This window comes from Topomyia yanbarensis, chromosome 2, assembly GCF_030247195.1.
Source record: "Topomyia yanbarensis strain Yona2022 chromosome 2, ASM3024719v1, whole genome shotgun sequence".
NCBI classification, from domain to species: Eukaryota; Metazoa; Arthropoda; class Insecta; order Diptera; family Culicidae; genus Topomyia; species Topomyia yanbarensis.
Window position 1 is genome coordinate 25,020,871 of NC_080671.1, and position 130,577 is coordinate 25,151,447.

Sequence of the window (130,577 nt, forward strand, 5' to 3'; positions counted from 1 at the left end):
ATAATTTCCTTCATTACATCGTAAAATGGTTTGCTTTCAGAGCAAATAAATAAACAGTTGCTGTGTAATCAAGTGATAGGTATTGAAAAATAGATTAATATTTCATGGGTAAAATAATTATGTTGTTTCTTTTTCGACTAATTACTTGAAATAACGCAGACTGGTTGGTTTGTTTATAAATTGTGCTACTCCCCATCATACTACAACTCGATTTTGTAGATTTAAGACAAGTTGTGATAATAAAGGAGGCCGCTGTTTTTGTTATAATTTTACGCCAAAAGATTTCAGGGTGTGCTTTGATGGTGAGCCAAAATCTAAAAACAATATTATATTTCCTTGTTAAAATTTTCAGTAAATGACAAACAAAATTTTGCTGGTGTCGTGAAACAATTTACGGATCGTGAAACCCCGGTTACAAAATAATGTTTAATAATCGATTAATTCCCATAGTTTGCGATGTGATCTGCTGGATGATGAGACATACGTCGAAGCGGAGATCCGGCTGCTTCCGGGGCTCCTGTTCTTCACCGCTCAGCATAGCTTTATTCCTATAAAACTGAGAAAACGAGCGGAAAAAGTTTGCTAAATTTGGTGAAATTTGAAGCATTTATTTTGTTCGTTGTTTACACTGGACTAACAGGTCTGTAGCGTAGTTTGGTGCCTTTGGTAGAGTCTCAGTTATGCGCCTCTTTGTTGTCTGCTTTGGTTTTCTTTTTCAATTCAACTTTCAAGCAATAATTTTGAATGATACTCTTATCCTGACGTATTTTATGACTTAACCTCACTTATTTTACAAAGCAGATCAAGATTTTAGCGCCCCCCCAAAAGTTGGTGTTGATTGGAAGAAAAATTATATTTTCATTTTTTGTTCATTCATTTCATTGAATCCAACAAAAGCGCTTAGATCATCTTATCGATTAAAGCAGACAAGGGGTATACAAGGAAAGCCTGCATATCTAAAGCCTATCAATTCGCAGGGCGTAATGCAAAAATCCATTGAATCAGTCGGTTATCTGACGTCACTACCGCAGCTTACTTAGATCCTAATACCCTAATATAAACTAGTCCAATGCAATGCTTAAAAAAGGCAATGTTTACGCCGGGATCTGGCCGATACTCAAGCCCGGGAAACAGTGAAACACAGGGCGGACGAACAGCACCCGGAACGAAACAAACTTGGCTGGCCCCGCACAGGCCAGCAGAAGGGCGTTCTTTTCCACCTGCTTTGGACAACTTTCAGTCCACACAACACTGAAAGTCTCTTATAACATAACATTTATTTACACTATTTACATATGTTACATTCAAATTTCACTGCTTCTAATATTTCTATGTCCCGGTCTGTGGGGAAGCGGTAGTGCAACGTATGCACGGCGAGCGCGACGCACAGTCAGTTCTGCTGGACTGTCTTGATCGGCGATAAACTTTGTACTTAACTATTGTCAAGTCACAGCCGGGGGGTTCCGAGAACCCGCCCGGCGAGGCTTGTGCTCTTTACAGATGCTTCAGGAACTGCTCGATTCCCCCGAGCTTGGGCCAGGATCTCGTCTGGCGACTCTATACCCTGAGTGAGGGCCGGGATCTCGTCCGGCGGGTGTGTTTGCTGCTGTGGCTTCGTTGATGGTGGTGACAAAACCGCTTCGTCGTATCTTACTGCGTGTAGTGATGCGATGTGATCAACTTTGTGGTGCAATCCGTACATCCGTGGACGGATTACACGCAAAAAGATGGATTCCTCCGGTCCAACCACAAGGAGTGCGTTGAGGAACAGAATCCCACGGAAAGTTGATCCAGTATCGGGTGAGCTGACGAATGACGTGGTAAATTTGGCGAATGTCACTTTCCGGTTGCATGATCTCTGGCGAATACGCGATCATAAATCCACCAAATCGCCCTTTGGTGGGACCAGAAAAACACCAACGGTGAAATATGAAGCACTTGGTTGCTTCCCAGGTCGGAAAGTGACTCGACATCCGTGTGTAGTTGTGTGTGTGTATGAGAATCGTCCTTCGGTCGTCTTTGACGGGAAAAGTGAAGCCAATTGCTTCCAGGAAGAACGAATCGTGCGTATATGTGGGTTGACGTTGTGCGCATTTTGGCCACCAGAGATCCTTAATGTGCCTAGTGTGTGTGTACGGGGTACGATACAGCTCTAATGCCGGTAGAGCAAATCTAGTGCAGGCTTATGTAGGGAAATACGATCACGCGCCGTTTCGATTGTCTGTTGGCGACACATACGAAGAACGGCGTTCTGTGCTGCACTAGATGAAGCGGCCGTCGGTTTGCCGCGAATTGATGACGTGGGATTTGGCATCTGATGCCACAATATGGCTGGTTTCGAGTGTGAATCGGGCTGGTAGTCTTCGTCGTGAGGTGCTCACTAATATGTGATGACGTAAATGGCTCACAACGGTGCTCGTCCCGAAGAATCGCAGCGAAAGCGGGACGTGTTGTGGCCACGAATCGGTCCTGCTTGGACCTACTGTTACAGCGCGGTCGGTGTGTAACTTTCGCGAATTGTGTTTCCTCGTCAACGGCAAGAAAAAAAAACTACCAGACGCACCGATTTATTCACACACTTGAATGGAACTGCACTCACCCATTTCCGTCGATGATGCGATGGAAAACGCGTCCTACAGCTGGCAGATTTGTTGCATAGCTCTCCAGGTGGCCGCCGATTCTCCAAATCAGCAGCGAAAGTAATCTCGATCCGCGTCTTCGCAGTATTGGAAAATGGGTGCAGTCTCCATTGCATTTTCTCCCACAGACCGGGTAGATCGCGATGGCGCTCGCGAAAACAAAAGCACGATCGTTGCGCGCGTTTTGCAGCGGACCGCTTGGCTTGCGGTAAATGGAGCGCCATCCTGCGGACTTGAGAGTCAATCCGGCTCGAAGGACCATGTTTACGCCGGGATCTGGCCGATACTCAAGCCCGGGAAACAGTGAAACACAGGGCGGACGAACAGCACCCGGAACGAAACAAACTTGGCTGGCCCCGCACAGGCCAGCAGAAGGGCGTTCTTTTCCACCTGCTTTGGACAACTTTCAGTCCACACAACACTGAAAGTCTCTTATAACATAACATTTATTTACACTATTTACATATGTTACATTCAAATTTCACTGCTTCTAATATTTCTATGTCCCGGTCTGTGGGGAAGCGGTAGTGCAACGTATGCACGGCGAGCGCGACGCACAGTCAGTTCTGCTGGACTGTCTTGATCGGCGATAAACTTTGTACTTAACTATTGTCAAGTCACAGCCGGGGGGTTCCGAGAACCCGCCCGGCGAGGCTTGTGCTCTTTACAGATGCTTCAGGAACTGCTCGATTCCCCCGAGCTTGGGCCAGGATCTCGTCTGGCGACTCTATACCCTGAGTGAGGGCCGGGATCTCGTCCGGCGGGTGTGTTTGCTGCTGTGGCTTCGTTGATGGTGGTGACAAAACCGCTTCGTCGTATCTTACTGCGTGTAGTGATGCGATGTGATCAACTTTGTGGTGCAATCCGTACATCCGTGGACGGATTACACGCAAAAAGATGGATTCCTCCGGTCCAACCACAAGGAGTGCGTTGAGGAACAGAATCCCACGGAAAGTTGATCCAGTATCGGGTGAGCTGACGAATGACGTGGTAAATTTGGCGAATGTCACTTTCCGGTTGCATGATCTCTGGCGAATACGCGATCATAAATCCACCAAATCGCCCTTTGGTGGGACCAGAAAAACACCAACGGTGAAATATGAAGCACTTGGTTGCTTCCCAGGTCGCTCGTCCGGCGGGTGTGTTTGATGCTATGGCTTCGTTGATGGTGGTGACAAAACCGCTTCGTCGTATCTTACTGCGTGTAGTGATGCGATGTGATCAACTTTGTGGTGCAATCCGTACATCCGTGGATTACACGCAAAAAGATGGATTCCTCCGGTCCAACCACAAGGAGTGCGTTGAGGAACAGAATCCCACGGAAAGTTGATCCAGTATCGGGTGAGCTGACGGATGACGTGAAGAATTTGGCGAATGTCACCTTCCGGTTGCATGATTTCTGGCGAATATGCGATCATAAATCCACCAAATCGCCCTTTGGTGGGACCAGAAAACACCAACGGTGAAATATGAAGCACTTGGTTGCTTCCCAGGTCGGAAAGTGACTCGACATCCGTGTGTGGTTGTGTGTGTGAGAATCGTCCTTCGGTCGTCTTTGACGGGAAAAGTGAAGCCAATTGCTTCCAGGAAGTACGAATCGTGCGTATATGTGGGTTGACGTTGTGCGCATTTTAGCCACCAGAGATCCTTAATGTGCCTAGTGTGTGTGTACGGGGTACGATACAGCTCTAATGCCGGTAGAGCAAATCTAGTGCAGGCTTATGTAGGGAAAACACGATCACGCACCGTTTCGATTGTCTGTTGGCGACACATACGAAGAACGGCGTTCTATGCTGCACTAGATGAAGCGGCCGTCGGTTTGCCGCGAATTGATGACGTGGGATTTGGCATCTGATGCCACACTATGGCTCGTTTCGAGTGTGAATCGGGCTGGTAGTCTTCGTCGTAGGGTGCTCAATTTGGACTCAACTCCAAATCAGACCGGGACTTAGAATCTCGGTGGCCTAAGCAACAACTTGTTGAATTTTCTTAATAATTCAAGGCGGGGAGAATGTTCACGCCGAAGTGAACATCGTACCAGATAATTATTTTGACCCCCCAAATCGACACCCGCAGATAGTGTGCAAAATCGCTTATTTTCACCCCGGTGGCACAGATTAAATTATCCTTCAATTTCGATCAGCTGGCGCACACGCAAACCGAAGGCAAGCTCTCATCATCGTTACCCAGCTGATTGCTGCCAATTGCCACTGGAGATGAACAATGCTTTTTGCAATCCGACGGTTTCCATGCAAATTCGTCGCCGTAGCAGCACCGAGAGCAGATGATCGCACACGGCTGGGTCATCTTTCTCTTCAGCCGTCTCATGTCCTCTGGGAGCAGCAGGGCAGTACGGCAGTACAAAGTTTATCGCCGAACAACACAGTCCAGCAGAACTGACTGTGCGTCGCGCTCGTCGTGCATACGTTGCATACCGCTTCCCCACAGACCGGGACTTAGAATTAATTTGAAGCAGTGGAATTAAATATAACAATTATGTAAATAGTGTAAATAAATGTTATGTTGTAAGCGACTTTCTGGTGTTGTGTGGACTGGAAAGGTCCGAAGAAGGCGGAAAAGAACGCCCTTTTGCTGGCCTGTGCGGGGCCAGCCCAGTTTGTTTAGTTTTCCTGTTTGGGTGCTGTTCGTCCGCCCTGTGTTTCACTGTTTCCCGGGCTTGAGTATCGGCCAGATCCCGGCGTAAACATTTGGACTGTATATCCATAGGTCGCTGGTTCAGATCCGGCTCGAAGGACCATGTTTACGCCGGGATCTGGCCGATACTCAAGCCCGGGAAACAGTGAAACACAACACACAACCGGACGAACAGCACCCAAACAGGAAAACTAAACAAACTGGGCTGGCTCCGCACAGGCCAGCAAAAGGGCGTTCTGTTCTGCCTTCTGCAATCACTTTTAGCCCGCGCAACACTAAAAGTCTATGTTCTAGAACAAGCAACATTTTGTTGAATTTCTTTAATAATTCAAGGCGGGGAGAATGTTCACGCCGAAGTGAAAATGATTTTGACCGCCAAAGTCGACACTTGCAGATAGTGTGCGAAATCAAATATTTTCTCCCCCGACGCACAGATGAAATTATTCTCCAACCTCAATCACCTAAGGCAAATCCTGCGCTACGATCATCGTTGCCCAGCTGACTGCTGATGTTAGCTGGGCAACATGTTTACGCCGGGATCTGGCCGATACTCAAGCCCGAGAAAAGCAGTGAAACACAGGGCGGACGAACAGCACCCGAAACGAAATAAACTTGGCTGGCCCCGCACAGGCCAGCAAAAGGGCGTTCTTTTCCGCCTTCTTCGGACCTTTCCAGTCCACGCAACACCAGAAAGTCGCTTATAACATAACAACATTTATTTACACTATTTACATATGTTTCAAATTTCACTGCTTCTAATATTTCTATGTCCCGGTCTGTGGGGAAGCGGTAGTGCAACGTATGCACGGCGAGCGCGACGCACAGTCAGTTCTGCTGGACTGTCTTGATCGGCGATAAACTTTGTACTGCCGTACTGCCCTGCTGCTCCCACAGGACATGAGACGGCTGAAGGGGAAGATGACCCAGCCGTGTGCGATCATCTGCTCTCGGTGCTGCTACGGCGACGAATTTGCGTAGAAATCGCCGTACAGTGAAAACTTATTGTTGTCTTCTCCAGTGGCTAACATCAGCAGTCAGCTGGGCAACGATGATCGTAGCGCAGGATTTGCCTTAGGTGATTGAGGTTGGAGAATAATTTCATCTGTGCGTCGGGGGAGAAAATATTTGATTTCGCACACTATCTGCAAGTGTCGACTTTGGCGGTCAAAATCATTTTCACTTCGGCGTGAACATTCTCCCCGCCTTGAATTATTAAAGAAATTCAACAAGTTGTTGCTTAGGCCTGTGAGATGGGTCGAAATACGATAGAGTTGGTAGCGTTGACGATTCCGCTAGTTGGTATGGACTAGCGGTGTAGCTGTGATGACGTTGTATTGTCTGTTTCTTGCGATGACGTAGTACGGGCCGGAAACTGTCCGGAGATAGTGTTGCTAGGCGATGGTGACTCGTCGACGGCGATCACAGAAAACTACTGTGCGGTCCAGTCTGCTACTGGAGTGGTGATCCCGTGACGTCACAAACGTTCGTGGTGATGAGAATAGATTTCCTACCGATATTCTGTCGGGATGATACTCGTAGAAGGTGGAGTCCGATATTCTGTCGGAATGGTGATCGCAGAGCTTCGTTGATGTAGCGATGAGTGCACCTACGATCATGATAAAACGGTCCGAAATTCTGTCCGGATGGATATGCGTACAGACCATAGTGCGGTTAACGATCACGATGAAAACTGAAAGAATAGAAAATCTGTACGCAAACATCGTTGCTGCTGAGCGAAAAAATTGTACTTAACTATTGTCAAGTCACAGCCGGGGGGTTCCGAGAACCCGCCCGGCGAGGCTTGTGCTCTTTACAGATGCTTCAGGAACTGCTCGATTCCCCCGAGCTTGGGCCAGGATCTCGTCTGGCGACTCTATACCCTGAGTGAGGGCCGGGATCTCGTCCGGCGGGTGTGTTTGCTGCTATGGCTTCGTTGATGGTGGTGACAAAACCGCTTCGTCGTATCTTACTGCGTGTAGTGATGCGATGTGATCAACTTTGTGGTGCAATCCGTACATCCGTGGATTACACGCAAAAAGATGGATTCCTCCGGTCCAACCACAAGGAGTGCGTTGAGGAACAGAATCCCACGGAAAGTTGATCCAGTATCGGGTGAGCTGACGGATGACGTGAAGAATTTGGCGAATGTCACCTTCCGGTTGCATGATTTCTGGCGAATATGCGATCATAAATCCACCAAATCGCCCTTTGGTGGGACCAGAAAACACCAACGGTGAAATATGAAGCACTTGGTTGCTTCCCAGGTCGGAAAGTGACTCGACATCCGTGTGTGGTTGTGTGTGTGAGAATCGTCCTTCGGTCGTCTTTGACGGGAAAAGTGAAGCCAATTGCTTCCAGGAAGTACGAATCGTGCGTATATGTGGGTTGACGTTGTGCGCATTTTAGCCACCAGAGATCCTTAATGTGCCTAGTGTGTGTGTACGGGGTACGATACAGCTCTAATGCCGGTAGAGCAAATCTAGTGCAGGCTTATGTAGGGAAAACACGATCACGCACCGTTTCGATTGTCTGTTGGCGACACATACGAAGAACGGCGTTCTATGCTGCACTAGATGAAGCGGCCGTCGGTTTGCCGCGAATTGATGACGTGGGATTTGGCATCTGATGCCACACTATGGCTCGTTTCGAGTGTGAATCGGGCTGGTAGTCTTCGTCGTAGGGTGCTCACTAATATGTGATGACGTAAATGGCTCACAACGGTGCTCGTCCCGAAGAATCGCAGCGAAAGCGGGACGTGTTGTGGCCACGAATCGGTCCTGCTTGGACCTACTGTTACAGCGCGGTCGGTGTGTAACTTTCGCGAATTGTGTTTCCTCGTCAACGGCAAGAAAAAAAGACTACCAGACGCACCGATTTATTCACACACTTGAATGGAACTGCACTCACCCATTTCCGTCGATGATGCGATGGAAAACGCGTCCTACAGCTGGCAGATTTGTTGCATAGCTCTCCAGCTGGCCGCCGATTCTCCAAATCAGCAGCGAAAGTAATCTTGATCCGCGTCTTCGCAGTATTGGAAAATGGGTGCAGTCTCCATTGCATTTTCTCCCACAGACCGGGTTGATCGCGATGGCGCTCGCGAAAACAAAAGCGCGATCGTTGCGCGCGTTTTGCAGCGGGCCGCTTGGGTTGCGGTACATGGAGCGCCATCCTGCGGACTTGAGGGTCTATCCGGTTCGAAGGACCATGTTTACGCCGGGATCTGGCCGATACTCAAGCCCGAGAAAAGCAGTGAAACACAGGGCGGACGAACAGCACCCGAAACGAAATAAACTTGGCTGGCCCCGCACAGGCCAGCAAAAGGGCGTTCTTTTCCGCCTTCTTCGGACCTTTCCAGTCCACGCAACACCAGAAAGTCGCTTATAACATAACAACATTTATTTACACTATTTACATATGTTTCAAATTTCACTGCTTCTAATATTTCTATGTCCCGGTCTGTGGGGAAGCGGTAGTGCAACGTATGCACGGCGAGCGCGACGCACAGTCAGTTCTGCTGGACTGTCTTGATCGGCGATAAACTTTGTACTGCCGTACTGCCCTGCTGCTCCCACAGGACATGAGACGGCTGAAGGGGAAGATGACCCAGCCGTGTGCGATCATCTGCTCTCGGTGCTGCTACGGCGACGAATTTGCGTAGAAATCGCCGTACAGTGAAAACTTATTGTTGTCTTCTCCAGTGGCTAACATCAGCAGTCAGCTGGGCAACGATGATCGTAGCGCAGGATTTGCCTTAGGTGATTGAGGTTGGAGAATAATTTCATCTGTGCGTCGGGGGAGAAAATATTTGATTTCGCACACTATCTGCAAGTGTCGACTTTGGCGGTCAAAATCATTTTCACTTCGGCGTGAACAGGCAAAATACACTTTTTTTACAAAATTTTATTTACCGATATGAATTATGTAATAAGCACTGCATTACATCATGCTTCGAAAATCCTCCCATGATAGCCCATGGACAAGGTAATATTAACTGTGAAAATATTACTTTTAGTTTATGATAGCTAACGATGCTGTTAATCTAATGGCATTCAGCCCAACGATAAACACAGCTTACTGACCCATTCGGCCTACTGACCTATTCGGCGTAATGACCCATTCTGTTTAATGGCCCATTCGGCCAAATGACCCATTCGGCCTAATGATATTCGACATTACGACCCATTCGGCCTAAAGCCGTTCGGCCTTGCAGCATTCGGCCTAACGGCCTTCGGCCTAATGGACCGACACCCTTAATAAGATTTTACAAATATTTTCTAACTTCTTCAATTTTACAAATCTTTTCTCACTTCTAACGATAAATTAATGTAAGGTAAACGCTCCCTTATTCGTCTCATTAGTAGCACGTTTGGGAAAAAGTTCAATTATTCTGCAATATATTTAACATATAGTGAAAGTTTTTGGCAAACACGCCTTGCTACATATAGACACACGACCTACAAAGCTTAAAAATCAAAACATTGACACCAATTTCATTTTAAAATGTTTTAATCACATATCGTGTCCCTGATTTCATCTCAATGCTCCTAAGAGTTCGTTTTACAGTTCCCAAATTCGGCTCAATTAATGAAGGTAAAAAAAGAGTAAAAACCTCCCTGTCAAACTCAACTGGAATTTGAGTTGGATTTTCGAATGACTTTCGTCGAAATTCCAACTCAAATGAAACGAGCGACTCCTAGTAGGGACCGGTTGTGTCATTTGAGCAGGGTTTCTGACAGAAACGAGCCAATTATATTCCGACTAAATTCAATGGGGTGTACTGAACTACTAACACACATGTAAAAATCATCAGAATAATTTTCGAAAGCGCCTAATACAATATTTAGTTCCGCTGAGTGGAGACATCTTGTAATTTTCTAGATTTAGATCCAAAGTCATTAATAAACCAGACGCTGATCCGTCGCTTTGACATTCTTGACATTCACTTCACATATGGGTTGCGATAGCGTTGTTCTTCGTCAGTTACGAGATCAATAGAAATAAAATTCAAAATTAAAATCTTCTCTTCTTCAGGTTTGCTCCTTAACAAAATAACCTCAACTCTTTAAAATGATCATTAAGCGAACTGTCCAGCTGGTTGGAGAATATATTCTCAGTACTGATCACAACAGAAGTAGTAAAATTTGTAGAAATAATTTCTCGTTTGAAAAATACGTGCTATGAATGTGATGGTTTGTCCGTAAAGTAATTTATCACAAGCCTTTGAATAAAAAAGGCCGTTTTAATTAATCAAATACGATAATAACAAAAGCCATGAATAGAACCCCTGATCCGCATGAGTAGAGTTAAAAATAATCGAAGCTCTTTTTGACGGCTGAAAATGAACCTGGTGTGACCCGTGGAGATAAGAAAAAAAAATTCATTCAAAAAATCCATGTGATTCATTCAGTTTAATATCGTACCATAATATTCATTTCAATAATTATTTAGGTAAATGTTTTCAAGTGTTGGTAAAGCATATAAAGTAATAGTTATCATCGCTCACATTATGCCAGGGCCTACTTTGATGCGTTTGATTCGTTGCTCGACGTTCACTTCGTGCAATAATCGAAGATGAATGGAAACCAGTATTAAATGAATAGGCAGTTTGTTCGATTTACGTTTTCAGTTGCGTAACTGAATATTGAAAATTAATGCGGCTAAATATGATCAATTTTCATTCAATGAATTTAGATTTGAGACTTAATTATCAACTAATTTAAGATTAGGACTTTAAGTCAACTGCCATAATTGAGGAATTATCGACGAACTCGAATAGGAATAAAGATATACAAAAACCAAGATTTTTGCAGGAATAGCACAGCAATGTTTCAATATGTTACAGTAGTCAAAAGTGATGGTAAAATACAAAAGCAAAAAAAACTTTAACATTTTACCTGTAAATTTCAATGTAAAATCGGCGGAGAGTAAAAACAGTAACATTCAATATTAGTTCATTGCGCAACCGCAAGATTGTGAAATTTTTTGCTATCTATAGTATTATTGTAAAATTTCTGTAAGAATTCTGCGTCGAAAGATATGGAAACACTAAAAACCACAACGTTCAACAATTGTTGTAAATATAATTATTTGCTTATATACAATAAATATAATTGAACTGTTAACTAAGCTGCGCTTGGAAAAAAGCGATTTCCTCTTAAGGTGAAATTTGATAGCCGGCTTTTATGCCCATTTGTCGAGGGTTTATCATTAATTCGTCATAACACTGGTGTACTCCAATGAAAGCCAAATGAAGTTATCTCGACAAACATATGATTACGGCTTAAAAGCCAACTGTCAAAATTCTCTTCCAAAGAAAATTGCGGACAAACCGTTACTCACCAATCACAGATGTTGGTGGTAAACAAAAGAGAAAAGTTTTCTCTTTCATTAACTGCTATGAATTGTGTTTAGTCAGTAACGCTTTGTCTGGAATTTCCTTTCAAAGAGAATTTTGACAGTTGGCTTATAAGCCGTAATCATATGTTTGTCGAGTTATGCAGATATTTGTGAATTTACTCGAAAGCTGGATTTTAGCGGCTACTTCTGCAAGATCTCAAAGCAGGCGTTTAAATACAAGTAGGGTTACCAACTGTCCTTATTTTAAAGGACATGTCCTTATTTTCCAAGTTTTTGTAAAGCGTCCTTATTTTACTTCAAATGTCCTTAATTTCAGTCTCAAACCTTTGCATATACAGGGTGGTTCAACATGAGGTTTTCAACAGGGCATTTTCTAGTAGTTAACGGGTACTAACTGCAAACTGTCATTCTATTGTAGTTTAGTATTGTTTGCCATTTCATAATGGCTTTCCATTTACAAATTATTCAACTGTAGAGACGTGGCCGACGGTGGCCACTGGTTTTATAAAACGTGCAGGTGATATTTTATCGATCGGATGAATTACAACACGAACACAATTATGAACTTAAACTTTCTTATATAAATTCTGCATCTCACGTGCCTGTTACTTCTACTTACTTCGAAACCTAAGCAAACTTTCGCACGACAATTATGAACTTAATTTATCGCTCCGGTCTCTGCCGGGCGAGGTGTTAATTACTAACTGACTGCTAAAAACTTCGTACCGGTCCCGGTCGGACGAAGAACTTACTATTGACTCACTTCCACGACTGACCTTTTTTTGACTGACCACTTAACTCGGGTTTAAAAGACTTTTTAACAACGCGGGTTTAGATCACTTTCGCGCATTTCTGAGAGAAATGCACGAAGTTTTGAGAAAGCATTTCTAAAGCTCTCTCTAGAACTGTCGGTTGCTGGCCGATTCATTTAAAAACAATGGACTGCTCCATAAGGTGATGCCATGCCCCTGCTACAGTAGGGTCGCGGCGTAAGCAAACAATTTTGTTGTTATTAAACATTGCCTTCGCGTATACAAGGCGCAGCGTTAATGAAACTTACTTAGCTTAAGGCTAATTCTTTATGATGCAACTTAACTCATGGAATCGAGCATCCAAGAGATTGGCAAATGATGATTGAATATTACCGGGATTGAAACCGGAGGAAATTAGGGACTCTGCATGCCCCCTTACTTATTGAGCTTGATGTTGCCTCGGAGAGACGCATCATCAAGACAATTGCGCGGGTTACCTTTAAATGAGGTAAAAAGTCTTTTGTACCTTAATTCCTAAGATTGCCATTACAAAAATCATATTTGTTGTTACTTTTGTCAAAACCAAATATTTACAATTTTCTATCATTATTTGACATTTTCTTAACATCCTAACTTTACGATGGTCCTAGTGTGCACCCCTGCTGTCCTTCTCGCGGCTCGTCCAATGCTTATACCGGTGTTTTCACCAGTGTGCTGCCTGGCTGCTTCCTCTCGGGTCGATAATGGTTTTCGGGACTTTGATCTCGGGGCACCTCCTCTGGTCCTGCACCCTCCTAGTTTCGTTTATATTCGCACCAGTCAGAGTTTGGTGTTTCTGACTGTGCCTTCCATTCGCCTTGCTTCGGGATGTCCAACCACCAGTGTCTAACATGACGGTGGCTGTCTTTTGGCGCAAAGTCGGTTTTGGTAATTCCGACTGCGTATAGTGCCTCATTATTGGAGCGGCTGACTGGGCTTTTGATTTTCTCCAGTCGTGTCTTCGTTCGGTAATTCACCGCAGTCGGACGTTATGGTAGTTCCGACTGGGGCAACATATATATGTGTTGGCCGAGCATCAGTCGAATTGTAGTGTGTCGACTGTGCGGCATGCTTATTGTTCTTGTATCATCGGTCAGAGTGTAATGTTCCGACCGAAGTACTTTGTAGTTATTATATGGCCGTAGTCGGGTTGTGGTGTCCCGGCTGTGGCCTTTTTGCTCGTGTTTTGGAGTGAGCCGGGTATTGGCTGTACCGACTTCACTCCCTACGTCTTCTTTTTACTTCCAGTAGCGTATACTCATTTCGTGCCGGTTTGGCTTTCCGTTTCTTGTTCTTGTTGTCTTCTGTGGCGCCCCTCAATCGTTCCCGTCACCACCTTCGACTGGTTCCATCCTTATCGAACGCGTTGGGTAGTCTAACAAAGCTACCTTAATCCATCCTTGTCGAACGCGGTGGGTAGTGCTCGTGACTACCTTCTCCACAAGGCACACACTTCTCTGGACTTCTGCTTCCACTTTATACAAAATCTCCTATATTTAGTAGTTATTATTATTTTTGTCAATATACGTTATTTGCTTATTTGTTGTACGGTTTTGATAATTTGGCTGCTATAGATTATTATTGTATTAAAAATATAAACAAACTAATTTTTTTTTGTGTTACCTTCATTCTCAACCTGTAATTTACTATATCTATTTAATTATTTCAATTTGTGTTTGTTTTCAATCATTTGCTTTAATCTTCAAAATTTGTCATATGTGAAATTACTTTTGTTTATAGTTTGTTTTAAAATGAAAACCGACTCGATTGGCAATCTTCCTAATCTTCTAATTTATTTTTGTCGGTGATTCTTTGCAAAAGAAAAAGAGTGTTAGTGGTTAGTATATTTCCCCCAATTCCTTCTTTTTCCCCAGATGTGTTTTTTTTTCTTTTGTTTTTTTTTCGAGATCTTTTGCTACTTTGCTCATTTTAATAATTTCGAGTTCTTTTGCCTATTGTGCTCGTTTTTAGTAAATTTCTTTTTTGTGATATTGTTTTAGGCTCGAGATGGATAATATTTTTTTTTGTGTGTTCCTCGAGTTGTGTCTTTTTTTGTAATTGTGTTTTTTTTCATAATAATGTTTTTTTCATAATGCATTTTTTTTTCTTAAATTTTTTTTTTCAAAAATGTTTTGTGTCGACAACATTTGTCGAAGCGAGGTAAGTGTTTTTTTGTGGGAATACTTGATTGTCTTCCTTCCTGTCTATTGTGGTTTCGTGTATGTTGCTTCGACATCTCCCCCTATCCAATTGAGGTTGACCCAGGAGGGTATCTGTAAATAAAGACTTAAATTCCCGAAAAGATACATGGTATTGGTAACCATGCGGTTATGAAAGAAAAGTACTCTGAAATCTTACTTACCATAATCAACTACATCCATCCTAGAGAGTACCTGAGGTGGACTGATGCGCAACTTGTGAAACCAAATCGAAATTCTCCTATTAACATTTAGAAAGATAGAAAAAAAATATAACGCACTTTGGCTCATTTGCGATTCTTATGAAATTTAAAATGAAATTCTTCTGCAGTGTCTGTCTCCGGCATGTTTGCCGTTTTCCGTAAAAATATTTCCCTTCTGGGCGTTTTACTCGCCATTACTATTCATCTTCTGAGCGTGTTCTCTGCACGTCTCTTTAAAAATTGTTTCATAAAAATTTTCTATTCCCACCTTCACGTTTTTCGTGACGCTTTCATCACCTATATGTTATAGTGTCCATTAACACTTCTCTTTGATTATGACACTTTTTCCCTTGTTTTCACCGCTAAGATCTCCTAATGATTATTCCCTTCGTCTTTGTCTCGTATTCCTGTTCTTCACCCTTTTCGCCCTTACTTAATTCGGTCTCGTTTGTCAACCTTTTCGTCCTATCTGAAATTTTAACACTCGTTCATACTTCACTCATTTATCATGCATACCGGCGTAGGTTTCCTTGTGTTCAGTCACCCTTGTCATTCTCAGGAGTCCTACCTCCCCTTGTCCATTCATTCTTGTGCTTCTAATCTCGATTCTTCGGTATTGTCAACTCTGGAGTTTCAAATCGTAGTATAGCTTACACGATCCGATTTAGAAAATACGTGAGACACCCTATGATTTTGGCTCTAGCTCTGGTCCTTTGACTCTGGCTTTTGGCTCTACTCTTATTTTGGCTCTGGTTCACTGACTCAGGCCTTCTTTTATTTTTACTTTATAAATTGCACTCGACTCAGGTCCTTTGACTCTGGCTTTTTGGCTCTTGACTTTTATTTTGGCTCTGGTTTGCTGACTCAGGCCCTTCTGTATTTTTGCCTTAGTTTGGTTCAGGTTTCTTGGACTCTGACCATCTCTTGTATTCATTGTCAATGTTTTGCAACCTTCCTTTTGATTGCACTTTTTCCTGTGTTACACTTGCAAACAACCTTGCAAAATTTATATTACTTTTATTCGCAACCTTTCCTTCGATTGCATCTTTTTCGTGTTTCTATTATATCCCATATTTTATACGACAGTCTACTTGACTCGTTAATAAAAAAAAATTTCCCACTTTCCGGCTTTATATTTTCTACCATTTTAAATTGCTTTTTATCGACAGACACTGCTTATTTTATTTTAAACTTTTGATTTTTTTTTTTTTTTTGACATAAACCCTTTTTTTAAATTAAACATTATGTCCTCGTATTATACTTTGCCCTTCAGTTTGCATTCCGTTATTTATTTGTTCTTCGTTGTGTTGTTCGTACACATATTTATTCTTTGTTCCTATTTCAGTATACACAATGCTGGCTAGTATATACATATTGATTTAATAGCTACTTGTGTTTATATGTAGAATAGTTTAATAAGGTGAATATGTACATATGTATTTACAACTATGTACATTTTTTTTTTATTAGAGCTCAGTCCATATACCTTTTTAATCGGTTGACATGTACTTTCTCAAGTCTATTTCCGTTTTTAATTATGGCTGTTTGCTCACTTGGCAGTTCGACCACTTCGTATGGTCCTCTCCATAGATTTTGCAATTTCTGTCCTACACCTATGGGGTTGGCTTTAACTAACACCAATTCGCCCCACATGGGTTGCCATACGTTTGTGTTTTTATCGTATATTTCTTTTCTTTTTTGTTTCGATAAAATCAAATTTTCGCGCGCTTGAGTATGCATGCGCTTGAATGTAGACCGCATCTCATTCACATAATCTTCATAATATACGCCATCACTGTCCCATTTGTATACTGAGTTCGGGATGTTTGCGCGTTGACCATATAGTAATTCGAATGGTGTGTAACCAGTCGATGAATTTAACGTTGTATTATATTCAAACGTAAAGAAAGGCAAGTGTTGATCCCAAGTTCTCGGATCCTTTCCAACGTACTGCCTTAGATAGATTTTTAATTCTCTATTGGACCTTTCCACCAAATTAGCTTGTGGGTGGTAGGTACTTCATAAAAATCAATCAGCGTATGTAGAATATTGTTACAGTACTGCTGATTGATTTTTATGACAATCTGACATACGGTGTGGAAAAAAACTGCTTTTTTCGTTTGCGAATTTTGCGCATTCTCTGTGCAACCTTAATTTGTTACAATTTCAACCCAGAAAACATTCGAAATTGTTTCTACCAAGGGTAAAGATGTTGGTTCATGTGTATTTTTCACGAAATTTCACTTGGCAGCGGAATAATGAGCGAAACAAGTTTGTTTACAAAAATCTCTTTAGCCCTTTTGAATAATTAATATTGATATGGTCGACATGATCGGCCAACTGACTCCACTATTCGCCATGGCCAATCAAAAAGTAAGAGTTTCAATTCTCGTTATTGGATGATTAGCGAACAAATCGACCACATCCAGAACGCGGCGAAGAAAACATATCGGCGGTGACATCCCCAAGCATTGGAAACCAACACTACTCGAGTGATTAGCCAAATACCACTTGAAATACTCGAATCTGTAATCAAAAATTGGATAAGTCGAATGGACTACCACGAGCGCCAACGTGGTCATTATTTAAAAGAAATTGTTTTCAGACAATAAATGGCAAAAAAAATTTCTCTCGATTGACAAATAAACATTTCGCGATTTACTCCATTTTTCAATTTTTTTTTGCTAGATTAAAAAAAAAACGTCATGACGAATCACCCTGTATTAAATTATTCAGATCAAATTTATTCCAAGAGAATCAATTTCAATCGTCCAGTGATTTTTTTTGTTAATGTATACTCTCCGCGACTCATTGAAACCAAAAGTTGTTTTACTCAGAAGTAACCAAAATTTGTTGGATAGCTCAATAGGAGGTTTGGCCAAAGTGGTTATCTTCGTTTAGTATTGGCACTACACTATTCTAATTTGTCTCGATCAAGATTCAACGTCCCAGTTCAACCGCTGGAAAATTAGCCAGAATTCCAACTGTTTTTTGACATTAAAAATGTTTTACTCCACTATCTGGGGCTAGGTGTCATTCTAAAATCTAAACTATCTCCCATGTAACGAAACTATGTAAGGTTTGCACGCTTATAACTCCGATATTACTAGATGGATTTTAATCATTCATACACCAACCGATTCAGAAACACCTAACTTAAATATTGGTAATAATTTAATATCTCCCCAATAAAAGTAGACTTTTGGAAATTGGTAAAATTAAAAAGTTCACAAAAAACGGGAAAAATACCATTCGCGAGGCAGATTTCTCAGACACAGCCGTCAAAAGAGGGCAGCTTAGTTGCTCAATGAAACACGAAAAGTCATAAATAGAAGCAACGCATGTCCGTTTAAATCAGTTGTTGCTCTTATCCCACACGAGCAACGTCGTCTCCGGGCGATGCAATAAGCGCTATCGGTTTTCGGTAACGTTGGCATTTGCACACACTCGCACCTAAGTGACTAAACCATATACGGTTAGTTTATAAATAGAGGTGACGCGTACCCGTTTGAATCAGTTTTTGTTCTTATGTCGAACGGGTAAGATCATGGCTGCAGCGTCTGGGCACTACAATAAGCGGTAGACGCTATGCATTTTCGGCAGCGGTGGCCGACTGGCCGTGTGCGGATTTGTCGGGTACCAGCATGGTGTCACAGAATGATTTGCAAAGTGGGTGGGCGGGGTGGTTTGGATTTAATTCAATACGGTGTGTGCTGCTTAAGAGTGTTGCGTTTGAAAAAAATATATTTATTTTTATGCATGCGTGTGCGTTGTAACTTGTTAATCCATGTTTACGGCGCTTTGTAGCTGCGTAGGGTAAAGAGCCAATTGGTTTTCATGTTTCATATTTCGGTTATATGTTTTTTATCAGTAAGGCATCTGACAACGTGCTTCTGTAGTTATTGCACTGTTCAGCAGCGTAGTATTTTATATAGGAGAGTACACTCAGGTTTTTTACGCGGATTTTAAAATTTACGCGGTTTTCATTAACGCGTTTTTTTTTAAATTTACGCGGTTTTCATTTACACGGCCTGTATCCCCTGCGTGAAAAATCTGAGTGTAATTGCATCGGAAACAATCACATTCCCAGCAGAACTTTTTGTTTTCTAATTTCAAACACTTTTGTTTCGTACTGCACACAACGGAAAATTTTAAAACAGAACTTACCGTCCCAGCAGCAGTTGAAGCGGGTGTTCTTTTTCGATTCAAATTCAAGCCATGTCTTAAGCGTTACTGGACTTAAAATTGTTTTCCCAGTTTAACCAGTCAGAATATCTGTCCTACCCTATGTATTTAAAACACAGTTCTAATTGCGTTTAAGGTATACAACAAATACGGTTGGGTATACTAATTTAAATTTTAAAATAAATCTGTTTTAAATTATGAAACAAACCGCTGTACTGAAGATATAATTATGTCAGTCCTATTACCACATAAAACACCTATATAACATAAAACGCTGCAGAATTGGTTTAATAATACAATGTTTACACTACAGAGTTATAACACGTTTTAATAATTAGCAACAAGAAAAATGTCACCAAGATAGCATAAAAACCCCTTTTAACTGGTAGTGCGAACGTTGCATAACAATGTAATTTATCAAATAATTTCATTTTTCCACCACTAATCGATCAAGAAATACTTACACTTAAGATTGTTTACTTAAGTTCATTAGTACATTATTGAAAATTTAAATGGAAAATGAAATTTCATATTTTATGGAGAATCTGTATATTTCCGTTGGCGGGCGTGGGTTTCCTCATCACAGCTCTCAATATGGAACTTTTCTTTTGAATATATTTTCTGGACAGACCAGCCTATTTTTACTAGATGGATCAGCCAAATAATGCCAATCACCTAGTGAGATACTTGATTAATTAATAGATTACCGTTAAAAGACCTTCAATAAATTATGTTTTAATGGGGAGGGTATATAGCAAATTGTAACATATGAAAACAGGCGAGTGAACAAGAACGTGTGATGTGTGTGATATATAAATATATAAAAAAGCTATATTTTTAATGTCACCGTGGTCGTGTCCTGTACACAACCCTTTAATTTTTTTTTTCAGGATTCTCGCTCAAGTGATATAACTGGCAAAACATTTGGTAGGGATGTCCTTAATTTGCTCTCAGTTCATTTGGTAACCCTAATACAAGGGATATGCGAGTAGTGTAAGCGATTTCGCACTGTATTGGGTATTGAATCATTTCAATTCGCATGTCTGTCGAAAAAGGAGTACTTTCAAAATGCTAACAACGATGAAGACATATTCGCAATGTTTGCAAAATATAATTTACGTATACATTACCTAGATAATTGTTCCTTTTTTCATCATCCTTCCTCTAATTACGAGTATTGTGACCATCCGTGCGGTAGAAGTCAAATCAAAACAATCATTATGCACTCGATGTATCTTGCTATTTCATTCATTTGTTGGTGTTTTCAAGATTGATGGTACAGTACGTACTAGAGATGGGCAAACCGATTCAGTTTGGTGATTGCACCGTTTCCGATTCATTCACTAAAATCGATTCTTATGTTTTATGTTTCTCAAATACTATTAGAGAGAATGTTGACGTTGAAGGCACGTATAGGCGTTTTAGCATAATTTCGAAAAGAGTAGGATAAACTAATTTTCTTTCCTTCCATTAAACAGTTGGACCATATATGAGCGTGAGAGGGGGTTCTGCTATTGCTTACTATAACTGCAACCTTTGGATTTGACAAAATTTCCCATTTAGACGCGATTTTTCAAAAATATTTTGAAATGCTCCATCTAGCAGTAGCTGTTCTAATTTGGAAAGCATGAGAGGGCTTTGCTTCACCTTGGATTGATTGAAACACACATTTTACCATTATGTTTGATATAACAGCTACGGTTTGTTGATGTTTTATTTCGTGAAAACAAACAGTGTTCAATGTTTGTCATTCATTCGCTCTAAAGATACATAATCTTCGCAAACTGTCGAATCGACTCATTCAGTTCTTGTTGGATCTCATTGGGCTCATAGTAATTAGTTACTTTTACAGTTAATAGCAATTTTTTTAAAAAAATAATCGCAGTTCATTCATTCTTTTTGAAGAGCCGATTTTTCGTGATTCATTCGCCCATCTATAGTACGCACATATTTCCCTTCCATATTCCTACATGTATGTGCTAATGCTAAATATGAAAATCGCCGACCAAAAAATGACAGCGCTCCAAAATATCGAAATAGCTACCTTTTGAGCTTGAGCTTGTGCGACCACCCCTGGCTGCCACTCCGTTATCGATCGGGACTAACTGAAGTTGCACAGGGAATCAGTAAATAATTATGCTTGGGATTAGCGAAATATCTTTCAATGTGCAACTCCTGGTAATCCTAAAGTTCTGATCAATATCGGCGCCGGCCAGACCCGAACGTAGATCGCGGAAGGAAAGGGAAGGAATTGTTAGTCCGATACTTGCTTTTGCTAGAGGCCGTATATACTACTGCGCACTCCACAAGTATCACGGGAGGAGGATATTTTTGTTAGTAAGAGTATAGAAGTTGGATCACTTTTTCTTTACCGACGCCAGAGAGGTGACTTCACTATCTGGACTAGATATCGATCCACGAATTTCATGGACCGGGGACCAACGGCTTTACTTCCCTTCCGAAGGAAGACGTGACCACAGATTTTTTCACCTTCAGAAAAATCTCAACGACCTCGGCTAAAATTGAACCCAGGCCAACTGGAATGAGTGGCGGTCACGCTTACCACTCAACCAGCGGCGCCGTCACTACCTTTTTTTGGTTGGAAAACTGAGATTTACTATTTAATCGATTATTAATCTTAGTCGATTATTTTAGTCGATTAATCATATCAATTAATCAAGCTTTCGACGCACAACAATAAATCACGATCTACGTAACTCTCATTTTCATATGGATTATGAGTGTGTATGAAGCGAATGACAACTATCATACACGGAATAATACCTAATAATAGATGGATTAGAGAAGTCGTTTGTTAGATTAGATTTGGCGATAATCATTGTTCCTTATTTCATAGTTGTTGTCACTCTCCCCACATACACTCCGCAAATTACGTAAACAAAGAAAGCAGCTAGCTCTGACTTGAATCCTAGAAAACAAAACAGCGCACTATCAGTAACCACATTCCCCTAAACTATCGTTTTCATTTGTTAAAAAGTTACAACTTTTTATCATAGGCCCTTTCATGAATATCATTGCACGGGGAAACGCCCTATGCCACCCACTGAGAAATCACAAACAAGTGCTTGAAAATCATCCTACACGGGTCTCACATTGGAACGGTTGATCAACAGAAGACCTTCATCAGACCACAGGCTGTTATAGAGGGAGAACGAAAACCGGCCGAAATCAGTGCGACCAAACAAACCAATATGGAAAATGATCAACATTGTAATAGATTTCCATTTCTTGCAACATTTCTCGACAAACATATGATTACGGCCCAAAAGCCAACTGTCAAAATCCACTTTAAATGGAAATTCCAGACAAACCGTTACACGCCAATCACAGATGTTGGTAGTAAATGAAAGAGAAAAGTTTTCTCTTTCATAAACTGTTGTGAACTGTGTTCGACTAGTAACGGTTTGTCTGGAATGTCCATTCAAAGTGGATTTTGACAGTTGGTTTTTAGGCCGTAATCATATGTTTGTCGAGATTTGATACATTTGGCTTAATAAGTTAAAGTTACCAATCAAAATTCTCTATGAAATTAGTCGTTACGATTAATTAAAATTGGGATACATATTACTATGTCAATTATCGACATGCTGTTTGAAATATTTGTCGGAAATCGACAATCGCATGTATCGCTTTGGAAACACTGTTCGTGCTTTATAGTGTGTGTAATTAGTATTTTGAGATAAAATTAGGAAAAATCAAATATAAAATTTAGAAGAAATTCATCGCATAGTTTTCGTATCATAAAGAAACAATTTTAAATTTCTGAAGTGAGTGTTTTAATCGGAATTTAGTGATGAATCGTTCTATGGAACAGAAGAAGTGAGTAAAGTTCGAATTGTTGTGCAATTAAGTGAAATATGTCGGTGTGTATTGCGAAGATTTAGCTAGCAGCGATGAAGAAAATTGTCTCATCGCTAATTTCAAGGTAAGAAATCGGAAAAAAATAATGAGTGCTTTCTTTGCAAATTATTATAAGTTTGCTGTACCCATTTTAGAAAAGTGATAAATGGTAAAATATATGTTAAGTTCCGAAGAACTTTTGTTTTTTATTATTTAAAAATTGATTCTATAAAGTCGTATTGTATAATGAATGTTTAAAATTGAGTAATCAGGAAATGAGATGAATAGAGGGGCTGAGATGTGTAACTTGCGTATCGCCACTGCCTAGCAAATATGAGACTCCCCTTCTCAACGCCTCAGGGTCGGCATACGCTCGTGGCTAATCGCGGTCAAGAAAACACCTGATCTTTATCCTCAAGCAAACACAACTTTTATTTCCCTTTTCGTCGACACTTTTATTCTTTTGCTCCCACTTTCTTACTGGCTATCTCCTACCTTAGCACTTCTTTATTCTTCGGTTTTCTTCGGGGCCCCTTTTCCACTCCAGTCGTTGTCGCTGCCACTCCACCACCGTACTCCACTGCTTCACTCCGTTGATTATGCGGTTCCACACGGTGTTCTACGGCTGCCGCACGTCGCTCGCTACCGGTCGTCTACGCGGCCTCGAGTGTTTGACGATCTCGAGCTTCGACGAGGGGTTCTATTCGTCGGCTATGCCCGGTTTCCCGCGTGAGTATTCGACGGTCGGACACGGTAGGGCTTTCTGGGTTCACAGGGGTTATACACTAAAACCACGGCTTCAAGGTATGAACTACGGGGTCCTGCGAACAGGGCAGGAAATATTCGAACCGAACCTATGTTCGAATACTTTCAAAGCGCGAAGCTTTGCGTTACTGGTTCGTATTCACAAGCTTCGCATCACAATCGCTTACCATCGTAATTGCGGACATTTGGGCGATACTTTTGCATGCTCTTCGGCGAGGACAAATGAAGCTTCTTGTTCATTTCATTGATGTTCGGAAAGATATGTAAAAGCTTTTGCGTAGTTTTCGACGAACACGAGCTAAGCTCTTGGTTCGTGTGATCGATATTTTTGAAACAGTTACACGGAGCTTCGAAGCGATGTTCGCGAACACAGAAAAAAGATTACCTCGAAGTATTTCAGAATCGCGAACATCGAAGGATTATATCAATTTAGCATCGCGAGGGCCATCATGTTAGTGTTCGCCGGACGATATTAGTTTTCTTTATTCAAATACCTACCTACTAGTTATGCAAAAAAAGTATATTCTAGACAGAGGCCTTGTATTAAGGGTGGAATAGGTGAAAAATAATTGTGACAATGTGTAGCTTATGGATGCTGGAGTTAACTGAAAAGTGACGTAACAAGTTTATTTAAGATACCCTACTGATATATTACCAGTAGGGATAAAATCAAGATTTCGTGACAGGGCGGGGATAAATTTTCAAATGAAATAAATTAGGGCTAGAAAATGAAGTTAAACACAATGTACACAACGTATTGAGTGGCTCGCTTATCTTAGTCATGTTCCTATGTCAGTTTCTTGAGGATCCAGTTATGTCAGTTTCTTGAGGATAAAGATATCGATATCCATTCAAAGGAAAAAAATCGATCATCAGCTAAATAAATAACGTCATGATGTGTATGATGAATCCTAGAAATAAATAGGGAATGTCAATAAACTCGACCATTCCCGATTCATATTTGGCAGTTCTGGTCGTTTTGTAAATCTTGTTTTCGACTAACAGTAAAACCATTTTGATTCAGAAGTATGTTTTAGAAGGGCGCATGTTTTTTCGTGCACTTATTTAAAAAACGCTTTGAATCCATCTACCAGTGTGATGAGACATTTTTATAACTATTTTCGAATATTATATCGGTTGAGAACTTTTAGAACATGATATTTCGAGAAATTTTGAAAGTGAAATTAAATCAGTTGTAATGTTATAGAAAATAGCCTTTTAAAATGAACGGACAATCGAATTATTACTAATACTTTATGAATACATTATCTAAGTTCTTCATTCAATGCAATATGTATGCAAAAAGTTAAAAACTGGATTTCCCTTGAGAACTGGGCCAAAAAATCGAAAAAAATGTGTTGGCGATCCGAGAACTAGAACAGAAATTGTAACCCCTGGACCTCTGAAGTGCATGCGTACAAAATGCTATAGTCTAATGTTTGTTTTCATTCATTTCTTTTAATAATTTTCAGTTGAGCAATTCTGTCGCAAACTGCATTGTGGAGCGAGGGTCATAACTTCCTAAATTTAAGTGTTCCTATTAATTTAGTACACTCTCTTTAACATAAACTACTCTAACGAATGAACGAATGGGAGTAGGTTCGATAAATTTTGAAAGAAGCCGTTAAATCAACCACTTAAGGGATTACACCACCGCAAAATTAAAAAAAAAAATCGAAATTGATCTTGATTGATTTTATTATTCCATATCAACATTTGATTAGGGCTAATAAGATTTGTGAACAAATTTTTGTTTTGCTGATTTCTCTTAATTTGTTATCATTTCAACAGAGAAAACATTTGAAATCGATTCTACCAAGGGCAAAGATGTTGATTCATGTGTATTTTTCATAAAATTCAACTCTGTAGCGGAAAAATGAGCGAAATAAGTTTGTTTACAAAAGTCTCATTAGCCCTTTTGGAGAATTACTATTGTATTGATCTTAAATATGGGTCTTCAAAATAATATATCAAAATATGGAATGCGACAAAAAGTGAATAATAATGGAAAGACAGTATTCGAAAAAGTTAGAGTTTAGAACGACTTTCATTCTACTTGGAGTTAATTATTTCGCTTCTCATTTTCCGAGATTTCCCTTACATAAAGCATTTCGGCTATAACTGATTCAAAAAAAAAAAATACAGGGGGCCCTAAAGATTTCTTTCTTTTATTTTTTATTAGTAAAAGTCAAATAAGGGAAGATTACATCATGGAGAAGATAAACCAAATTTTGTCCTTTTCAGAATTGTTTTTGGATTTCCAACAAAAAAAACTCACTAGAACATTGTTTGTAAGTTCTTTGCGTTTCTCCATCAGTAATTAGTTAACAAATACAATACAAACAAGTTGGAATATCCTTCTCATTATTTATCACAAAACACATGTACAGGAGTCAGGAAATAAATTTCATAAAAGTGGAACATGCAATAAGTTTGACACTTCATTTATTAAGTGAACAGATTCTGTCGAAAATGTTTGAAAATAAATATTTCGTCTCTTGTGATTAGGTAATCAACCAATAAACTTATAAAACAATATTATAAAAATCATTTGGAAGCTTTCCTCTTGGTTTGGTACAGATGCCAAGAAATTATAATTCAATTAATGACAATAATAATGGATTCAAGTATGTAGGTATTTGTTAATAAATTCATTTGGTAAAATTAAAAATAACGTTTAACACACAAATCATCGCATATTATTGAGTGAATATGACTAGCCGAATTAGGAATGTTGCGCAAGAACGTTAGAAACCGCAACAAGTTGAAAACAAAGGCCAACGGACTACGCCTAACTACCCCTCAGTGCAGTGGCGTAGCCAGGGGGGGGGGGGTTTGGGGGTTAAAACCCCCCCCAAACCAAAATTAATTGGATTGAAAAAAAAAATTGATACTGACGAATTTAATTTATTATTCAACAAAATATTTTTGGAAAAATATTCTCTGATCACTACAATGAGAACTGTGTTTAAAGCGTCATGAGAACTTTTGGAAAATTGTGGGAAGGGGATCTTGTAACTTATCTCTTAGCCAAAATCCCATAGTTGTCAAATTACTTCAATGTAAAATAAAATAACTGTCTGAATTATTATGAGCACATTTTTGGAAAGATGCTTCAAAATATGGATTAGAGACAATTTTTCGAATGGGAATCTAAATTTGAATAGGTTAATTGCATATAAAACATAAGCTTGTTTACCGAAAACTTGCATACATTTCAACATTTGCTGAAAATGTATTCCATTAGATTGTGTAGCGTTTAGACAACAATTCAATATGGTTAACAACAAGAATAACATTTCAGAAACTAGTTGAAAGCTGATGTAATTTTGTCTCTAGCAGGTCAGGATCGGTTTTATGAGCATTGGATTTTTGTTGTATTATCAACTATATGAATAGCCTCTTAGCAGGATGCAATGAATGGCGTACTAAAATTTTGTGTGCTACGTACTAGTGCTGCAAGTTGTGAGGTTGACTAATGAAGAAAAGTAAAATTAATGCTCGATAAATTTTTAACGGTCACGATCACATTCATTCGAAACTGCCAAATTTCGATTTAAAGTATCATTGAAGAATTTCAAAACGTAAAACTGTTCATCTACTGTTAGAATAATTTTGACGGTTAATCCTCCTAGAAGTAATTATAGAGAAGAATTACTCTTCAAGCATATTTGGGTCGAGACTTAATGTCTCCAGCAAAGTTTTCGAAAGTGCTATTTCAAACAACTTTGTCAAAGACATAAATATCTCACATATTCAGAGTATCGAAATATAGTAGTAGAAAACCTTTACAACAAGCTATTCTGAAATTACTGTATTTGATAAATCTCTTCTGCGGTAATTAAATAATAAATTCACATTGCGTTCAAGGTGCCTTTGAAGCATACAAAAAAAATAAGGGAGATATTAAAGATATTAAAAGGACTCAAAAACACAAAGAGTGATTCCATTTTCAGAAGCTAGCATCAATTCGGCGCTAGCTTAGTCCGCCCACCAAGTTAGTGTCGGATTCTGATGAGATGAAGTCGAAACGCAAGTTTCAGTTCCATCCATCCATAATTTAGTTATAGGTTTTGTGTTCTCAACTCGCAATGATTGTTTCAAAAAATTTTATCCGTAGCACAGAAAAAAATAGTTTTCACCTAAATTTTTCTTCACTAAGGAGAAATATAGCAGACCCAGTCCATTTAAATCCCTATATGTTGAATTCATGTAGCCTTCATATTTTCAACAAAATTGTTTGAAATGACATTATCAAAAACTTTGCTGAAGGCACCATGTCTCTTAATATTTTTGAAAAATTAATTCACCATAATTACCTCTATGAGAATTAATCACTAAAATTTCTATATCAAAGCAGGCGCTGTTTTATGTTGATAACTTCCCGAAGTTGTCAAACCTTCAAAGCCAAGGATTATTATATTAGGTGATCTTGAACGTTGAAAATTTTTTAGACCATTTATCCCACTTTAAAAGATCGCAATTTTTGACTTCATTGACATATTATACAAGAAAATAATCTATAGAGGTTTGAAAACTGTTCCATGTTGATCCTTCTTGTTTGTAGACTGGAATGACATCTGTTAGACTACTTATGTTTTTGAGTTTTCAATAATTTATCAAACTCATATTAAATTTTAGCATTTTTTCAAAAAATTTGCGATTTTCATCAAAACCCCCTCCAAACCAAATTTCTGGCTACGCCACTGCCTCAGTGGATGCAAATAACTGAAGTTCGCCGTCTAACTGAACTCGGACGTCAGCAGTGAGATTCCATCCGAAAATTGTTCTTTTTAGGAAGAATTTCTTTTAGATAGGGAGATTATTAAGAGAGGGGTAATGGTTTTAGCGTTAAAAAACACTATTTGCGATTTTTTTAGAAATTTGGGCGAAGCGAATTGATCAAAACTTTTGTACATTATAATGTATCATTTCATCCAAAAGAGTCATTTCACCAAAAAACATTTTTTCACGCTGAAACCCTTACCCCCTTAAACACACTTTATACATCTTCACCTAAACTCCTTGGCAGGGAAAATATACTCCGATTGAAGAAGAAAAGACGAGTTTGCAATAAAAGTAGCTAGTAAACATAATTGTATTCCGAAAAAAAGAATTTGAATTTCACTACCACTACGCTCATTCAAACTCGTGGCTCATAAATTGGTAAGGTATGCGACGCACCTAATCCCTAAATCCTAAATTATAATCTTAAAATAATCCATTTTATTTATACTCAAAATAAGATTTACAGTTTATGATTTTAAGACAGATAGTCACGTAGCGAACATGTTCGCGGTGGCTTCATGATGCTGATGCTTGAAGCGATATAAAACTTCGATGTTCGCGATTCTCAAATAAACGAGGCATTCGCTTTATATGTGTTCACCGAATATCGCTTCGAAACTCGGTGGAAATGTTCCAAAAACGCAAAAACCACGAGCCAAGAGCTTACCTCGTGTTCGACGATGTGTGCTTCTAAGGTTAATGTGAACTTTTTCGAACATTGTAAAGAGCGAACTAGATGCGAAGCTCGCTTCGTCCGAGCAGAGATAAGTTTTACCCCTAAATGTTCGCAGCGATTGTGTCAAACTCATCGATTGCATGTGGTATGCTTGAGAAGGTGCTTCGTGAAGCTTCGAACAGCAATCAATTCATTTTTCGAAATTTTCCTGCCCTGCCTGCGAACACAATGGGGGATGTCAAAATGGCGGATTGGCTTTGGGGGGACGGTCGAGGCGTCACATGGGTTAGTTTAGGGGACGGTCAATTACCTGGAAGTCTGGATTCTCCGGTTAACTATCCAGTTCCTTATTTCTGCTTTCTTACTTCACTCTTTTTTTATTTAACACTCAGCTTCACTTCTCTTTACTTCGAACTTTTATTGTACTCTTCTGGCTTGACTTGAGAATTCCAAGTTTCCTCGTCGATAGTTACCGGGCAATTGAACTCCGGTTTTGGTGGTTATTGACCTCATACCTTCGACCGTTGACCCTTTGGTTCGCCAATGAATTCCGCCCAAATCCTCTATTATCGCCACCCCCAATGGCCGCCTGTTTGCTGAATCCGGCACCTGGTGGTGGTTTACGGAAATTGTGGCGAGTTTTCCTGGCTGCGTTCTGGCCTTCTGACGGTGTTCGCCTTTTAGACACTTCACAGATCTTTTCTTGACATACACAGATTTAATAAACGTAAACCAAACGCGACAATCTCACAAATCTTATACAGAAACAAATACACTGGTTACAGATGAATAAGGGAGCGTCAACCCTACGCATATTATTCCGTCCTTCGCTCGACGGGTAACGTACAACCCACTAACTACATTTCTTATCCTTTCCCATTTATTCTTTTGTCGCTCTTAAGTTTCCATTTTTTGCCAATGCAAAAATAATAATCTTATTTAAAGATCGAAGCAACCTTTGACGAGAAAGGTGGTGGTTTTTCACTCCTGACAATCTTTTTTCGAAAGAAATCGTTCAAAAATGTCGTAAGTGTTCTACTAGAAGCTCTGCTAACTGTGACCAAAAATCATTTCGAAGCCAGCAAGTAGTGCCCCAATCGGAATTTTGAGAAGACTCTCTTCGTTGGAAACGGATCTACACTGAGCCGAATACTGTTTCATCTCAACAATGCACTGAATCTGACAAAGCCTTCCAACGGTTCCCGCCTGATTTAGCTAACATCCAATACCAAGTGATAGCATTAGAACTGTGAACATGGTTGGAACAAATCCATCCGTCTTGACTCAACAACGCGGATATATGTTGGGCCATCGTCCGATGATCGTTCTCTATATAATCAACATGGTGATTTCATTTTGCATTCCGTCGCCCACAATAAATTTCCCATGTTGATGGTGAGAATCTTTCGCATTACAGGCTTCACCAGCACATTAACTACGAATTTCATCACGGATATCGTGAGTACATATATCAAGATAGATGGAGATCTATTGAGGATTAGAAGGTTCCTGTGAAATTCCATTGTGAAGGATGAAAACATTTCGGGACCTGAGAGGCACCGACGATTTGGGTACCCGTCGGCATAAAAAAAAACAAGTTAAAAGCGACTGCTGCTAACGTAAAGTAATAAACAAGCCATGTCCGAAGGACAATAGGTTGCCAGGAGCATTTTCTCCCGATGTGCTATTATAATCGGATTCTGGGATCCAGCATTACTTAACCGGTGAATTCGTTCTAATTACACTAGTTTTAAAAAAATAAGTTGCTGGAAAAGATGTAGAGCGAGTAAAGGCGCTATAACCTAGGCTTATCAGCCAGGGCAAGGTGTAAATACCTGTGCCCTATTCCAAAGGATTGACATTAACCTTCTTAGCAAAGTCACTCCCAACGATTTATCATATTCCCTTCAAACGGAAACGGTTGGTACGGTTGTCCTCGTTTCTTTTTCTTTTAAGATTCAAAATAAAGTAATTTTATTGCCGCTTAATTTTGAATCATCTTTACACCCAAATCTGCACAGTAGGCCTGGCCGTTTTAATATTTTCGACATATGAAAATATGCTTCGAATATTAATATTGACAAGAAAAACACTATAGAATAACTGTAGTGTTTTCCAGGATGCTTTTCAATACTGGCTGTGTAAGAGTTAGAATAGAATAGAATAGAATAGAAATGCAAAAATAATAATCTTATTTGGGAGCAGCGTCAGAAAAGTGTGAAGTGCATCTTGTTTGGTATTTAACATATTTTGATCTGGTGATCGTTAATTTTACTCTGGCATGAAGTGCATATTTTCTATATTCATTGTTTTTATCCTAAGCTAAGCTCTTTTAACGTATTCATCTGTTCGATATATTTATTTATATTTTATTGTATCATTCCCCTAAACCTCTACTTTTTAATAACAATATACTAAATAAAAGTCAATTCAAATATTACTATCCTGGGTGTTGGCCGCAACTGTAGCAGGAGGTAACATCCTAATGATAGAATACTGTGCTTACGTACCCGCCCATAAAATTGAGATCAATGGCGAAGTCACCGACCCCTGCGTAAGCCATGCACTAAATGAAAGCTATTGGGACACACAACCACACATGGCAGCAATAAGACTCGGTGTGGCGAGTGTGAAGGGAATGATGGGAGTGTCGATTCCCAATAACTACTGTTAGGAGAAATAATCATCATTTTTAGCATCGGGGTATGAGATATATTATTTTGTAAATCTGCTTCCAAAATTGACGGTTTCGAAGTTGACTGGTTTTGACCGTAAAAAAAAACAAAATTTGAACATTTATTACCCTTTATTTTTTCTTAAAATGCACCACTTGAGAATGAGAATTCGCATACAGAATCTGATTACTCTATTAAATTCATTACCCAAGTGTTCACCATCCGTAGCCAGTCAATGGACTTTTTTTTTAATTTTTATAATTTTCAACTATTCTTGTTGATTATACAAAAAATCTTCAAATGCTCATAACAACCAATTCTTATGCAATAGACTCAACCGGAAACTCCACTTGCCATCATTTTGCTTCTTATATTTTAACAACAATATGCAGTTTCAATTATTTTCTATAGAAAAGTGTTATTCTACGATTAGAACACATGTGAATTTCTGTTATCAAGTGCCACAAAATATTCAAACGCTCATTTTTCTATCGAAAAATGAGGTATGGGAAATTGAAAACATTGAAATGTTGAAAAATGTAAAATTAAAAGAAATATAAAATTGAAAAATGGAAAATTATAATTTAAAGAAATGGTAAAATTGAAAAATTTTAAATTAAAAAATAGATGATCGAATTTAAAAAAAATTAAAATTTAGAAAGGTGCGTTGAAAACTGAAAAACTAAAAAATGAATTAATGGGGAGAATGAAAAACAGAATAATTGCAAAATTTTTATGTTACTATGTTTTAATTGCCGCAAGGTTCTACTGTATCGATATATATTATATAAGACCTGGTCCGTACGGTTTGTTTTAAATTTTCATTATGTTTATTTATCTTAAGAAAATTATTACCCTAATTTTGTATTAACATTTCTCACTGTTATTCCCCAGGCAATCAAAAACTTTGTACAAGACAGCTGGTTCAACTTCACGCTTTGAGTCGTTATCCGAACCATGTGAACTTTAAAAACCGTTTTGGCAAGCTTCAAGTGCAATGATTTTTTTTGGAGGAAAGTGCTCTACGAAATTTATGTGAATTATTTATAATTCTTGAACTTTAAAGCGTTCTTTTTTAGTATTTTCCTAGGTTTTGGGCCCATGGGATATGTTTTTATTTCTCAAATATATGGGTAAAAGTATGTAGTCCTATAATTAGAATCATTATCGTTTTAACATTAACAGTCTTGCGGTGAATAACTCATTTTCTTAGAATGTCAGCTACTTACAGCAATTATGTATAAATCTCATAATAATTTACCTCTTAGTATTAGTAAATACCGTCTATCTGTTTTGTTCTTTGGTTGTTTTGAGGTTAGACAATTTTAATAAATTACTATGCAACTATGGTCATAAATAAATAAATACACTATAATCGGATCCAGCTTCTAACAAACTCATGGTCTCACATTTCGGAAGTTAGCGGGAAATGCCTGTGGGAAGCTCATCATCAGCATTGATGTCTGGGGCCGCCCGAATCCACCGGGTCGCTGCTGCTGAACGGGAAATTGCTGCTGTCCCTGAATCAGACGCTGGCCTCCGCCGAATGGGGGGAAGATCGGGAACGTCTGCATCGGAAACTGTCCACCCACTCCGATCGGTCGCTGAGGGAACTGTTGAGGAAATTGGTTTGGGTACTGTACCGGGAATCGATTCCCACCGGGGAACGGTTGTGGAAATCCAGGGAATACCGGAAAAGACTGCATTGGATCCTGCTGAACCGGTCGTCTGCGTTTGGGAGCGAATACCTCTACATCTGGATGAAGCGGGATCGATTGATCGGCTAGAATGTCGTTGATGGCAATGTCATTGGAGAGGTCAATGGTTCCGGATGGTAGGAACCCATCTGCACCGAGTTGATTTTGGTTAGTGGGTGGGAATCGATTAACTTTGTTGCGGTTGTTGTCTACACTGACCATTATCCTCTTCCGGCCGTCGTGGTACTGTTTCCATTCGTCCGGTGAAAATATGTCATCTGATCCATCCGCTGAACTGATATCTTCTCGATCTTTATTAAGCTCGCTGGCAAGGATATTCCGCTCCAATGTTTCCCTAATAGGGGAAATGGTGTTTAGTTTGGCAAGGGGTAACGCCTCCAGGCTCTCAAAAGATTCGATTCCAGATGACGTGATGGGCTGTTTGGAATAGAAATAGATGACAATCTTTAATTACAAACAAACTATATAGTGAATGGTTTCTAAAACAGCCTAATTCAATATTTTGTGCTTTTTCAACCTAATGTAGTTTTCAAAATATAGATGGTGGTGCAAATTCAGTTCACACTGAAACTTTTTTTGCGAACTAAGTTCGAAACAACGAATTCTTTTTTTACAAACCAAGTTCATAAAAAAAGTTTTAGTAAGAGCTTGTATACAATTTTACATATTCTTAGCTAACTATTTTTAAAAACAAAAGTTAGGTATTATCGGAATGTGGTTGACGAGTGCATGACGAGAATCAATGCCTTGAGCCATTTTGTAATCCAAGATAGCGACCTCCGGTTTATATAAATTCTCTATTACCCCATCAATATGGGTATTTTAGAGTGGGATTGACGAGCTCACTATCCATGTTGTTAGGGTTATCGTGAATATTACTCAACTGAATGTCGCCATCTTGGATTTCAAAAAGGTTTCAATTGTACATTTTCAACCTCTTCTTGTCAAGCCCAGTCCAGAAATACCCATATTGTTCGGGTTATTGTAAATATTGCTCAACCAACGAATTTTAATAAGAATGTGAACCTGCAAGTTTTGCTCTTCTCTCCCGGTCACCATCTACGCTTTCTTTCCCCTGTCCTTGATACAACTGCTTCTACAGCCCCCCTCTGAATATCTTGACCAAGCATAAGTCTCCGCTAAAAAACTTCAAATTTGTATTCTGTATTCCTAGTTTTAAGATAGTTGTAATTTTACCTCTTTGTTAAAACTATTGTCCCCCATCTTGTAAATAGAATTGTATTCCTAGTCTTAAAACACCTGCGAATTTTCTCATAAATATTTGTTCCCCCTTTTGTGTACCAAACTATATTGTTAGTTTTAAGATAACTGTAAATATTTCCTAAAAATTATTACTATTGAATTCCTTGTTTTAAAATTTTTTCATAAAAAAAATCTTTTGCCCCCTCTCTTGTATATAGAATCTTATTTGTAGTCTTAAGATAGCTGTAAAATTTTTCTTTTTAAAAAAAAATATTTCAACATTGTAACCTCCTAGTTTTAAAATATCCAAAATGTAAAAACAAAAGAATTTGGCACCGCCAAGCTAACGCATTTGTGCCTAACAAATAAACGAAATGAATAAAAAAAAGAATGTGAACCAAACTTTTGACATTGAAAATGTCTTGCTCCACTATCTGAGGCTAGACGTCATCCTAAAATCTAAACTATCTCCTATGTAACGAAACTATGTAAGGTATGCAAGGTTATAGCTCCGCTATAACTACATGGATTTTAATCATTTATACACCAACCGATCCAGAAACGCCAAACCTAAATATTGGTAATAGTGTAATATCTCTGCAATAAAAGCCGTCTTTTAAAAATCGATTAAATTGAAAAGTTCACAAAAAAGGGAAAATTACCATTCGTTTCGGCAGATTTCTCAGACAGAGCCGTCAATAGGAAGCAACCTTAGTGGCTCAATCAAACACGAAAAGTTATAAATAAATGTGCCGCGTGCCTATTTGAATCAGTAGTTCCTCTTTTGCCAAACAAGTAACATCGTGGCTAAAGCGTCTCGTGCGACAGATTTGAGCACCCAGCACACTACGCCTCTATGAATGACGTCATCCTCGACTATTTAAGGAATATCATTCCTCGGGCAAGCTCATTTTCCTGTCGAACGCGGGGCCGTAAATAATAGCAGTAGCAGCCAGGCATGTCAAGACAATACGCTGTGATGAGTGCTACATTTGATCACTGCTACCGCTGGGGGTGGGGACTATGACAGGTCTAGGCATCCAGCGGCCAAGCGCTCGAGATGTCTTCTTTTCATGGCTCTGATTGACTGTATTGATTTTGTCGATGACGTTATCCTCGGATATATAACTTTCAGCATTGCTCGGGCGAGCTCATTCTCTTGTCGAACGTCCGAGCGGAGATGATAGCATTAGCCGACAGATATACTGTGAAGACCCGTTTTTATCAGCCCCTTGGCGAATGTTAAGCTGACAAAACGGGGACATTGACAAAATCGGGACATTAATTTTTCTGTCTTTTTAATATACCGAAGCTCTTAAAAAATTGTGAAAGTCTTTGAATTCGTTAGGGTGATGTTAATTGTTGTGGATTAATTAAATCAATTTTTTCGTACAGGAAAAAGATCAATTCCCGCCGCAAAATTAACACCAGCGGGTGCGCGAAAAAGTTTTCTGTGAGGTGACACAGTTTGTTTAACGTCTAAAGTACAATCTACTCAACTAAAGCGATAAAACGCATTGCATTTTCTACCGGTCTGACACAACAAAAGCCAACCAGTGATCAGTGGTTTATCATTGCTTCGTTGGACCGTCGCAGGGCGAAGCAAAGAAAAGCGTGAAACACCGATAGTCAGATATGACTACTGTGCTGTACAGTGCGTGGGCATTGAAGATTTCGTCAGCAATCTTCAATGCCCACGCACTGATCGTGTCTATTGTTTCGGTGACTGCGATCACATCGTGCTTGAGAAATGCGCGGATCTCAATACCGCTAGTGCAAGTGCTCTTAAAAGCAATAATGTGCTACGATATGTGTGTTTTGATTGTCGTAAAAAACAGTCTTGCCTGAATGATGTACTGAAAAAATGTGGGGAACTACAGAGCGCGGGCACTGAACTGCAGAAGGCACAACATGAGTTGTACGTATTATTAAAAAGTAGACCTAATGTTTTAGTATTTTCGCACATGTGCATTGAAAAAGTTTTAAATTGCGCGTGGTGTATGTTTTTTGGTATCTTTAAGCTCACACTAGCTTAATCTTAACAATTGCGCTCGTTATTAAAAAACGAGTTTAATCCACCTAACAGTGTGATGAGATATTTTTTACAATTCTTATCTCTCTCTTTGGATATTATATCGATTGAGAACATTTAGTACATGATGTTTCACGATAGTGTTGATAACTAGAGATGGTCGGGTGTCATTTTTTTCTAACCCGAACCCGACCGAAACCCGAGAGCTTGAAAATTGAAAAACCCGAACCCGACCCGAGCCCAAAATTATAAAATTTGAAAAACCCGCACCAGACCCGAGCCTGAAAATTTTAAAATTAGAAACCCCGGACCCGACCCGTACCCGAGCATGAAAATTTTGAAAAACCCGAACCCGACCCGACCCCGAGAATTTTAAAATTTGAAAACCCGAACCTTACTCGAACCCGGAAAACCTTTTATTTGAGAAACCCGATCCGAACCCAACTTGCTAATATTGAGAACCCACCAAAGATCTCGAAGATTTTTAATTTTAGGCACCCTAGGCTCATCTTAGAATAGTAGAATCACTCGAATCTGAAGTAGCACCATACGCGTTGAGTTATATCTGCCTATGGCAAAACGAATCACTGGCATTTTTATTTGCTATTATTGAGTGTCGTATTTGTAATGTTATGAAAAACTTACAAATCGTATAATAGAACAAATCGGTCGCTAACTCATGGGGAAACAAAAAACTTAATGGTGATAGTTTCAAACAACCTTGCCCGTCGTACTTAACCCAAAATTTCTAATTTTGTATCAAAAGCGAATTCTATACATTTCTTTTCTAAGAAATGTAAAACCATTCCTGCAAGGCAGTTTTGTATGATTTATCACATGTATTAAATTAGCTATGGTAATTGGCCACAGCAGTACCACCAAATTTGTGATTTCAATATACGGGAATTGTGAAATCGTCCTCGGGCTACAACGCCCTTTTTAGCCAATATTTACCGTTTATTTTATTATAAATCAATTTGATTATTATTAAACTTCCATTAAAGCAGGTACAAACTATTTGTTGCATTTGACCAACTTAACAGTACCCGCTTAAAGTTTGTTTGGGGTACAAATGTACCCCACAAAACCGTTTACGTTAATGTTTTGTCATGTTTACATAATTCCGAAGACATTATTATATCTTTTTTTAAAAGCACAACATCGATACATAGTAAGCGAAAAACTTGTGTAAAATTGTATGTTTTCGAATAAAACTACCCAATTTAATTATAAATTTAATAAAAATTAGGCATATTTTATTTCTGGGGTACGAATGTATCCCACAAAACCGTTTACTTAGAGAAAAAGTCACGAAACCGTTGTAGAGTTAATGCACAATTATTATTCAATATGTAGCAAAAAGTACTACCATATAGTGCACTCACAACACCCACTGTTCGATTTCTCGCGACTGTCAAAACGACCAAACGGATCAATAGATTGGTCAAACGGATCAATAGATTGGTTTTTATTGTTTCTACTTCCCGTAGATTTCTACTCGCTTTGCTTTAGACACTATTTGCTGTACGCTTTAGCTGAGCTTTACGCGTTTACTCAGACCGCGGCCTACGTATCGGTTTTAAAGTACCTGTCGAAATTATTATTTTGAAACAGAAAGTTGAACCAATATTTTCCAATAAATTCCTGTTGACTTGCTTTATTACTAATTATCATGAAAAATAATTCGCGAAGTGATTTTAGATGTGAAACACGTATTGTTGAATGCTCTCTCATGAATGTTCTTTCAAAACATAAAATAATTCAGTCAGTTCGCGAATCTGAAGAGGCAGAATTTTATACAAGAATGAAAAAATACTATATTTAAGCACCAGAAAACTCGACGAATTCTAGCGATTTCAAGGTGCTACCATTTGGTACGGTTATATGTGTCTTCCATTCGTATCACGAAGTATAAAAAGAGACTGGGTTTTGTGTATATACAGCGTCAAGAAATGGTTGGGTTGTTTTGTTCAAAACCCGAACCCGACCCGAGCCCGACAATTTCTAAAATTTTAAAAACCCGAACCCGATCAGAGCCCGAAAATTTCAAATGCTCAAACCCGGAACCCGACCCGAACCCAAGAAGCTTAAACTTATAGAACCCGAACCCGACCCGAAACCCGTGTCGACAGGTATCGTGTTCAATTAGAATGACATTCACAGTTCATTTTGAATTCAATTTGAAATATTTCAACCAATTTTTTAATGAAAGTTTAAAATAACTATCATGGCACCAGTTACAAACGATGGTTCAACCACCACAAACTTATTTTCTTTTGCGCATTGAATATTATGTCACTACAAAATGCTGTACATCATCGGCCAACTGTAAACTATCCAAGTTCCAGTTCAGAAACATATCGGTTACATGTTGAAAAAATTGTTCTCACACGCTATGGAACGAGGCATATGACGAAGAAAAGCTATTTTACTGCAATAAAATATCGGAATTGAAAACAATTCTCCATGTTGTCTAATGTACTCATTTTCTTTAACATGAATTTGTTGTTTTTTAATATTGTCGTGTATCGCAGATCAGAACGCAGCCATATAAATGACAGCATCGTTTGGTTAAAGCTAACGAAATAGTTTAGGCCTGTTTAAAAGTAAGTCCGGTTTAAAAATAGTTAGTACGCGTTTGAGCTTACGGCTATAAGTGTACCAATTCATTTGGATAAAAGGATATCTAACAATAGAAAAAATATCCCCAAAAAATGAAATGTACCAGAGCACAGTGAATAATCAATATTATAAAAAATAGACAGCATTAAAAGAAGTTTCATGTGGACGAATGTAGAACGATTTTTCTACTTAGGAGTCAGTGGCGTATCCCGAAATTCGGTTTCGTTGGTGTTTTGTGTGTCGAAGGAGGAGGGAAGAACCTGGACCGGAAACCGATTTCCAAACGACCGTAATTAACCGCGAGTATCCTTTGCGAATATCAATTTCGAAGCTGTGTAAAAACGCGGCCGAACGTTACTGTACCAATTCATTTTATTACATGTTTGTTCAAATAAAAATGTTCACATGAAAACATTGTCTTCCGGTAAACGACATTGTATGGGAGAAATATAGACAGGTTATACACCAAGGGGTCGACGTATCGATGATCACCAACATCCACCCCGCCTTGAGGCAACGGCTCAATCAGGAAGTGGACAAAGCTTCTGGACTGAGCGCTGATACTCCGATTTGCCTCTACGAAGAGTGACGTTGCGTACTAATCCTTGTTTATCCGGATGAACTGCTACAATGCGCGCTAGCTCCCAAGCTGATGGTGGGCTACTATCGTTCTTCACTAGTACCAATTGCCCAGACTTCAAGTTGTCCTGCTTCATTTTCCACCTTCCTCTTGGCTGCAACGTGGCAATGTATTCATCACGCCAACGTTTCCAAAACTCCTCCGTATACCGTTGTACTCTTTGCCAACGATCGAGCTGACTCATCTTGAGATGAGTGTGGTCTGGTTCAGGCAGTAGATTTAGCGGTTGCCCAACTAAAAAATGTCCCGGTGTAAGCGCTTCGAGGCTATCGGGGCATGAAGAGATAGGGCAGAGGGGTCTCGAATTGAGACAAGCCTCCACTTGACACAATACCGTCGACAACTCCTCATACGTAAGATTCTCATTGCCTACTATCGGTCGAATCAACTTCTTGGCGCTTTTAACTGCCGCTTCCCATATGCCACCTTGATGTGGACTTGCGGGTGGAATGAATCGCCAACGAATTCCGAGATTTACAAAGAAATGCTCCCTTTGCTTAACATGTTTGGTAACAACGTCATAGATTTCCTGCAGCTGTCGATTGGCACCTACCAGATTGGTGCCGTTATCGGACCATACTTCGCTACAATATCCACGACGTGCGATCATTCTCTTGAAGGCTCCCAAAAAGGTATCAGTGGTTAGATCTCCTGCAACTTCCAAGTGGATAGCCTTACTTGAAAGGCAAACAAAAACGACAATATATCCCTTCATACACCGTGCTCCTCGCGTGTTGCTGCAACGTACCATTATTGGACCAGCATAATCCACCCCAACGTGAGCGAATGGGCGACATGCTATCACTCGAGCCGCTGGCAAACTTCCCATCAATTGTTTTGCTGTCAGCGCCTTGCGACGACAACACATCATACACCGTTGAATTACCTGTTTAATAATCCTTTGACAACCCTGAATCCAATAACGCTGGTTGATTGTTGCTGTCATTAAAGTTGGCCCGGCGTGGCAATTGTTGACATGAATTTCCTCCAACAGTAGTTTTGTGAAGCGATGATTTTTGGATAAAATTATCGGGTGTTTGACGTCGAATGTATACAACGAGTGTTGCAACCGACCACCGACTCGGAGCGTACCGGCACTATCCAGGAACGGATGCAGGCTTGAGATGCTAGACTTGACGGGAACACTATCCCCACGAGCTAGCGCTTTAATTTCACCTTCGTAGGATTCTTGCTGCGCCAGTCGGACGAACTGCATTCGAGCCAGATTTAGCTCCGATGGTAAAATTGAACCGGAGATCTTGTTGTTGCCGTTAATTGAACATACCATATTATAAACGAATCTCATAACGCGAACGAGCTGCCAACATGCCGCGTTGAGATCGGATCTTTGCTCCAGGATTTGCTTCTAAATTATGTTTCTTGTTACTGGAAAACTAACAATAATGTTTAAAGATTGATAGTACTTACGTACCTCCAGTGTCCCCTCATCGTGTGTATTATCTGGTACGTCTCGACTCCATGTGAGGGAATCTTCATATAGCCAAGCAGGCCCTGTCCACCAAAGCGGATGATGGATAAGCTCTAGCGGGGATATGCCTCGAGAAGCACAATCCGCTGGATTTTCCTTTAATGTGACGTGTGCCCAGTGCCTTCTAGGTAGTATGTCTAGGATTGAAGATGTTCTATTTGCTATATATGTGCTCCATTTACGAGGGTGAGCGGATAACCACTGCAATACAATCGTAGAATCTGTCCAAGCATACTGTTCGATCTGGAATCTCTCTAATGGTTCTGCAACCTTTCTTATGAGTTTCGCCAACAGTTCAGCTGCATTAAGCTCTAGACGTGGTATGGAGATTTGTCGCACGGGAGCAACCCTCGTTTTCGCTGCTAGTAGGGTGACATGAACTTCGCCGTTGCTGTCTGTGGACCTAAGGTATACCACAGCTGCGAATGCCTCCTCAGAAGCGTCTGAAAAACCGTGCAGCTGAATGTGGCCGTTGTAGCTGGGTGCCCATCTGGCTATCTTGATTTGCTCAAGCTGATGCAGGTTTTCTTTCACTTCGCTCCACGCCTCTCCGATTGTGGGAGGTAGCGCGTCATGCCAGTTGAGATCGTAGAGCCAACATTTCTGGTAGAGAATTTTGACTCGTATAATCACCGGTGCAAACCATCCGAAAGGATCAAATAGTTTCGCTGAATCCGACAAGAGTTGGTGTTTCGTATTTGGCCCATCGGTTGACATGGTTACCTTGAACGTGAACACATCTTCCCTCGGAACCCAATGCGTTCCAAGTGCCTTCACGGCGTTCCGTTCATCAGGAAATTGGATCGATATCGATCTGCTGATTGTGTCTGATAGAGACTCCAGCACTTCACCAGAGTTCGAGCTCCATTTGCGAAGCGTAAACCCAGCTTCACCGAGAATTTCATTTATCTGTCTAATAAGCTGTTTTGTCTCATCCACCGAATCTGCACCTGATGTTAAGTCGTCGACATAGGTATGCTTTATGATCCGCTCTGCTGCTTCTGGATATTTCGGCTCGAAAGTCTCAGCCGCCTTGTGCAGTGCAGCCATCGCTAGGAATCCGGAGTTCTTTAGTCCGTAGGTAACAGTAAGAAGACGAAAATGTTGAATGGGCTTATCAGGTGAATCTCTCCATACGATACGCATGTAATCGGTGTCGTCATGATGTACCAATACCTGACGATACATCTTTTCGATGTCCGCTATGAATACAATCGGATAGGTTCTGAATCGCAGTAGTACTTCGAACAGATCTGCGTTGATGTTTGGGGTATCCAATAGAATATCGTTGAGTGATGCTCCGGTCGTTGTTGCAGACGAGCCATCAAACACCACCCGGAATTTGGTAGTGGTGCTGTCTTCCTTGATGACGCCGTGGTGCGGCAAGTAATACGACTTTGACCAATCCACGTCAATCTCCGCTGGTGGTACAATCATCATATGACCTAATTCCTGGTACTCCCGCATGAACGATATATAGCATTGCTTGAAATCATTGTCTTTGTCGAATCTGCGTTCGATGCATCTCAATCGCCTGGTAGCGGCAACTAGAGAGTTTCCAAGTTTGAGCTTCGAATCATCCATTGGTAAACGAACGATGAAGCGACCTTCCTTCGAGCGTGTTAAGGTGGAGTTAAACAGTTCTATCATCGTAAGTTCATCCTTGGTGTGTTTCTTAAGACTGTGTAACTCCTGATCTTCCCAAAATAAGCGCAGAGTCCGCTCAATATCAACCTCGTGCTGCAAATTGATGACCGAATGATAGGTATGAGCACATTCTTGTTTTGAGATTTTTCCTGTGACCATCCATCCGAAGATGGAACGCTGTGCCATAGGATTTCCGTTGTCATCCTTGATCTGTCCTGATTGCAGTATTGACAGGAACATGTCGGCTCCAAGAATGATGTCCGTTGATGCAGGTTTATTGAACTGCGGGTCGGACAATTGTAGACCTTCCAAATAAGGCATGTTAGATACGCTGAAACGCTGACACGGCAGAGTTGCCGTCAGCTTCCCCAATACGTAGGCTTGAGCAATGAGCTTTGTTGTATTTTCGAAACGTGATGAGATCACCAGTGTAACCTTGCCGGCGGTTTTGCCGACGACTTCTGCGCTGACGCCAGTCACTACCAGCGAAGCGTTGCTGCGTCTCAACCCAAGACGCCTGACGCACGCTTCTGTAATGAGCGATACCTGTGAACCACAGTCCACTAGAATTCGTACATCGTGCAGTTTTCCGTCGCTCCCTTCCACTCGTCCCACCGCTGTAGGCAGCAGTGTAAATTCATATTTATCTGCCACCGTCTGCGCTGTGTTCACGTTCGCTGATGCTACTGCTGGTACTGTACCAGTATCCCAATTGGGTTGATGCTGTTCTGGTTCCTTTTCCGTCTTTTTTACATCCTGGATGCACAACAAGGTGTGGTGACTTTGCTTGCAATCAGTAGAGCGACAAACAGACTTTGACTGACATCTCTTCGCTGTGTGGGAGGAGCGCAAACAGTTAAAGCACAGTCTTGATGTTTGTGCTAACTCTCTGCGGGCCGATACATCCATTTCTTTGAACCGGTCACAGTGATAGATTGGATGATCCTTCGAACATTTAGCGCATGTTGGTAATGAAGCATTGGTGAGGAAGGATTGCACCTTTTCACCACCGTGTGCCTTCGGGTATTCCTTTTTTACGACGTCTCCCTGGCTAGTCCGCTTCGTGAAGGCTGTGCACGTCTCGAGCGCATCGCAGCGCTTTTGCAAGAACTCCAAGAAGTCTGTGAACGTTGGGTTATCGACATCAATTATCTTCTGTGCCCACAAAGACCGAGTTTCCTTGTCAACTTTCTCTAGCAATAAGTGGATAAGCCACGGATCTCTCGATTCGAATTCGTTTCCAAGAGCCTTGAGCTGTCGTATCACATCATCGGAAGTGGCCACCAGCTTTTTTAATCCGAGTGCGATTGACGTTGATGGTTGATCGATGAACTCTCGAACCAGAGCAAACACCGTATACTTCTTCTTATTATAATGCGCTTCCACTGTTTCCCAGGCTTCCTTGTAATTGGCGTCACTGATGGGAAACGAACTGACCATTTTCTTCGCCTCGCCATCCAAGTAGGACAACAAATACTGCATTTTGAGCGAGTCATTTAGATCCGTTCTGCTGTGGATCGTGCTCACGAACAAATCCTTGAATGAGTGCCAATTCTTCCGTTCACCCTTGAACACCGGAATGTTTAGCTGAGGAAGCTTCACGTTCAGAGGGTTGTTATGATTAGACACTTGGCCGGTAGCCGATGCTGCTGTGGGTTGTATTTGATGCAATATCAAGGCTTGCTGTGTTTCTACAAGCGCTCTGATCGCATCCCGTAGGTCATTGACCGATTCTCCAGTTCCGACACTGCAGTTGGACATTCGATCTTGTTTCTCATCCAGATATGCTGTGTAGATACCTTTTATCTGGAAGTAAACTTCATCAAACTGCAGCCGGTAATTGAAAACCGATACAACATCCTCCAAATTGCTGGTGCATTCTTCGATCGTCGTCTGTATCCTGTCGAAGTTTCCAGCAAGTTCTACGAGCTTGTTCTGCCGCTCGTGCACCTCGTCGAATGAGGGATTCCGGGTGCTAAGCGATTCTGCGACGGACAACTCCCATTTTGCTTTGGCGAAAACAACCTCCCTCTTCGCCCATAACTTCTCCAGCTCACTTTTCTCCATTACAACCGGACGCGAAGGACCAATGTTTTGTGTGTCGAAGGAGGAGGGAAGAACCTGGACCGGAAACCGATTTCCAAACGACCGTAATTAACCGCGAGTACCCTTTGCGAATATCAATTTCGAAGCTGTGTAAAAACGCGGCCGAACGTTACTGTACCAATTCATTTTATTACATGTTTGTTCAAATAAAAATGTTCACATGAAAACATTGTCTTCCGGTAAACGACACTGTATGGGAGAAATATAGACAGGTTATACGCCAAGGGGTCGACGTATCGATGATCACCAACAGTTGGGTTTGATGAAAATCAAACTTACTGTCAAAATGACATGATTTCGAAACCGTCTTGTTTAAAGTTTTGAAGTTAATCATTAAACTGCGCATCTTCTGATATAATAATTCGAGTAATAATTTTCCTAGAAGTAATTATGAAGAATTAATTTGTCAAACAACAGTAACAGACTTCTGGTCTTTAGTAAAATTATTGAATCTGTCATTAAAACAGTTTTGTTAAAAGTATGAATTCTACATGTAGGGAGCAAATCGAGTTATAAAATGATATTTACGAAATGCTTTTTTTTGACTAACCTTATTGTGAGCTTCACAAACTCAAGCTGTGGATAAAATGCAAATTTTATTGTTGATATACAGTAAAAGAGATTTATCATAAACAGTAAAATCATTAATAATTCGAAAAATTTGTTGCTGTCGCAATTCTCGTTTTTTTTATCGAAGTTGAATCTTTAGCGAAAAATTGAGTACTCAAGTTCATCACGGAGATTGATTACTTGCTGTTCGTGCTTTATGGACGAAGAAATGGATTTCACACAGCCTGGAAGAAATACTTCAAAAGATCTGGTAGAATTACTGCAGATTCGATTGTCCTGTTAATGGTAGAAGGAAAACAACCCCATTTGGATCGACTAGAAGCAGCCGATTTGACTATGCTTTCGACTCGGAATGGACTACCAATATTGATAAGTATCTGTAACATTTTTATTCTTTACATTGTGTATTCATATTAATCGTCTGGGTAAATAGCGAACGTTTTGGATCCGGGAAGAGCAACGACTTGTCCATCTCAGAGTGCGTTGTGTTCTGGATATCTCCATGTAATCTACCTTCGTATGTATCCATTGATTACTTTGTGTTAATCTAAATCCACGTTGTCGATCACCGCACCGCCTCACGGGGACGAAGACGGAAATATATTCATGAACAGACCGAGGCTCACATAATGCATGCCAATGTTTGTTGAGCAGTATCTTGTGGTAAAGCGGAAGTGTGAATAGGGTAAAGCGGTTTGGGGGAGGATGACTATGCCTCGACTTTGTACACAATAATCTATTCTAATTTATTGCTGTATTGGTTAGAAATATATGATGTGGGTGAAAATTTGTGTCTTTCGTCAATTTTACCTGGATTACAAAAATATTTAAGAAGGAGATGTTAATCGAGATATGGTATGTAACTTAACAGTAGAAGGCGGATGCTGAATAGAATGTAATGCTCACGATGGAAACTCAAGTTCCCAAAAAGCAGAGCTCGATTACGATAAGTTCACAAATTCTTAAAGCACCTTATCTGACGCGGTATTTCTAGCACAAGCAAAATTGGTCCAGGTTTAATATCTGAGCATTAGTTCGTAAATTAGTTAAATTATAGAATGTTAAATTATATCTTCTATAAAGAGGAAATTACATGATTATCACCTGGGCCTAAAATTATCATACCCTTTCAATGAACACTGAAACCCACTAGATTCACCTTCATCTTTTTGCTGCCTCCTTCATTACTAAATACATACAAAGCAAAATAAAAAAGACAAAGCCGGCTTCTTTAAATTCTATGAAAGCGAGTAGCAGAAGCTGATTAAGTTTTTGAATAAGAGTCGCTCTACGTCCACTCGAAACCATTAATTTTATATGGGTTTTGTAGACATTAGGGCGACTCGGATCCAAAACCGAGCGAATAAAGGCGCTATAACCTAAGCTCACTAGCCAAGGCAGGGCTAAATACCTCTGTCCCATCCCAGGAACCAAAGGAGTGACATTAACCCTCTTAGCAAAGTCACTCCCAACGATTTATCAAACCCCCACTAAATTGAAACGGTTGTGTACGGTTGTCCACGTTTCTTCCTTATTTAAGGTTCAAAATGATTCGTTGATTGAATTCTTCATTAAATGAATAATTTGATTGCCGTATAATTTTGAATCATCTTTATTTTGTACGCTGCACAGTTGGCCTAGCCGCTTTAATGATTGTGTCACGTTCCATATGTACCACAAATATTAATATTGACAAGAAAAATTGTAGACGAACGTCTTCAATTTTCCAGAATCCCTGCATGTATTGGTTGTGTATGTGTAGACTAGACTAGACTAGACTAGAAACAGTAAAATCATAATAATTCATTTTAAAGGCAAAAACAAACAGCCTAACATATTTTGATACTCTTAACACATGGAGTCTACAACAAAGTGGTTTGTACACTCCCCAAAATTTTGCTGAAGACATTAAGTCTCGAACTAAATTTGTTTGAAGAGTAAATTCTGCATAAATACTTTTTGAACGATATAATGTCAAAATTATTTTATCAGATAATGTGCTGTTTAACGTTTGTAAAATTCATCGAAGATACTAAACCTCCGAAAATGGCGGGATCAAGAAGATGTTCAGCAAATGTTGAAAAATATGCAATTTTTCGGTGAGCAGTTCTATGTTTCATAGACATTAAATAAATTCCAACTTCGCTTCCTATTCAAAAAAGTTACCCGAGTCCATATTTCGGTACATCTTTTCAAAAGTTAGCTCAATATGATAGGAAATCATAGGTTAATGATTAATTGTAGAACTTTGGAATGAGTTTCTATTGAAATGTTTTCATGCAGGTGTTTGATATTGATGTTGTCATATATACACAAACAGACAATTCAAAGCCCTAATGATGTCTTATTGCTAAACTTATTGCTAACAGTCAAATCGTTAAAAAAAATTTGATAAAAATAATAACAATACAATGAAAAAAAAACTGGAATGAAGGAATCAGCCGAAATTAACTGGTCCGTTGAAGGTTCTGAAAAATCGTAGACGTAGAGTTGGGTGAGACAAATTAAAGTCGAAGGCTGATGCGACTCGGTTGAAGATCCTTTGTAGGCCAGTAATGGCCCCATGCATGCTATAATTAGTGCGTCGAAATGACAATCGGAGCATGAGGTTGTTACGCGTTGTTCGAGGGGCGACATTTATGTTAATTTGCTCCAAGATGGCTGGGCAATCCACATGACCTCGCAAAGTATCAACAACGAACAAATACCTTGCTGTATTCCTTCGTACAACCAGGGGTTCTAAACTAATCAGCTGGCACCGGCTTTCGTAACTTGGCAGACGGACGGGATCTCTCCACGGCAACCTACGAAGCGCAAAACGTAAAAAGCGTCGTTGCACGGACTCAATTTTCTTAACGACGTTGTTATAGTTTAAGCTCCAAACTTCGCAGCAGTACCTACTCCACGATTGACCGCGACAAAGAGCAGTACAGCGCTTTGAGACAAAAAATGTCCGTAAAATTTTTCGCTATTCTGAAGATGCATCCCAGCATTCGAGATGCTTTGCTAACTGTATAGGAGACGTGCTATTTAAACGTAAGTTGCGAGTCTAGAATCACTCCTAGATCCTTCACGTGACCAACGCGTTCAATTTCAGTATCCAGTAGACGGTAGTTAAAACAAATCGGGTCTTTTTCGGGTGAGAACAATATCACCGAGCACCAGTCAGCGCTGGTTTCAAACTGTCGTTGGAGTAATCTACAATCTTCAGTAGAGCGGATGAGAAGAAAGATCTTGAGATCGTCTGCGAAGGACAGACGTGGAATCTTCAGAACTAGATGAACGTCGTTGAAGTAAAGCAGAAACATCAGCGGTCCCAAGTGACTTCCCTGGGGTACTCCTGACGTAGCAGTAAATGTGGGTGCCTGACAATCTCCTATGACAACCACTATTTCTCGACCTGAAGGATCGAAACAACTGCAACAGACTACCGTTAATTCCAAATCTCTCCATTTTAGCGATTATTATATCATGGTTCACTTTGTTAAAGGCTGCAGATAGGTCTGTATAGATAACATCGGTTTGAGTGCGACGTTCCATACTGTCTGTTATGTAGGATGTTAGGCAAAGCAGGTTAGTCGTTGTCGAACGCCCAGACGTGAAGCCATGTTGATCGTCACTTAGGTACTGCTTGCAGTGAGCCTGAAGAGGTTCCATAATCACCAGCTCGAGCAATTTCGAGACAGCACTCAATGAAGTAATTCCCCGGTAATTATTCACGTCTCGCTTATTACCTTTTCTATGGACTGGGAACATATTCGCGGACTTCCAGCAGGATGGAAAGATGTCACTGGAAATAGATGCTCTAAAGATGCGAAGAAGTAGAGTCTCTAAAACGTCGATGTGTCTTTTCAAAAGTACTGAAGGGAAGCCATCAGGTCCCGGATTGAAAGACGATTTTAACCGAGAACAAACTCTGGTAATCATCGTTTCATTGACATCGATAGCGCTTAGAGTTTGGCTCACAACCGGAACATGACTAACAGCGACTTCAATTTGATCTACTGTTAAGTCCTCATCCTCATCACAAATTTCTCCGAAAGAAGTCTGCACATATCTTGGGATATGATCATGGCGATCAATGGTGGATGAAGTGCTACTGGTTTCACTAGAAGAGAGGGACCCATCACTACTGATGTAGCAGAAAACAGAACGCTGACAAAACAAAGCTCAAGGTGTGATTAGACAACTGTGAGATCAAGACCAGGTCAGTTACAGATCAGGTTCCCATTTCCATAATTTTTCAAATTTTTCATGATGTTTAAAACAACAGGTTATCAATGTACTGATCAGATAATTATTATTGTAATATTGGATTAAATCAGTCAGCATAAATTTAGTTTAGTTTTTTTTGGGTGGAGGGGGGAGTGGTCCTAGACCCCAAGGCCTCCTTTTGGCTACGCCGTTGCTTCGAGTTATTTATATCGCTTTTCATTCACGTGAGAACTCTATGTCGAAAGACAAACGGTCCACTACAATACTGCAATATATATCAATTCACTCACTCCTTAGACCTAGGAACTCCTAGCATGTTGTTAGTCGCCTATTACGACATGAGAGCAGGTTCCCAGTGATTCTATTTTTGGCGGACACAGCGCAAAAAAATTTAGCCCGCCGGGCACCACACGACTTAATCGGCATAATTCGTTTCAATGTTGTCCAAAGCCGTGTGGTGTCCGGCGGGCTGAAATCTTTTTGCACTATTTCAACCAAGAATAGAACCTCTGGGAACTGCTCCCATGTCGTAAGAGGCGACTAACAACATGCTAGGAGTTCCTAGGCCGAGGTTTTGCTCCGTACCGAAGACTTAATCTGGACGGACCTTAAGGTTTTCCATATTACCCTCTTTCCAGTCTGTATTTAGTGAATCACTGACATATACCTTTTCTGATTCGCCTTTCTTGATTGTGTACCAACGTTTTAAGTTTCTTCTGGCGGTTGTATATTAGCCGTAAATGACGAAATCTAATTCTACACTAAGTAACAGAATATATTAATATACCGGCACTTCCACGCCAAGGTTTAACTTCCAAAGCTTTGGTTTAAAAACCGTTTTTAAAAAATGGAAACTTTCATGTAGGAAATTTATTGAATTGGCCTAAGATGGAGCTGTCGAATTTCACAAAAAGCTTTTTATGTTGCAAGTGATCTGTAGTTGTGTTAAATTAGGTATTTTTCTTATTATATTTGGAACCGTCTACCGACAAATCTACATTTACGAATACCTCCAAAAGTGACTTCTTGAGGTCTCATGAAGGCCTAACACTAGCTTTATGATACTTTTGCTTTTCTAACCAGTAATAAAAATCTCAACATTCAAGAACTTCACTTTGTCAGAAAATGTAGGGCCATCGGAAGCTAAAACTTCGTAAAATCGCACTCCTGGTCCTTTTTTCAGTGCAGTACCCTACGTCACTCGTTCAAATTTGCACCGCTCTTATGGTAGTCGGTATTTGCTAGTATTACTGTTCTCCCATCCATTCTGGTAGTCAAACGGTGGGATAGCAAAATTCTTACAAGTTTCCTATCTCATGCTTCCACGCGAGTCTAAGTCTATTGATGACATTTGGTCCTTAGACCGCAGAATGAGAGGGTGCGAACAGAATGAGAGGGTGCCGTAAAAATGAATAGTTGATCGTAAATTAGCCCCAATACGACTAATCTGACTAGTATCTATGAACACGGGTCAATACGTATTGAAAATTCGCCGCTTCTGTTTTTATGAACCTAATTTAAAGCTCCGTTATTGCTAACAAGCCCGTGCATCAGGTTAACAATCCTTTATATTTCCCTTCAGTATTCGGTATTATCGCTCGTATACTTGTATTCCACAAACAATCCGATATGGAAAATAAGAAATACTTTCCTTGATTTATAACATCTCGCGCTATTTTTGCCAGTATAATATGCTGTCACTTGGTAGTTTTCAAGCCAATAAATATATCGTAGAGAAGAAGTAGCGAGTTCTGTCCAAATACTGTTGCAATAAATAGTGATCCGGCCCATTACGCAGATAAGATTAGCTTTTCCAGGCAATACTCCCACGATCGGCTGTGTGGAGTTCAAATTGTTTTTGTTTAGGGAACATAGTATACTCTCGGTAGCCGGCTGCCCAGAGTTTAAAAATAACCAAAAACTAAACAAGATCATCTCTTTTTCGAGTGATCGTGCACTCGAAGACTAACTAAACAACTACCTAATAAAATATGCTTTACAGGTCGCATCGTTTGCTTGGAGCGAATCCTAGACCTGATACCCTTCTAAACCACCAACTCCGCGACACCTATGGAAGAGTCTGATGAATCGTCGTCCTTCCGTTAAGTAGGTGGAGCATCAACACTTCCCGTCTACCTTATCCTTTATCCTTCCCCGTGAACGATGGAGATGGGGGCGGCCGGCAATGATGGCTATCATGCTGTTGAGGTTTTAATATGGGTCGGATTGGTATGAATTCCTACTTACCACTTCCTAAGCAACTCTTATTAGATAATCAGCAGTCAAACATGATGAAGTCAGTGTGCAATCCGCCAAAATCATCGTCACAACGCAACGCAACGCAACGCAACGCAATAATTCGTTTCAATGTTGTCCATAAACTCTGAGGCTATGAATTTAGCAATGAAAAACTGAATTTTAATAATTAAATTATATCATTCCAACAGAACAAGAATTTTTTGCTTGTATGAAGCATGCTTTGAGGCACACCTCAAAACTAGAATATTTATAAAAATATTGACGCTGCTAAATGTCCAAGATTCTACAAATATCCTCAAATAAACACACATTTACAGTGACCCAATTAGTCAAATCTAGAGTAAGGTTAAATTTGATACGTGTAGACACTTTCACAAGGGTATTTTAAACTTCTTTTTTGAAATTTCGTGAAATTTCGTGTTTGTCTTCAAGATGGATTAAAATTGTGATAGGGCGGAGTATAGTGCAAAAACAACATTATTGGTTCTGTGCCAGTCTAAGACTGATTGGGCAGAGCGAAACATGCCAAATCCGACCAAACAGTGTCGATTCTTCGTAATACCTCGAGATGTCACTTTTGGACGCTTTCATGTGGATTTGTTCGTTGCAGACTCAGATGTAACGAAGAAATATAATTAATATTTTGCCACATCCACAGATCGCTTGCCAAACAAGATTTTCTGATTGGTTGCCTTCCAAACTTTGCACAGAGGGTGTACCAAACGTTTTATTGCTGCATTTGAAAATAAATTGAAACTTGAATCGAAATGTTGGATTGACGTTTGAATTGGTTCAATAGTCATGCAGTGCCTCGTTTCCTGCTGCTCTGATGCTTTTTAAACATTTTGATCACCTGGGATACAGTGCAATGTGCGTTTCCGAGTTGCTACTGATCTATAGTTACCAACACATTAAAAAGTAACGAACAATTGAGTGCGACATTTCTTTGAAATAGAGTCTACAGAAGAATCTTATATTCATCCTAACTACGGGCCCCCCAAAAACCAATAAAACCAGCCTCCGATCACAAGTCGTATCGATCGATTGCAATGCTGTCCTGTATTCGGAAGTTGTTCGAGAAAATGATCTTGTTTCGCCTCGGCAATTGGGTCGAAGCAAATGGCTTACTGTCAGATACACAATTAGGCTTTCGAAAAAGCAAAGGGACGAACGATTGTCTTGCGTTGCTCTCAACCGAAATTCAAATGGCCTACGCTAAAAAAGTGCAGATGGCATCAGTTTTCTTGAATAATATAACGCAACTCAGCATTAGCTCATTGAACCGTGTTAAATAAACGAATAAAATAAGAAACTTAATCCGAAATGAATTACACTACACTCCCCCAGTACCTCATCAGTTAATCTATTTAGTTTTGTGAGCGTGAAGTTATTCGAACGTACTTACCCCGATATTTACACATTATCCGTGAGATTCGTTAAAATGCATGCAGTTCTGTTCTTAGTACTCGACTCTATTAGGGCTAGTATAAAAAATGCAGTAGGATTTAGTTCATCAGCGAGAGCAGGGACAGTTAAAAATTAATTGTGTTAATTTCTGTAACAGTATCGTTTATTTACATAAAAAGTAATGTTTAGCAAAAAAATAAAACGCTTCATCACATCGCTACTCGCAAATAGACGGAACCAAAAAACTAAAATAAGCAATGAGAGCCATTCTTTGGGCCTTCATCTTGTTGTTTTTTTTTGTACAGGTTCGAAGCTTTCTCTCGAATCACTAGCCATCCTGTTGCAATAAATCGTATTGTTTCTACAGAAGAGCGTCGGACGAATCTTTGTTTCTTATTTTTTCATCATCTGGTATTCTAGTTGTAGATTTCCGGTATAGCGTGGCGTGCAACCCGTCAGTTCGAAAGTTTCTTAGGCTTAAAATGGTGGAAGTTGTTCGATTAGAAACGAATCTTATGCACAGAGTGCGACAGGAAGGTAGAATTGAAAACTGTACAGCAGTCCGACGAGTAGCAGAATCACAGTGGGATACAGTAGAAGATTGGATGGTTAGATGCAAGGTGCATGCAGTTCTTGGTTTGGTTCAAATGGGTTGGCCTAATGGTTTGTTCCGATAATATAAGTAGATCTTAGCTGTGATAGAGGTATTAGTGCTATTTCGAGAGATCGATTTAACAGGAAACTACAGAGCAGTCCAATTCTTGGAAGAAGGAAATCTGGTTGAGCCCATCTTTTCCATAGAAGTGTGAAAGTCTTAGTAGGTTTATTCTTCAGCTGCAGCAGTAGTGGCGGAAGCAGCATCTTTATCAGCTGAAGCTTCAGTAATTACCTCATCCTTCTTCGCGCTGTCAATATCGTTGTTGATCGTATTCAGACTGTCATCGGCCTGAGTGGTATCCTCATCACTCGAATCCAGTTCGGTGTCACGCTTCGGAGCATCCGTAGTTGGTTCCTTCTTGTCCGAATCGTCACTTTCCTTCGGTGTTTCCGCATCATCAGTGCCGACACGATTTCCACTTTCAACGGGCTTTTCTGTGGGAATCTTACCGGCTTCGTCCTCGTCCAGTGGTTTAACATCAACCACTCGAACCTTGTAAATCGATGTTCCGAATTCGGTATGCTTGGTGTAGTAGGTATCGTTGATGATCACTTTGTGTCCATCGATGATCTAAAAAAAAAACATTAAGTAGAATTAGACAGTAACGAGTAGTGATGCAACAGCAAACCTTAACAGTTGAGGTTGTATTGGTTTCTCCACCATCGGAGGATTCGTCCGGAATGTCGACAGGCCAAACTCCCGGTCCGGATGGAACAAAGTCACCGCCACCATAGAACGGATTCCATGAGCCGGAGAACCGATCACGAAGACGTCTCATCAAATCTATGGGAAAAAATCAAACAATGAGTGCTATAATTATTCGCATCGACTCACGTCTGCCAAGTATAACTAATTTAATTGCGTTGCAGTGGCGTAGCTAATAACGATTTTAGAAGCATTTAAAATAGATTGTCTGACATTTTTAAAAACTAATCAATCTTTCCGGTCAACGGTTCAGCAAGGTACTCTGAGCACGCCACAGCAGCTATGATAATCTGATGCAGCGACTCACCGTCGAGGTAAGACGAAAACTGCCACGTGAACGGGTTAATCGACGGGAAGAAGATCGGATTTTGGCCGTGGTGAGGAAAATCGTCGGTGTCCAACACGCCATCGAAACCATCAAAGCTGCCCGGGTAACGGTTGAAGTAGGATGGCCGCTGATGTTCTAGTGGGACTACGATGAACTCGGTATCATCCGACGGGTCACTGGAACTGCTCTTGCTTTCTTTGCTGGCTGTTGGTTGGTTGGTTGAAAGAGAAAAAATTACGATAAGTTGTCGGTATTTAGTAATGTTCTGAGAAATGTAGCAGTCGTTAAAATTAGCATTTTCTGCGGGTGATTTCTATCCCAAAAATGCAGCAATTATCCGATCACCGCCCGCTCAAATGAATGCTTCAGCCCACCTGCATTGAATAGTGTGGAGTCGGGGCAGGTGATGACTCAATCCCAGACAAAATAACGATGCCCCCCCCACCTTGGTAACGATTTAGTCGTGACGAATGACATCTCTATCGGTTTCGTGTAGGCTTTGTTAGTACATAGCCAGGTACCTACATTTTATCCATCAGTGGTGACATTGCCATTCGGCGATGATTTAGTTTGATAACGATGGCACGCCATTGCATTGTGTGGCGCGGCGATGCAGAAAAATGCACGACTCAACAACTGCTGGGCAGAGTAGGCCATGGGACTCTGTCAGTTGGATCCGGGAAGTATTTTTATTTACGCTTGCTGAACTTTCCACTGCAATGTTTGTCAACTTCATGATTGCCGCGTAATTGGATCGTTGCGAAACAATCAGATGGAATTGTGCGCAGTGACTTGATTTGAATAAATTTGTTAATGTGATATATTTTGGATGATGGACATCATGATCTAACCATACCTAGTGCAACGGGGGTGGATACATAGAAACGGATCCTAATAATTTCAACGTTTTAAAATAATTTTTTAGTGTTGAAGAGCACATATCACTCAGAACGACTTCTGAAAAATGATTCCAGCAGAGCAGAATATATTGACTTAAATGGCACGTTCCCCGTATGTAGTCGGGGATTTGTGCTTGCCGTGTGTTTTCATCATTTCCTGAGTGGAGGTGTGGGGGAAATAGATTTGGAAGGGTGGGAAAAATAACAGCACAAAAACAAAAATAAACAACAGGTAACTTAAACTCACAAGTAGTTTAATTTCCCTGCGAATAAGCCAAAAGCTCTTTACCACTTTGGATAAGAAACTTTGGTATGTCTCTGAGTTTCAGCCGTCCAAACATGGTTTCGTCTATATAAGGACGGCCGAAAACTCGAAATCTCAATTGCGCTACCGCTGGGCAGTTGCATATCAGATGATATGAGGTCCGGTGGTCGGATTCACAAAGATCACATGAAAAAGACTCAGCGCGCTGAATAGTCGCCATGTGATAATTGAGTTTGCAGTGGCCGGTTAAAGCCCTGGTCAGCATGCCGCAGTGGAGCTTCGAAAAATGTAGCAGATTTTTCGAAATCACTGGGCACGGTTGTTCTAGAAACGTCTTTGTTTGGTGACACGTCTGTAGATTTCTTCAATAATTGCGGTGCTCGGACGAAGCCCAAGACCGTATTTTTTCCCTTATCCAACTTGTCGAAATTGGCAGCGCGGGCTCAGGACCAACGAAGTCAATCGCTGAAGCTGCCCTGGACAATTCGTTGGCCCATTCATTTCCAGTAATACCGCAATGTCCGGGCACCCAGATAAGGTAGATAGTGTTGACAATGCTTGGCTCTTCGATTTGGGTTCGGCACGCGATCACTAGCTTGGACCGTGATTTGTCTGAGCTAAGGACCTTTTGATTGCAGCCTGACTATCAGAAGTTTACAACTTTGCCAGACAAACTCAGTTGACGGGCCACACTATGGGAAGGTTCCATACAAACAGGTGGCCAAAAATATTTTGCTTCATATTCTTTCGCGAAAAGCTTGTTTGAGTTGTTAATAATGTACGACACTCAAAATGGACGTATCCAAAATTAAAAACCTTAAGGGGTAGAGAGAGAGGTGGGGGGTTTGGTATAAAGTATTCAGGTAATTTTTTTTCTTCAAAAAAAATCAAAAAAAGAGGCACAGAGAGTTTTAGTCAATTCAATCACATTTCATATAATGATGCAACATTTGAACAATATTTTCTTAAATTTTAATTGGTCAAGTGATAGTGAATTTCCGAATGCACCTAAAAAGGACATCATAACTCAAAATTTACTAGGCCAATCGTTTCGAAATTCTCCACAGTTCTTCTTCACATCATTCTCCAGATAACTACAAAACCTTTCGACAAAATTATTATTACAACTATTTTTACAAAAAAAATGATAGTATATTTTCTTGAGCGAAAATGGGAATTTGGCTTCAAAGTGTTACCAAAAACTCAAAGATCGAAAAATGAAACAAATAAAAACTTAAGTTTTTTAATGAAAGTAATTCGTAGTTTTGCTACTAATTGGTACTATGGACATTAAAAAATACTAAAAGTGAGAATCTGATGAACAATTTCATTGTCTACAACTTCGTAGAATGCTATAAATCGATGTAAAATCACCCGAGAAAATTATTAAAATTTTATCAGTTTTTAGGTGTGTGCGGGGCCTATGGGTTAAGAAGTCGATTAACAAGGACTTACAAAAAAATGTTGGGTTTAAATGAACAGTAAATTCAGATAAATTTCAATATATACAAAGTCCCATTCTCAGCAGAAAAAAATATATTTTCAGATTCCTCCGGGTCTTGGGCGAAAATGACATATTATATACAAGGAGGTGTGGAAAGGTGTTGTCCAAATTTATTCGATAATCTTATACCTTTTCAAGATGTTGATTAATGTCACTGATTTTATCATGCCTTTTTCATTTCTTTCCTCGCTCTAGGAGATAGCTAATGTTAACTAGAATGACCCTTCTTCCTGATCCCATCCTGCCAGGTAAAATACAATTAGCTTAAATTCAAAGCTTTATATTTGAATGAACTAAAGTGAACAGTTCAAGTCAATGTAATAAACAGATTTTATAGCAATTTTGGGTTGAGAATCCTGAGAATCTGTTTGTCCTTATCAACATTAAAAGAAAGATGATTGAAAGAGAAAAAAAGTCTTCGAGTTTTCGATCCATGTTTGTTTTCTTTTTCATTTCATCAGAATTTATAGATGTAGAGTTTTACTTGTCCTCAAATTTTATTTCCAAATCGAACAGGCTTCACACAATCTTAGAAAAAAGAACAAAACCAAATTTCATAATTTCCTTTAAGAAGAAAATCCGGAGTCGTTAAAGGTTGAACACGGATCACAAAAAACGAACAAGAAAATATCAGGCTGGACCATACATTCAGTAAATTCTCAAAGTAATACAAGTCTGTTTATTGAAGATTTTCCTCATAATATGGGATAAGAGCAAAGACAACACATCAATCTGAATCTGGAAACAATAACAGCAACACGTCTTTCGGGTAAAGGTGATACTTTCTATATCTACTTTTATATTGAGATCGCTATCTTCGTACAATAGACAACATCTTTATTTCTCATTTACTATTGCGTTTTCTGTTCAATGTACCGCGACTCCCAAAAGTTAACAAACTTGAACATAAATCTCATCGAATTATTTTTCTATCCTTCATGAAATTGTCAATCAGGATTCTCAAATGAAATAAAATCAAATGACTGAATATCTAATCGAGTTGATCAAATATAAAGTTAAAATTTAGGCCAAATATATCCCACAAGATGCTAACGAGCAAAAAGGTTGATTCAAGATTATATCAAGCATACTCCAGAATAAGTGAAGAAATAAAAAAGAAGAAACAAATATATCTGTGACAGAAAAAACGGTTTTATTTTGCTGCATTACTCAGCATCTTTCAAAAGTGTCTTAATTTCGTTCAAATTTTATCTACTCTTCTCTATATCTCCATGCTCCTAAAATATCATTGGTGCGCATAAAACGGTGGAATCTGGAATTATATTTTTCCGCTTAAAGGTGGGACTTTGCTAGCATTCAGGTTCTTCTGAGCACACTGTTAAAATAAGGCAATCCATTTTTTTACAAATGAAAATGTTCTTGGAATAAAGCTTCTGTACCAATAGGTCCCGTGAGAATCTAGAAAATTTAATAGCTTTCTCTGGTGATTTTAGATCGGGATGTAGTTTTCTACAAAGTTGTACACAATTGAATTGTCCATCAGATTCTCACTTTTAGTAATATTTGAATGTCAAAAGTACTACCTAGGGGCAAAAATGTTAAATAGTTTCATTGGAAAACCAAACAAAAAAACTTTAAAATAAAAACTACAAGGGGCAGCCCTATGGGGTCGCACGAACTGTTGACGTAGGACTTTACTACTTAATGTAAAATATTTATTTTCTTAGTACATTTATAGTAATAATAAATCAAACATATTTCTTACGTATGGTTTAATCACAACCAATCAACATCGAATATTACATATTGAACCAAACCTTCTTGGTTATCAGGTCATTTCATTTGTAGTAGGTGATTGAATCCGATTAAACTTATTTAAGAAGATCTGAAGAAAGAAGACAGAAAACTGTGACCGAACTAATATCTGGAACTAAATTTTTATAGCATAAGATTAGCTTGTAAAAACTTTTCGATTGTGTATGGTAAAAAAACCCGGACCAGTGAAGAAAAATCAACACATTTCATGTAAAGACCAAGCATTCTAGTTATATTTTGCCATTATTGTAACTTTCCTAAAGTACGCATACAAATATAGCGAATGCATTACCGAAACTATAAATATACAAGAATCGAAAACAATTTTATATCTGGACAAGATGCATTTTTGCAACGGTTTTTCAAGTGGCAGTGTATTCATTCATAAATAGACTTTGTAGTATGTACCTATTAGTAGAATCAAAATACTATAGGCTGAGTGGGAATGAATGACGTGATGGGGAAATGAATCAATGAATTGATCTAACGTAAATATTAAACTTTCGTTGTGCAATTTAATAAATAAATGATGATGGGTCGAGCGAAAGAGACAACTAATACCACGACACTCTGTTAACCGTGTTTGCAAATGGAGCTCGTAAGTATAAACTATTTTGTGTGCGAATAATTATACATTAAAGTGTGCTGGAAACGAGCACAACACAAAAGTTAGCATAGCGTACCACCACAGGCAGTGTAACTGACTTCTAACTCAGCTACACTGGCTGTGACACACACCGCAGTGATCTGCTTCGCCTGCTGTTCAACAGGTAACTGAGCTGGTCTGGCGAAATCCGTCCGTTTAAATAGTCGATGATGACGTCATTCATAGAAGCGTATCGCTCTAGGTACACAAATCTGTCGTGCTAGACTAGGGAAGCGCTATCTTCTGTGTGTAAATGCGCGATATTTTGACTAGGTTGTTCATTATTTAAATTTTTAATGCCATAATATCAAAAATCTTTGGGTTTATCAATTGGAATCCATTCTTAGAAGTATTTCGGGGCGATATGAGCAAAAAATTTGAAAATTTATAGTGAGATGGCTGAATTATATGCGTTTAAAATTGGACTTTTCGTTACATACCATTTTTGTAGAATTTGCAGCGTGCACCCCTATATCGAAAACAAAGACGTAGTCCTACGTCAAAAGTTGTTCTAGAGCCTCCGACAGAATATTTTAATTTTACTTTCAAATGAACGAGAAAAGCCGATTCTATCACATGTTGAAGTTTTAGCGATGCCGATTTTTTTCGAATAAAATTGTTCTACCAAACACACCGTGTGTTCTCTACACTCGTTGACTGAATCCTTTGTCGGCGAATACCGAAGCGGATTTGGAGAAGGACGAACACCGACGGGCCAAATGTTGACCCTGCGACAAATGCTGGATGATTTCCTGCTATCCAACGTGAAGACTCACCACTCTGTCTGTGGATCTCAAAGCGATGTACGATTCAGTGGAACGAATCAAACGGTGGCAGATAATGCTTGAATATGGCTTTACGACAAAACAAATTTAGCTGATTCACATAACGCTGAATAAATCATAATCAAGCGTCAAAATGGCCGGAGAAACATCCGACTCGTTTGTGATGTTGGATAGATTGATGCAAGGTGAAGCACTCTTCTAATCTATTGTCCAACGTAGCGATACGATGATCTGATGTAGAAAGGAATGGATCAATCACCACGAGATCTCGCATGCTTCTTAATTTCGCGGACAACCTTGATATCAATGAAGGTCGATCGTAGATCATTTCAAAAGGTGCCTTTTAAAAGAGAGCCTGCACGAATCGGACCAACTATAAGCTCTGGGAAATCAAAGAACTAGCTGGTGGCGTGGTAGCTGGTAGAGAGCGAAACAGAACGGTATTGATTTCGAGGGAGAAATCACCTCATTGAATCATAGGGGCATGTGATAAGAATGTTATACACGAGGTAAAAGACAGATTGGGACTACGAATTGGGCTTTCTATGATCTGCGTAGCCCGCTAAATTCAGGCACAGTAGAAACAGGAACCTCAAGCTGTCCAGGAATACAAACATGCTGACATCAGAATACAGATAAAACACGGCAGTCTAGAGTGGGCTGCACATATAGTGCTAATGGTGGCAGAGAAACTAAAATTATTCTCAACAAAGAACTTGGAAGAGATCCTCGATCGCAGCTCACGTAACAGTCTCAAGGCTACCGGCGCACAGTGGGGCGAAACTGAAAAAAGACGGTCAAAAGTCTTTCCTGAGTTTCACAGATGTTTTCATGCTTTTATGTCTTCAGGAAAGTTTCCTAGGACTACATCCCACATCTTTTAAGATAAGCACCTTAATTTTTCTTAAGGTGCAAGTGTCACTTAAAAAAAAATTTTTTTAGCTCGACATCCAAAAAATTTTTTTTGTGCGGAATCTTGTAGAGCAATTTATTTTGAACAACTTTGAAGAACATATCTGCCATCTATATATTTTTCCTTAAGTGATATGTACGTTGCACCTTAAAATCAATTTTTCAACTTTCTCTTCTACAACTTAATTTTTTCTACATTTGTATATTCTAGAAAGTTTTAGATACCGTCGAAACACACAACTTTTCTGAAGACTCCAATGATGTATAACATGTGTATCGGGATTTAAATCGATTTTTCTTTAAAAAATACTCTTTTTCATTACAAAATTTCTCAAAATTGTGAAACTTTGTGAACCAAAACTCAGCATGATTAGATTCGTCATGTTATGTAGTATTTGTAAGCGAAGTATAACAATCCGGACTTTTCGGGTTTTTTAGTTCTCCTACATTTTTATACTGTATAATGCATGGATATTTCGCAGTATCTATAGAGCGGGCGTTAGTAAATCAACACGTAATAATACAGAATACTACACTCAATGCAAAATATATCTTCTATTATCAACAATCAACATGTAAAAACAATGAAAGTGTATGAAGCACTTATTATACAATAGAAGTATTTTATATTGAACTAGCCAATACCCGCCGCGTGTTGCTGCGACTTTCAACGAAATAGGATTAAACACAATTTGTTCCGAAGCGCCATGGCAGATAATCCCCAATCAATAGCACACAAACACGCTCCATGACAAATGTCTACTACGTATAAATTTTTAGGGCAATCGGCCTTTTGGGAGTCCATAAATCACATACATACAAACATTGACTTTTATATATATATATAGAAGAAGATGACTAAAACGATTAATCTTGGAAAGATTACATAATTTTGGTATTATCCCTCTCATTCTTCGTTCCAGTTACTCAAAAATCCACAAGCTCTGATAGTGATTCAGAATGATATTTGCTTTGATGTGTGTTTTCTTTTATTTTCAATAATTCACAATAAAATATTACTAATGCTATAAATAATTAGATTACTGTTAAGCGTGTAATGTACCCGCGTAAAAAGCAATTTAGGCTTCCTTCTAATGTATAATTAGTGCTTCATACACTTCATTGTTTTTACATGTTGATTGTTGATAATAGAAGAAATATTTTGCATTGAATTTAGTATTCTGTATTATGACGTGTTGATTTACTAACGCCCGCTCTATAGATACTGTGAAATATCCATGCATTATACAGTATAAAAATGTAGGAAAACTAAAAAACCCGAAATGCCCGGATTGTTATACTTCGCTTATATTTACTACCTAACATGGCGAATTTAATCATGCTGAGTTTTGGTTCACAAAGTTTCACAATTTTGAGAAATTTTATAATGAAAAAGAGTATTTTTTAAAGAAAAATCGATTTATATCCCGATACACATGTCATACATCATTGGAGTCTTTAGAAAAGTTGTGTGTTTCGACGGTATCTAAAACTTTCTAGAATATATGAATGTAGAAAAAATTAAGTTGTAGAAGAGAAAGTTGAAAAATTGATTTTAAGGTGCAACGTACATATCACTTAAGGAAAAATATATAGATGGCAGATATGTTCTTCAAAGTTGTTCAAAATAAATTGCTCTACAAGATTCCGCGCAAAAAAAATTTTTTGGTTGCCGAGCTAAAAAAAAATTTTTTTAAGTGACACTTGCACCTTAAGAAAAATTAAGGTGCTTATCCTAAAAGATGTAGGATGTAGTCCTAAGAAACTTTCCTGAAGACATCAAATCATGAAAACATCTGTGAAACTCAGGAAAGACTTTTGACCGTCTTTTTTAAGTTTCGCCCCACTGTGCGGCGGCGGGGTACTTGTGGCTATCCATCGTCGATTGAAAGCGCAACTGATTGACGATACTTTGGGGGTCTGTGTCGAGCAGGTGTGGGTGCGAATCAAACTGGCTGGCTACGCACTTTTTCTTTGCGTGGTTTATCTTCCACCGGACCGCACTCGCGATTCGACATTGATTGATTCACATACTGAGTCACTGGAACGGATTCCCGCTCAAGCAAGCCCGGTTGATGAGATCCTGATTGTTGGTGATTTCAATTTCTCCGGATTAAAATGGCGCTCTGCTTCTGACGGATTTATGTTCGCTGATCCCGAACTGTCATCTTTTCACGATGGTATCACCAGTTTGCTTGACTGCTACAGTCTTAATCTGCTGCGCCAAACGAATAATGTGGTGAACGAGAACAACAGAATCCTTGATCTCTGTTTTTCGAGCAAATCTGACTACGCGCCAAAAGTTACCGCAGCACCATTCCCCCTGGTAAAGACTGTTAGACACCACTCTCCCCTGCATATAGTACTTGAAGCGATTCGAGTGAAACATGACTGCAATGCTTCTGACACCGTCAGCTATAATTTTAGAAAAGCCAACTATAATAGCATTATTGACTTCCTGTCGAATATCCACTGGACTGCAATTCTCGACAATGATGATGTCAACGTTGCAGTGCAGACCTTCTCCAATGTTATGAGTTATGCTATCAATCGCTATGTACCCAAAAGATGTGGCCTTCAATCTAAGCACCCAGCGTGGCACACTGCCGAGCTGAGACGGTTAAAAGCGACTAAAAGAGCCGCTCTGAAGAAGTACTCCAAGTTTGGGGGCTACGTGCTGCGACAACACTACGTTCATGTTAACCAAGTCTATAAAAAGACATCGAAGCGTTGCCATGCCGATTACTTGCGAAACGTGCAACGTAAGTTGAAGTCCGAACCTAAAACATTCTGGAAGCATGTAAACGAGCAAAGAAAGGAATCCGGGTTGCCTTCAACGATGAGCTATGGAGGACGTATGAGCTCTAGTTTACAGGAGATCGGCCAACTATTCTCTGAAAAGTTCGCGAGTGTTTTCTCCAACGAGAAACTGACACCGACCCAGGCTTCACGCGCGGCTCTCAATGTACCTCAATCATACCAGTCTTTGAACTCTATCAATATCGACAATAATATGGTACAACTGGCGATTAGCAAAATGAAGGCTTCAACCTCGGCTGGCCCAGATGGTATACCAACTATTATTCTAAAAAAATGCTCTGCCGGTCTAATTGAACCTCTTTGTCATCTGTTTCAATTGTCGCTATCAACCGGAGTATTTCCCGAACTCTGGAAATCCTCCTTCATGTTTCCAGTTCACAAAAAAGATGATAAAAAGGTAGTTGACAATTACCGTGGTATTACAACGCTAAGCGTCGTTCCTAAGCTGTTTGAAATGGCTGTGTTGGAACCCATCTCCAGCCACTGCAAACAGTATATCTCCGAGACTCAGCATAGATTTATGCCGAAACGTTCAACATCTACGAATCTTCTGTCGTTCACAAATATGTTACAGATGCTATGTCGGACGGCCTTCAAACTGACGTTATCTACACGGATCTTTCAGCTGCTTTTGACAAGATAAATCACGCTATTGCAGTGGCAAAATTGGATAGACTTGGCTTTGGTACTAATATTCTCCGTTGGATGCAATCGTATCTCAGTGATCGTCGTCTAGCAGTCAAGATAGGTGATTGTGTATCCGAAGAGTTCTTTGCTTCATCTGGTATTCCGCAAGGCAGCCATCTCGGTCCATTGATTTTTCTTCTGTATTTCAACGACGTTAACTCTTGTTTAGAAGGACCACGGTTGTCTTTCGCCGACGACCTCAAGTTATACCATAGAATACGGAATACTGATGATGCATCTTTCCTTCAACGCCAACTGGAAACCTTTGCGGAATGGTGCGAGATCAACCGAATGACCCTAAACCCCAAGAAATGTACGGTCATTACGTTCTCGAGGAAAAAACGCCAATTCGATTCAATTACTGTCTAGCTGAATCCACAATTGACAGAGCGAATTGCGGCAAAGATCTCGGAGTTTTTCTCGATGAACAAGTGACGTTTAAACAGCATATCAGCTATATTGTCGCAAAGGCATCACGCTGTTTGGGGTTCATAATGAGAATATCTAAGCACTTTTCAGATATTTACTGCTTGAAATCTCTCTACTGCTCACTCGTTCGATCAACTCTGGAATATTGTTCAGTTGTGTGGAATCCTCATTATCTCAACGGTGTCCATCGAATTGAGACAGTACAGCGCAGATTTGTTCGATTTGCCCTTCGTCGATTGCCTTGGAGCGACCCTCACCAGCTGCCAAGTTATGAAAGCCGGGGTTTGCTTATTGGACTCGATACATTGCAAGTGCGACGGGATCTATTCCGTGCTATGACGATTTCGGATATTTTGCAAGATCGAATTGACTGCCCCGAGCTTCTCAGTGCGATAAATATGAATGTTCGCCCTCGCGCCCTTCGCAATAATTTATTCCTCCGATTACCTCTTCGCCGGACTAACTATGGAGTAAACGGTGCAGTCATTGGTTTGCAGCGGACCTTCAACAGAGTGTCATCCGAGTTCGATCTTCACATTCCACGTAGCAGATTACATGTTGACTTTTTAAATAGATTAAGAAATTATCATTAGGACCACACTGTGTCTGTTGATATTAATTAATTATAAATAAGAAAAAGTTATAGTGAGAGATTCGAATACATAATACATAATAATACTTCAATGGTTGTGTGGAATGGTGAAAGATGCGCGAGCGCGAGAATTCAAGGAAACTGGAGCATGGCGACCCAAGATCGAGTAAACTGAAAATACATTCGGTCGTGATTCGGAGCGTCCAGATTGTTCGAGTACTGCAATGATGAGTGGAATTAAGCCGGAATACTTTTTCTAAAAATTGTTATTTTGACATTCCACCAAGGCACCCAAAAACAGTCGTTTTAGAAAATGTTAAAAACTTATTCCCGTTCTATTTTAAGCTAAGCTAATAAATAATTAAATATTGAAGCAATACTAAAATAACTTGAGAATTTGTATTGCGTTTCTATTGGCATTTTTGGCCCTATCTACCAATCAATCAACGAAGGTGGTGTTATTATTGCAGGCCGCGATCACATGATAATCCGATTCATTCTCACAGTAAGACATGCAACGCCACTTCCAACCAAAAATCCCCTTGTCCGATTCGAATAAAAATGTGTCTCATGCGAAGAGCAATGGCATCTTAAACTCGAATGTTCCGAAGCACTTTCCAGTCTCGAATGCTACTTGTTTCCAATAAATCTGTTGCCGTTGAATAAAAACAAAAAAAAAACACCTCGGTAAAGGTCGCACTCGATGATCTGCGCAGTTTCACACTGCCGGGGCTGGCCTCTTCGCACCCGAGCAAGCTGATCATCGCCGAACACTTTTCTTTCCTAATGGCTTTCCAACGAATGACTTACCGATATTGTATTCTTAACCGGAACCTTCAGACCACGTGATTCAAGTGGCAAAAGGTAACGAGAAGAGAACATAAAAACAACAACAACAGTTGAAACGCACAAGACAGCCGGGTTAATCCCCGGTGTGTGCTTGGTGTCCGTGTTCGATCGAATCTTCGAACTCTGGCGGAGAAGTAGGAGAAGAATCGTTTTCACCTTGATCGGTTCTTGATGAATTGCCATTTGAAACAAATTGTCATGGGCGGGCGGTGCCGATCGGTCGCGTGTGTGTGTCTGCTATTTTGCTGATGTAATTATATTTTGCCTACAAACAACATCTGACCGCAATCCCGGCAAGGCGAAGGCGATACTCATTTCTAAAATTTTAGAGCGGAAAAATGATGACAGCAACCGAAAACGACGTCAACCATCGCGGACTGGTTGCTCATCGTAACGAGCCATTAATGTACGTGAGCTTATATGAATGAATGCGACGTAGATAGACTGGGGTTTAGTCGGAGATGGTGGAAAATTGCAACTGAAAAAAATTACACAAAATTGGAAATTATCATTCGCCGGGGCATTATAGAAATGTTTTCCATACAATGCCCATTCTAACTACCCTTTGTGAGGGCTTCCGTGCATCCGAAGTGGGTAAAAGGGGCAACGAGAAGGATGCTCCAGCCACGTGATCTGTTCCGTGTAGGCTCCTCCTCTTCCGCCCCGGCGATTTAATCAATTATCCGTGGCGGCCGTGGTCGTGACATGGTCAATTACGCTGAAAAACGCTAGCTTTTGCCAACGATGCTAATTGCGAAGAGATTTGCGTTTTGTTTTTGTTTTTTTTTTGCATGAATTCTACATTTATTGCTAGAACGATATAGGGAATGATGCGGGATGTTTGGTTGAGCAGATTTCTTCATCTGATACTGGTTTTCTTAAATGTGTGCTTTAATCACCCAACCTACAAGATGATTTGAACAAAATATTATCGCAGACTTCGTAAGTGGTGACGATTTCTTCTGATAGTTTATGCATGTCAGAACCCTCGTCCGTGAGTAATCACAAATCCTAACTGAGATCAACCAACACCGGTTTAGGTCAGATTGTTCTCGCAATGCTGTTCCTTTTCTGTATGAACCTATTTTAATTTATGTGCATATTCCAGACAAACACGGTACCGTTTCCGTATGAGGGACCGACTGCGTGTTTGATATGACAAATCAGCTTTATTTGCTCATAACTGAGCAAGTCGTATTGATCAATCACCTTTGCCACCGATCACAGAGCGGACCGAGACCAGCGACGATCGACGATGACTCCCACTATGGGCTATAAAAAAAGGATAAAGTTTCATTGCGAATATGTCACCACGATCCGGGGTCGAGCAGAAAAGGCATTACTAGTGCGGAAAGATCTATTATAAAGATACCTCGTGGGTAGAGGGAAATCGTAAAACTGTCTATTGGAATGGCTTGTTTTATAAGATATTTTATGAATGATTTGATTTTAAAACCATAGTTCAATTAAAACTATCGCGATCTTTGGGTCCATGTTGATCAGGTACGGGGTTGAATTATTTCATGTGAATTTAATGATATGTAAAATGATGATGTACTAATCTTTCATTGATTTAAATTCAATTTTTTCACACGGCAGATTAACAGACACATAGGTCTTTTTTATATATTTGATATAAAACTAAATATTGTAAAAATAAAAAAAATAAAACAAAAAGCATTGAGTATCCACCGGAACTATTACATGTGCAGATCTTCTTTCTCGGCGGAGAAACATTTGTTTGCTTGCCTACTAAATCATGGAATAATGTTTTTACATTTCTTATAAAAAAAAAGTATAGAATTCGCTCAAACTTTCAAGATTTCTTCCGAGGCCCGGAGGGCCGAGTCTAATATACCAATCGACTCAGCTCGACGACTTGGGACAATGTCTGTGTGTGTATGTAACGGACAAATTCTCATTCGGAGGGCCGAGTCTTATATACCAATCGACTCAGCTCGACGATTTTGGACAATGTCTGTGTGTGTGTGTCTGTGTGCGTATGTAACGGACAAATTCTCATTCAGCAATGGCTGAACCGATCTTATCCAAACCAATTTTAAATGTAAGAACTAAAAAACAGTATGAACGCTATTAATTTGTTTTTGATTCTGATGTTTAGTTTCCAAGATATGAATGTTTGAATGCGTAAAAATGACGTTTTTTGCAGTTTTTTTGAATTATCTGCCGAAATTGAAAATACAGATTAACAATTTATATGCTTTTAGATAGCTTTAACGAATACCTTTCGAACAAGCTATAAATTGTTGAAATCGGACTATTATCAAAAGAGATATTCAACATTAAATACGGACGAAAGATTTTTATCATTTCCCATTGCCAGAAATATGATCAAAAACATGTGATCTATTATTAACGCCAAAACGGCTTATTTTAGGTCAATAGTATCTTCGGAGAATTTAATGGAGGCAATCTGTCCTTTCTTTTGGTATTGTGCTTTTGCTGATTAATCCCCCTATGAGTGAGATATTTTCACAAATTTTCTTGGAAGTGATTATATCGAAATGATGTCTTCAGCAAATTTTTAGCTCTTACTTTTGCGAACACCATACAACCCCGCCCCCCCCCCCCCCCCCAACACACCCTAAAAAAAATATTGGATTGAAGTTGATAATTTATTGATGCTGACTGATTTAATTCAACATTACAATAACAATTATCTGATTCGTAGATTGATAACCTGTTGTTGTAAACATCATGAGGATTTTTGATATATTGTCGGAATGGGGTCCTGATATGTAACTGATTTATTGGTCTTGATTTCACAGTTGTCTAATAGCATCAATATCAAATTCCTGTCTGAAAACATTCCAATAAAAAATTCCAGAGTTCTGTAATCAATCATAATCCTCAGATTTCTTTTCAAATTGAGCTCGCTTTTGTAGAGATGTACTGTAATAAGGGTCTTTATTTAATAGGAAGCGAAGTTAAAATTGATTTAATGTCTATGAAACATAGAACTGCTTACCAAAAAAAATGCATAACTTTCAACATTTGCTAAAAATGTTTTTGCCTTTCTCATTCACTCTAAAATTCGTCAAACTAATCCCGACCCGGAGGACCGAGTGTCATATGCCAATCGACTGAGTTCATCGAGATCGGAAAATGTATGTGTGTGTATGTATGTGTGTGTGTGTATGTGTGTATGCAGAAAAAAATGTGACCTCTGTTGCTTAGAGATGGCTAGACCGATTTGCACAAAGTTAGTCTCAAATGAAAGGTACAACCTTCCCATCGGCTGCTATTGAATTTTTTATTGATTGGACTTCCGGTTCCGGAGTTACGAGTTGAAGAGTGCAATCACACAGCAAATTCCCATATAAACTGAAATGAAAAATTTTCAAAATCAAATTTGTATTTTTGATGCCAAATGACTTTAAAATGCATGAAACATTGAGATGTTTGACAAAAATTGACTTTTTTGGACTTTGGTACATTTTTGCCTTTCTCATATAGAAAGGTTATGCAATCACTCTAAAAATCGTCAATCATACCGGCCCGGAGGGAGTATGCAGTGAGGGGTTGCTACTTTAAAATTAAAACTAGTTTAAAATTTCTTAACAAGTTGAAAATTTTCGGCAGGACCCCGACCTCCCGGATATTTCTCCATGATCCGCCGCTGGTTTTAAGCGATGTTTCAGTATCACATAGTATCTCAAGATCGTGGCTGTCGATCCATTGTGTGTATGTGCAAATCGTACTGAACATGTAATATTCATTTCCACCATTGTATTGAACATAACCAGCCATGGAATCGTAGTCTGGACAAATGAAACAAGCACAAACAGGATAACACATGACGATTTCCATTCGATTCTAGCAGGTTCTGATCGATTTTGATGAGCATTTGATTTTTGTTGTATGACCAATTATATGTATAGGTCAAATGTTTAAAAACAGTAATTTAAGGTCAAGATAGCATCATTTTGAAACCGCCAATTTCGGAGGGTTAGTATCTTCAATGAGTTTTACAAACGTTAAACAGCGCATCATCTGATACAATAATTTTGACGGTACATCGTCCAAGAAGTATTTATGGTGAATTTTCTCAGGTTAATATTCATGACTACAATAAAGTCTCAACAAATTCGCAAAAGACACGAACTCTGTTACTATTTTCTGAAAAATTAATTCTGCATAATTTTAAAACTTCAAAAATTACGGTTTTGGAATTATGCCGTTTGGACAGTATGATCGATTTTCACCAAACCGAATTTCTGGCCGCTGATTTCAAGTAAGTAGAAACAAAGTCGTTCTACACTCGTTCACAAGAAACTTCTTCGAATGCTGAATATCTATTATAATACATTGAAACCCCAATTTTATCAGCCAAATATGAACATATGTTTGATGGGCTCCAGCAGACGAACAAGACTGAATTCGAGTAAATCCTTTCTTGAGCATGTTTTCCTTATAATGAAGATGGAAATATGCAAAAATAAAAAGTTCATCATAATCAGAAATAGTTATCAGACTACATCAAGGGACGGGAAGAATATTTTAACAGCTTCAGTTTATTATAAAGAAGAAAAAATTGCCCGATTTAGTCAATGTCCCCATTTTGTCAGCCTAAAATACATCATGAGATTGATAAAAATGGGTGTTTATTGTATGTATTATTCACTGTGTTTCACATTAATAGGTACATTTCATTTTTGGGGATTTTTTTATTGCATCGAACTACAACAATTTTTAGGTAGTTTTCAAGGGGTTATTTTATAGACTTCTTCCAAAAGTTGGCGAACCTATTCCAATTCGTATACCAATTAATTGGTATACTTAAGGGTTTATATGTTGCAGATAGAGAAAATACTGAAATTATCAGCTTTTTTCCTACACAATATTACGAAAGCTTATTAAACAATTTTCCCTAATAAGTTTGCGAAAATTATAAACTATTTCAAATTTTTTAATAGTTTTATTTTTTATTTAACCGCGATTTTTTAATAAATAGTGACCATCGCTTCACAACGTAGTTTATTTTTCATGGCTTGCGGTGAGCACGATCTCTCGAATTGCTGAACTGAAAATTATGGAACAGAAATTAATTTTTAGTATTCTTTGCAGATTTAACTCGCTGCGCAGATAGCTCTGAATTAGACCCGCTGGTGCCCTAAGACGATTTCGCTAGATTTTCAAAGCACTGTGCACCCAGTGCATTAACGCAAGTGACGGAAGGTTATCGAAAAGTTTCGTGAAAATGAAAATTCCAGTAATGATCATGATTTTCTCAAACGGTTCGTTTTCGGGAGGTTTTTATTTGTTCTTTGGCATTAGGATTAGCGATAATAATTCAAATCAAGGATACTACTGGGAAGTCACCTTTAGAAAAAGTCGATGTCGAAGTAAAATTTGGAACTATGCACGCATGCACTTCAGAGATAGCGTGATATCAGGATCTGCGATTCCATTTCAACGCTTTTTTGTGAAAAGGGCGATACTTACAAATATAAACATAAGGTTTTTTTTTCATACATGCGAATGAGGGCTTTGAAACGCAACAAATTAACCTAAAAATTTGGATTCTACGATATTGCTTTCTTAAACTACAGCAAAAAATACAACGGGCGAAACTGTATTTTTGTTTGTTTATTTAAAGTTTCGCCCTCCACGCTCCATGCAAACAAACAGGGCGATACTTTTTTTGCTAGCAGTTTAGAGGCGAAACTGTTATTTTCGTATTTTTTTAGAATTATCAAGCTGATACCAGCTGTAAATAGTAACAATGATCGCTATTGAAAAAACGCGGACGAAATCAGTGGTGTAGAACGGTAGTTATTGCAAAAAAACGTAAGGGCGATATTTCAATGCTGATAGGTGGGACCGAAAAAGTAAACAATCGCCAAAGAGGCGATACTATCATTTTGTCAATTTTAATAGCAAAATCAAATTTTAATTTAATAATTTCAAATACTTTATGAAGTTTTGGGTTTCGGTTACTGAATCATGCAATCTACGATGTAAAAAACACAACAGTTCCTAAATAGGAAATAAAACCAAGTCTAGAAATATTCACTGTTGATTTTCTTTGAATGGTATCACTGCTAGTATCGCCCTTTTCAAGAAAAAGCGTTGATTTCTTAGTTCTCAGTCGCGTTGTAAATTTGAACTTAACTAAACTTCAAATCGATTCAAAAAAAAATTCGATTTTTTTGGCTCAGTACAATATATAATCCCTTTAGGAAAATTCAGTTTCAAATTCAGATATTTTATTAACAGAGCATTAACAATAATTCGTTGGTATGTCTATTTTATGGGCCATTTTTTCGCTTTCCCATTGATTTGGTTTGAGATTTCTAGCACCGATGTTGTCCTATGCTGATTTGAGCGATTCTCTGAGTCCTGCCACTATCCCATGTAGTATGTGTTATCAAAAGCATCGCGAAGCATCAAGCTCTAAAACGCAACATAGTATGAAGCTCTAAATGTTTTCAAACGATATAATATCCGACGAGAGTGATAAGAGTTATAAGAAATGTCTCATCACATTGTTAGGTGGATTAAAAGCGTTTTTGCACTTATTTTCATTGTTTTTGTAATGCCCAAAAGAAATTTAAAATAATTTAGTAAAACTAGTGAATAGGTACTTGAGTGGTCATTTCCCACTCTTTGTTCCAACCCTTGACCGGTATCACAACCCAACCAACATCAATTTCTGCCACGCAGAGATATTGATAATAATCATCATAACGAGCACTAACGAGACTAATGTTCGAAAGTGGTCGGCATACATTCGAGCCTATGGGGGTATGTAGAGGATGCATTTGAAGCTGAGCTGCGACAATAGCGAAGCTGTCAATTATTTCAACTGAGGGTGCTTCCTACTGCTAAACCGTATAAGTACGTATGTTTATCTGCAAGCATTTGCTGTGTCAGCTCATCGTACATCGAAGAGCCCGAGTCTGTACGTACGTTTGCGGCCCTATTTACGGTGTTGTGTTTTGTTTCTGATTTTCTCTGCTGCCTGACGGCAGTGCTCTGCACAATGAACCAATGCAGAACCATTTACACAAGTAACTAAATCAAACTCGATTTATTATACCGTGTTGGAAAATCACGCACTAATGTATGTTCAGTCGGTGGTGCCTAAATTATGCTGCGGGCGCAAATCCAGTGAAACAGTACAATTATCAATCCGATATACCGCAGAAGCTAAACACCGGTACACTGCCGCTTTCATCGGTGATTCGATTTGATACACCATTGAATGCAGTGAGGGTCGTGGGGTCTAATTTTGTTTACAGCGACCCTGATGGACACAGAACGAACCACTACAATTGTCCTGTCTGTTGCGGTTGAACAAACTCAATTCAGCGTATCTATGTAAGGTATAGACACTGCGATGCTACACGGTTAGTGTTCGGATTGGTTTGGTGTTTAGGAATGGTTTACGATTTACCACCAGCTAAGGTCATTATCAACCCACGGTAATTAGTACAGTTTTTCATTTGGATTGGTTTTGTATCGACGATAGGAGGATGATTTCAAAGTCAAATTTGTTGAGCATTCGGCCCTCCTATCGAACAAATGCTAATGAATTGAATGCTCCCATGATGGTATCCAAATTGGATTTAAGACCCAAACGCGTTTTTTACCCTGACAATTTTTTTTGCACCTAGCGAATCAGACTATACCCCATATTGCTAGTTAAGTTGAAGAGTTACTATTAAAAGAAGTGCTACCCCCAAAACCAATCCGAAAAAAATTAGGTATGGAATTTGGGTTTTGACTTCGTCTCATCAGAATCCGACACTAACTTAGTGACAGAACCAAGCTAGCATCGGATTGAAACTAAATCCATAAAACGAAAACACTATTTGTGTTTCTTAGCAAACCTGCGTGATGTCCCGTAATAAAAGGAGTTTAGCATTTTTAAGCATACATGTACAGTGTGAATCACGGTGTGTATATAAAACGACCTTTTAACAAAAAAAGCATCGCTGAATCTTTCGCTATTCGATAACAGACCTTTATAGCTTTCATTTAAGACTTGTTTGAACATAATCCACCGAGGGTCGACGAAAGTTTTTATTTTTTTCAATTCAATGAGGGTGGTTGTGAGTTATTACCATTAATACAAACCTATATCCAATAAAACGGTGCGGCTCCAACAATCAAACTAAGCCGGACTATTATTTCTACCTATTTTTCTATTGAAATAGCAAAACCTCTCCTGGGTTAGCAAAAATTTTCTATGGCCACCATCGGCGATACCATAAAGCATGTCTAAGTTGACTGTCTTATACTACCAGAAACCATAATCCGGTTCACTTTGATTTCAAATTATCGCACAGTGTAATCATTTTGGCATGTGCATTTTAGTAGGCTTGTTGCAATTATCTCCATCCAAAATTATCATTTCATCATAGGACAAACAAGCTTATATTCAAGATGAAGCCGAAAACATACGAAGAAAATCGTTGTAAAATTTGTGTTCTGTGACTTAAAAAAGGGAGTTTGAGGGTCATTTCCAAAAAAGTAAGACAAGTCATCAAAGAACAATACCTGCTAGATATTGACAGCAAAAACTTGTTTTATCCGACGCGCGTATGTTCATTTTGTCATATTGACCCTCAAAGGCGCCAATCAATTTTTTTTAATATTGTGAAAATTGTCTCATAGCTTCAATACATTACTGTGATAATTTTGAGATGTTTTTCGCAATGTTGTTTTAAAACAGTGGTATGTATTAAAGGGTTACCTATATTTTACACTATACGTGTTTTACTTAATTTTTTTTTCGAGAGTTGTCCTACTGGAGCTGTAGAGCTAGGTTCTCGGAAGGGCTCCCCGTCAGAATCACATACTACAATTTGCAGACGAGACAGGCAATGTCGCCCAATAAAACACTGCATTAGGCCAATTGCAGCGGGCCGTGATTCTGAATGTGATATTCATTGTACGGTTCAGGTATGTGCGGACGTAGGGACTCGCGATCGCATGTATCATCGCGAAGGGTTCGAGCATTTGTACGTTAACGTGTTCGATCGCGTGTGCGTTTGTATGTCGCGTGTGCTAACGTGTATGTAACCTCGCGTATATAAAATCTATTTTATAACCGTGTGCATTTCGCATATTCGCGTGTGTTCTTTGGATAATCGTGCGCGGACCGTGAATCTAATACTTTATATTTGGTGTACGGCTCAGATGCTAAATGAAAGTGAGATCTTCCATATCACGAGTTCCCGGCGATGTCGCCGTAGAGCGTGTGGTCTAGTGGATATGAGCTTTATTTTTTTGATTGGTCCAACTGAATGTATGGACCTAAATTACTAGAATGAAGGCTAAAGATTTCCGGACGTGACCGATTCATGATCGCGCGCGTTTGCGGATTCGCGTTCGTAACTTCGTAAGTACTAAAACGTTCACATAATTACCGGAGTGTTATCAAGTTTGCGCGATAGCGGGCATAGGTGTGCGTAGATGATCGCGAAGGGCTTAAGCGTTCGTATGTTGACGTGTTTGTCGCGTGTGCTCGCGTGTATGTGACTTCGCGTGTATAAATTCGATTTTGAAACCCTGCGGCCATTCATATATTCGCGGACCGTCATTCTGATATTTAGTTTGGTGTACGGATCACATTCTGACAGGGAGTGAGTTATCCCATATCACTAGAGTTCCCGGTCATGTCACCATGGAACGTTTTGTCTAGTGGATATGGGAGCAATTTTTTTTAATTCTTCAATTTTATTTATTTTTTTTTTAAGTTAACATGGACCTAGACTGTTGGTACCGAGGATAGAGACTTCCGGACGATTCCGATTCATGATGGCGCGAACGCGGGAGTTTGTAGATTAACGCTTGAGATCGCGTTGGTAAGTTTATGAGCGCTGAGACGTTAACCTTATCACCGGGGTATAATCATGCTTGCGAGTTGGTGGGCGTAGGTTGTTTGGAAAATCGCGAGGGGTTCTAACGTTTGTACGCTAACGTGATTTTCTAACATATTTGCGTGTGTTGTGTGTTCTTGAATGGTCGCGCGAACCGTGAGTCTGATATTAAATTTTCGGTGTGCGGCCAGAATTCTGGCAGAGAGTGGGATCCCTTATATCGATAAGCTTCCCGGTTATGTCGCCATGAGACGTGCCGCCGAATAGGTATGAGCATATTTGCCCAATTGGTACAGCTGAAGGCATGGACCCAGGCTTCTGGGATCAAGGGTAGACCTCCGGACGTGACCGATTCGTAATCGCGCGCGAGGGCATTTTTTTAGGTTCCCGCTTGAGACCGCGTTTGAGAATGTGTGAGTGTTAAGATGTTGGCTATCACCATCTTTGCTGACCCAGCTGAAGGCGAGAGTAGAATGGTAGTATAGGATTCGAAAAGAAGAGATAAAAGACAATATATGAGAGACGCAATAGATAAAACAGGTACAAGATACAGCTAAAGTTATGATCATAACATGAAAGACATACATTAGTACTTCAAACACTACTAATACTTGAATACCCAACCACCACACATAGCACATCCTTTCTCAATTATCTATTTGTTACTAGTTGATTGTTGTTTATGAGCGGGTGAATAGAAGAAAGATAAAGAACAGAAAAAAGGCTCCTATCAGCCCTCCCGGCCTCCTCGATACACCACTATCGAGGCGTATTGTAATCAACATCTTGAAGCGGGCTTCTTATATAAATAAAATCTTGCGTCATAATGATTGGTGGATTATTGACATAAGAACTAATTAACCTCTAGTAGTAGCACTTGGTGCAAATAGAAACCAAAAAGAGCGAAGGGTCCTTATATATAGATAATTCTATTTAGTCTATTGTGGCCTGATGATGTTTACAATACCGTCAATCCTTCTGCGAGAGGGATAAAGAAATAGATATTAATAGATAATAGAATAGATAATATAATAGATAACACAGAAATAGATATTACATGCATCTAAACTACTTTTAGGTGTTTGGTAATGTCAGGGCCGCAGAGAGAAAAAGCGGGCCCGGGGGGTCCAACATACGGGCCCCACCACTATGTATTGCCTGAGTACAAAAAAAGTTAATGTTTGAAATCCATTGGAGTTCACTAATATTACGTACACTCATGTTTTTTACGCGGATTTTGAAATTTACGCGGTTTTCATTTACGTGGATTTTGAAATTTACGCGGTTTTCATTTACACGGCCTGTATCCTCCGTGTAAAAAACCTGAGTGTATAGTACACTGAAATTTTTTATTCATGTACCAGTTTTTTGCTCTAGTTGTTTGTAATGCCAATGAAAGAAAAAACGTAGTTTTTTACACTTTGGGAGTTTTTAATACCTCTTCGACAGTTTTGGTGACTTTAAAAAGCGCTATTTTTGTAAATAGGCAAACTAACTATTAAAAGAAAGTACAAAAGAGATAAAAACAACAAAATCAACCAAATAAACAAATGAATGTCAATTGTCAAAAAATGTTTATTAAAAAAAACCAAAACGAAACCTATAAAAATTGATAAAAGAAAACAGGAAACTAGAAAAACATATTGCGAAGATTAAAGAAAGTAGGAAAATTTTAAGAATCAATGAAAATGAAAAAAAAAACTACCGAAAACTTTAATATAAAAATGCATAAAACTGAAAAACTCGATAAATCAAGAATAATAAAATTTATTTAACATTAAAAACAAGACATATTAAAAGCAATAGAAAAAGTAAATAAAACGTTAAGAATGCATAAAATTAGAAGAGTGTATATAAAAGACAAGAATAAAATAACCATAGAGAAATTAAAAAAATGGACGAACTGGAAAATTTTGAAAACTGGAAAAATGGAATGATGAAAAGACGAAAAAGTAAAGAAAATTGGAGGTATCGAACAAAAACGGAGCAAACAGACAAAATGGAAAACAAAAACTAGTAGAAAAAAGTCAACTATAGAACTATTGAAACACAAAAAATGAAGAAATAACAATAACGAATCAAATCTTAAGAAAAAGGTATAAAAATAAATAAAATTATATTAATTAAACAATGGGAAAAAATAAAATTGCGAAAAACGGAAAGCCAAAAACTAGAACATAAGGAACAAAATAGGAGAAAGATAAAACATTACACTATAAGACAAATTGGAATGAATTTGAATAAGTGAAATTGCTTTTGGAAATGCAAAAAAATAGAAAGAGGGAAATAGAAAAAAGCTATGATAAGAATAAATGTAGTAAATAGAGAAATTCTAAAAATTAGATGGAATGACAAAAGAAACAAATAAAAAAGGGTATTAAAATATGAAACAATAAGAAAAATAAAATAACGAAAGCAGAATTTTCTCGAAAAATTGCGAATAAAATGAAACAACAGAGAAAAAAACTATAAAATAAAGTAAGTGATAGTGATAGCAATAGAAAAAAAATCAAAAGTAAGTAACGTAAAAAGATGGATAAAATAAAAGTATGGAAATAGATAAAAAAGACAGAACCTCAAAATTGTAGAAATACAAATACAATCCACAACTTGAAAAATAGATCAATGAAATTTTAACAAAATAAAAAAAATCCAAGTTGGAAGAAAAAAATGGGAAAAAATGAGACACATGGATCAAATTTAAATAAGGGTTGTGGTTGGATTTTACGCTATGCTTGTTTCGAAAACATTCATAATCCTATAAAAACATGAATATTTTTTTATTTGTGTTGGTGTTTTAGCACAACTTAAAATATTTTACAAGAATGTTGTAACCGATTTTTAGTAAATAGCTCAAAAATAAAAATAAAATCGTTACGTTCAAAATGAAAAGATTTTGTATGCGGATTTAACTTGCTACATTAGTTAGCTAATCGTGTTAACTAGTTGATTTAGTTTGGTAGCAGAGTTGACATATAAAATTCAAACAAAACTATTAGCACTATACTCGTCATGAAAGGGGCTTGTTGTGTACGCAATTTGCTGTTATAATGAAAATGTTGATAAAAAGCCGTATTTGAAAGAATTGTAAAACGTATTTATTTTTCTCTATCCCCGGCCTCTTTGCAAGGGAGAATTGGTAGTCGAAAATCGCCAAAAAAGCTACGTCATTTTAGTACGACCCCTTGCAAAAATGTTTCAGTATCATCGCGTATCTGAATATGATTTTTTATGGATTTTGTAACAATGAACGGTAAACCAAATATATTAAATTTTAAATTGAAATTTTTGGATTAATTTCAAATTCTTTTGAAATATCAAGAGTTTTTGATGACTCATTTGACCAATTGAGCTCTCAAATAGAGGTAGGGTTACAGCCTCTAGTGGTACTTTGACCAGCAGAGTTGTACTGAGCAGGAAATAGACTTCAAGTGACACGTGGGTTTACGTTGAAATCAATTAGAATTTCGAATTAAAGTGATCACTCGACAGAATTTTGGAGCACTTCCATTGCTTTTTATTGTATAAAACGCTTACAAACAAATAAATATGCACTATTTTATTTCTTATGTAGCTCGCAACACTAGAGGAAAAATATCTTATTTTCTTCACATTCGCCGTAGAGTGTAATGTTTTGGCAAAACACTCCACCTTTCTGTGCCATTCACATTTTGTTGTATAATTTTGCATTTGTTAACAGTTTTGTTGATATAGTTGGGTGTAGTACTTCGTTTCCACGGATATTCACAAAGAATCTAAAAGCACCAGCTACTCTCGCTGTGAAGGATAACCCGAGCGAGCTTTGCTCTGCTCCTCAGTAAACAAACACGGGGTGTGAAATCACACTTCAATTTTTTCTAGAATCTTTGTGAGGAACATTGATCCATTGAAGCGAAGGTTCAATGGAGTAAAGTAAACCCAAATGGCACTTTTAAAATAATATTTGTCAACGCCAAAAGGGGCCCTCCTTAACAACTAGGGCCTGCAACCCGAGGATGATGTTTATGAGGACTGGGTGCGGGACGGTTTCTGGTAAAGAAAAGGGCAACGCAAAATTGCAAAATAATCCAATGGATTCTTCCGGGCGAATTCGGATTTACCTGAACGAAGAGACGGAGTTCGCCGAAAAAACGGTGTGGCAACCCTAAGCAGGGTTTTTTCTTTCAATAATTACTTTCGATACTAATCCAGCGCTTTCAAAGATTGGAAATTCAATAAATCAAAAAAATCAAATTCATATTGGGGAAATTTGAAGACAACCTCATGACTTCTAATCAAACCATTTTATGGTTTAACCTTAACAAGTCTGATCAGAATTTTGTTTCGAGTGCATTTTAACCTTAAGGTCATTCGCTTCTTCATTCAGGTTAGGAGTTTTCCTATAAAAAATCTCTATTCCTGTGAGAAAGGATTAGATTCGAACCCAGGTGAGCTGCGTACATGACATTCAATGTACAAATTCCGCTATGCCCAATCGAGTCTGACCTTATTTCGATGCGATAATTAGGTTGGTATAAACATATTTGATATCAAATATGCAGTAGTTTACAACTTTCGGTATTTTAGTTACCTCATACACAAGATATTAAATTTTTAATTGCATTCTCTAAAAAATTTTGTCGAGAAAGTATTTGTCAAAATTTTAGTTTCTGTCAAGAATCCGGGCCCCCTTCAGAACTCCGGGCCCGGGGGGAAATACCCCGGTCCCCCCCCCCCCTCTCGGCGGCCCTGGGTAATGTGGTTCACGTGGATTGGATTTCTTCAAAAACTACGTGTTTCAGTTTATTAAGTTGATTTAGTTGAGCATTAACTAGTGGCTGAACAGTATGTTTAAGAGAAGGTTCCATCCATAAGAGATTGTCATCTCTGTTTCTGAAAACAGCGAATCCGATTCGTTATAAACGAGTGTTACTCGCCATCTTCACGAGCCAGAGCGACAGAGCGATTTAAGAGATAAAAACACCCACCTTCAGTCTGATCATCTCTTATAGATGACAGTCTATCGATCCGAATCGAATGACTCGATCACTATGCTCAAGATGAAATGAGTCCCCGAACAACCGAACCAGCATGTTCCCCCATTTGAAAGTAAAACGTCCATATCAGCCGCCCGCCAAAACACTCGATCGAATGATTATTAGTCATGAGATTCAGAGGTCAATGAACCAGCACTCGCTCGGATCTCCCACTCTTATCGACCAAGCAAGAGTACGCGCCCATTAGGCTCAACACCCAAGCCCAGGGCACTATACGTGTTTTATTTAATTATTACAATAAGTGTAGAGATGCATTATTTATGTAGGGGAATGTGTTCGGTTGTCGGAACACTTTTGTTTTTGGCTCACAACATTACTCCAATTAAACAATATATGAGAATAAGCATACCAATAGAAAGCTAGAGGCCTTAGCTAATAACTTATCTAAGAATTTAATTTCATTTGTCAACTTCAAAAAAGTTATTAACAATTTAGTAAAATGATAACTGTTTACCATTTTGAAAAATGTGGTCGGTTGTCGGCACCCTAAAAAAAAATTACTAAAAATGGAAAAATATGAATAATGATCATCACGATTCAAAGGGAAAAGGAAACTTATTCAGTTCAATACCCATCAAGGGCATTATGAACATCATTCTTCATCAGAACCACAATATGTGTATGTGAAAAACTAGTGCGAATATTACGCACTGCTAATGCACAGACGGATTGCATTCACTGCCATTGAGTTAGTTTCAGGAACTCCAGTTTTTTATCAAAGCTTCAGACAGATCAGATAGAAGTCAGTCAAAACGGGAGGAGGACTCCAGGGTAACCACGAGTCCCCCCGCCCCACCAAATTATCTGGTCGTGACAATCAGAGCCGTCATAAAACCACTCGGGGCCCCTGGGCACAACTGATTTAAGGGGCCACTATAATTGAACAGGCATATACTGCTGTAGAGTAGGATGATAAAAAAATCATCGCCAGCATCAGGGAGCCATATATGCCACCTTGAAGGCATATAGGTAGGCTGTAGGTATCAAAATATATCGCGAAAAAATTTTAGACTTTCATCACTATAGGTGGCCTTGTAAAATTCCAGGTACCGTCGAAAAACAGAAGATGATGTTGATAGATCTTAAAAAGATATTAGCATCTCTGACCAATCTTACTGAAAGTGACAAAGAGCATCACATACTATATGCGGTTATGGGAGTTCGAACTCAGGTGAGCTGCGCACAGTGTAATGGACTTACCAGCTGCGCTATTCCCACCTCATATGATATAATCTGATCTTCATAGTTGTAAGACGTTGTTTGGGGCTGACGAGTGCCTCCGTCAATAATGAGGAATGATTTAGTAAGGAGAGTTAAACGTCAACTCTACAATGTCGACGATTCATTCAATCATTATCCTGACACTATGACAAACTAAGAAAAATATTTAGCAATATGCCAATCAAATTTAACTTGTTAATAGATGACGACTACATGATTTACAAAAGTTACATTCATTCGTACAAAGTTGTTCTCAATTTCTTACTGTTCCTGATACGATGCAGTTTAAAAAAGTCAATTTCCAACTTGAAAAAAGCCACACTTGTTCAATCATAATTCAACTACATTTACAGATGATAATATTGAATATTACAGCCATTGAAATCAATCGATATTATGTCGAATCTAAGTGCGCGATTCGAGGTTCATTCTTTTTAGATATTCATATTTTTCACTGCAGGATTCTTTGAAATAGTGTCTCTTCATACACAAATTGCCGGTGAGGTAGATTTTTGTTATATATTTTAACAGAAGTTTTGTGCTTTCTTTTATAGTGAACGGTTCGGAGAGGCGAAGATAGCAAACAAATACAAACAGAAATGTAACCATCTACCAACGAAGCTCATCAAATGCGCAAAGCAAATGCTATTTCACTTTGACTGCAAAATTATACAAAATATAAACCCAAACATAAATGAATTAAAATTTAAGTTACAAAAAAATTCATTTCAATACTGGTAATGTAAAACATTCGAAATAGGAAACACATCGAATGCACGTGACCGTGAGGCACACGTTCTCGACTACTGATTCCTGATTCTGACGGCCTAAAATATTTTTGATAAGTGTCGTACAAAAATAACATAGTTGATTCTGTACCAGACTACGACGGCATAGTGGAAAATGTCTAATCTGGCCGCGAAAGTATCGTGAAATCTCAAGAAGTCCAGGAGGAGAATTAAACTGGATTTCTGGTTTTAAGATAGCTGCAAAAAAATCAAATAGACTATTGTAACCCACTGTTGTTTATAGCATTGAATTTCTAGTTTTAAAATAGCTGTAAATTTTGTAATTTTTTTTTTTTTTTTTTTTTTTTTTTTCTGGTAACACTGTTCGAGATAAGTTGCAATTTTGGACTCCGCGATTGATTCTCGTTTTTCCGTTTGTTTTACGTGTTTCCGGCGTCCGTTTTCTCTTCAGGTGGTTAAACCGTGTCCGGGACGCGTGTGGCGAATGGAGTTCGGCTTCTGCTCGGTCCCACAGTTGGGGAAAGTGCCGTTTTTCAGAAGCTGGTTCCGGTGAATTCAGTTACGTCGGTCTGCCGCGTCTCTCGCTTTTGTCTGTGTTGGTGTCACATCATTACAATGCAGCAAAAGTTCACGTTTGACCGTCGGGATTGGTAGTGTGTGTAAAGCTAAATTTGCTGCTTTAGTGTCGTGCGTGTGTACAGTGTGTTTCGTAGTGGATCGGTATCACTTCTGGTTCTTGTAATCAACAGGAGTGCACCAATTAAAATGAAATGATCGGGTGTGTTTTTACATACAACATTCGAATAAAATTAATCGTATCGGAAGGTTTTATTAGCGACCAGCTACACGCAGAGCACACATACCACTCCATGGATGAAACTGGAACAGGAGTTGGAAGAAAGGCAACATTCAACACATGAAAAGAGTGAGTTCGTTCCGACATATATGTGTATATGTACTATTTTTTCTATTCGCTTGCGTGAGTGCGTTCTCATGGCTGAGTTTATTTTTCATTCCACTAGAAAACACGAGAATGTAGGTATGTTTGGTTCCAGAAATGTGTGAAGGACAAATGAAGTATGCAATATTAATGCGAGATTGAGATTAAAGCAATATTTACACTTATCCGATCCGTTTCAGTGGCGTTTCGGTGCCGTGCGCGGGCACCGGTATTCTTTCATGCGGGCTGGATGCGAGCATTCACACTTCTCCAGTACGACATCGTGCCGGACAGGTGTGAGTGCTCGCATTTGAATTGTGTTGGGGAGTATGGGTGTCCGTGCGCCGTGCTGGGCCGTCGCTGGGTCGGGTCGGAGGGGGTGGGGGTGAATTTGGCTTTAACCGGGTGGAATTTGTGAAGAAACGCCAAATAACGCGCACTCCTATTTTGCATGCATGCGTGTCCATAACCATTGCAACTGTGTCGGTGTCCTAGACGTCAAAAAAACTGAATGGTTGAGTTTATTATTGACTGAGTCGGGTAAACTTATTGAGGAGCAATGTGATATATTCAGGTGTGGCCAAGATGGTCTTTTGGTATTCGTGGGATGAACTGTACATGAGCGGTGTGAGTGATCTCAGAATGGATCGGCTTGCTTTCGTCATACCGTTCGTTCCGCTCCCATTGAGTTGTGTGAGCACTGTGACGTCGACCCGTTGTGCTTCTGGATTGTTCACATATTTTTGGTTGCCAACATTTGCAGGCCGTGTGTTCAGCCACTCCTGTATATGCCACATTGATTGAGGTGGACCTGGGTGCGTTTGGCAGACTCTTTGTTTACTCTTCCGCTAGCAACTCGGTCGCATTTGTGTTAATTTTTGACGAAGCCTTACAAAAGTTGTGTTGTACAGAGAATACAGTGTTAGTGAGTTCCGATGGCGATTTGTAAACGATTGACATGTAAAAGCGAGCGAGGCGTACGGCAGAACTACTCGGGTACGCTCGGTCCATGTCTGTGTGCGTTTTTAATTTTCTTACAGGTACTGTGTATGCGACAAAAGTAGAAATGTGACGGCAACGAACGTGCCATGGTGATTGAACGAGTGTAAATAAACGAGTGAGTGTGGGAGTGTGCCTAAATATCTCGCGTGTTTTTTGTGAACGGCCGATAGGCGTGCTGTCGGAGTTCGCTTTGGGGGGGAATTCCAGACAGGCGCTTGGTATTTTCGGAGACGTCTGCCCGCTGGGTTTCGCGATGTTCGCGAGGTTGGGGTGTGGGGTTTCGTGTCAGTTAACGGATGTCAGCTAGTCGTTTTCCTCGATTTTCCCAAGGCTAATAATCGATTATTGATTTTCGAGTATTCTAATGATTAATCGATTATCTGCGTTAATTGAGTACAGAACGCATGACTACTTGTGTTGCCTTATGTATTTTCTTTGGAATGGTTTCTGCGGATATGATCTTCTATACATGCTCTTTGCGGACTTGCGGCCGGAGGGAGTTTGGTGCGCTTTGACGGTATTTTTGTCTGCTGTTTTTAGCGCTTCGCTAGCCTGTGTGTAACGAACCGAAATGGATCATTACCGGAATGTGAACTTGTCGTTTTCGGGACAGTGTGGTGTTTGGTATCATGTGTGCTAGTTGACTTTGTTGCCAAGCCGAGGTGCGCGAAATAAAACTTTATGAATGCTAAAAGATCAATAGAGATTAAGTATACAGTAGTTAAATCAATCGCGCGCGGAATTGATTGCTCCGAATCGACATTGTATTATTTACTTAGAATCGGTATTTTATTGAACTATTGTCTTAGAAATAACACAGTTTTTCATACTACGTTTTTGAAGTTCAATATTAGTAAAAGTCACTTTTGCTACGAAACCATTATACATGTGCAATTCCAACTATCTATAAGAATACTACAATAAAGTAACTCACGCACAAATACCTGTTGCATATGGTTTCCAATTTATTTCAAACGATCGGCGGGTAAAGTTAGCACCGATACAGCAGAAACCACCAAAAATTCGTCGCGTGATAAAAAAGGGGATGAAACCGATTTATTAAAATATCCATAGTCGGCTATCAGGAGTTCAAGTTGCTTATTCGGCCTACCGTACTAATACAACAAATGATAAATTCCCCAAATTCTCGGCAGCCGGCTGACCAGAGCAATTATTGCATGATAACGCTATTAGCACACTTACTAACAAATCTTCCCTTCCCGTGATACATGTGGAGATGCAAAGGATTCCTCGGTCTCTGGTAGCAACATGTATCGGACTAACATTCCTTCCTTCCCCGGAAGATCTGCATACGGACGTGGCCGGTGTCGGTATTGATTAGCATGCAGGGATTAATATCGATTGCACAATGTGATTCATAATGTTATTCCCCAGCATGTTGTTCCAATGAACATTTTGCAATCTAAATTGGTTCTGGTCAATCACGGAGTAGCAACCACGGGCGATCTCTTATGCTTATGCTTATGCTTTAAATTGGCTGACAGTTTTAGATATCACAGCCGGAGGAAAACAAACCTCCAATTAGTGTGTGTGAAATGACTTGCATAGAACTCTATTGTTTATACCCTACCATTTCGGTACGGTACCGTGTCTCCTTAGTTAACCGGATCGTCATGTGCAACTCGCCCAGGTTAAAATGCAGCTTCAGTGCACCTTTCAGCCCGTTCACAGTCCTGATATCATCCTGGTCTATACACATAATCACTGTCTAAGGGCTTAAGGCTTTAACTTCTGCCTTTTCACCCAGTGATGTGGTAAAAATCTCTTGTATAATTGAGCTGTTAATCGTGGGGTCCTCCTTCAACTCGAGTATATGTATGTAATTGTGTATATGTGTGTATGTATGTATACATGTATTACAATGCGTATATGTATGTAGGTATTTGTATATGTATGTGTGTATGAATGTATGTGTATATTTTTTATGTATACATGTGTGTATCTATGTATGTTTACATTCGTATTGATTTACATGTCGTTTAAATTTCATTATTTTTTTGGTTTGTGTGTGTGTATGTGTATATGTGTGTATATGTACATATAAATGTTCAAAAAATGGTTGCATTATACACGGGATTGTTTTGTAGTGCACATATATATTCTATTAATGTGAAAAACTGATACTTCTGGATAGAAGTCAGATCTTCCTCCAATTACAGCCCCTTGGAGATCTCCAATGGAACAACTTACACAAGTTCAACAGGCAGTGACACCAGACTAAGAGAAACAAAAGGCTGAAGAAAACACGGAGTCTATCGGTTCTTTTTTATTATTTCCCCTTTTCTTTCTTAAATAAGCAGGAATTCAAGACATGTGGATGAGAGTCAAAGGAGACATAAATGGGAGATAGAAATGAAGGTAGAAAACTACAAAAATGGTAAGTTTTTTAGTACACATGTTTTATGTTATATATACAAATTGAACCAATATACTAAATACGCGTCGATTTCCTGCTTAAATGGAATCGAAAGTCTTACTGTAATGTTACAATCCAATTGATACAAACATTACAGTAAGGCGGGGCTAGTTGATGGAACGATGACCTCGGAACATGTCTGGCACTGTACACGAAATGGGTCATCGGAAAGTCAATTGAGCTAACACCTTTCTAAATCCGTGAACCAAGTTATTTGCATGAATGTTTAAATACATGCAAACATCTTTTTTCTGTAAATCACTACCAGCTAGTGGGAGATAGGATGGTTAACACACACACACACACACAAAATAGCTGTAAATTTTCCTCTTTTATAAAAAATATTTCAACATTGTAACCTCCTAGTTTTAAAATATCCAAAATGTAAAAGCAAACGATTTTGGCACCGCCAAGTTAACGCATTTGTGCCTATCAAAAAAGTCCAGGAGTCATTTTTAGAGGTTTTCATGAAGATTTGTCCATTCACAATCCCTGATGTGATGAAGAAATTAAAATTTTCCACATGCCAAACAAGGACTGTGTACCGAATTTTGACATCTTCTTCTTCCACTTTCTGTACAGCTTTCTTGTGCAAATTTTGCCACCTTGTTAACCCTCCTGGTGCCTTTAGAACTTTATAAACATATTGTAGAAAAGATTTCATTGAAGCGAGTAAAGGCGCTATAATCTAGGCTCATTAGCCAGGGTAGGACTAAATACCTCTGTCCCATTCCAGGAGCTTAGGACCAAAGGAGTTACATTAACCTTTTTAGCCAAATCACTCCCAACGATATATCAAATACCCATCAAATTGAAACGGTCGGTACGGTTGTCCCCGTTTCTTCCTTATTCAAGGTTCAAAATGATTCGTTGATTGAATTCTTCATTAAATGAATAGTTTGATTGCCGTATAATTTGGAATCATCTTCATTCTGTACGCTGCACAGTTGGCCTGGCCGTTTTAATAATTGTGTCACATACCATATGTTCCACAAACATTAATACTAACAAGAAAAATTGTACGTGAAAGTTTGCAATTTTCCAGGATTCCTACATGTATTGGCTGTGTATGTGTAGACTAGACTAAACTAGCATTATAGAAAATCATTCATTGTTTTTGCTCAAAATGAACAAGCATTATCAATGAGTTAATATTGTTCATATACTCTTGCAGAATACGTTTAGAGAAGTTAGAGTGGTTAAACCGGTGTTTATGTTCTGTTTTTATTCAATTTTCCCTTAAGGGGTTACACATTTTTGTCATGATGAAAAAATCGAATTTTTGTAAATTAGATATTCTCAAACTCAAAATTTTCTCAAAACTCAAAATTTTCTCAAAATTTGATTAAGATCGGAATACCAAAACTTGAGTTACACCGATTCATAGACCGCTACCCATTGACCACTCGTAGGCGGTGCGTAGTGTTTGATACGCCAGACCGGTGACTCGCTGCAGCGACATTGAAACTCGATTATCTCGGAATTGTATTTTGTTGAGAAGTTCATTCGCGGCGACCACGATATCTCAGGAATTAATTAATCGATCAATCTGAAATTTTCACTGGTTGTTCCTTATTTTATCATCTACTCTTAGTAAGAAATTAATTTCACTGGAATGACCACATCTATTTTTACCATTTTTTTGTTAACCATTTTTGTTAACGACCTATTGAGTCAATTTGTTCCGACAGCATGAAGTAACAAGTTACTTTACGCTTGTTCGGACATGCCGTAGACTCAGGTGATTCGCATTTCTAATGCCAAAAGACCCTGACCCCTACGGTAGCAGACAAAAGGTTAAGTCGCCGGTGAGCTCTAAGCTTGCATATATGATCCTTCCACGCTTTTCTAAACTTTCTCCTTTCAACACCTTGCTCTCCCTTGAGTACTATGGCTCTAAATATTGAAAAATATACTTCACCTTCCAGTCCCTTGCTAATTAAATGCCGAAAAAACTGTTGACAAAATGACCACATCATTTTTTCCAATCGGAAAACTCAATTTGTGCTGCGTGTGAAAAATAAGTTGGGCAATAATGGGTTAAATCAAAATGTTGGATTGACGTTTGAATTGGTCCAATACCATCCTGATCATGTAGTGCCTCGTTCCCTATCGCTACCATCACTCCGGTTGATTGAATGTTGCTCTCTAAAAATCACATGGGATAAGGTGCAATGTGTGAATCCGAGCAACTGATCCATTGTTACCCCGCACGCTAAAGAGTTATAAACAATTAAGTGTTACTATTTTTGGAACTATGATTCTATATTCATCCTAAGTTGGGGGCCCCCAAAAGCCTGGGGCCCCTGGCCTTGGCCCAGTGTGCCCATGCGTAAAGACGGTACTGGTGACAATCTGGTATATACGGTGCTACCTAGCGGTGAAAACACGACCAGGTGGGCTTTCTTCATGTAAATGTTAAATGCTAAACCGGAATTCGCCTTCCTGGTTTTCAGAATGGTGCCAAAGATCGATCTCTGGTATCTATTCGTAAAGCCCGTTCCAAAATACCCATATTGATTAGGTTATTGAGAGCATTTGCCACAAAAAATTGGGTGCCGACCACCGATTTTAGTAACCTTTTTGAAAACTGATCAAAATAAAACTTGTGGCGAACATTTCGGCGCCATTCAACGTTGAATCACAAAATAGAAAAAAATTAACATCGTAAATATTCAATGCGCATACTTTTTCGATCGATTTACTTCTTTCTGTAACACTAAGCAAATCATCAAAAAAACTTTTGAGTAGAGTTTCACTTGTTCAAAAAATATATTGGTTGTAGAACAGAACATTCGAGTCTGCTTCAAAAATGAGCACAAAAATATCGCGCTAATATATAACACAAATAATATTTATCAGAATGTCCTTATCTGGTTTCTGTCAAAACCTACATAGGGGTGCCGGCAACCGACGACTTTCCCCTATAATATGGACAAGTTGCAAGTGATTTTTACAACAAAAAGGGTTTTCTTCAAACCTAAATATCTTCAAGCATTGTAGTTCGATTTTCAATCTATCAATTCCATTTGAAAGATCAACGATGGGTTAGTTATGGAGAAGCAATAAATTTATTTATTTTTTAAAAGAGCTGTGTTTTTTAAACAAAGTTGTTCAATAATTTTCAATGTTCGTAATGAGGGGAATTGCAATCTAGAAGTGCGAGAAGATTGTGAGAATTCTACAGGACAGTGGGCAGAATGCTATTTTCGACGCTCAAATTCTCCAGCACCCTGTGTATGTATCCTAAAAAATTTGTGTCTTCGGAAAAGTATCTTGGATGAAAATGAGCATTATTTTGACAACTGACTGATAAACGTTTCTTGCAAAGAATAAGCACAGCCTTATGACTGAACTACAATTCGAAAACAAGAAAATATTTGCATATATTTTAGTTTACTCAAAAATTCTCTAGCGAAGTAGGAACTATTTAACTTGATTTATATTTTTTTCCTCATTTCATTTGTCTACAAAAGGCCCACCTTGCCTCACTTTTTTCTCTTCGTGGTTATAAAGTTAAAACGTTTTACTAGTCACAAACAAAATTCCAACTGCCGCTTCGTGGGTTGTTACAAATTTTGTGGAACATATTTTTTTAATATTTTTGATGAAAACAACCTTAAAATGTCATGATAACAGTTATCACTCTTTGAAGCATTTTTATTATTGTATATTTTCGAAGATTTAGGAATAAAACATTTATTTCTAGACATATTTTTCATAAACAAATGTAAAAATTCATTTTCTCGAGTATTTTTTAAATGTCATGTAGCGCCATCTACATAGGTTATAAAGTATAAATGTCTTCAGTACATGTGTTAGAAATATCAAAACAAACAACTTTGCCGAAGAAAGTTTTTTGATAGAACACCTCTATCAAAAGATAGATTCTGATCTAGATCAGTTTCTACTTATCTAGATTAAAACCAAAGTTGACAAAATAATGATGATTTCCATCTAAGATGCTTTGCTAAAGACACTAATCCTCCGGGATATATACCCAGGGCGGTAGAGGTTTTGAGCGTCGAAAGCTTGCCCCACTGTACGACGTCTGAATTTGATAAAATCATGAATAAAATTGAATTTGCATATTTTTTCTTTCATCTCATTTCATTTCACATATGATTAAAAATCCTTGAAACATTTTTGAAGTCGTAAATTGAAAATCCAAACCTTAAAAATAAGGTTCCATTTTTAGCACGGTTCCGGTTTTGGCAACTAAAAAAGTAAAAATTTTGCTGAAAACGGAATCCTACTATAGTATGAAACATAATAATCATTTTCTCGGTTAACTGGTCTTCATGTAGAGTTGTTCGAACAAATGCATATATGTACCGCGATCATGCAGAACATAAAAAAAGCAAACCATTACGATTTCTTTGTCCAGTACATTCATGAAATCAAATAAATTGCCTATTTTCAAATTTGTTCGTAACTGTCAACAATAAAATTACAGAACAGTAAACGATTCGATATTTTCAATCTCTTGTAACGCACAATGCGAGAAACGATAGACGCAACAAGTGTCCAAATAGCCGTCGAAATTTCAAACGTTTTCTTTTGCTGCACCTGCAAGTACTTACCACCGTGCCTCCATTAACGGGCGAACGGGTAAATTTTCACATTCAATGTCATAACACCATTTCATGGAATATTTTTATTTTTTACTTTTTTTCGATTGATGCATCGTTAAACACCGTACGGTGGCATTGGGACACCCATTTCGAAGGCCCCACAAACCGACAAAAAATAACAGAACCGGTATATGCAAAAAAATTGAAGCGCAATAGAATCACCCACCGCCAGTCCACAATATTCACCGCAGCGCACTACAACGTCATCACGTCGAACGCCGCGCCACGACAGGCAGATTGCGTCTGCCACGAACGAGGTATGCAATGTTTTTCCTCTCTGCGTGCCGGTGCATTTTCTCGTGGAGATGTATCACCTGCTTTGGGTAGACCGATACCGGAGCTCAGAACGGACGGGCGGAATGTAATGGAAACGGTCGTAGGTACATACAATAAATAGGCACATGCATCAAATTATGTACAGCGCCGCTAGTCGCATCGAATCGAACCTCGACGAGTGTCGTCAGCTGTAAATTGCGACGATCAGCGGCGTCTCGTGAAAATGTAGGTACCTACATACATTTATTTAGCTTCGAAGTAATGTTTTGACTGCGGTTTCGAGATCTCATCCTCCGCCCACCTTGTAACGGTAGGAGATTGCTCACACTGGACAGCTCAGCGAGTGAATAAGTGCGCGCAGCTTAACGTGGAAACCCGCAAATTAAGCGGTCACTATTAAAAATAAAATGTGATTTTTGGTTTTGCGATTCGGCAAGTGCACTTAATCATTGCGCAAAGAAGGTGTATGATTGGTAGGCTGTTTGTGTCCTTCGGGGTGCTGATTCATAAACGATTAATTTAAACACCACTGGAGGCACAGAGAACAGACGACTGTTTCGTGCATTTAAGTTATGTGAAAATCAACGGCCGAAGGTAATTAGAATATCGCTTCCATGTTCGTAAATCAGTTTGACCGGATTGACATACACGCTCAACAGACTCTATTCTACCTATGAGTAACGCAACGCAATGGGTAATTGCAATCAGATAATTTATGTTGTACCTGCCGTTGGGTTGTTTAGCAAAACATTCAAAATTCAACCAAATTTGCACTTGTGGCGGTGTAGATCCAGGAAGCGAATGGGACAACGTTCCGCATCTCAGCTACGTACGTCAACCGTGCGTAATTTGACAAACTTTGAGGATATTACCAGTTTGAATGCTGGAGGATCCGTAAACTGTACGAAGAGTGCACAAAACGTTACGTAAACTTCAATCATTGGGGAGCGAAATGCACAGCTCGTAAGTGAAGAATTATTTTGTCCAGTTATTGATAACACCGCTCAAACACTAAGAACAACGGCCTAAGATTGATCAATCTCGGAGCAGTCAAAGGTAAATATGAATATCTATAGCAACTACATAGCACGAAACAATATTTTTTTTCTTTTTTTTTTTAATTTTTTATTAATTGCCCACCACACTCCCCCACACCAAAGAACTCATACAAGAGCCCCCTAGTAGTGGACGCAACTTGTCTCAGCCCATGAACAATGGCAACAAAAACAAATAAAACAAACTGAGCTGAGACAGACATTTATTGATGTGCAATTAGGTTAAGATAATTAACTAAGGTGGAATCCCAGTGGAAATAGATTTCCTGTTAAGGGATCCACATTATAAATTAAATTAAAGTTAAATACTGCTGACGGATGTTTACTTTAAATTACAAAATAATATCATTAATTAAATATTTCGTTAAGCCTATGTTTAAAGTACTGTTTCAATCTAGCCTTGAAGATGGTACGATTGTCGATTCTCTGCATGTCAAGTGGAAGTGCATTAAATTTAGTAGGGCCAATAAAAAGAATGCGCTTTTGGCCAAGGTTTGTGGCTGCTCGAATGCGTTGCAAGTTACTATTTTGACGTGTTGAACGAGAATGTGTTAAAGTTGTAAAATGTATATTATGCTGCGCGATGGAGTTATGTAGATTGTCGTGTATGAATAATAGTGTTTGTACGTCACATAAGTGGGCTATGGGTAAAATATTGTGGGCACTTTCAGAGTATAACAACCAAGTCGAATATAAAAGTGGTTTATTAAATATAATTTTCAGGGATCTGTTTTGTAGTGTTTGTAGCTTTTTAAGGTGAGAGCTCGCTGCTCGCCCCCATACCGATACTAAGTAGTTAAGTTGTGAATGAATGTATGCAAAGTAGTAGTTCAACAGAGCTCGCTGGGGAACAAACGCTTTAACTCTCCACAAAATACCACAAGAGGATGCCACACGCTTTTCGACAAATTTTATATGGTGTGTCCAGGATAACGTAGGATCTAAGTGTATACCCAAATATTTGAAACAGTCCACATTTTCAATTGTACAATCTCTAAGTTTGGGATGATGATGTGTTGGTAAAGTTTTCCGTATGGATCGGAAGATCATGTACTTAGTTTTGGAAAGGTTTAGTGATAATAAATTTGCCTTGAAATATTGGTCGAGAACACTTAGATCGTTATCAATCGAGTTAATAATAGTATTGACATCATTGTTGGGATAAAACAGAGCTGTGTCATCAGCAAACAGTCTAGGCGTTCCGGTAAGCCGCAAGTTACCTAAGTCATTAATATACAACAGAAATAACAAAGGTCCTATATTACTACCTTGAGGGACACCGATTCCAATGGAAGCAAGGCTACTACGTTCACCATCCACAGATACAAATTGCTTTCTATTCGTCAGGTAACTATGAATAACAGAATGAGCAATGCCCCTGATACCGTAACATTCAAGCTTGGCCAGCAGTATTGTGTGGTCCAAAGTGTCAAATGCTTTTTTAAGGTCTAGGAATAGAGCACCAACAATGTTTTTACGATCCACTTCGCTCATTATTAGATCAACTAATTCAATTATAGCAGTTTGGGTGCTAGAGCCTTGTCTAAACCCATACTGAAATCTATAGAGGACGCTGTGTTTGTTAAAAAATTCTAATAATCTAGCAACAAATAGTTTTTCGAGGATTTTGTTGAAAACGGACAGTGTAGATATAGGACGATAATTATTACAATCACAACAGTTACCTGATTTAAAAACAGGGATGACTTTAGCCACTTTGAGACAGTCAGGGTAATAACCAGATTGAACAATTATGTTGAAACATTGAGAAAGGATTCTAGACAAAGCGCAAGAATTTTCTTTTAACATATTGACAGGAATGTTATCAGGGCCACTACTCTTCTTATTATCTAGGCTATGTATCAGCATAATTACTTCGTTTGTTGATGAAGGACGCAAAAATATTGACTCACGGACGCGACGAACATTACTTAAAGGACACATGTTTAAGGTGGTGGGGATATCATTTGACAGTTTTTGCCATATACTACAAAAGAAGACATTAAAAGTCTCACAGACTTCTGCATTATTGTTGATTTTTTTACCATCGACAATTAGATTTATCTGGTCGCTTTTCTTTGCTAAACCAAAAGTGCTTTTTAGGTTTTTCCATAGTTTTGAATGTGGTGTGTTAGTAAGAAGGTTCTCATAGAAAGATTTTTTTACCCGTCGTTTTGTGGCATCTACCTTTTTGGATACATGCAATAGCATTTGCTTTAGATGTTGATCCGCGGGATTACTTTTGAGACGTTGAAGGTAATTGCTCTTTATTTTTACTAGAGTCCATAAATCCAAAGTCATCCAGGGACAGTGAGTGCCTTTCACTTTAACTGTTTTAGTTATTGTTTTCGTATGACGTTGAAGTAATGAGTTGTATGTGGATGCGATAGATTGAATAGTAGATTCCGCGTCGACAATGACCACTGTGGGCACCACAATATTCAAATGATTTTATATTTATTTGTTGTAAGTATATAAGAGACACATGGCTCCGTTAAGCTCGCGCATAGAATCGTGTCAAATAAACTACTCAACAAAATTGAGAGAGAGAGAGAGAGAGCACAATTACCAATAAGAATCGAAGCACGAAAGGCTATGCGAGAGCTCAAAAACAGCAAGGCAGTTGAGGGATTCCACGAAAAACCGGCCGATCGCAAAACATGACCATCGTCGATTCGAACGAAACTTTACATTTGTGTTCGGTTTATCAATCTCCATGATTTTCTCTGGCAATTGCAAAATTCTAATACAACGGCAATTTTTCAAAAGGGCGTAGACGTTTCAACGCGCAATAATTTAAAAAAAAAATTGTTCGATTGCCCTATTTTATACAGTAAAACTATCTGCGAACGAGTTACAAGGAATGAATACTTACACTGCTGGCCAATAAAATAGGTGTGTGATAGATTATTTTGTTTTTCTCTCAATTACGCATACCAAGTTGCAGCAGTCTCAATCACACCTACCGCACACCGAAGCCTTGGGATCTATCAAGTTACTAGTGGGTTGTTGGCGCTGATTATATTTGCAATCTTTGTCAAGATGCAAAACAAGACTGCCGCAGGCTTTTTCGTGTGGTCAATATAATAGGTGTGTGAAATATGTTATCGTGTTATTATTTTACATAATTCCATTATACGTTTTATTTGGTGAAGTTTGAATTCTGCGTGTTAATAAATGTATTTTAATGTTGAATAAGTCAAAGATTTGTTGTAGAATGGGTCGAGCATCTCACTGTACTCAAGTGGAACGAGTTTTGCTAAAAATTTTGGTAAAGAAGATAAGACGTACAAATAAATCGCGAATACACTTTGGTATTCCGAAAACTTCTTTACAAATGCCTTAAAACCTTTGAAAAAAGAAACACGCAAAAAAACCTAAGAAAACATCTACAGCAGCTGACCATTGTATTGCATTATTAGCGAAATCTGATCCATTCGCGTTATCCAGGACTATTACAGCACAAATTGGAAATGTGAAAGTCCGAGAACAGTTCGCCGTAGGCTGTAAAACTCCAATCTTCCAGAAAGAATTGCTAAAAAGGTTCCACTATTGCGAAGCAAAAGACTTCGCAGGAATATGCAATTTACTTTTCAACACCGTTAATGAGCCTGGTTCAGAAGGAATCTAAAATTGGCGACATATCCTTCAGAGGGTCGAATAAAAGGTAAACCTGTTTTCCTCCGATGCACAACGAAACGTTAGACGTCCAAAGTGCACACAGTTTGATCTGCGACACACGCAAAATATGGTAAAGCACGGAGGCGAGAACAATGAGGTTTGGGGCTTGCTTTTCGCGGAATGGCGCAGGTCCTATTCTTCGCAACACCACTATATTGGCAAGATTCGAATACAAGGCTAAAGGATGGACATCCTAAATGATGTCATGCAGTCCTCTGCCAAAGATAACGTGCCTTTACATGACAGTTTCAGTAAAATATTGACCAAAAGGACACATCGAAGTATGTAAAGGAATGATTTCGGGATAATAACTGCCCATAAAAGCAAAAGAGTCCCATATGAATTTTTGTCGAAAATGAGTAATCTCTTGGATTCTATTCTGTATCACCACTGAATCACAATAAGATTACCAGGTTTGTTTAGAAAATATTGAAAAAAAATTCCAAAACATGATTGTCCCATCCATAAGGCTCAATGAAAGTGTTAATTTTCAACAGCGTTTTTCTCGGCTTGCTGTTTTTCAATATGGGACTCTTATGCTTTTATGGGCTGATAAAGTGACTATAATTTCGGATCATGCTAATCTCCTGTCATCAATCCCGTAGAACATTTAAGTAATGTACTTAAAAAGAAGTTATTTGATCGAAATATCACAAATAAGGATCGTTTGTGGGAAGCAGCTTAAAAGGAACGCTACCCTATACCAACGGAAACTTATCAGCGTTTGAATGACTCAATGTTAAGACAAATCGATAAAATTTGATTGAATTGGGGAGCATACAAAGGTTACTAGTTGTTAAAAATGTTGGTCTTAAAATCATTGGATTTGAAAATGTTTAATGCAATGGATTACAATACACCTATTTCATTGACCAGGTACTTTTTTGGATTTCATGGAGAAGAAAGAGTTACGATAAAGCATAAAATTTAATTTACAAATAAAAGTGTTCTTTTTCATATTTACGACTGTGCCTAACTATAAAATATTTGAATATAAAAATATTTTTAGAGAAAACTCAAAATTTCATGTATTTTTATCTCACACCAATTTTATTGACCAGCAGTGTATGCACAAAAAATATGCACTAGAAAAAATGTTGTGTCATTTTTCACAAAAACAAATTTATGATAAAAATTCAAATTGCAAAAAAAAAGCATTTTTTCGATTTTTTTATATTTTGTCAACAAAAACCTAAAGAGAAAAGAAACATTTTGAATGTAATTTCATGATGGAGAAATTATCAGTAAAAAGTTTTTCTAAGAATAACTTTATACATGTTTTTAAATTTCATACTAATTGACATACAAAACTGTAATTTTATTACAGAATATAATTCTCAGTATAATTTTAAATCAAAATGCATTTAACAAATATCTTGCAAAATGCGATAGTTTTCGAGATATTTGGATTTTTGCTCCTACAAAAACAATTACTTCATGTAATTATGTCCTTTTTAAAAGTTATTCGCGTTACCCCATCATAAATTGTCAAAAGTCTAATGTTTATCGTTTTACAGACATAAAAGAAGCTTTTTCAGTGTATTTGGATCATGGAGAAGCTTTCAATAAAAAAGTTTTCCTAACAACAACTATTGACAAATTTTCATAATTCATACTATTTGCAGTCAAAAGTAGAATTTTATTTTTGAATGTTTCTAAACTCCATTTAAATTAAAATTCCTATAACAAAATTTTTCTGAAATGCAGTAGTTCTCGAGATATTTTAAATTTTGTTTTAAGAACATAATTATTTTCTTTTATTACGACCTTTTCAGAAGTTATTAGCGTTACTCCATCAAAAGCAATTAGTTTTTCGTAAGGCCCATAACATTTCTTGTAACTTTCCCATTTCCTGTAACTTTGATAATACATATAGTTGAGATCAATTATTTTGTCTATTTATTGATGTAGATGACTCTATTTAATATTCTTCTTAATAAAAATTAACGATGAAACGTCTACCTGTTCAATAATGGAAAAATAATTAGAATCGGTCAACAAACCATTGAGATATGGCCTTTTTAAGTAAACATTCTAACTTTTATCCATTTTTTTTTAAATTTACACATTATATTTAACGTTTGGTAGACAACCCTATTTTCATATTTTTTCAGTGCACCATATAAATAACACCTTTTGTACATTATATTTATGAAATTAAATGGTAAGGTTTTTCTTTAAAAACCGCGACACGTGTAAACGATCTAAATAGTCAATGGACAAACATGGATTCACTCTTGAAGTCTGGTAGAAAACCCATCTATGACCACATACCACATCCAAACCGTTATGAATTTCGATTCCGTCAATGAAATATTTTCAAACTTGCAAGGGATATACTTGATTACTATATCTTTCGAATACCGTGTACTAAATAAGTAGACAAATATTTTTTTGTTTATAGAGATAGGACCAAACCCGTGGGTGTTTGCTGGTAACATTATGAAACGTGTCATAAAACTTCAAATGGCAATTTCTCTCGAATCTCTCGATGGATCATTTTGAAATTCACTGAGAAAATGCTTGGATACTGTATCTTTCGAATGCCGTATTACAAATTTATGGTCATTTTTTTGTTAATAACGGTTTTAGGAACACCGTGTTTACTGTATACAATAGTGTAATCGAACAAAAAAAATTTGAAATTATTGCACGTAGAAACGTCTACGCTCTTTTAAAAAATTGCGCTTAAGTCAAAATAATCTTATTGACTGTGGAAAATGTTTAGTCTTCCATGCCGGTTGAACCTGTAAAGTTTTATCGGAATCTAAGATGGCCGGTCACGATTTTAGAGATTTTCGGACGGATCTTCGTGGAATTCCTCGGTTGGTAATAACACAAGCCAGTTCGAACTTCCAAAAGTCGGAAGTGACCGGCAGTACGAGGCAATCCATTGCATCGGGATGATCTAATTGGAAGAACAAAAGCCTTCGGTTGGTTGGATGGCCTCAAGCCCTATCTACAAGAAGAGCCGTAAACTCGAGTGTATTAGTTCTCTATGTATAACGATCCTCAACATTGCCTATGAGTACCCTGCTCTGTTTAACTGAATGTATCAGTTGGCTGAATTCTTTGAAGGTGTATACCAAAACGGACGATTAACTACGGACCACAAGTTTACCCTGCGTGATATATTGGACAAGTTTTGAAAATACGACCAGTTGAGGTTTTCAAGGCAGCGTATAATTCAGTGGATTTGCGATACCAGGAATAATATTTCAAAATTTTGATACCCCAGAAAGGGTTTACAGGTATACCTCGATAGTACGTATACCAACCTGCCCAAATTTTTTTTATGTTGTTAACTTCTAAAAAATGGGATACACACTCAATTCGGCTTGACAATTTGCAGAAAGCTATGTAGTCAAAACATTAAAAATTTAAGGGTTGTGTACAAGACACGACCACGATGACATTAAAAATGCAGCCAGTTTTATGAGCAAGCAATATTATCCGTGGCCAAATTAAAATCTTAATGCCATCGATTGTTTCAGAACTACACACAGGCATGCTTTTCTTCACTAGAGATAATTGTTGAATTTTTAAATTAAAATTGATAATCTGTAGTTTGACAAATTCAAGTTTTAAAAAAGTTTTATTCACATCCCCGAAATGTGAACATAAATTAATGATGCTCACAAACAAAACCTTACATCTATCTTTAAATACCTGCTATCAAATTAAATGTTTGCAAGCACGATAGAAAAATAACTGGTCATAAATCAAATTATACGTAAACGAAGAAAGTTTAACATATGCATCTTTATATATTCGGTGGTTTAATTAACATTAACTCTGAAATGTTCTATATGTGGGGTCCATTGGTGGAATTCTGAAAAGGACTATTTTTGGGATCCACAAACACGCGTGCAATGGAATGAAAAGTACTAAACTAACTAAGGGCTTTTGGTTTAACAAAAATAACATGCAGAATGGAACAATTAGTCAGCTGCAAAAAAGGTTTGCCATCTTTTCTAGCCGCACGCTACTTACATCAGATAAATATTTCGAAATGAAAAGAAACAACCTTTCCCTTCAGCATCTAATATGAAATACTGATAGCTTGAAACGTGACATCGGCTTTTATCACTTTCGCACTGATGATTGAAGGACTTCCTTCATGCAGAATAACGAAAAAATATTTGCGGATTTTTAACATCCTCCAATTTCTATAATATTGCAGACCTTTGGATTTTGTTTGGTTTTCGCCAATTTACTTTTAAATAACTGTACATTTTTGTATTGTTTCGGAAGGATAATATTAAACAAATCACTGATTGTTGTAAATTTCAGGTTGTCAATGTACGCGCAAGCAAAACGTAACGAATATAAACGTCGAAATTAGGTTATCGCAGTCATTGTCAGGAATTTTTCAAATTTGTTGGTTATAGCCCTGAAAAGGGCTTTTAATTTACAAAAATAACATGCGAAATGGAACAATCAGTCAGCCGCAACTACGGTTTGCCGTCTGTTCCAGCCGCGCGCTACTTACATCGGATAAATAATTAAAATTGGAAAGAAACAAACAACCTTCCCCTTCAGCAGATAATTTGAAATACTGATAGTTTGAAACGTGACATCGGCTTTTATCACTTTCGCATTGTTGATAGAAAAAATATTTGCGGATTCTTTTTAGTACGGCTTTCGCTAGTTAGCAGTGTTGCCACATCCTCCAATTTTCTAAAACATTGCAGAATTTTGGATTATGTTTCCGAAAGATTATATTTAATAAATCACAGATTTTCATCAATTTCAGCCTGGAAATGTACTTTAAGTAGCTCAAATTTAATTTAAACAAATGACAGATTGTTGCAAATTTCAGATTGTCGATATACGCGCAAGCTACAAATAACGAATATAAACTGCGCAATTGGATTACCGCTGTCAATGATTGGAAATATTCCAATTTGTTCTTTATTGTTATAGCCTTTAAAAGGACTTTTAATTTAACAATAATAACATGCAGAATGGAACAATTATTCAGCTTTAACTGAGGTTTGCCAACTCTTCCAACCGCGTGCTATTTACATCATATCACCCCCAGCGGTAGCAGTGATCAAATGCAGCACTCATCGCAGCGCATTGTCAACATGCATGACTGCTACTGCTGTTCTTTACGGCCCGACGTTCGAAGGGAGAATGAAGTCGCTCAAGGAATAACATTCTTTAAATAGTCGAGGATGACGTCATTCATAGAAGCGTAGTGTGCTGGGTGCTCCAATCTGTCGTACGAGTCGCTATAGGCACGATGTTACTTGTCTGGCAAAACAGCAACAACTGATTCAAACAGGCACGCGGCACATTTATTTATAACTTTTCGTGCTCGTTTGAATCACTAAGCTGCTCCCTATCGACGGCGCTGCCGGGGATAGTTTGACTGATGTATGGGAATTTTCACGTTTTCGAGATCTGTTCATTTTTGCTTGTTTTTCAATAGCGTGCTATTGAAATACAAAAACCCTTGGTTTGGTGATAACCAGACGGAAATCCGTTCATAAATAAGAAAGTTATTAGCGTTCAAAATAGTGACGCAAAAACGTGACATCGTTTGATTTTAGATTTTAGAATGACACCCTGCCCCAGATAGTGCAGTAAGACATTTTCAATGTCAAAACAGATATCTCACTTTTATTGATATCCCAGCACAAAACTGTTGGCTGAGATTTCAGCTGTTGAGTTCTCGGTAAAAGATTCTAAAACGCTGAGATTCGCCAAAAAATAAGTGTGTGCATTTCAGGGAAGTTCATGGGTTTCAAGGCAATTTCTTAAATTATGTATTATATATTCTAAAAAGGGAAAAAATTGATTAAAACAATCTCTCCATTAAGATCTTAGTTAGGTCTTATAATTTAAAATTAAATTGGCTTTTTCTGTTTCGAATTCATTTTGTCAATAACTAGCGCCAACTTGGGCCCAATTAGATAATGTATCTAAACTAGTACTCAAATTAGTACTAGTTAGACACCATCCAAACTGTCATCATCGCCATACATGACACCTTAAGCAATTGGCAAGTTCTGAGTAATGTTCCCGGAAGCAAGGCATTTAGCTTCATAATCAATAAATAAGGGTTCGTTTTAGTTTTATCGTCAGCAAACCAAAGCTTCTGGCTTTGCTTCGCGGAACATCACTCAGAACTTGCCAGTTACTTAAGGTTCAACTGAGAAAGCTTGGGAAAGCGACCATCTTGGAAAACGAAAAAGCAGTTTTCATCACACCTTTGAAAAAATATTTATGAAAATCAATCAGCAATACTCTACCAATGCCCCGAATACATTGATTTTTTTTATAAACAAAAGCTGCTTTTTTCGTTTTCCAAGATGGTTGCTTTTTGAGACGTTTTCAGTTGAACCTTAAGGGACCATGCCACGTCGTGTGACAGTTTAGATATAGTCTCTAACAAGTGCTAGTTTGGGTACTAGTTTAGATATGGCCCCACGTTGATGCTAATTACTGACGAGATGAATTCGAAAGACAAAAAATCAATTAAATTTCTGAAAACATTGCAGAAGTTCTATGAAGTATCAAGCTGTAGGGTTATCCCACAAATTTCTGGAGAATTCAGAGATATCCTAAGAACGATAGACAATTTGTACGAAGCTCACGCTAGTTCTTCATTGTTGGGATAAGCCCAACAAATTTAATTTTTTGGTCAAACTACAGAATATGTCTACGATTTTCGGGGAAGACTGTCAAGCTTCAGAGAAACTGTACAAAATTCAAGATGGTCGTACAGAATTTACGAAAATCCGATTTCAGAGAATGTCTATCCATTTAAATAATTTCTTTGAATTGCAGAATATTCACGTACTTCAAGCATATTCTACTTCTCAGGGTAGCTCAGTGAGCTTCTGAATTTTAAGACATTCCTATTACCTTGAGAGAAATTATTGGAATTTCTGGAGCTCCTAGAAACTTCAAGAATTCTGGGAAGCTCCTTTAACTTCAGGTATCTGTAAGTTTTACAATACTTCTTCGAACCTAACAGAAATCACTACGAATTTCATGGAAATTTAAGGGGTTATATACAAAATTAAACCTCAAAGAATCGAAAAAAAATTATTGAATATGCTGAAAGTACACACTTTTGAAAATATTTGTGCGAAATTTCATCTAGATCGGAACACTACATTAAATTACAGCCATTTGTAGCGCGCTGGTTCTTCCACGAATGAAGTTAACACAAAACTTGAAACGTAATTATCTCGGAATGAAGATTTTTGAATGGTACCGTTGCGGTGAACGTGATGTTTCTCAAAAACTATTCATCCGATTTTCGTAAATTTTTGTTTTGAATTGTTTGTATTTACATGCTCGTGTACTTGAACAGTTCCTTTTTCATCAAAAAAAGAAAATCAATTCTTTACAAATAATTTTTGTTTAAAATTTAGAATACAACAGAACTCAAATTTTTGGTCAACTTTTTTTTGCAAGAAAAAATATTTATTGGGAAACCGATCCGTTCAAGGAAACCACAATACATTTTTCTTCAATAATATTTTCTGGTTCTTTTGATTTCAGTTGAGCGGTTCGGTTTGGAGAGTGTTTACATCACTTTAAGATTAAAAAAGTCTAACCAACATCGGTAAAGTTCTGAAACCTTTAGGAAGGGTATGTCCCTCAAGTTCCACACGAAAACCCTGCTAACTTCAAGGAAATTTGTAAAATTCGAAAACATCATCCGACTATCATAAATGAATTTCGGCTTTCGTGAAATTTTCAATTCAAGGGAGACTAGCGACAAAATGACGATTCTTGTTCATCGATTCATAAATCTTCATAAATTATGTGTATACAAATTGAGCGGTTAATTGCCTATGTACAATGAATTGGAAGAGATCTGAATCAGACAAGTGCAGTTGCTTTAGAAAATCCTTGTAATGTGAAAAATATTAAACTCGCCGTTTTCGGACTTTTCGAAGTACATTGACGATTGCAAAGTATGAAAAAAAAAAACAATTTTTTTTCTAGGATTCTAACAAGAATCAACCTAAGAATCGACACATGGCACCAGGGTTAATTTCGTCAATTTGTGATGTTTTAATGTCCCTAAATTACGGTACATAGTTTACATGCGTGTTCAAATTGTATGACAAACTACAATGCTATTATTGCACTACTAAAATGTACGAAACTACAACTTTTTTCGGGATGGTATTTCTCCAACAAAAATTTTTAGAGATTTTTACTACTTTCTGGATTTTTTACGAATTTCAGAGAAACCCTTTGAACTTCCGAAAGATCGTACAAACGTTAAGGAACTATAACTTTTTTTATTTATTTTTTTATTCGCCATTTTCAACCGTACTGAGTGGTAGAAGCTATAATGTTCTACAATTAACTATCTCACTAGGACATCTCATTACTAATGTGGTTTAATTTAGTGATAAATAATATTTAAAAGAGATCCCTGGTAGCTTGTTAAAATTTTCTCGATGAATTTCAACAAACCTCAAGCGTTTCTATGAACTTCAGCAATATCTAAACTACAGGAACTTCAGAGAGGATTTAGGAAATTCGGAGAATTTATACCAAACTCAGAAGACTCCTGCATAAATCGGAGAAGTCTTACTGCTTTCGAGGTTTTTTTATGAATAAAAAAAATCCTAATTTTTGAAATCGTCAAGGACCTGTAAGAAATCCAAAAATCATTTTTACTCGTAATTTTCAACTATTCTGGATGAAGCAAAATTAAGTATTGTTCAAAATAAACTACCCAAACCGGACAGTTTATAACATTTTGTGTAACAGTTGATATGTTTCTACTGCAAACATATTGATCGTTTCATTTTGACACCCGTACCACAATTAGAAACTACCAAGAGTTCGTATGCTATTCACATAACTGCGAACAAAGTTAAATTCTTGGCCAATTCTAGATACCGGTTAATTGAATCGATGGAAAACAGAAATCAGATATTGATTTAATTAAGGTTTTTTTGTTGGAACTGAGTTCTTTGTATATGAACTTTTTCAGTGCACAACGTTGCAACTCGTTAGATAAATCACTGGCCGAACCTAATGTCGTCAAAATTCAACGTGTGTTTTAAAAAAGAACAAGAAATTACTCAAACGAAACAAACGCAATAACATCTCTTTATTTTTGAAAGCACCCGGCAAATCGGAGAGCATCGTTACGGAGACTGCGCATTCATTCAAACTAGCAAAATACAAACGTCAATCAAGATTTATTTGAAAATTAGCAGCTGTATGATGAAATTCAACTTCCTACCCTACGACCGACAAAGCAAATCAACAGATGTCATTGTTTTTGCCACGAAAGATCCACCCACTACCCACTTGAGTGAATCATCAAAACATACCTGGATAGGCAAAGCCGGTAGCCAGCAGAGCTCCAATCAGCAGAATACACGTCGCCTTCATTGTTCCGCTTTCGTTGATGTAAGGTACGAATGTTCCAGATATTTCACTGCTCGTCCGTCACTACCAAATTGAAACCAGCAAGTATCTCTTCACAACCACAACTGTCACCCTTCGTTATTCGTAATAAATCTAACCGGAAGACACTTGACGACGACGGCCAACTTGGATCGATTAACTTTCACCGCACACACACTGAACTTGTCCCCCAAAAATGGTACACGAAAGTATTTCCCCGTTTTCCGAAGGTAGGTTATTTTTGTAGCCGCTGGAGAATTCTGTCCACTCGATAACTTCCGCAGGCACAGATAATTTTGTTTTCTTCTTGCGTTGCTTTCCAAACGCTCCAATCTCTCGTATCGCGTTCTCTCTACTAAACCGTGTGCGGCGCTAGCTCTCCGCTATATATATGAACGGGACCGTGGGCGCGTGAGTCAGCTCGCGGGTTCTCTCGCCGTGCAGCGCGCGTCCGTCGCATTCGCGGCGGCAGATTCAAACCGCTCACGACCGACACACAACAATGCACGACTCAGTCGGTCGGTTGGTTGGTCGGTGAGGTGTTCAATTACCTACATATACCTACGCATATGCAGTGCACGGTTGGTAATGGACAACAACAACAACAACCACAAACAACGGACGGGACGGCCGGCCGGGTGTTCATCTGTTTTGAATCGCTACATCAGTCAGTCACACAAATTTGAAACGGGTTCAAAATTATTACACTTGAATCTTGATTGCATACTGTTTGCGGCGATTCTGTTGGTGAGGTTCGGCGGGAACGACTGGTTCCTATTTGTTAAATAGTGAATGTTGTGACGCGGATGATCCCGAGTTGTGGGAAGTTGTACGATATTGATGAGCGATTTGTGATACCTATGGGCTTTTAATATGTGCATATTATTAACCCTGGCAAGTTCATTCTAGCTAGTTGATATATTAACCCTCCGAAAGTCACGCATATGGCCCACTGAACGAGTAGCCGCTGATGCTCTAAGACGATTTCGCTAGCTTTTCAGAGCAGCGCGAATGCCGGAAGGTTAACTGACTTTTTTCATTTTTGTTTGTTTCTGGGGCTACACTGGAGTAGTGCAAAGAAGAGTTTGAATGAGTTTAGCACACTGCTGTAATGAGCAGCCTAAAACGAAAAGGCCATAAGATCACAACATTCGCAAAATTCTACATGCAACAGGTCTGTAATTATCGTCGCTGCCATCATTAGCGTTCGGGAGCACCCAATCGAGGAGTAAGGCGACGAACCTTATCATCTTGATCTGGTTTGAAACTGAATAATCGTTATTATTTTCCGGTTTCAAAAAACGCTATTAAATATACGACATTTCAGCGTTCAGAGTTTGTTTTTATTTATTTCCCGGATAATGGCACTCGAAATTCATAATTGGTTTTGTCATAAATTTTTATACGATTCAGACACTGACACTTTTTGGTTGCAATTCTTTATCATTATTATCTGTTCTAAGTTTTTTACTGTTCTCAATTGCTGATTGTTTCTGCGGATTGTGGTCTCTTTTCCATTACTTTTACATAGTGTTTTTTTAATCCACTCCAAAAGTGACCGAAACCTATTGACGCTACCGGAAAGTCATTTGTCATGTCTGTTGTCATGTTTTGCGCCACGTCGTCTAAACTCAGCGTGCTTTCTATTCCAGCTTTCTACCATGATTGAAGTTGACATTAATTTTACCGCTCATATTAATAGATTCGAGTAATTTTGTTGTTTCGTTTTGAGAGCTTTTTTTCATTAAATTGTTCGTAACAATTAAGGGGAACACTTTTTCCGTTTATTGGTGAAAATGCTAACAATTGTTTCTATTCAATGTTCCTTTCCATCGTCCTTGGCGTATCTACCACCAACGCCAGAGCGAAGATTTCACCATCTGGATCTTAGATACTTATCTTACGGAAGAAGATGACACCGCAGTTTTCTTTTCACAAGAAGAGCCAAACGAGCTCCACTGGGATGGATCCCAGACTCGCTAGGCTGAGAAATAATCAGACTCACTTTTCTACTATCGCCGTGGCTACGAAACACCAAACAGCTAATAAGTCTGAGTCTAACTTTCGCGAAAAGTTATCATGCTGTCCGCTGTGCCATCAAAACTGCTTCATATATTTCTAACCCGAAAGAATCAGTCAGCACAATTAATTGAAGAATAATATTCTCCTTTTATTACATAAACCGATTAAGCTCTTCCCTCTAAATATAGCATCATATATTTTCAACCATTAAAACTTATGAATATTTTTTAGCTGTTTCGGTCTTTCTTGATAGTAAATTTAGCCACCTAGATTAAATTTTATGACAGTAATCTCAGCCAATATGAAGAGAAAGACAGGTGGGAACATTTGACATGTTTGAGTGTATTAGTTTTATACTTGCAAAATTAAGCATGGCCGCCGGGTCCCTGGATGTAAACATAAACATCCGAACGAGCATCCTGATTCTTTGGCGCATGATGCATTGAGAGAAAAGGCCTAGCTTCACCTCGGATCTCCCGATTTAAGCACTTGGGAAGACTTTTTATCACGAAACTACCGATAAAAAATAATTATGATCGAACCGAAACAAAACTTATATGAACAGAAAAGCCCACTACGTCAATTGTTTATGATTTTCTCCTGTTTATCGGCTTCTCCAAAGAAAAATTACAACATCACACAGTCATAGAAAAAAATGTGCATACTTGTATCCAGGGATGCCAAAGGTACTGGTAAACTACATTTTTTCGGTAGGGGAATTGTGGGAAAAACCGACACTGTGGGTAAAACCGACACCCCACAACTTTTCCTAGAAATCAAATTTTTATTCATTTCATAATGATACAATATTATTAGTACGTTTATTTAGAGCATTTGAAGAAAAATTGGATTTACGTTAGTGCGCCGAATGTCATAAAAATTAACAAAACATTCGACAGCAGCGTTCATACTCGTCTGGATGTTAAATTTCGTTGGTAGATTTTAAGGTTTTAACCGAACGAAAGCTTTTCAAATCACCCCATTTTTCAGTACCTATTATTATCGGCCTGTCCTATGATCAACTAGGTGCATTGAAGACGAGTTTGAAAAATTCAATATTTTTAATTGCTTTCATAAAAAAATGTGCGCTGTTGGGGTAGAACCGACACCCTATTGTTAGGGTAAAACCGACACCCTGTTAAGATGGTTGTGTATAGTTGCGATTCATTTCAAAATACTGGGGATCTTTGTGACACTTCAATTAGCCTATTAGAACACTATAGTATTAGCAGAAATACACAGAAATACTTTTATTGTGTTTATTTCTTGTAAGTCTCTTTAAAAATCAAAAATTGGAATTTTTGCTTATCTGATTCTAACGAAGCTTTTGCTATTTCTGCAAAAAGGTCATCAAACCGAATTTCTAGTGTTCTCTTGGTTTGTCATAGACGAATTTTATCACAATGAGACAATGATATTATGTATACTCCAATAGATCGTTGATGATCAGAGTCCGAAAAATCAAATCTGAAAAAGATAGTTTTACTAAGAAGTGTGTGTGTGTGTCACTTATAAGTGAATGAATCCAATTAGCAGAACGTAGAACGCTTGAAAATCTTCTCTTATGAAATAAAATGACACTGGAGGTTGCAATGATGTGCGCAAGGATTATTTGGAAATATTCATATCAATAAATAATCCTATAGCATAAAATACTCTTATTTATAGTACTACGCTTTCGAACTTTCTTCCCCTCACTACACGATGAAGCAATAAAAAGCACATATTTGCATCATACATACTCACACTTTATTAATCACGCATATATCTCATTTTTAATGAAAATAAAGATTTTAATAAAGTGGAGAGAAAATAAATTAAAGGGGGTGTCGATCTTACCCCTATGGGGTGTCGGTTTTACCCGCAGTGCTTACGAAAAGTCACTTTGTTTTCCAAGTTTTACAACCAATATTTTTTAATGAAATTAATTTTTTGAAGCGCTGAAAAAATTAAGTCTTGTTAAGAATTTTCTGAAGAAGAATTCTGCATAAAAATTATAATTTTATTGGTTTTGTGGCAACTTAGAAAAAGTGTTAAGTTTAAGGTGTCGGTTTTAACCATAATTCCCCTATATTTACATTTGCACAAGCCGTACAGCCCGCTACAGCGCGAATCACTACAGCTCTTGCCAGAACGGTAGCCAAACCGAGTTCATTTTCCGGTAGAGCAGTAGAATACATTTTTGTTCTGCTGCTGTACTCCGACTGCTCGAGAGTGTGGCGTAGTAAAGTTTGTTCTCTCGCTTTGTACACTTTTCTCTGCGTAGTCAAATGGAGAGGCCCGCACACGAAAGCGTTGATGCCGACAGTAGCGTAAACGAACCGCATTTATTGTGGTCGTTTGTGATTGAAAATATTGAATAGATTAAAAATACTAAAAAGTGTAAAATAAGGAAAGAGAAGCTGTACCGCTCGCGTCTGGTGGCTGTACTGGGGGCAGTATTTCTTTGTCATGTTACTGCTTTGCTTACAGACTGCCGTACAGCGCTGGGCGTACTGCAAAAGCGAACGTCAGTAGCGTAAAAAGAGAAATGAGAATGTAGGCAGAAAAATTACAGCCGCAGAAATGGTAGGCATTTTGCATCCTTGCTTGTATCCGTCTCGAATCCCAGCAAAAGGATAGGGATCAAGGTAGTTCAATGGAAAACGTGGCCATAATAATACAATTTTATAAAATAATTTATATTTGTTATTTTGCGTACGAAGAAGTGAAAAAAAAAATCGACTACGTATCTTTAACGTCAACTGTATCGGAGAAAAAATCAAAAGCATATGGAATAATAACCCAATTTCCATACTACCAGAATTTTTACGTCAAAACAGAACAGGTCTTCTTTGTGTACGAGCTCACCTTATTTAGCTGCAATTCACATTCCCTAATCCAGTGGTTTTTAACCGGGGGTGAATTCACCCCCATGGGTGAATTAGACTTTTATAGAGGTTGAAATTTTCGGGATAAATTTTAACTTGTTATTCTAACATTCCCGTCGGATATTTGTTTTTATATATTGTCCAGTTGCGCTTGAGCTTGTGCGACCACCCCTGGCTGCTACTCTCCGTTATCGATCTGGACTAGCTGAAGTTGCACAGAGAATACGTAGATAATTATGCTTGGGAGTAGCGAAACATCTTTCAATGTGCAACTCCTGGTAATCCTAAAGTATTGATCAATACCGGCGCCGGCCAGGCCCGAACTTAGATCGCGGAAAGAAAGGGAAGGAATGGTTAGTCTGATACTTGCTTTTGCTAGAGTCCGTATATACTACTGCGCACTCCACAAGTATCACAGTATTTGTTAGTAAGAGTATAGAAGTTTTATCACTTCTTCTTTACCGACGCCAGAGCGGTGAATTCACTATCTGGACTATATATCGATCCACCAAACTCATAAACCGGGGACGGCTTTACTTCCCTTCCGAAGGAAGACGTGACGTGACAGATTTGTTCTCCTCAGAAAAATCTCAACGACCTCGGCTGGAATTGAACCCAGGCAAATTGGAATGAGTGGCTGTCACGCTTACCACTCAACCACCGGCGCCGTCATTTGTTTTTATATATTGTCCAGTGAGTCAAAACTTTAGGTGGTGGATGATTGTCTTCAGGAATAGGCTTTAAATAGAAAGAAGTTTGGTATTAATCCAATTGAAAATTTGGTGGTAAACGGTTTTTAAAATTGGGTACATGATGGAGATCATTATTCGGAAAGGGTACATGGAACGAAAAAAGTTGAAAACCACTGCCCTACCCTAGTAACAATTGTTGTTTTATGATAGTTTTATAGCCACTAATAAATCTGAGATTGCACTTGTAGCGTGCTATAAAACTTCAACTGTTACTTGGGTAATCACATTCTGTCACATTCTAGCCTTCTCCCTCTACCCCATGTGGCTGAAAATGTCACAATTTGGAGAACGGGGTCTTTTATGGCATAATTCTTTGATGGTTCCTCATGTATTTCTTCAGCTACTGGGACCGAATTGGAGTTGTTGGCGGCATGCCACTTCGTGTTTTTTTATCCGTAACGCTAGGATGTCAATTCCGGTTAAAAACATCACGGAACAATTGTGTGGCTTCAGGAAAGCCAGCAGAGTTTTTTTTCAGGCGCACGTTCGCATTAATTTTCTAGTTGACGGTCCCGGTTGCAATGTAAATGTCGCTTCTCAATCTACAGGCACATATAGCTTGCCAAAGCAGGTACTCTTAGTGATCTTTTACATACTTGAAATATCTGCCATCTTTCCCTGCCAGTTGTCATATAAAACCCTTGCCCAGGACATTGTTTGAAGTCCTGGTTTCGTCATCCATTATCACGCAATAGAACTTCGTCAGCATCGTCGTGTATGTACAGTTTCCGCGATCGTGCGTTGGCCGATTCGTTTTTTTCATCGTCGCGATTTGGAATCGCTATCTTTTTTATGTCGACAGTTCAGGTCTTGTTTTAGTCCGATTAGCGGTTGTAAACGAATCTCTTTTTTGTAGAAGACGAACGACCACGACGCATCGCTTAGCTTGTTTTCACTGGCGGAAAAGTTTGGGTAGTTTTTCGTTGGGAAGTTTCTCTTTTTATCGTCGCTGTGGTTTTCGATTTCCTCCAAACAGGCTTAATGGCTGTCGACAAATGTTCCCTGAACAGAAATATTTCGTTGGTTAATTTGGCCACTTTTAATGATTTCGATGACTCGGTGTGCGACTAGTTAAGATTTTTGCGTTGATTGAGCAAAATTGTGATGCGCTGCTCCTCTTACTTGGATACCATTTCAGTAGTTGGAGGGCAAATGTCAAAACCAATATAGGGGTATCATTCTACAAGTAAAGACGCGTATCCACCAGTTGATATTTCTTTGGACTGAGTAAACTAATTTCTCTGCTTCTTTAGTATTTATTTGATCAACTAGGAAACTAATACAGTGGGCATTCAATGTGCGCAGTGAACACGCATGGTCTTGTCTGAGTGGAAATATGACTGTTGAATCATATATGAGGGTTAAGAAATTACAATTCATGAGTAGAATCAAAAACCAGTTCTCAACTTGCGACAGTCATATCAGCACGAAGAATAACTGTTGTTAGTTTCGTTTCATTCATATTGTTTTAATCCTTGTTTTAGTGATTAGCATAACAACCCAAGCAACACGGTATGTTGATAAGCTGTTTTTACAACACCAATGTCAAACATTAATTTGAGAAAATATTCGTACATCAAGCGCTATTCATCTGTTATGCAATTAGAAAAGCGCAAGAGGTGAAGCTTATTGGCAATATGTTCATTTGTTACGAATTGTATTGTATTGTCTTCGATTTAAAAAAGTTACATCGTACAGACTTAGACTAAACACTAACTTAATCCTATTTTTAATATAAACGATTCCTTACTAATATTAAAATGCATGTACCAAGAATCATACTAACAACAGAGAATATTGCAATAATACTAGCGATTGCTAGTAGTAGTTGTCGAAACTGAAATGAAGCTTAATGTGTTTCATGAAATTGTTATGCAAACAAAACAAAAATATTATGTCCACATTCGAAAATGACAATATTACTTATGTGGGTGAAAATTTACAATCAATAAATATGAATCGAGTTTTTGAATATAATTTGATATTTTTAAAGAACCTTAAAACATCGTTGATATAAACTCAATAAATTTTATACTTATTGTGTGAATTATTTATCGTACGCAAAGCACTGTGTTCAAATATGCTTTTTTCGGAGGAATAAAAAATTTGAAGCATGTTAATGATGAAAATTTTGAGTTCTGATCATAAAATCTAAACAAATTAATTGTTCGTCAGCAATTTTTATCGAGAAACAATTCATTCTATCAATAAATATGGCGGTTCTTTTATTTCTACTACGTTAAAAACTCAAGTAAGCCGTGTGGTGTCCGGCGGGCTGAAATTTTTTTGCACTATTTCAGCCAAGAATAGAACCTCTGGGAACTGGTCCCATGTCGTAAGAGGCGACTAACAACATGCTAGGAGTTCCTAGGTCGAGATATTGCTCCATACCGAAGACTTAACCTGGACGGACTTTAAGGTCCCTTCCACTCTGTCTTTAGTGAATCACTGACATATACTCACCTTTTCTGATTCGCCATTCTCGATTGTGTACCAACGTTTTAAATTTCTTCTGGCGGTTGTATATTAGCCGTAAAGGACGAAACCTAATTCTACACTAACAGAATATATTAATATACCGGCACTTCCACGCCAAGGTTTAACTTCCAAAGCTTTGGTTTAAAAACCGTTTTAAAACAAAGGAAACTTTCATGTAGGAAATTTATTGAATTGGCCTAAGATGGAGCTGTCGAACTGCACAAAAAGTTTTTTATGTTGTAAGCGATCTGTAGATGTGTTAAATTAGGTATTTTTTATTAAATCTGGAACCGTCTACCGACAAATCTACATGTACGAATACCTCCAAAAGTGACTTTTTGAGGTCTCACGAAGGCCTGACACTAGCTTTATGATACTTTTGCTTTCCTAAACAGTGATAAAAATCTCAACATTCCAGAACTTCATTTTGTCAGAAAATGTAGGGCCATCGGAAGCTAAAACTTCGTAAAATCGCACTCCTGGTCCTTTTTTCAAAATCATCCAGTGCAGTACTCTACGTCACTCGTTCGAATTTGTACCGCTCATATGGTAGTCGGTATTTGCTAGTATTGCTGTTCTCCCATCCATTCTTCTTCTGGATCACCGAGGGATCCTCTGTCGTAGTGTTTATTATATTTGTTACGCATATTAAACATGTCGTTTGCAATTGCTATTTAACCCAATTATGGGAACGTGTCTGATAGGGAGAGTGGAGATACCAACTTGTGAGTAACATTTCGCAGTGAATTTTTTCCCATTCATTTGGGATATCTTTTATACATTTGTACGCTTTCTTTGTACTGCAAACTTTGAAAATGATTATTGAAGTGTTAATAAGAAGCATTACTCCCGATGACCAGCTGTTCGGAGTTCAAATTGTTCGTTTCGAATTCTCGGAAATTGATCGCGAGCGACTTCGTACATATTGCTAAGATCATATTGTCTATAGATGAATATACCTCTATCATATTCCACGCGGCTTTATCATTTCATTACGCCCCACGGAAGAATAATTTGTGAAATGCCTATTTGAATGGATTCATATTTCTACTGGAGGTCGCACACCTGAAAACTTTGATCTAAAATGAAAAGACAAAGCGCGTGGGTACTTAGCTAAATCACAATATCTACCAAGACATATCCAGATTCATCTCCCTACCTACTAACACCAATCCTATCCTGTGACACTTGTGGATGATGCAGAGAATTCCTCGGTCATAATAGTCACAAGTGTTGAACTAACATTCCTTCCCATCCCAAAATTGACCTGCATGTGCGTGGCCATCTACGTTATTGATCATACTATAATCTTAGTCTCTTTAGGTTGCACGTTGAGTGTGATGAACTGCTCCCAAGTATCATGCACTTGGTTCAATATGCAATTTCAACAGGCTTTGATCAATCACAGGAAACGCACGGGCGGTCAACTAAGCTAAGCTAAGCTAAGCTACTATGTTAAAAACTCAAGTTGAGTAAAAGTTTTATAAGTGTATCCAGAATAAAGTTTGTTAACAAGTTGAATAATAATGCCATCTCCAGTTTTCGAGATGATACTTGCAACAAAATTGTTTTGGATGTGCAATAGAGTCACAAAGGCATTGCAAAAAACACTCATAATATGTGTTAAATTTGATTGTTTCAGAAAATATTAGCAATACAAATACATAACTAAGATGTAACGCTGTGTTTCGCACATGCAACAGTCGGGTTTTTTGAAATTCTGTTGTATAATGTAACAAATAACTTTTGTTGTTTTTTCTAGAACAGTGCTTCTTGGGAATCCGCATTATCGGTTGTATATTCGACATAGAAAGTGACTCGCTTCAGTTAGGGTAATTTCGGGAGAGATGCCGCACATTTCTAAAAATCAACCCTGCATCAAAGTAAAGCATACAATATATGATAAGATCATTTTCATCAATTACGCCATCAATACAAATTAATGCGTTCATGAAAATTAGTGCCTGAAAATTTAAAGAATTAACCGAACTTACCATACGTAGATACATATCGCCCGTTTAAATATATAGATAAATAGACTCATATTCATATTTGTCACTGTGTTAGGTCCATTAGTTTGTGGATATGCTTTATTATGAACCTATACCTGACGCAAACGTTCATTTAATTACATTCCGATGGGACGAAAATTTTTTATAGCTACGCACCCTTTGGCATTGAGTGCGGCATCTCACTCGCAGTTTTGATGCGGTATCTCTTTCAATTGTAGGGGAAAGATGCCGCACGACGACACTTTCCTCTGAAATTCTAGATGACCGCATTCATGATCAAAATGCCTTCTAAAAGGTCTCAACTATTCAACTAAAACATGATTTACCAAAAAAAAAATCGATCAATCAAACGAAATTTTAATGCTATTCTGAAAATTTTCGGTACTTCGCGATGCAATTGGACGCACATAATCATTAATAAAATTTTCGTGAATTAATAATATGGACAAACTCACAATATTAAATTACCGTATAAAAGTGACTCTATATACGGGAACTAGAGAGTGCGGCATCTCACCCTGCGCGGCATATCTCCCGAAATTACCCTACGTTATGCGTCAAAACCTCATTTAATGAAAATCTGAGCGAGTAAAGGCGCTTTAACCGAGGCTTTTTAACCCTCTAGTGCCCAAATTTTTTTTGGCTTGAAAAAACTTTTGGAGGTGGGCCTCGTGATGAGAAAAACGAAAATAATGTTGAAAATTCTTGGAAGTAATAGGTTTTTCATTAAGACCTTAAAATAAGTAGACCGCCTAAAGGCGGTGTTGGGCACCAGGGCGAATAAAAAGCAAAAACTTCTTTTTCTTCTAGTTACTTCAACATAAGCGAATACAGATGGTTTCTTATATTTTGGACTCCATCAGAACGCAAAATACCTAAACTGTAAGGAGTATTTCTCTAGTGATTTCGTTGTTTAATTATTGACTTCTAATTTATAGTAGGGGAGTCCAGGGTCTGCTGGCGATGGTTTCACTAATCATGTTTTATGTTTTTAATTTAAGAAGATCGTGTAAAAGTGAATGCGTTGCATAAAAGAGCGGACTGTTGTCTGCATTACAGAATTTTAAATATGTGACGCGGAAATTTCGCCAATTAACGACTATACGCACAATAATGCCACCTGGCCACTTTTGATGATAAAGTATGGATCGCGTGAGATGTTTTTTGAATAAAACTGCAAATCAATGATACTTGTTATTATTTTTCAGCCTCAATGCTCGTGCATTTTAATTTCGGCGCACAATTTGTATTCAAAAGCTAAATTTTCGAAATTTTTCAGGTGAAATTCCGAAGTAAACAAACAAAAAAAACAAATTTTACTTGTGGTTACGTATATTACATATACGACCGAGGCAAGTTCCTTTCGCGCGCTATCGAAAAATCTAGTCATTCGTAGAATAGCTTTGAACTCCATCTAAATAACAAAAATGCTGAAATTTAAGAACGTTACTTAGGGTAATGAGTTAGAGCGGCGTTAGCCATCTTTGTTCAACGTATTGGTTCAAATGGCGATTTTTGATATCATAATGGTTCATAAGAAGAAAGCAAATATATTGATGCCAATTCATATGCATTACATCAATTGTATTCCGAGTAATTAATGAAATTGTGAGGCACCCTTCCTAATACGAGTAAAGTAGGCCCTTCACTCTAATACGCTCGAAAACTCAATATCACTTACTACGTGTACGAAACAGAATTTAATGCAACATAAACACATTGGAGAATGGATAAAACAGTACTTGAAGTGCAGAACTAGAGACAGCGCCATATGTCTAATACAAAAGGAGAAAAAAAGATTCTGTCAACTAGCCCCAGACTCCCCTAAATATTATTAAATGATAAGAATATCCATATTCTAACTGCAACATTCACCCAAAGTTTTCAAAACACGAGTTTTTTCAGCTAAAATTGCACATAATACAGGTTTCGGTACGATAAGTAATCATTAAAGACTAAAAAAAATTTCGCTCAGGTGCCCAACACCGCCTCTAGGCGGGCAAAGTATTTCACCAAAAACCTAAACTTCCGAATTATTCCACTAAACCAATTCACATCTACAGTGAAATGCTAGTGCTAGGCTACTCAAAAATATTTTTTTAGTTATTGAAATTTCCAAAAACAGTTAAAATTTGTTTAATGAAGATTACCACTAAACACAAAATAGTTTTTTTCCACGTTTTCCTCTAATTTTCAAATTTGAGCTTCAAATGCCTTTGACAGAAAGCTACGAATATTAAAATAATGTGTGTGTATGAAGGCTGTGAGCGTTGGGAAAAAATGTTAGTGCGGATGACAACATACAATCATGTTTTAGTAGTTTTATTTAGATTTTTATAGAGACCGCCTAAAGGCGGTGTTGGGAACTAGAGGGTCAGGGCAAGGTGTAAATACCTCTGTCCCATCACAAAGGACCAAACGAGTGACATTAACCTTCTTAGCCAAGTCACTCCCATCGATTTATAATATCCCCTTCAAATTGAAACGGTCGGTTCGGTTGTCCTTGTTTCTTCCTCTTTTAAGATTCAAAACAATTCGTTAATTGAATGATTCATTATATGAAAAATTTAATTGCCGTCTAATTTTGAAACATCTTCAAACTCAACTCTGCACAGTAGGCCTGGCTGTTTTAATATTTGCGACATATGAAAATATGCTTCAATATAAAAATGAAACTAAGTCATTTTTCAACAGTTTAACATTTTCGGAAAGGGGTCATTGATAGAAAGGTTGTGCAATCACTCTGAAAATCGTTAACCAAATCCCGGCCCGGAAGACCGAGTGTCCATTCGACTCAGTTCGTCGGGATTGGAAAAATCTGTATGTACCTAAATTTTTATAGCGAACAAAAAAAACTCCAAAAAAGCCCAGAGTAGGCAGGAAAAAATGTACAAAACCCAACGTCTCAGGGAAAGAGTTTGGGCTGCCACCCGACCCGCTAAAACCACTACTCTTACCCAGAAGCGGATTCCTCCCCGGCACTACCTTACGACATTACTTCGGGGAGGGCATTTTTATGTGCATAGCACCTACTAAAATTCAAATACCAGTTATCGACCATCCACACAGGCTGGCAGTTTCAGCATGGCTGTCGGAAAGCTAGCTGTGGGTAGAGACTTAGTGCTTTTCCCTCACAAAGACAATCTGGGCGGCAAACATCAGATTGTCTAATTTACTTAGCCCTTCTTAGCCCCTTTACTTAGCTCCCTTGTGCCTTCCAGCATTGCAACTCCCTTCTCGTACCAATAGGCACCACTTACTCGTTGAGCACGCGACATGTTCGTGAACTGCTCGGTCTAGTCCCCGACGATGGACCTAGGCTACTCCCATGGAGAATTCTTCGACGAGCCAACCAATTAGGTGTAGGGGTCAGTTCGGCGATTCCGGTGGAGCAGGGCGCTGGTTCCAGTTCGCTGGTGTTCCGATGATCCGCGACTGGCGGTGTCTTGTCGCTGTCTACTCAGTTTAGTCCCCGGCAGTGAATCTAGCTTACGCCGACGAAGACTTTCCCGGCGAAGGAAATTTTTGGTATTCACTATATTTCTGTCGGGTCAACCGGTAAGGTACTGTGGTTGGTTCGGTGATTCCGGGTGGACCATGGTATCCGGTTCTCTGGCGCCCCGGCGTCCCATACTCGGTGCTTTATCGTGGTCTACTCGACTAATCGCCGGCGGTGAATCTAGCCTACTCTGGTGGAGAGTTTCCCGGCGGTGATTGCTCTTCCGAAACCGATCCTCGCTGGTCATCATGCAATATCCGCTGTAAGGCAGTCAGGATCTGCGCCACCACTCTGTTGACCGCGTTCTACGTGTTCACCACGTGTTTGTAGACGACATGGTCCGGCCCTCCTGTTTCTAGCATCTCTCTGCGTGTCGCTTCAAACCTCGGATTTTCAAAGTTCACATGCTTCGGTGTCTCCTCAACGTTCTCACACTCCAGTGACGTTACGTGCCCAAACCGATGAAGATACTTCCTGAAGTAACCGTGTCCCGACAGGAGCTGTGTCAAGTGGAAGTTCACCTCTCCGTGCTTTCTATTTACCCACGTCAACAGGTTTAGGATAAGCCGGTAGGTCCACCTTCGTTTTGCTCTACTGTCCCATTCCTGTTGCCACCTCGAATCGATTCTCGCAATCTTCCTCACGTTTCTGGTGTTTCTTCGATTGTAGCACTCGATATTCTCAGCCAGGTTGATGTAGATGGGAATCATCCCGGTGATAACGCATGCTACCTCCAACGATATTGGTCTGTAAGCACTCACCACTCGTATAGCCATCAGCCGGAATATCAGTGCAGCACCCCAGTGAGGAACCCCATATCGCAGTGTCAATGGCGAAACAGTAGATTTGTGTATTTATGTATGTATGTCTCAAAAATGCCACTCATTCTTCTCAGAGATGGCTGGACCGATTTGCACAAATCTCAATTGAAACGTACAACCTTCGCATCGACTACTATTGAATTTTATGTGGATCGGAAATCCGGTTCCGGAGTTACGGGTTGAAGAGTGCGGACACGCAGCAATTTTGTCATTTAAACGTGTACCACTTTGATATTAAATTGATACAAAAGCTATTAAAATGCGGGCAAAATTTCTTGAATGTGCCTGTCTAGATCACTAATGATAAACCAAAGTCGCTTTGACCACAATGGCCACCTACAACAGTTTCTAAGTCCAAGCTTGAAGTTTCGCGTCGTATAAACAGAAAAATTATATAATAACAATTATTGTTCAATTAGTCAAGAACAAATTTGAAGGTTGCGATTCAAATTGACGCGCAGCCCATCAATTGTTTTAGCCGGAGTTCTCAACTGGTTTGGCGGTTCAGACGACGCTAGTCTCATAGGGTATTCGCTCGTCCTATAACCGAGTCCTTGCCAGGAATGGATTTTAGTGGTCAGTAGTATTATAGCACTTACCATACAAATACAAATATGATTTTTTTTTTCGAAACAGGAGGTCAAGCTCCGCGATGAAATGTATTAGCTTATCTTTGTTATTAACGGGACAGTAGTGCAATCCCTGTTGGGTATATTTGAAATAAGCATTGAACTATGTATCGGACAAAAAGTTGAAAATCTTCTGCAACCATTTTCAGTCGCGGTAGTATACGTCACCCACTGACCATATCGACATGTTGCAAAACCAGTTGAAGTTCATAGTTTAAGAACTGGTCGACAATTTGCCAATTCGAAACATCGAATGAGCCAAGTATGTTAGGCACGGAACAGCATCTATCGGCAGAGGCAACGAGTAGTCATTCTCGGTTTTCAGTATGATTTTATTTATTCGTACTCTATCAGTATTGCTTTTTATCGCTTATGACTCGTAATTGACTGCAGTTGCGGATTAGCAAAAAAAGATTCTCGTTTGCTATTCGACAAAAAGAAACCTGCTAGTCGTTTAGCATGTATTTCCACTCCGCATTTTGGCTCGTGGCTATAAGTGTTAATTATGGGGATAGAAAAGCCACCTCTGATTGTACACCCCGAAAGGTAGAATTGAGATGCGCTAAAAATTTGCCGGTTGTTCTATTTTTCAGAAACGAGGCTTATGATATTATTTTTTTTTCTTTTGATGCACACATTTTTAGCGAACTTCAGTTTTGGGCAACGACGAAAAACCCAGGCAAACGAGTTAAGGAAATATGAACGAGCATTAACATCGTCTTCGATCCGAAACGGATTGAATCTTTTTTGTACCCAATTCGTCTTCTAATTTTCAGACCAATCGTCTCATCAACATTTGCGATGGGTTAAACCGGTGGCTATTTCCTGCCGGCACTCATTGTCACAATTTTCATAACAATTCGAAATGCTCGTTGGCCGTGTGTAGTCATAACGAGAATCACTCGAAGCGAGTTCGTTCAATTGCTAGCAGAATTAATTAGATAGCTATGTACATATAGACGAAGCTGATGCTGCAGTTATAGTCGGAATGCCATAGGTTATGATACAGCAAAGCCTTTTGAGAGTGCACAGTTGGATAGCTTTTCCTACTTGGCTATCGATGCGAGAAAATGTCAGTTAGTTTAGGTGCTTTGAAGTTAGAACGTATAAGTTCGAGAAATGAATTCCATAATCGAAACAGCTGGTGATTGGAGACAGCTGTTATCGACTGCGGAACTGTCGGTTCCTAAAATGATCACGTCAAAGTAACAATAAGAATCGCTGGAATCTGTATCAGGATGTGGCTTGTTTTTTTTCTGCTTGATTTGAATCGTTTTCTATCGAGAGCATGTTGATTGATTGACGTGTCGTGAATTATAGCTAAACAGTGTAAACAGACGTGTGAAATGTGCAAATTTAGATTCGAAAAAATGTAGTCATTAGCACGTGTACGCTGCCTGATTGTATCTTACACAGTAGAGCGGTAAAAAGCTGCACTTTCATGCATTCGTCATCCGTTAGGTTATCGGGGGTTTTCTCCAAATTCAACACTATACGTAAGTTTCAATTCAAAGGTCCCTTTCAATTATGAAACTTCCTAATTTCTAATTAAATTGGATAGTATTATTCTTAAATCATTAATAAAGTAGCCTGTTCAAAAATATTCGTATTTTGTCAATTTTATTATGTAATATTCCATATTTTTTATTAAAACAAGTCCTTAAAATACGTCAAAATTCCCTTTTTCTTTAATATTGCTATAACTTCGTTAGTTTCTAATCGATTTTGACCATCTGTACAGCGTTGTGAAGATTAATAGTGAATAATTAAAAAACCGGTCAAAAAGTGTATTTATTGCGATGCTTTTTTGAACACCCAACGCCAATACAAACAGTAAAAATACAGCAATATGCAGTAACGGAGATAAAACAGGAAGGTGTTGAAGAAACAGCAGGTGCATTGTACGTGTATATATAGTATGTTCCAGATACTGGGCTTCAGAAGATGACGAATCGAGCGTGGTGTATATTATATACAAATGTTTTTTTTTATTATAGAGGTTTTAACCTTAGGGTCATTCGCCTCTTTTGGGGTTAGAGAAATCTCTTTTGAAAAATCTCTAACTCTATGTTCGGGGTTGGGAATCGAACCCAGATGAGCAGCATACAAGGTAATCGATTTACCAACTACGCTATGCTTGTTCCCAATATACAAATGTTATTTACAAATGTGTTTTACCTCTTTCATCCTCGAAAGCAAAAATTACGATAACGTTCTAAGCGCATTTTTTAGTTACGTTATTGTCAATCAATGTTACTTAAGTTTATCGCTTATTATGCATCAATATTTTGCTTTTAAAAAAAGATTCAGTAAATTTTCCGAATTATGTACACATGACAAAACACTAACGCAAACGGTTTTGTACCCTAAACAAACTTTAAGCGGGTACTGTTAAGTTGGCCAAGTGAAACAAATAGGTTGGTCTAAATGTGAGAATTCATGCCATTAATTATTTTATGGCTAAACCATAAGGTTTGTAGTTTTGGTAACAAAATATGACATGGGCAATTTTTGCGTTACGTAATATATGAATGGTCCTATATTTGGCACAAAAAATACAAATTCGAATCTGTAGGGATAACACACCTTTTGTTTGAGACTATGTTTGAGTAAATCGGTCTAAACATTACCGAGAAACTGATGTAAGTTTGTTAAGTTTGAAAAATGGCCTTTTTCTCGGGAACTTCCGGAACCAGCAATGGTGTTAAATTTAGTCAACGAGACTTCGACGGGCCGTCAATGACCTAGACAAATGCAAGTTATGTGGCACCTATTTTAGATTTTTTTTATCTTTTTGCATTCATCGCGCTATCGGTTTGAATTTGATTTTTTTTATGCAACCGCAGTCCACATCCCCTAACTCCGGAACCGGAAATCGGATCGTAATGAAATTTGATGCACCTTTTTACATTCAACGCAAAATTTATTAAAATGCGACAAACAAAACTTAATAAGTTGAATCTCCCAATTGTATCTTTCGATGTTTTTTTAATCTCTCAAGAGTGCCTCGTCAATATCGATGAAACAATGTTTACCAGCGCTTCTTCTCGGCTTAAATCGCCTTTCAATCCGGGACCTGAAGAATTCTCTTTGGTACCTCTGAAAAGACACATCGGCGTTTGGGTGCTTCTGCTTCTACTTGAGTCCTCTTGCTAGTGGCTTTTTTCGTGTTACTGGAAATTCGTTTCATAAAAAGAAAAATATCAACTATCGTGGAAAATTTCATTGAGCGCTTTCTCGAGCTGGGGATCATGGAATTACTACGGGGTTGATACCAGTACCTAATCAGTCGCTCTGCTTGTCAACAGTGCAGTGAATGAAACGAACGTTTCTACCTACAGTCTGCTGTCTATATGAACCGTGCCGGTACTATAAACAAGCATAGCAATCGAATAATAAAATTCATCCCAAGACAGTTTGAACAATAAAGCAACGTTACTTCCATCGGTGCGATATCGATCATTCATTTCAAGATGTTTGAAACTCAACAGCAAATTTGCAAATGCAGTTTAGACTAACGGAAGTCGTCGTCATACACCACACTCGTTACTGTTAACGTTTAAAATTTGGCCATAACGGAAAGTTACGCTATGGAAGACAACATGCAATATGTCGTTGAGCATGATAATGTTAGGACCAAGATACCCGTTTATATTGACAATGATAAGATCGTTATGCGTCTGCACGATCTACACCTGGGTACTATTAATAAATTTATTATCATGCCGGAATACGTAAGATGGAATCCTTTAATGTTGAAACCTGGAGAAAATTTTTCTAGGTATTTCCAACGGTGTTTGTTCCGTGAGAATGCGAGTGTCGGAACCTATTCCTTCATATCTGAACTTTCAATTCAAAGCAAAACGCGTGACCAAATGTCAAATCACGCTGTGCACGCATGAAGGACAGACCCCTGCGTGCCCTACGTTGTTACACAAGAAGACACACTACGAGAAACCATGCACACAAACCTCTAACGAAACAATATCAACTGCAAGCATCACACAGCCCTTTATCAACATCAACTAAACCAGAAAGCACCGGAGTTGCAGCACAGGCACCAACGAATACTGGAACAAGAGAACCTACGCACAGCGTGTCCGATCATTGTGATGCGCCTACTAATTCCTAATCAACTGATAATAAAGTAAATAACAATTCAAACCAGGTAATCGTGCACACCCATACAACATTAACAGCGAGTATAGTATGAACGATAACGATAAACCGAGAGAAAGCGAACTAAGTGATCCACAAGCAACAAGAGGCAATGAAATAAATAGATCTTCGACAAGAAATAAGATCTTTACGCAAAGTAACAAATCGCGTACACAATATCTGATGGATATACAATAAAATTCGATATATTTATTTTTATTTACACATTGATAATATTAAAAGATCCACGGCTTAGGTAATGCATTGAGGCGTATCAAATAAATGAAATAGCTAAAGGACTATTAACATGCCGTCACGCTTGGACGCTGAATAGCGACTAACCGCCGAGTCTAGCATCCTACATAATAGGGAGTATGGAATGTCGCCCTCAAACCAGTGCTGCGAAATTTCAAAATCAGTTTCTGCTTGTATTTACCGAAACCAAAATTCAGATTCATTAACTTTCCAACTGACTGAAACTTCATGCAGAATGGAATGCTTGAGTGCAGAGGAAATATAAATTCCAAAGCATTTATTTGTTTTTATGTGGACAGTTTGAAGGCAGAAGCTGACATCTTCTACATTTTCGAGCATAAGTGAACTGCATAATCTATATCTGGTGCACTTTTGCTCAATAATCCCTCTCATAGGTAGAACGGAAACAAAATTCAGTTTGCTTCTGAACATGTCCGAACCTGAATACGATGTGTCGGGAGAACGAATGACGAGGGAAACGAACCAAACATTTCATTCATCGCGACGGGCATGAATTGACTTTTGTTTTCTTTCAAGTTCACGCAGGGATGTCAATTTTTTCAAGCTCTGGCTTAAATTGATATTATTTACACCAGCTATCCACCAGTTTTCATATAACAATCGATTAAGCGGAGAAATTTTTGGTAACAACGGTAGGTTTTGCAGCTCTCAAATCGAGAGATAATGGTTGTCATTGTCGTGTTTTTGGTATTGAAAACTCCTCGCGGTCCTGCACGGACCATCTCAGCATGAAACGTTTGTTGATGGTGGTGTAGCAAGAACTGCCTTTGTTGTCTTGGTGATCGAATTCCGACGAAAGACTTTCTGGCAGAGCTCTTCCTCCCAGACTCCCAGAACTTTTTTACTGACGAAGCTCTGCCTACCAGACCCCAGAACTTTTAACCTGCCGAAAACATGCGGAAAAGGCAATGTCGATTGAGAGGTAGCAGGGGGAAGCAGTACCCTTTCGACTATCCTGGTTTTTTACTTGTCTGATATGGTCACCCTATCTTAATGTACACAACTACATCAAGACACTGGTCCTGAAGATACAAGGAAACCTCGGATTGGCCGTCAAGGAATGGAGAGTCTTTGAGCAGATCACCATGTGATGCGAAGCCAGGAGTTTCCAGGAAACACAAGAAGGTTCCCGGCGTAGTGGTAAGCGTAGCGAACGACGAAGCAGCCACCAACGTGGATAAAAACATTAAAAGGGAAGTCGTCGGCAATTCTATTCTATTCTATTCTAACCCTTACACAGCCAGTATTGAAAAGCATCCTGGAAAACACCACAGTTAGTCTGTAGTGTTTTTCTTGTCAACATTAATATTTGAAGCATAATTTCATATGTCGCAAATATTAAAACGGCCAGGCCTACTGTGCAGAGTTCGGTTTGAAGATGTTTTAAAATTAGACGGTAATTAAATTATTCATTTAGTGAATAATTTAATTAACGAATTGTTTTGAATCTTAAAGGAGGACGAAACGAGGACAACCGTACCGACCGTTTCAGTTTAAAGGGAATATAATAAATCGTTGGGAGTGACTTGGCTAAGAAGGTTAATGTCACTTCTTTGGTCCTTTGGGATGGGACAGAGGTATTTACACCTTGCCCTGGCTAATATGCCTAGGTTAAAGCGCCTTCACTCGCTCTTAAACTTATCGTGCCGTGTCAGATAATAATATTAACAGTAACTACATAATTCCGAAGAATTAGGAAGTAAGTGGAGACATTATTACCTTTTGACTAGGGACAGGCGATTTATGTACCCTAATCCATGTCATAGTTCGTATAATGCCCTGATGCACCCATCCTGTCCAAATATTGAAATAAATGTCATGGATTAAATGCATATAACGAACCTTACAGTTAGACAGTGAAAATACAAAGTAATGAAATACTTAGAAGGAATAAAATCACCTACCACTATCGAAAAAATGACATAACAATTTGAAAGTAGAAATAATATAATCAGAACGATCTCACCGGTAATTGCAGATACATCCACTGCGTTGTTGCCCTGTCGGCGTAGGTTGTGGAATGATGTGTTGCTTCTGATGACGATGATGAAGACAACGCAATATATTCGGACGTCGGCAGTGTCAGTTTTGCTGCTGGAACTTGCTAGCCGCGATGCATATTGCAACCACAGCTGGGGTCTATCGGTGACGTTGATTTTGCTCTCATTGTACGACGACCTATGAAGCAAACAGCTCACCGCCATCCAGCAGTGTCTCCTGCACGATGATAGCTAATGTCACTTCCGAACACAGCCAGCAGCGTTAGGCCCGGCAAACGTTCCGCTTGCACGGGCAGCACAATGACGCCAAAATCGTTCCGGGAACGCTGAATTAGCTATTTCCCGTATAGCACTCCGTGTTCCACCACCGAGAATTCGTCTGAAGTTGTCCAACTAGTAAAACTTCTGAAACTGCAGCAAAATAGTGCAGAGAAAAAAAAACTGACGGAAAAAACAAAACTGTCTCGAAAGAGACCTCGCCTACTATCTCTCTTAAAAGGGAAGTCGTCGGCAAGCACAAAACAGAAGGCGAACAAAAAGGATAAGTTCGAAAAGCGAAACCTCTTCAAGGGACGAAACAAAGGTGAAGCACTCATAGTCAAAGCTAACGATGACTCGTACGAGAAGGTATGGCGCGCTATGCTGACAAACTCGGTACTGAAGGCGCTGGGCTCAGGCATTAAGAAAATTAGGCGCACTCGCACCGGAGAGATGATATAGGAACTGAAAAAGGATCCAAAGTCACACACCTCTACCTATAAAGAGCTCACCGAGAAATCTATGGGCGAAGTAGTGGATGTGAGAGCCTAGTGCCCAAAGGCAACCATCCAATATACAGACTTGGATAAAATATCATTGGAAGAAGAGCTAAGAGAGGCTCTGAAAAAACAGTGCGAGTTTGGAGAAGTGCAAATGATGATCCGAATGAGGAAGCGACCTTTCGCCACGCTCTCGGCTTCTGTTAGGCTTCTAGTCGAAGCAGCTAACAAGGCACTTAAAATTGGGAATATCAAAGCTGGCCACTGAGTGTCTCTCAGCGACCGGAAGTGTGCTTGAAGTGTCAAGAGTTCGGCCACCTGGCGGAGACTGTAGTGGAGTTGACAAGAGGAATTTATGCAGAAGTTGTGGAGAGGAAGGCCACAAGGCAAAAGACTGTCGGCAGATTCCGAGATGTTTGATCTGTGAAGCCGAAGAAGGTAACAACGACGTTACAGGAGGCC

The 130,577-nt window shown here is 38.7% G+C and overlaps 1 protein-coding gene across 1 annotated transcript; it reads right to left on the bottom strand.

Moving 5' to 3' along the window:
• Positions 1-32,561: 32,561 nt before the first annotated feature.
• Positions 32,562-108,214, bottom strand: LOC131678648 (uncharacterized). Its single transcript, XM_058958887.1, has 5 exons — positions 107,765-108,214; positions 55,375-55,599; positions 54,991-55,145; positions 54,594-54,932; positions 32,562-33,931 (listed from the first exon to the last, which is right to left on the bottom strand). Exons 1-5 carry the CDS (start codon positions 107,823-107,825, stop codon positions 33,194-33,196), a joined length of 1,518 nt encoding a protein of 505 aa, XP_058814870.1. The 5' UTR covers positions 107,826-108,214; the 3' UTR covers positions 32,562-33,193.
• Positions 108,215-130,577: the final 22,363 nt, after the last annotated feature.

Coding starts and splice junctions, on each gene's coding strand:
- LOC131678648 (XM_058958887.1), bottom strand. CDS start 107,825: ATGAAGGCGACGTGTATTCTGCTGATTGGAGCTCTGCTGGCTACCGGC. Junction 55,146..55,374: donor GTTTTCGTCTTACCTCGACG/GTGAGTCGCTGC, acceptor TTTTTCCCATAG/ATTTGATGAGACGTCTTCGT. Junction 54,933..54,990: donor ATACAACCTCAACTGTTAAG/GTTTGCTGTTGC, acceptor TTTTTTTTTTAG/ATCATCGATGGACACAAAGT.